At 35.3% G+C, this 127,334-nt stretch overlaps 3 protein-coding genes across 3 annotated transcripts; all 3 read right to left on the reverse strand.

The window, feature by feature from the left end:
- Positions 1 to 6,567: 6,567 nt before the first annotated feature.
- Positions 6,568 to 8,463, reverse strand: LOC117930502 (long-chain-fatty-acid--AMP ligase FadD26-like). The gene has a single exon (XM_034851149.1). It carries the CDS (start codon positions 8,461 to 8,463, stop codon positions 6,568 to 6,570), a length of 1,896 nt encoding a protein of 631 aa, XP_034707040.1.
- Positions 8,464 to 32,380: 23,917 nt separating this feature from the next.
- On the reverse strand, positions 32,381 to 34,276 carry LOC117930503 (long-chain-fatty-acid--AMP ligase FadD26-like). Its single transcript, XM_034851150.1, has one exon. The coding sequence runs from the start codon at positions 34,274 to 34,276 to the stop codon at positions 32,381 to 32,383; it is 1,896 nt and encodes a 631-aa protein (XP_034707041.1).
- Positions 34,277 to 41,477: 7,201 nt separating this feature from the next.
- On the reverse strand, positions 41,478 to 86,062 carry LOC117930727 (diphthine--ammonia ligase). The gene is made up of 12 exons (XM_034851389.1): positions 85,910 to 86,062; positions 85,530 to 85,601; positions 78,606 to 78,685; positions 69,512 to 69,737; positions 69,369 to 69,401; positions 57,455 to 57,537; positions 57,289 to 57,361; positions 55,658 to 56,003; positions 55,181 to 55,512; positions 48,445 to 48,782; positions 46,916 to 47,267; positions 41,478 to 42,223 (listed from the first exon to the last, which is right to left on the reverse strand). The coding sequence occupies exons 1-12, from the start codon at positions 85,985 to 85,987 to the stop codon at positions 42,011 to 42,013; spliced, it is 2,226 nt and encodes a 741-aa protein (XP_034707280.1). The 5' UTR covers positions 85,988 to 86,062; the 3' UTR covers positions 41,478 to 42,010.
- Between the last annotated feature and the right edge of the window lie 41,272 nt (positions 86,063 to 127,334).

The raw sequence follows: 127,334 nt of genomic DNA on the forward strand, positions 1-127,334 counted from the left end.
TATTACTTAATTTGTTGATTGGTTAGCTGAAATCGAAGAGTACTTCGATTATATGACATGATTGATGATCAAAGAGTGGGATTTGCTAAGATGAAACTGGTGGGCTTAGCAAATGTTTGATGGATAGGTGTTGAAGAAGACATTAGAAGGATAGGGCTACCACTAATCAACACATGTTAAGAGATGAATGCAAAGATTTGGGAGAAATGCATGCCTACAAATTACTATGATAAGCAATGTGACCAGCTCATCAATTTGATGCAGAACAACATGCTTGTTGCTAAGTATATGCAAAAGTTTGATAAATTAAAAACAAGGAGTCAAACAGTAAAAGACCCTCAACAAACACTTGCAAGATTCAAAGCTGGATTAAGATCTGAAATCAAGCAGGAGTTGCTGCATTAGCCATAATATAACTTGGAACATGCTTTTCAAGTTGCATTAGACATGGAGGAGTACGTGGGATATTCATTTAATAGGAAACTGGGAGCTACGACCATGGAATCTAACCATAAAAAGCTCTATGACACAAGTTGTAGTGTAAGCTAGGATCATCTCATTCATTTAATTCACCTACAAGGTTTAAGTCATCTTTTTCTCAAATGGTTGATCCTAAAGATAAGACTATCAAATGTTTCAAGTGTCAACAACTTGGCCACATGACATACAATTGTCTAAAGAAGAACTTGCATATTGGGCCAAAACATGAGGAATAACCAAAATCACAAAAGGATGAGCAAAATGAAAACTTATTTGACTATAAATTCTATGATCCTATTGACTTAGAAGATGAAGAAGTGGACATTTCACTAGGTTTTGTTGTGAGACATATTCTTGCAACCCCTAAAGTTGAGGAAGAAGATTGGTGTTGAACTTCAAATTTTCAAATGTTAGTCTGGTGTAGGAATTTAGCTTAGAAACTCATCATTAATAGTGGTAGCTACATGAAAGTTGTTTTAGCCTCCATAATTGAGTGTCTTAAAGTTCCAATTGAGCCACACACACAACCATACAAGGTAGCATGGATAAATAACATGTCTATTCTAGTAAATCAATGTTGTCTTGTTTTTCTCTCTTGTGGTGTTTATAGTAATTCTATTTGGTATGATGTGATCCCTATGAAAGTATCACATATCATTCTTAGTCATCCTTGGCTTTATGATCTAGATGTGCATCGTTGTGGGAAAGAGAACACATACAACTTCATCTTTAAAACCAAAAGATTGTGTTGAAACCAATGACTACTACTGAAATGAAAAAAATATCGGATTCAAAAGTCAACAAAAGTTGTTGAAGACATGAAAAGTTCTCTTCATATTCTTACTAAGAAGAAGTTTCAGCATGAAAGCATGGAAAATGGGGTTATGTATGCTTTAGTAATGAAATAAGTTGGCATGAAAAATGTTGGCAACATTTCTTCTATACCTAAGAAGTTCTTTGAACTGCCCAACAACTTCTCGGATATAGCTTTAGCATATTTGCCTAGTGAACTTCTCCCATTTCGCAACATTCAACATTCTATAGACTTTATGTTGGGATCTTAGTTGCCCAATCTTCCAACCTATCTTATGAATATGCAGAGCTTTAAAGGCAAGTGGAGGAGCTACTATCCAAGGGATTTATTCGTAAAAGTCTAAGTCCTTGTGTTGTCCCTGCCTTACTAACCCCCCCAAAAAATGGCAGTTGGCGCATGTGTGTAGATAGTCTTGCAATCAACAAGATAACTATCAAATATTGGTTTTCCATTCCTTAGCTTGATGATATATTGGATATAATGGTTGGTTCTTGTACATTTTCAAAGGTAGATTTGAATGGTGGGGTATCATCAACTACTATTAAGGCCCAGGCTCAGTGGAAGAATGCTTTTAAAACAAATGATGGTCTTTACAAGTGACTGGTCATGCCTTTTGGCCTTTCCAATGCTCCTAGCACATTCATGCACTTCATGAATCAAGTACTTCTACCATTTATTGACAAGTTTCTAGTTGTTTACTTTGATGATATTTTAATTCACAACAAGATTGAGGAAGATCATGTGTCCCATTTGCAACAAGTTATGAGAATCTTTCGATTAGAGAAACTTTACATAAATTTGAAAAAATGTTCCTTCACGACCTCAACAACTATGTTCCTTGATTTTGTTGTTTTAGCCAAAGGATTAGAAATAGACCCTAATAAGGTGGAAACCATTCTAAAATGGCCAGTTCCTCACACATTGCAAGAGCTATGAAGTTTTCATGGGTTGTCTACATTTTATCAATGCTTCATAAGAAGTTTCAACACTATTATGGCTCTTACCATTGATTATGAAGAAAAATTAGTTTGTTTGGACCAAGGTAGCAACAAACGCTTTTGAAGAAATAAAGAAAAGACTAATTGAAGCACCCATTCTATAACTTCCTAATTTTTCAAAAGTATTTGAAGTAACTTGCAATGTATTGAATATGGGAATTGAAGGTGTGCTCAATTAGGAAATACATCCTATTGCATTTTAAAGCAAAAAACTAAATGAAGCAAAGAAAAAGTATTCAATCTATGACAAAGAATTCTATGTTGTGGTTCAAGCTTTGTGTTATTGATGTCATTATCTCTTTCCAAAAGAGTTTGTTTTATATTCTAATCATGAAGCTCTCAAGTATGCCAACTCTTAAAAGAAGTTTAACCATCATCATGGGAAATGAGTCTCCTTCTTACAAGAATACACCTTTTTTATTCAACATAAATCTATTATTGAGAACACAACAACTCACTCTTTTAGTCGAGTGGTGTATATTCTTTCTTCTATGGCTATACAGGTTGTGGGATTTGATTTGTTGAAAAGGCATTATAATTCTTGCAAGAATTTCAACATTATACATGATGCTTTAGTAGTAGGGAATGTGGGAGCATTTCCAGATTTTTCATTGCATGATGGATACTTCTTCAAAGGGACCCGCCTTTGCTTACCTAACAAATCCCTTTGAGAGCAAGTGATATGGGAATTGCATTATGGAAGAACAACTAGTCATTTTGGAAGAGATAACACAATTGCAATGACATAAGATCATTTTTATTGGCAAAGTTTAAAAAGAGATGTGGCTAAGAATGTTTCTAAATGTCATACATGCTAACTATCAAAGGGAAGGAAGAAAAATAATGGATTGTACATGCCACTTTCGATGCCACATGAGCCATGGGAAGACCTAAGCATGGATTTTGTCCTTGGTTTGCCAAAAACTTTCAAGGGACATGACTCCATATTTGTCGTGGTAGATTGTTTCTCTAAAATGGTGCACTTTATCCTATGTTTAAAGTTTGGATGTTGTCCATGTTGCTAAACTATTCTTCAAAGAAATTTTCCAACTTCATGGTTTGCCCAAGACTATTGTTTTTGATCAAGATGCAAAGTTTATGAGTTATTTTTTTGGCAAAGCTTACGGAAGACGCAAAACACAAAGCTGAAATTTTCTTCAACTTTTCACCCTCAAACTGACGACCAAACATAAGTTGTTAACCGAAGTTTAGGTGATCTACTTTGCTGCCCAGTTGGAGAACATGTCACTAATTGGGTTCAGGTTCTTCCAATGGCTGAGTTTGCATACAACAGTTTAGTAAATAGGTCTACAGGTTGCAACCTCTTTGAGATCATGGCTGGCTTGCTTCTTAGGAAGCTTATTAATTTAGTTCCATTACCAATGGAAGCATGACCAAGCATTGCAGTTGATGCTTTTAGTAAGCATATACATGATTTACATGACAAGGTTCAAAGGAAAATTGCTCTCAGTAATAAGAATTACAAGGCACATGTTGATTTGAAAAGAAAGTTTTCTAATTTTAAGGAAGAAGATATGATCTTGGTGAGGATAAGGCTTAAACGATATCCTAAAGATACATACATGGAACTTCACTCAAAAAATGTTGGTCCATACAAAGTGCTGAAGAAAATTAGCTCTAATGCTTATGTTTTTGATTTGCTAGATAATATGGGCATTAGTAACATCTTCAACATTGAAGACCACACTCTATGTTCTAATCCTAAAGATTTTACAACTAATGGTGGCCCAAATGCTCACTTACCACTGACTCCTCGTTTAAAGGAGGAAATTGAGGATGTTATTGATTATCAAATTGTTTCAACCAGAGGAGGGGGCTATTAAAAGTATCTTGTCAAATAGAGAAAGAGGTCATGTTTAGATTGCACATGGATCATAGATAGGGAGTTCCAACACTTGAATCAAGACCTTTATGAGAGATTTCATGCCTTTAACTCGCCAGGGTCGAGTTTTCCTAAGTTGAGGGGAGTTGATGGAAACAAATGGCGATCGCCTTTAAAAGTTTATCGAATGCGTGAGGGAGTGGGCTCCAAGGCCCAAACTTTAATTTGACATTTTTTGAATGATAATGGGCTTAGTTGGGATCTTATATAAGTTAATACAAGTTCAACTTAGAAAGTAGTTTCCAGAAATCAAGTTATAGGCCTAGTTAATGGTTATAAGTAACCATTTTCAATCATTATTATTGTCATTTTCCAATAGTCTTTAATGTGGTTAGTAGTCAGTCCAAGTTTGTTATTTTCAAGTTGCATTATTACTATGTATCTAGTTCCGAGGAGTTATAAGTCCTAAGAAAGTCTTATATAGTAGTTGATTAGTCTTTTGAAAGGAATTAGTTAAGGAATAAATTTCTAACAACCACTATTTTCTTAGTATGACGCAAAGAGTACTTGGCTATGAAGCCTAAAGGATTGTAGGAGTTATTCCGGGGATACTTTCAATTACATACTACTCTCCTTGCATTTTATTTTTTGTATTGCTTCAGTTCATTACCATCACGGTTGCTCTACAAAAAGGACATGAAATTATCAAGTTAGTTTTGTAACATGATTTCATATTGTATGTAACTTATTTATTTTTCTTTGGTAATTTAAAACTAAATGTCAAAGGTGAAAAATAAGAAGTTGGAGATATGGATATTCACATGATTGTAGGCTAGAGGAGGATTTGAGGGAGTTTGTGAAAGTCTTAGAATCTAAGCTGAAATAAATAAGTATACTTAGCAATTTTTAAACATGTAAAGAAATTTGTAGATTAAACTTTCAACTAAACATTAAATTCAAGCCTACATAATATAGTATTGGAAAATAATTTTAAATGTCAATTTTCACTCGACTTATCTAAAAAATAATGTTATGCCATCCTCTTGCGCATTATATATGACTACATTTATAAGGTTAATTTCATTCACCTCCTTTAAGGTTTTGATTAAATACATTTAGCCCCTATATATTTGAAATTTTATCAAATACATTCTCTATCCCTTTCATTTCTTATTTTCATTCACCTTCCCTCTTACTCAAAATAAAGGAAATGTACTATGAAATTTCAAACTTATGGGGGTTAGATGTATTTAACCAAAACCTTAAGAGAAGTTAATGAAATTAACTATTTTTTATATTTCCAAACTTCTCTAAATATTTCTAATTTTTCTATATCTATTTTTCTAATTTGTTCTTGATTTTGTTGAGTTGTTTCACTACTGCTCATCTTTCCACTCATTCACTATTTCATCGTCCCACTCAACCACCATCACTTCCAATACCAATCCCCACCCACTTAGATTTGTTAGCCTAAAGATTTTTCAAATTTAGTTAGTCAATTAGAAAAAAATAAAAAATAAAAAAATCATTTTTTCTTCTCCCATTCAACAAAATGAGTTTGTGAAAGAAAAAAAAAATTAAGAGACATAAAACTTACTAGCTTATATCTACTAGAAAGACAAATCATTGACTTCTCTGAGCCATCCTATTTTAATCTTCGGGAAAGACGAAAACAAATAGAACATCTCTGAAAAAATACCTAAGTTTTCGGAATGCAAAGTCCTACCTCCACATACGCCAGACTTTTCTAAGACATCAACAATGGTAAAACCAAATCATCAATGGATCCTTTGTTGTGAGTAAGAGGATGTTTTTTTTCAGTCCTTTGCTGTGGGTGAGATAAACTCCACAATATCTGAATAAATCGAAAATATTGACTATTTTAGGTAATTTGCTAATTGTTGAACTCCACAAAATCTGAGGAAGACAGCGGTGCTTTGGTGGAGATCTGAGGCAATCGAAAATATTGACATGAGGTACTTTGCTGAAGGTTGAACTCCTCAAAGCAAGGAAGACAAAGGTGCTTTGGCGAAGAGAATTATTATTATTACCACCCCTACACGGACAGCTAATTTATAATGGCAGATATGTTCTTCTAAGCGCATGCATGCACTCTACACAGAAAGAAATACTGATCCAGGTGCCGCCATGCCAAATGGGGTTGAGATGCTTTCCTTGACAGAAAATTGCATTTTGGCCATGCAAGGATATCTATCCTCAATGCAATTTTCAAGTAATTAATTTCATCAAAGCCTACATTTTGAATATACATAATTCTATTTTTAATTAAAGTGCATGGAATATATTAAATACTTTGAAATTTAGAAATCTGGAATTGTTATTTTTCATTTATTTTCAAGAGTGTGCACCGAAGCACACTTTTTCCATGACATAAAATATACGGAGCATAGCAATGCACAGCCTTTGTTCCCTCACAAGAAAGAACGTGATCCTACTTGAGTTGGAGCAATAGAAAGTGAAATCACATCATTTCCCATCTCTTCGCCTACCATAACTCTTCCTCCATTTCTCTTACTTGCACCAGCTTCTATAGACCTACCATTCTCCTCAAACTGCATCTCCATTACTACTTTCATTTTGCCTCGTATGAGCTTATCTTTGGTTGCCCATCTTTGTATCTTACCAGAAGTTGTTTTTGGAACGCATCCAGCCTTAACAAGAACCACCAAACCAATTCCTATTTTCTCTTCCCTCAGTACAGAGTCTCTAATCCCTTCACATATAATCTTCAAAATGCTTGTCTCTTCTTCCCTTCTTTGCATCTCTGCAACAAGAACGACTGTCCTTGAAATCTTGAATGCAGCTAAGCAACCTCCCCGAAGAAACTTTTGGCAACTGTTATAAGCAGCAGTCTCTATGTAATGGGGATGTATCTGCTCACCACTTTGGAGTTCAATCATGTCCGAAGATCGACCGGTTATGAAGAGGTATCTCTCTTCTCCTTTAACAATTCCTCTATCGCCTGTTCGGACAAAGCAGCTACTCACCTTGTTGCTTAGCCTTCCTAGAAATACATAGCGAGTTAAAGAAGGGTGGTCGAGGTAACCAGAGGCATTGCTTGAAGATGAAACCCATATCTCTCCCTCAATCCCGTCCTCAACGGGCTCCTGTGTTTCTTCATTCACAACTAGAATGTCCATTTCTTCCTCATCTATGCATTCAGAAGCCAGCCTTGCACTAGGTAAGAGCTTGTTGTAAGATGGAATGTTTGGAAAACTAGAAGACCCACCATTGTTTCTCCATGCTGTCGAAACAAAGGTGCAATTTTCTGCTAAGCCATAAGATGGTGAGATGCATGCTGGATTTAACCCGAAAGGCAGAAATGCATTGACAAATTCCTCAACCGAGTCCCTGTAAATGGGCTCATTGATGATAATCAGGTTTTTCAAGCTCCATAAATTTATGGGTAGGGTTCCCTTGTCAATCCCTCCACGTTTGACCACAAGCGGCAATGCGAAGGAGGGAACTGGGGTGCACGTTGCCTTGTACTCCGAAATCAACTCAAGCCATAGTCTTGGCCTGTTTACGAAGGCGATGGGCGATGTTAGCACGCAAGTTGCGCCGGATACAATAGTCAGCAGCAAGAACATAAGGCCACAGTCATGGTACTGAGGCAACCATGAAACAATAACGCTATTTGGATGAAGATGGTAGGCCTTCCTCGCTGTTCTAACATTGTGAGCAGCTGCTCCTGCAGTCACCAGTACCGGCTTCGGAATCCCTGTTGCCCCTGAGGTGAACTGAACCAAATACATCTCGTCCGCCTTGCAACCGTGGTATGGCAAAGAACCTGATGAACTATTTCCTTCCTTTCCATCTTTGACATCATCAGTAGAAATCCACCTGACTCCTTGTAACAGCTCGCAGAGCCTTTTGTCACTGACAGAAGAGGATACATATCGCTTCACTGCTGCGATGAAACCGTGTTGAGCTATGGCAGCTTTAGGCTTTGTCTGAGACAAAACCCTAACAAGGTGGTAATGGTCTTCTTTGCTGAAAGAAGGGTGAGGCGGGAAGATGGGCACACTCAGAAGACCAGCTCTTTGGCACCCAAAAATGATCTCAACGAGCTCAAGCCCAGGCGAGCACAGAATAACAACAGTGTCTCCTCTCTTCAACCGATGGAGTATTTTGGCAGAAATGGATTGAGCTGAGGAATTGAGTTGAGCATAGGTTAACGTGGCGCCATCTTCAGCCCAAATGAAGGCTGCCTTGGACCGGAAGGCCGGCAAGTTAGCCCACACTGGAAGGTAGAGATCAACTACAGGTTGATCAGGGAAATAGGGGTCATAATTCTCATAGTTCATGTTGTTGTTTATTGTGTATAATTGCAAAGTGATGATCTGGTTTAGAATCTTATATAGTAAGGATCTGAATAAATTAGAATCGAGGATAATGATGTTTAAAGCTGTCCTAAATGAAGAATACTGGGGAACATGGAATAAAGAGATATTCGAGTAGAATATCCCACTTCAGTTGATCATCATTAGCCATGGGGTTATCACAATTAGTGAAAAAAACCTGTCGCCTTCTTGGTTTCATTTTTCTTGTTTCGTAATCTTCCATACGAATCTGAGGACCTTATCCAGCGTATATCCAGTTCACAGCCGCTCCAATTATGCCATGTAGGGAACAAAATTAGCAATGATCATTAAAATAATGAATCATTTGAAATGACTTGTTCGTACCTTAGACACTAGCCAAAAGCCTCATATGCTTAGTCTAAATTGACCATTATATTCCTTAAAGCATGTTTGGAGTAAGTTTTTGTTATTATTTTCTTTTTTATTATGATGTATTTTTTTTTTCCATCCTAAAAGGGCGTAGCCGGCCTGGTTAGCCAATGGTCCAATAACCAATCCGAGCCGGGCCGGGCCACTGTGTAGTTGGGTCTGTTTGCATCTCATCTAAATCTAATAAACCCTGTGAGAAGAGCTCAGAGACAAAAATATCCCATTGATTTACAAACTGGTGATACAAGTAAATCCACCACTACTCACAAAATGCATGTCAGATGTTACCCAAGCAAAACCATGGTTCATAGCCAACCAGTAGGAAGTCACCACAACCTATAAGTAGGCTGTTAGGAGACTCTTGAGGAATACTCCACTTGACACATGTCTCGCATCATCTTTGTTCCTTTTTCTTGGCTAAAAGCTTACTGACTTCAACCATTGGATGGATGTTTCAAAGCTACTGTTGACATCTTTATTGTTAATATTGCTTTAGAATTTTGATTGGTCCATTGAGGAGAAGTTTCTTGTGCCCATCCGTTGAAATCTGAGTTCAAACGCTTGTTTCCTTGCAATTCTTTTTACTCTCCATAGTGCTCACTACCACTTCTGGTAATATGAATGAAAAAAGGGGCTTTCTTTGATCTAGAGGAAGGGATGTGAATTATGCAAGATTAAGTGTGCCTATTAATGCTCAAATGCAGTCCTATTTTTTTGGTTAGTTGTTAAGTTTTTGGATTGAGTCAAAGAAGTCGTAACATGTGTCATACAAAATTGGGAGAGTTCACTGCTACAACAAACAAATTTAAGGATGCTTCATTCATGGGCGCTTTTAAAAAGCATCAAAGATTCAATGAAAAATAGGTTAACCTTGGCACTCATTGGATATGGGTTAATATTGATGCTTAGTAAAGGATTCAATGGTACTTCTCTTCTTTGGTGCTTTATGGAAATGTCATATAATAACTTTTAGGTATTTTGAGTAACCTTGGCACTTCTTAGAATCATCATGTTCTCCCTTTCTATATGTAACCCTCATTTACCATTCTCTATGGCAGCTTTTTGAAATGTGTTGTTTAATCTCAAATGTATTTGAATGACATTAGATGTGCTATCTAATACTGCAATACAAATTTTGGGATCAATTTCACAACTAATATCCCATCCATGGCTTTGGAGAAATAATATATTCTTATTGACTCTTATATACAATGATGGTAAATGAAGCCTCTCCAAAACACCAAATTCTTCTTATAAGCATATATGTTACAAGAGGAGGTCATAGGTCTATATATACAATTTCATAAGCAACACTATGTGATTGAATCTCGATAATTTATTGCCTCAATTTGATTCCAACTTCAATGACATGACAACACAAAACTAGCTCATGGGTTTCCATTGTTAGATGTGCTAGCTTCAAAGTGAGAAGACAACAACACTTTATTAGATTGAGAAGACAAACCTATTTACATGTCCTAGTAAAGATACCCATCTAATGACAACTTGTTTATGAGATTCACTGTCATAGTTTTCCATAGTAAATAAGGAGGGGTGGGGAACGCATAACATTAAGGGAAAACTTATAAATGATAATACTCTTGAACACTGTTGTCATGTTCTGTGCACTATTTAAACAACCTTCATTTGTAAAGGACATCAAGCTTCTATTTTAGGTATTTTTATGTGAAGAAACCAGTAATTGATATTTTTAATTTAATTTATGTTTTATTGTTTTTAGCAAACATGGAAGAAATACTCATGTGGATATGATACTATATTTTCATCATTATTAACAAATACAGTTGTAGTTGTGCATACAAGAAGGTAGAGATGGGAAAAAAAATTGTTTTCTTTTGTTTTTGTTGGGAAGAGGCCCTGTGTGTACACAGCTTGGCTTGAATGTCAAGCTCAAGTTATTGGTTTTAAGGGAAACATTTACAACGTGTAAAAAACCCATTAGAAGGTTGTATCGGTGTGGGTCATGTATGACCCTCGATGGAGAAGACCTGAAATACTAAGTCAATCAGCCTCAAATGAAGAGGTTAGACAACTTATTGGGCAACCTAACGATGACAATGTAATAAGGAGAATTAGAGACAAGACAACAAATTTCCTTGCTCATTTTCTACTTGGATGTGTTGTAACATTTGCAATCATGTTTATCATTCAAAAGTTGTTTTAGGTGTGTTCAAATGTGGTAGGAGTGTGCTATGCTTTGCATAAGTTGTTATTTTCTAGAAAAATTACTAGCTTAATATTATCATTTAGAAGTTGTATTATGTCTATTCAAAGCAATGACACTAGTGTGCTATGGATTTTCATCATTTTGATTCATAAAAAAGGGTGAAAGATTTAAATATGGTGGTTAATCCTCCTTCATATAGGATGGAATTGTGCCAAGAAAGAACATTACTAAAACTACAAAAAAAAAATAAATATGTAGTGTCAAAATTTTGATGATGAAATTTAAAAATATGAGTTGAAAAAATTCTTAGGTGAAAGAATTTGAGTGGGGAAATTGTGTAGTTCCTAGGTGATAAGAAAAAAGTAGGAGAGTTTTTCAAAATCACTTGAAATCCTAAACAAATGGAAACCTTGTATACCCCTTATATAGTTAGTACATTTGCATTATACAGATATTATAACACCCTTATACAATGACTTAACTTCTATATACTTCCTTGTAAATGTCTATGCATAAGTCATCAAACTATGTTTGCATTGGTTTGGTTTAGAAAAAAGGAAAAAATTGTTGTACAATTTTGTTCAATAATCATTATTAGTGGAGTAGGTATTTGAATGACCATGTACGAGTTAGACATAATGTATGGGGATGAGTGTGTGATTAGCTAATATGTGTGGGGATGAGTGTGTGATTAGCTAATATGTGTGAGTAATGTCCCCCATCCTTGGTTGAAGGAAATAAGCAAGCAAGTTTTTCATAATCCTTTGAAATCCTTCATAAATGGCAACCTTGTATACCTCTTATACTTTTAGTATATTTGTCTTGCATACTTATTGTAAATACCTTGTATAGCAACGCAAATTCCATATACCTCCCATTTAATATGAGCCTATAGGTGGGTTAACTATGTTTCCATTGGTTTGGTTCACAAAATGATAGAATGAGAAAAAAACAAAATTTTGCGAATTAGTGGGGTAGGTATTCGAATAACCATGTACGAGTTAGATAAAAAGCATAAGATGAATGTGTGATTAACCAATATGTGTAAATAATGTTCGCCATTCTTGACTTAGGGAAATAAAGAAGCAAGTTTTTCAGAATTAGTTGAAATCTTTCACAAATGGTAGTCTTGTACAACGTATATTTTCCTTGTACACTTAATGTAAATATCTTGTATAGTAGTGTAAATTCCATATACCTCCTACTCAATGTATGCCCATTGGTGGGTTAGTCATTTTTTTCATTGGTTTGGTTCACAAAACAATAGAAGACATAAAAACAAAATTTTCCCCCAAATTGTCATGTGTAGTTAAATAAAGTGCATGAGATGAGTGAGTGATTGAGGAATGTGTGTTATGGGAATGTGCATTCCTTGAATGATAAGAAAAGAAAATGGGTTGTTCAAAATTGATTGAAATCTTTCACAAAAGGTAATGTTGTATACCCTCTTATATAGTTAGTATATTTGTCTTGCATAGTTACTGTAACACCCTTGTACAGTGGTACAAAATTCATACCCATGCATAAATTATGTGTCCTCATAGGACGTGTGAACAATGTTTCCAACGGTTTGGTTCAAAAAAATGATGAAAAACCTAAAACTAAATTTCTTCCCAAACATCATTAATGGGATGAGTATTCCAATTGTAATGTGAAAATCAAATAAAGTGTATGAGATGAGTGTGTGATGGATGAATGTGTGGCAAGATAGTGTGCAACCTTTGGATGACAAAAAAAAAAAAAAAAAAAAGTTCAAAATCAATTGAAATCCTCCAAAAAAGGCAATCTTGTACACCATTTGTATAATTAGTATATTTTTATTGGAAAGTTCATGTAACACCCTTGTATAGTGGTATAAATTTTATTCATATGTATAAATTATGTGTCCACATAGGATGTGTAAATTATGTTTCCAATAGTTTAGTTCAAAAAATGATGAAAGACTTAAAAACAAAAATTTTCCCCAAAACATCATTAATGAGATAAGTATTCCAATTACCATGTGCAAGTTAAATAAAATGCATGAGATCAATGTGTGATGAAGGAATGTATCACATGGGATTGTGAAATTCTTGGATGACTAGAAAAAAAAAAAAAAGAATTATTCAAAATTGATTGAAATCCTCTATAAAGAGAAACCTTGCATACTGTTTGTATAGTTAGTACATTTTCTTTATATAGTGGTGAAAATTTCATCCAATAACATAAATTATATGTCTACATAGGATATGCGAACCATATTTCTAATGGTTTGGTTCAAAAAGGGTGGAAACAGTAAAAACAAAATTTTTTCCTAAACATCATTAATGGGGTAAGTATTCCAATTGTCATGTACGAGTTAAATATAGTGAATAAGATAGGTGTATGATAGAGGAAAGTGTGGCATGAAATGTGCATTCCTTGGATGATAAGAAAAAAAATGGTTATTTAAAATCAATTGAAATCCTCCACAAAAGGCAACTTTATACACAAGTTGTACAATTAGTACATTTGTCTTGTACAGTTAGTGTAACATCCTTGTACAATGATGATAATTTTATCTACATGCATAAATTATATGTCCATATAGGATGTGTAAACCATGTTTCCAATGGTTTGGTTAAAAAAGAGTGAAAAACGGAAAAACATAATTTTTTTTTCCAAAAATCATTAGCAATATAAGATTCCTATTATTATGTGCAAGTTAAATAAAGTGCATGAGATGAGTATATTATGAAGTAATGTGTGGCATGTGAGTGTGTAGTCATTGGATTACAAAAAAGGAAAAAGTTGTTCAAAATCAATTGAAATCTTCTACAAATGGAAACCTTGTAGACCTCTTGTATGTACATTTGTCTTGTATTGCTAGTGTAACATTCTTGTACAATGGTGCAAATTTTATCCACATGCATAAATTATATGTCCACATAGGATGTGTGAACCATCTTTCCAATGGTTGGTTCAAAAAATAGTAGAAGATGTAAAAATAAAATTTTTCCCTAAATATCATTAATGAGATAAGTATTCTAATTATCATGTGTGAGTTAAATAAAGTGCATATGATGAGTGTATGATGGAGGAATGTGTAACATGAGAGTCTGTAGTCTTTGGATGACAAGAAAAAAATTGTTCAAAATTGATTGAAATCTTTCTCAATAGCAATTTTGTACACACTTCGTATAATTAATTATTACGTTTGCCTTATACAGTTAGTGTAACACCCCTATATAATAATGCAAATTCCATCCACATGCATGTTTACATAGATTTATGAATCATATTTTCTATGGCTTGATATTTAAAAGAATTAAAACAAATAAAAAGTTCTTTTATTTTATAATCTATGAAAAATGCAATTAAAAATAAGACAAAAAATTATTTTAAAACTATTATTTCATTAACCTTCTAGGTCTTTGCACTTTATTCCTAAAGTTCAATATTCTATAATTTATCACTAAATTTTTAAATTTTGTCACTTATTGTTCAAACCTTTTGAATGATTAATTTATCCTTGCACATGAATTTTTATATTACAAAAATGTTTGTTTTAAAAAAAAAAAAAAAGTGAAGTTATACAATTAAATAATTTTAAGAGATAAATTGTTCAATTCTAAGTATGCAAAAACTAATTATAAAATGACCTGTAGATTGAAATGGAGAACTTTATAAAACCATAAAAACTATAAATAAAAGATATGTTAAAAAATAGAATTTAGTCCAGATTTATTTATTTATTTTGCAGTGAAAAAGAAAAATGAATAAAAAAAAAAAAAACACATCTACATTCAACCTAAAATAAACCTCGAAAGAAGTAATTAGGTTGGTGAAGAGAAATTATATATATATATATATATATATATATATATATATATATATATATATATATAGAGAGAGAGAGAGAGAGAGAGAGAGAGAGAGAGAGAGAGAGATATTTAATATTATTTATTTCAAAATCAAGTACATTTGTCATGATGATTTTTTCTTGATTTACTCATTTCTATTGGTACCTCTAGGCCATAAAACCATGTATACACACATTAACAATATATATATATATATATATATATAGGCCTATCAACCCTAACTAACTTGAAAACATGATCCTCCGAAAAATGGTAAAGAAAAGAATGCATAAAAGTAAGAAGGAAAGAAACATTAAATTTATAAAGTTTTTTCCTTTCTTTTTCTTAAAGAGTCAAGAGTTTAATGCTAAATTTTTTTAAACAATATTTATATTTAATTTATTTTTTTGGTAATAGTATTCAAAATCCAAGAGCAAGCTCTAAATGCTATTAAATGATGAATGATTAAAACCGATATCAGTTAAATAATGTTATCCAAAAAATCATCCACCAACTACTAATTCAAGATGGTTCAAGATTATGGTATGTCAAAAGCTCTGTTTGTTTTTTCTTTTTTTTTTTCCCATTTTTTTAACTTCTATTATTCAAGTTAAATCCAATCTTTGAATATATATATAAAAAAACAACACTCATCTAAATTTGGACAACACCTTTGCATTGATTTTTGACTTGAGACAAATTGAAGCATATTCATGCTTTAGATAAAATAAATAAATAAATCAACAACAAACCAAAGAAAAGCCATTGCAATATTTTTCTCTATGACCCCCCTTGTTTGATTAGTTGTAAGCAAGCCACAATTGTAATAAAAATCAACAAAATAATGTTTGTCAAAAGTGGTCTCCTCATCGAATGCATAAATGAAATCAAAATAATAATAATAATAAAAAGGTTTCTAAAAAGTCTAATAGCAATTCAACAACGAATGAACAACTAGTTGATATACTGACTAAGGGGCTACTGAAACCTACATTTGACTACTTAACTAGCAAGCTAGAATTGATTGACATCTATGAGCCAACTTGAGGGGGCGTATTGAGAATTGCCTTATTTTAGGAAATTTGATTCAGTCAATCTCGTTATTTTAGGGAGCTAAATTTGAGATTGTGATTTGCAATTTTAATTTAATTCGTATCTAGATTTTGTTGACAATGGTATAGTTTGGTTTTGAATGAATCTTGTATAGATTATAAATATCATATTATACTCTTCAAATTATATAGAAAAATATATATAGATTTAATTCATATTTGTTTACAATAAGTTTAGTAACAATCATGACATATTACTTTTCCATGTGAATGAAACATTAGGATAAAACCTTTAATATGATATAATATATTAGAAATTCATTATTCATGTAATATTCCAGTTTCACTTTTATTTATCATTATTCCATGCATTATACTTTATGAGCATTTTGGCCTAATATCTCTTGTATTGTACATGCCTTGGGTGCATTAGGAGTCTCACGAACAATTCAAGTCATGGGTTCCTTTCAAATGGATGATTTGTTTATAGCTAGTTCGTGAACTTTGATAATCCTTTTGAGGTTGTAGTGTCTACATTCTAATTGAATTGATGACTGATCTTAACCATCACGATGGGGTTCCCATGGTGAGTGCACTAGTATATATGGTTACGTATTGGACATGACTTGCAATGAATCATGATATAAGGTTATTGGCTGGTCATGACTTTACCGGGCTGTTATACTATATAGTTTCTCAACCTTGTGAAAATATTGAGTTTGTGTAGAAGTTAGTAGTGACTTTAACTTACGAGTGAGATCATAAGTCAATCACATAACCCCTATGGATTGGGTCACTGTTGATGGAAACCGATAAAAACAAGTATTCTTAATAGAAACATCATGACATCTCATGAACTTTAAGATAGTGTATCCCTTTAGGTGGTCCTAAGGACATGTAATCATGAAATTTATGAGTCAACAATAATTCCTTTAGTGGAATTCGACATATGCTCTTAGAGATTTAGAGCATGCCATTTACATAGTAGGAGGATTTGTAACTCAAAAATTATATAGGTAGTCTTGAAAGACCGATAGCTTTCATCTTATTAGATTATGGATGACCAGTTCATTAGGAGACTATAAATAATGGATAGTATGTCACAGACTCGAGCACTTGGTGTCTCGTGTAATATACATAGGATACTGGAGTGTAGTTGACTTTTTGTAGTGGGATTTTGAGTCTACTTTAGAATTTGATTATAAGGGAGCTAATACTATCTTAAGGGTCCTAGTGGTCCCCATTCGAACTCATATTCCTTGATGGTATTGTTTATGAGGATTGGATGGGTTTTTAGTTCACTTGCACAAGGATGTTTTTGGTTATCATGCAAGGTTGCATAGAAGTAAGTGATTGGTATATTTGGATTGGACTAATTAATTAATTGGAACCCTATAAGGGTTAATTAATCAATTAGCAACCTTTTTGGGCTAGATCAAGTGACCCAGGCCCATAGTGGGGTCAAGTCACTTATGCCTAGTAGAAAGCTTATAAATACTCCTTTTGGGGGGTTAGGATTTCAAGTATTTCCATTTTCTCCCTAAAGCTCAAAGAGAATCATAACCTCCAACCTTGAGATCTCTACCATCTCAATGCTTAGACTTATAGAGTCATCAAGTGGAAGATCATGACGTTTGTGAGATCTTTCATATCTTTGGAGTTTTCTACACTGATAGGATTCAATATGGGAATATCTGAATTGTAGGTATAACACTTTTTTTGGATCTTTGATATCTTTTATGGTTTTAAATGCCATGTTTCCACTGTGTGATAGATCTAGAGAACCTAGGATGAATTTACATGCACCTTAATGATTCAGGCGAGAGAACAGAGCAATATGAGGTTTCCCAACATGAAATATATACTTACTATATCTAGCTAAAATTATCTTGACTCTAATGACTTGAAATCCTCTCAAACTCCATGTTCATGCTCATAATTGGCAAAAAGCTCATTAAAAGAAAATTTCTTTTTTTAATTACATTATACATATATACTATCACATAAACTTTTGAAAATACATATGTCTATTAAATAAATTAGAAACCTTGTGGTAATGATTTATTAAAAACAAAATTATCACTAACAAGAAATTTAAGTTTAGTGAGTGTTGTAAATCTACCATGTGTTCCTAAATGGACATAAGAATTAATTATATGGAATGCAGTACTCACAACTATTGGTTTTATTTCAATTATTTAACTACTAATGTTTTACAACTAGTAAATTAGTATTCGATAAGATGTTTTTATACCTCACATGTTTTAGGCTTTCCTATCTTCACTAAATCCTAAAGAAACGATAAAATCTTAAATCTACTAGGCTTCATCTCATTTGATATATGTGTCTTCATGATATGACTTGAAAGAAGATATAATGATCATAATGGTTCTATGAAGCAAATAATCATTACTATACATGTATGTATTAACTTGTCAAGAAGTGGTCATCAAAAAATACACTTGTCATAATGAAATATATCTTTCCATTATCATCGTTTTGCCTATTGATCAGAAGTGGTATAACATTATCGTTTACTTCGCACAAGACATTCACTTTATTTATTTATTTATTTACAAATAGGAGATATGTTCAAATATTTCTTACTTGAAGATGTGTTAGTTTCTTTTTCTTTTACTTTCTCTTCCAAAAATTTTTTATATTAAGATGTGTTATTCTTTTTTCCTTACCTTTCTTTTTCAAAAATTTCTCTCTTGAAGAAAAACAAGCTATTTTAATGTTGTGTATTTCTTCTCATATTCATTTAAAACAATTAAGCAACTACTACTAATAGCACACTTACATAAATCAAATACACATGTATTCATTCATTAAAGACCTTTATCCATGTCCATTAAGCTTTCTTCATTCATTTAGTGATAAATAATATGATAATATAAGGGTTAACTACTAATAATTATGCACGTTAAAAAAAAATTCTAGTACATCATAGTTATGAAAGGCGCGCCTAGGCTTCGGGTGGCACGATGCCATCCTTCGACGCCTCACCTGAAGGTAGGCGACACCCCTTCACGAAGGCGCCACTTAGGCGCGCAAGGCACGACGCGGTCCAAAAGTGAGTCTCGATCCCCTACTTCCTTCTTCTCCTTCTCCTTCTCCTTCTTCTTCTCCTTCTCTTCTTCTTCGACATCGGGTTGTAGAAGGCAAAGATAAGCCCTATTTTTTTGGGGGGGATCAAAACGACGTCATTTTGACCCTTTTATTTTAAAAAGAACAAGCCAAAATGATGTCGTTTTAGAGCCTATTCCTTTAAAATAAAAAAAAATAATAAAAAAAAAGGCCAAAACGAAGCCATTTTGGCCTTGTTTTCCTTTCCAACACCCTTTTCTGGTTGTTTTCAACCCGACAACTCTCCCAAAATTTTCCCTAACCTCAACCATGCAGTGGAGAAGTGAAGAAGACGAAGAAGAAGATGAAAAATAGAAGAAAAAAAATGTAAATCAGGGTGTCTCACTTCACTAAGGCCCATGCCTTAGGTGCGCCTCAGGCTCCAAGACTACTTTGCGCTTTGGTGCACCTTGAGCCTTTTAAAACTATGTAGTACATGTTTCACCACATGTCTATTTATTGACAAATTTATTTTATCATCATTCTTAATCTTCTTCTCTATATCTCCTTTCATTCTTACCTTGTTTTTCTTTATTCTACCATTCTTGTTTTTTATAACCCCTAGTTTCATTTATTATATGTTGATGAAAAATTATTAAAAACCATTAATTACATAAAAAAAATGACATAATAAATAAGTAAATATAACTTATATTTCAATTGATATATAAAACCATAAAGCTTTTTTAATTTTCACTTTATCTTGAATAACTTGTTATCTCTTCATAATGATAACAGTAGGAAATGTTTCTCTAAATATATATGCTCATTATGTCACATTTTATGGTGCATGTAAAAATAATTAGAAAAAAAAATCATATACAAGGATAAGCAATTAGATATTCCACTTTGTTTGTTAAAGTCTTTTATGTCATGCACAAGAAAAGCGAAGACAAGTTCAACTCAATTCATCTTGTTTATTGAAGTGATGTCTTCAAAAATATATAAAAATGAACGTTAGACAACAACGTTCATTAATGGACATAATAAGACACCAACACAAATAATACAAGTGAAATTTGAACTCATTCCCACTATCTATAACTTGCTTAATTTGATTTTCTAACATCACAAATGATAACTATTCCTTTTTTTTTTTACAATATTAATTTATTATATAAATTAGTCCTATTACTTATATATTTATTCAAATCAATTTTCAACTCTTTTGTCTTTAAGTATAAAAGAAACTCCATATCCATTGGTGACTATTTGATAGAAATGTTATACACTCCTAGCATGTAGAGTTAGGATTGAAATTTTTTACTAACTAAAGACATAAAAACATGGTGAATTTTTGTACACTTTAGTTGCAAAAGACTGTCAAATCATATTTCTTCAATGAATGCCTTTTGTTTTAGTTGTAGCTTTTGAATTATTCTAAACACTCAATTGGGTTAGTAACATGTGTGAAGATACACTTGATCCATGCAGCTTGTTATGTGCATAGCTACTGCCCATGTGCGCACCCCATGTGAGCAACCTATTTGCCTTACCCACGTGCGACACCTCGCACCCGCTTAAGTGTTGCAACCATGTTGCACCACTTTACCTTTTTGATGCCACAAACCCTCCATCACCTTGCCTATTTCCTCAAGGCTTCTCCCATAGGTGCAAGGTGTTCACCCATGAACCCTTAGTGGCTTTAAGTGATTAGGTAAGGACACAAGTGCTAACAAACCCACCCTCACCTGGAGGAGTTGGCTAGTCGACTTAAGTTACCTTTATATCCCTGGACAAGCTTCTCATGTTCACAATTCCACTTTGATATATAATTTCCATTCCAATCAAAACCTTCCCTTTGTTTGGAGGTCCCCTTATGGAACTCTTGTGTTCCTTGAACTATCTCATCTTGCTGGTCAATAGGCCAACCATTCCTGGATTTTTATACTTCTTGCAAAATTGCATCAAGAATTTTCTTAACACAATTTGACTTGCTTTCCATTACTGTAGCAACATAAGCCCTTTAATTCTTTTCCAATCCTTTCTTTACTTGAATGGTAGAGAGCTTACTCTTTTTGGATGACTTACCCTTTTTTGGCACCTTGCTCAATCCCCATACAAAGCAAGGTTGAGTTTCATCCATGAAAAACAACCCATTCAAGTGTGACAACACCATCATTTTTGTCTTCATGAATAACTCATTCCCTAGGATTAAGTTAAGGTCATTTAAAGGGGTACTAAGCAGACTAACCATACATTTCTATCTACCCATCTAAATAGCCACATCTTTAGCCAAGCCTTATATTTCATGTGTTTCGTTGTTCATAATCTTCAACTTGCTACCATACTCGCACAACTTGAGACCCAATCTTGTTGCATTTGTAGTCGCAACAAAATTATGGGTTGTCCCACTATCTACTATGGTCACCACTTTTTAATCACCCATTTCGATCTCCACATGCATCAATCCTTTATGGGTTGGGTTTACAATGTTTACATTGAGTTCAATAATTGAAGAAGACTCATTTGTGGAGTGACTTTTGACTTGTTGTCGTCACTTTCCTCTTCTACTACCAAAGCATTCAACTTTTCCTTCTTAGAGGAATCTTTGGCCCTGTGTGGACCATTGCAAATGAAACAACCCACTACCTTAGTTATTTGCATCATGGTGGACTTCTCTACCACTTGTGCTAGAACTATCTCAGCCCAACTTCCTTTTTTGCCTCTATTATTCTTAAAGGATTTGGGTTCCCTTTCTCTACCTTGTCTTTGCTAATGCTACCATTTTCTCTTATAATTCATTAAAAACCAGGCATCCAACCGATAATTGACTAGGCAAATCTATCATTTTCTTTTATTGAGCCACTTGCTCTCGCTTACATAAGAGTTTATGAAAATATAATTATAATAACAAGACTATTTAAAATAACTATAAATTTAAAAAATTGAAATTAGTCTTACTAATAGCGTATTCATGATCCAATTGATTTTTCAGGTTTCAAAGGAAGTTTATGAAGGAGATAAGTGGCAGCCACCTTTAAAATTTTATCAAATGAGCAAAAGAGTGGGCTCTGAGGCCTAAACTTTAATTTGGCACTCTATGGATGATAATGAACTTAGTTGGGATCTTATACAAGTTAATACAGGTTTAACCTAGAAAGCACTTTCTAGAAATCAAGCTATGGGCCTAGTCAATGGTTGTAAATTACCATTTTCAATCATTATTATTGTCATTTTCCAATAGTCTTTAATGTGGTCAGTAGTCAGTCCAAGTTTTTTATTTTCAAGTTACATTATTACTATGTGTTTAGTTCCAAGAAGTTATAAGTCCCTAGAAAGTCTTATATAGTAGTTGAATAGTCTTTTGAGAAGAATCAATGAAGGAATGAATGAATTTTCAACAACTACTATTTTCTTTATGTGATGCAAAGTGTACTTGGGTGCGAAGCTTAAAAGATTTTAGGAGTAATTCCTAAGGTAATTTTAATTATATATTACTCTCCTTGCATTTTATTTTCTATATTACATCAATTTTGGTATCAGGGTGATATCATGACTACATTATTTAAAAGAAGTTTTAGAGGAAGATTAATTGATAGCCAATGTGATGAGACGTTGATTTGGATGTTGGATCAGCTTAATAGCTTCCATATTTGGATCAGTAACATCAAGACATGAATATTTCATCCCACTAATGAGTCATCTCATGTTGTGCAAGAGGAAACATCTTAGGTTAACAACCAAGAAAATGGAAAGAAACAAAAGGCAATTCAAGCACCATAATACCCTATGTCTGAATGGGCTAGAGGATTGCTTGAAAGAAGACATGAAGCTTGTGACACCGTTGGAGATATCACAAAGAAAGCAAGAGTGGAGGTTGCTGATTTCGAAGGAAAGATGGATGCTACTCAATTTGTTGATTGACTAGTTGTAATTGAAGAGTACGTCAATTGGTATTACATGATTGATGATCAAAGAGTGGGATTTGCTAAATTGAAACTAGTGGGCTTAGCAAAAGTTTGGTTGACAAGTGTTGAAGAAGACATTAGAAGGATGAGGCTGCCACCGATCAACACATGGGAAATTAACAAGATCAGAATTTGTAGGAACAAAACAAATAAGTAAAGCAAATACAAATAAATGGGGGTAGGTATATATCACGATGATGTTCACATTCTAGTTGAGTGAGGTCGTGGTCGTCTATAGTAGTAGCACACATCCTGAGGTGTACAATCTACAGTAGTAGGAGTAATACATGCCTACAAATTACTATGATAAGCTATGTGACAAGCTCATTAATTTAAGGCAGAGAAACATGCTTCTTGCTGAGTATATGCAAAAGTTTGATGAGTTACAAACAATGAGTCAAACAGTAGAAAACCCTTGACAAACTCTTGCAAGATTCAAAGTTGGATTAAGATTTTTAATCAAGCGGGAGTTGCTGCGTTAGCCATTATACAACTTGGAACATGCTTTTCAAGTTGCATTAGACATGGAAGAGTACGTAGGATATTCATTTAATAGGAAACTGAGAGGTACAACCATGGAATCTACCCATAAGAATCTCTATGACACAACTCATAGTGTGAAGCCAAGATCATCTCATCTATTTAATTCACCTTTAAGATTTAAGCCATCGTTTTCTCAAATGGTTGATAAAAAAGGTAAGGGTATCAAATGTTTCAAGTGTCAACAACCTGGCCATATGACATACAATTGTCTAAAGAAGTACTTGCATATTGGACTGGAACATGAGGAGAAACCAGAATCACAAAAGGATAAGCAAAATGAAAACTCATTTGACTATGAAGTCTATGATCTTGTTGACTTGGATGATGAAGAAGTGGACATTTCACTAGGTTCTGTTGTAAGACGTATTCTTAAAACCCCTAAAGTTGAGAAAGAAGATTGGCGCCGAACTTCAATTTTTCAAATGTTAGTTTGGTGTAAGAATCAAGCTTAGAACCTTATTATTGATAGTGGTAGCTGCCTGAAAGTTGTCTTAGCCTCCATAGTTGAGCATCTTAAAGTTCCAATAGAGCTACACTCACAACCATGCAAGGTAGCATGGATAAATAACATCTTTATTCTAGTAAATTAACATGGTCTTGTTTCACTTTCTTATGGTGTTTATAGTGATTCTATTTGGTGTGATGTGATCCTTATGAAAGCAACACTTATCATTCTTAGTCATCCTTGGCTTTATGATCGAGATATGCATCATTGTGGGAAAGAGAACACATATAGCTTCATGTTTAAGAACCAGAAGGTTGTGTTGAAACTGATGACTGCTATTGAAATGGGAAAATATTGAATTCAAAAGTAAAAAAAAGTTGTTGATAGCATGAAGAGTTTTCTTCATATTCTTACTAAGAAAAAGTTTCAACATGAAAGCAAGAACAATGAGGTTATCTATGTTATAGTAATGAAAGAAGTTGGGATGAAAGATACTGCAAGCTTTTCTTCTATACCTAAGAAGGTTACTGAACTACTCAACCTCTCGGATATAGCTCTAGTGGATCTGCTTAGTGAACTTCTCTCACTTCGCAACATTCCACATTTTATAGACTTTATGTCAGGATCTTAGTTGCCTAATTTTCTAATCTATCATATGAATCCAATTGAATATGCAGAGCTTAAAAGACAAGTAGAGGAGCTACTATCTAAGGGATTTATTTGCAAAAGTTTAACCCCCACGCCCACCCAACAAAAAAAATGGCAGTTGGTGCATGTATATAGACAGTTGTGCAATCAACAAGATAACTATCAAATATTGGTTTCCTATTCCTTAACTTGATGATATGTTGGATATGATGGTTGGTTCTTGTGTCTTTTCAAAGATAGATTTGAAGAGTGGGATCATCAAATACAATTAAGGCCCAGTGATTAGTGGAAAATTGCTTTTAAAGAAAATGATGGTCTCTATGAGTGACTAGTTATGCCTTTTGGCCTCTCCAATGCTCCTAACACATTCATGTGCTTCATGAATCAAGTATTTCGACCATTTATTAGCAAGTTTCTATTTGTTTCCTTTTATGATATTTTAATTTACAATAAGACTGAGAAGATCATGTGTCCCATTTGCAACAAGTTATGAGAATCCTTCAACTAGAGAAACTTTACATAGATTTGAAAAAGTTTACCTTCATGACCTTAACTACTATGGTCCTCGGTTTTGTTGTTTTATCCAAAGGGTTAGAAGTAGACCCTAATAATGTGAAAACGATCCTAGAATGGCCAGTTCCTCACATATTACAAGAGCTATGTGCGAAGTTTTCATGGGTTGTCTACATTTTATCAATGCTTCATAAGAAGTTTAGCACTATTATGGCTCCTAACACTGATTGTATGAAAAAAACTAGTTTGTTTGGACCAAAGTAGCAACAAAGGCTTTTGAAGAAATAAAGAAGAGACAAACTGAAGCACCTATTCTAGCACTTATCGATTTTTCTAAAGTATTTGAAGTAGCTTGCGATGTATTGAATGTGGGAATTAGAGGAATGCTCAATCAGGAAGGACATCTTATTGTATTTTTTAGTAAAAAACTAAATGAAGCAAGGCAAAAGTATTCAATCTATGACAAAGAATTCTATGTTATGGTTCAAACTTGGCGTTATTAGCGTAATTATCTCTTTCCAAATGAGTTTGTTTTATATTCTAAACATGAAGCTCTCAAGTATGCCAACTCTTAAAAGCAGCTTAACCATCATTATGGGAAATGAGTCTCCTTCTTACAGGAATACACCTTTGTTATTCGACATAAATCTAGTGTTGAGAACAAGGCAACTCACTCTCGTAGTCGAGTGGTGTTTGTTCTTTCTTCTATGGCTATACATGTCGTGGGGATTTGATTTGTCGAAGTGGAATTATAATTCTTGTAATAATTTCAGCATTATACATGATGCCTTAGTAGCAAGGAATGTGGGAGCATATCTAGATTTTTCATTGCATGATATGGAGACCTCTTCAAAAGGACCCACATTTGCTTACCTAACACATCACTTTGAGAGCGAGTGATATGGGGATTGCATTATAAAGGAGCAACTAGTCATTTTGGAAGAGATAAGACAATTGCAATGATAGAATATCATTTTTATTAGCTAAGTTTAAAATGAGATGTGGCTAAGAATGTTTCTACATGTTATATATGCCAACTATCAAAGGCAAGGAAGAAAAATAATGGACTGAACATGCCGTTTTTGGTGCCACATGAGACATGGCAAGACTTAAGCATGGATTTTGTCCTTGGTTTGCCAAAAACTTTCAAGGAACATGACTCCATATTTTTTTTAGTAGATTGTTTCTTTAAAATGATGCACTTTATCCCATGTTCAAAGACTTTGGATGTTGTCCATGTTGCTAAACTGTTTTTCAAAGAAATTGTCCAACTTCATGGTTTGCCTAAGACTATTGTTTCTGATCGGGATGCAAAGTATATGAGTTATTTTTGGCGAAGCTTATGGAAGATACTGAACATAACTGAAATTTTCTTCAGCTTTTCACAAAAGTTGTTAACCGAAGTTTAGGTGATCTAATCCGTTGCTCAGTTGGAGAACATGTCACCAATTGGGATCAAGTTCTTCCAATGGTCTTGTTTGCATACAATCGTATAGTAAATGGGTCTATAGGTCGCAACCCCTTTGAGATTGTGACTGGCTTGCTTCTTAGGAAGTTTATTGATATAGTTCCATTATTGATGGAAACATTGCCAAACATTGAAGCTGATGCTTTTAGTAAGCATATACATGATTTACATGATGAGGTTTGAAGAAAGATTGCTTTTAGCAATGAGAATTACAGGACACATTTTGATTTGAAAAGAAAGTTTGTTGATTTCAAGGAAAGAGATATGGGCATGATGAGGATAAGGCCTGAATGATATCCTAAAGGTACATACAAGAAACTTCACTCAAAAAATGTTGATCCATACAAAGTGCTCAAGAAAATTAGCTCTAATGCTTATGTTCTTGATTTGCTAGAAAATATGGGCATTAGTAACATTTTCAACATCGAGGAGCTCACAGTATGTTCTAATCCTAAGATGTTACAACTAATGGTGACCCAAATGTTCACTTACCACCAACTCCTCATTTAAAGGAGGAAATTGAAGATGTTCTTGATCATCAAATTGTTTCAACTAAAGGAGAGGGAGACCTCTTTTAGATTGCACATGGATCATAGATGGGGAATTCCAACACTTGATCAAGACGTTTATGAGACATTTCATGTCTTTAACTCGTCAGGGTCGAGTTTTCCTTAGCCAAGAGGAATTGATGGAGACAAATGGCGGCCACCTTTAAAAGTTTATCGAATGAGTAAAGAAGTGGGCTTCGAGGCCCAAACTTTAATTTGACATTCTCTGAATGATAATGGGCTTAGTTAGTATCATATATAAGTCAATACAGTTTCAACTTAGAAAGTAGTTTCCAGAAATCAAGTTATGGGCCTAGTAAATGGTTATAAGTTACCATTTTCAATCATTATTATTGTCATTTTCCAATAGTCTTTAATGTGAGTCGGTCCAAGTTTGTTATTTTCAAGTTGCGTTATTACTGTGTATCTAGTTCCAAGGAGTTGTAAGTCGTTAGAAAGTCTTCTATAGTTGTTGATTAGTCTTTTAAGAGGGATCAATGAAGGAATGAATGAATTTCTAGCAGCCATTATTTTCTTGGTATGATGCAAAGAGTACTTGGGTATGAAGCCTAAAGGATTGTAGGAGTGATTCCTAGGATACTTTCAATTACATACTACTCTCCTTACATTTTATTTTTTGTATTGCATCAATTATTTACCATCACGCTTGCTTCTACAAAAAGGACATGAAATTATCAAGTTAGTTTTGTAACATGATTTCACATTGTATGTAACTTCTTTATTTTTCTTTTGGTAATTTAAAACTAAATGTTAAAGGTGAAAAATAAGAAGTTGGAGATATAGATATTCACATGATTGTAGGCTAGAGGAGGATTTGAGGTAGTTTGACTACTACAAAAATAATTTATGGTGTCACTATTTATGGTGTCACTTTTAAAATAATGACACCATATGGCTTAAAATCCACAAAGGTGACACATCATATAAAAATTTTCAATTAGGATTGATGATATTAATTTTAGGTTTATAGTGTCAGTTTTCGAAAAGTTCCCTATAAAATAATTTTTTTTAAATATTATAACTTAATGGGCCCACCGTGAGAATAATGATAGTATATAAAAAGCTCATTATTTTGTCTTACCCACAATCCAAAAAAATCTCATTCCATAACCCTAACCAAAATTTTCTTCTACCTCTTCTCACACTCATAGTTAACACACAACTATTCTTTACTGCTTCATGGACTCTCAAGTAACCCAAAAAATCTCTTAGATCTATCATTTTCATTTTTTTTTTTATTAATTTCAAAATCTTTATTGGCACAATTGATTTATATTCATTGATTTGGTATATCTGTAATGTGGGTTGTGTAAATAGTGTTTTTTTATTGAGTTGTAGGAAAGTAAAAACTAGGTTTAACATTCCACCGCATCTTTTGATTCATTGTTAAACCCATAAACCCCAAAATGAATTAAAATAAGAAAAATGAATGATTTTTTAATATCTTTCATACTCAGAATGAGAGAAACATTTTACAACATGAAATTTTCTTTTGATCTTGTAGAAAATTTCCTTTGATGGGACTTTTTGTTTATTTTCTAGGAATATTATAGTATATTGTGATGAGGATATTGATTAGTGATATTTGAAAAATAATTTTTTAGAAAATTATTCTCAATATTGTCATCTCCCACAAAAGGAAAAATTAAACAATTTCCATATCATGTTAGAGTCGGTTTGGAATGTTGGAATTAATAATGAGAAATTAATTTTATTTTTTATTTATTAATGTAAATGACTTGTTTTTTAAAAATTTAAATAGGAATGACAAATTTTATAATTATAAAAATGATCAAATCTTATATTTTGAATTTTTTTCTATTCTTTTACATGGTATTATAGTTAATATCTCATCTTGTTCTATTCATATTTTTTCTATTCTTAAAATATGTTTTTTGTTTTTGTTTTACCTTTTTTTTTCTTATTGTTTTTATATGCATTGACCAAAATTTAGAGTAATTGGAAATTGATGATGGAATTTCCCTTTCAAGGTTAGAAAATTTCTATAAAATCTTTTTATTACATAATTTTTTCAATTCCTACCACAAAACTTTTCCTTTTCCTTGTTTTTTTTTTCTTAGAAGAAGATGTTTGATAATTTTCTTTTGATTTTCTATGAAATTTCCTTTTATTGGACTATTTGTTTATTTTCTAAGAATATTATAGTATGTTGTGATGAGGATATTGGTTGGTGATATTTAGAAAATAATTTTTGAGAAAATTATTCTCAATATTGTCATCTTCTGCAAAAAGATTCTAAAAATATGTTTTATTGTTGCCTTCTTTTCTTATTGTTTTTATATGCATTGACCAAATTTTGAAGTAATTTGAGATTGATGATGAAATTTTCCTTTCTAGGTTTGGAAATTTCTATAAAATCCTTTTATTACAATTTTTTTTTTTCCAATTCCTTCCCTAAAACTCTTCATTTTCTTCATTTTTCTTTTTTCAGGATCTGAAGAATATTAAAAGTAAAAAATTTAATACATTGAATATTTTTTCATTTGATGTTTTTTTTTTTTTATTCATTATTTGACTTAGAAAAAAGGAATATCAATTGGAGTTATGATTGAAAAATCAATAATTTTTATGAAGGGTTCTTTAATTTTTTTCTCATACTAATTTTTCTCTTAACATTTTTTAATAATGAATTAGGTTTTTTGTCTTACATACATAATTTTCATGCTTATTATAACATCATGTCCTATTATATTAGTAGTTGAAAACATTTTTATATTTTTTTTACTAAAATTTTATTTTATATAATTGAGATGAAATTTAATGGACATTGTTATTTCACAAAATGAACATTAAAAAAAATATTGAAATTAAGAAAATCCTTCCAAGAAATTAAAAAATATACAAAAAGAATTAGATGTTAAAAATGATTTTTAAAAGCATAATGAATTATAAAAAATAAATTTAAAAAGTGCAGATTTTAAGTGGAATATCAATATTTTCTAAAATTTTAGATTTATATTTTGATTTTGTAGTTTTGATTTATTTTTTATTTTCTTAAATTGTTTTTATTTGAGTTCAAATGTGACTACTTTGTTATGAGATTCCTTAAAGAGATAATTATGGATTCTACGGTTATTGCATTAAAGGTTTTACTCATTTAATAAATTGTACATAGTTTCATACTTCCAATTATTGTGATATAAATGTTATTCTCATTTGATTTCAGTTTGATGACAAAAAAAACATATTCTCAAATAGAATTTGATGAAATTAGAGAAAAATGGATTACTTTTGTGTTATAACTAATCGTGAATCATGTTGATGTATTGTGATCATGCATGGTAAGTCCCGTAGTTGTTATATGAATTTTTCATTGGTATTGTATAACATTACTTATTCTTTATGAACTATTTTTATATCAAAATGGGAAAAAGAAAAAAGAAAACATTAGTACTTAGATTTGTTTATTTTTTATAACATCACATTTTTATTTTCAATAAGAACTCTAAAACTCATTAAACTATGAAATGCAGGTACACACTCTTGGGAGGACAATATGAAGAATAAAAAGAAAAGAAAAAGAGGCAACAAGATTTGGATTTTTAGATGTGACTCTTATGTCATATATTATAGGACATAAACGTTACTTTATTTAGAATTGAGAATTTTGGGTTTTTGGATACAACTCTTGTGTCATTTTATGATTAGCATGTTTTATGCATATGAAATACAGGTATACAAGAATGTTGGGATGCTTAACATTTCTAAATCATGTTTTAATGTGTATTCACTTTTCGTTTTTAGTTTTGGTGGGTTTGATGTGTTTGATGTACTATCATTTTGTGAACATTTGATTTACAAATATTACTGGATGATGTAATGTATTACAGGTTAATCCATAAGCATTATGAAAATATAAGTTAAATGTAATATGATTATTATATCTATGGACAAAATTTACACAGGTGATCTTATTTGTTAATAAGCATTACAAAAATCTATCAGCTAATCAATAAAAAACAATCATATCTTCCATAATCATTTATAATGATATGACAACATAACTCAAAGGTGATGCATTTAACGTGACACTATAACTCAAAGGTGATGCATTTAATGACACTTTATATATCTCACACAACTCTATATCAAATTAAGTATCACTAAAAATATATAGTGTCGCTTCTGAATGTGTCACCATTTATTTGCTTTTGTATCACTTCCAAATATGTCACCAATTGGTACCCTCTATGGTGTCAGTGGATAAGGTGACACTACGTTGTAGCGACACCCTATATTTATAGTGACTTATTATAAATGTTACCATATGTCCTTTTCCTTGTAGTGTTGTGAAAGTCTTAGAATCTGAGCCGAAATAAATAAGAAAACTTAGTAACTTTTAAACACGTCAAGAAATTTGTAGATTAAACTTTAAAATAAACATTAAATTCAAGCCTACATAATATAGTATTGGAAAATAATTTTAAATGTCAATTTTCACTTGACTTATCTAAAAAATAACATTATGCCGCCGTCTTGTGCACTATATATGACTACATTTTTTCAAGCAGAACAACAAAAGTAAAAAAAAAAAAATTATTTTTTATAGGGTTAATTTCATTCACTCCCTTGAAGTTTCGACTAAATACATTTAACTCCTATATATTTGAAATTTTATCAAATATCTCTCCTATCATTTTCATTTTTTTATTTTCATTCACCTTCCCTCTTACTCAAAATGAGAGAAATGTATGATAAAATTTCAAACTTACGGGATTAGATGTATTTAGCCAAAACCTTAAGAAAAGTTAATAAAATTAACTCTTTTTTATATTTCCAAACTTCTCTTAATATTTTTAATTTTTTTTATATCTATTTTTCTAATTTGTTCTTGATTTTGTTGAGTTGTTTCACTACTGCTAATCTATCCACTCATTCACTATTTCATCATCCCACTCAACCACCATCACTTCCAATACCAATCCCCATCCACTTAGATTTGTTAGCCTAAAGATTTTTCAAAAATAATTAGTAAATAATAAAAAAAAATCATTTTTTTCTTCTCCCATTCAACAAAATGAGTTTGTGAAAGAAAAAAAATTAAGAGACATAAAACTTACTAGCTTATATCTACTAGAAAAACAAATCGTTATTTTTCATTTATTTTCAATAGTGTGCGCCGAAGCACACTTTTTCTATAACATACAATATACGGAACATAGCAATGCACAGCCTTTGTTCCCTCACAAGAAAGAACGTAATCCTACTTGAGTTGGAGCACTAGAAAGTGAAATCACGTCATTTCCCATCTCTTCGCCTACCATAACTCTTCCTCCACTTCTCTTACTTGCACCAGCTTCTATAGACCTACCATTCTCCTCAAACTGCATCTCCATTACTACTTTCATTTTGCCTCCTATGAGCTTATCTTTGGTTGCCCATCTTTGTATCTTACCAGAAGTTGTTTTCGGAACGCATCCAGCCTTAACAAGAACCACCAAACCAATTCCTATTTTCTCTTCCCTCAGTACAGCTTCTCTAATCCCTTCACATATAATCTTCAAAATCCTTGTCTCTTCTTCCCTTCTTTGCATCTCTGCAACAAGAACGATTGTCCTTGAAATCTTGAATGCAGCTAAGCAACCTCCCCGAAGAAACTTTTTGCAACCGTTATAAGCAGCAGTCTCTATGTAATGGGGATGTATCTGCTCACCACTTTGGAGTTCAATCATGTCCGAAGATCGACCGGTTATGAAGAGGTATCTCTCTTCTCCTTTAACAATTCCTCTATCGCCTGTTCGGACAAAGCAGCTACTCACCTTGTTGCTTAGCCTTCCTTGAAATACATAGCGAGTTATAGAAGGGTGGCCGAGGTAACCAGAGGCGTTGCTTGAAGATGAAACCCATATCTCTCCCTCAATCCCATCCTCAACGGGCTCCTGTGTTTCTTCATTCACAACTAGAATGTCCATTTCTTCCTCATCTATGCATTCAGAAGCCAGCCTTGCACTAGGTAAGAGCTTGTTGTAAGATGGAATGTTTGGAAAACTAGAAGACCCGCCATTGTTTCTCCATGCTGTCGAAACAAAGGTGCAATTTTCTGCTAAGCCATAAGATGGTGAGATGCATGCTGGATTTAACCCGAAAGGCAGAAATGCATTGACAAATTCCTCAACTGAGTCGCTGTAAATGGGCTCATTGATGATAATCAGGTTTTTCAAGCTCCATAAATTTATGGGTAGGGTTCCTTTGTCAATCCCTCCACGTTTGACCACAAGCGGCAATGCAAAGGAGGGAACTGGGGTGCATGTTGCCTTGTACTCCGAAATCAACTCAAGCCATAGTCTTGGCCTGTTTACGAAGGCGATGGGCGATGTTAGCACGCAAGTTGCGCCGGATACAATAGTCAGCAGCAAGAACATAAGGCCACAGTCATGGTACTGAGGCAACCACGAAACAATAACGCTATTTGGATGAAGATGGTAGGCCTTCCTCGCTGTTCTAACATTGTGAGCAGCTGCTCCTGCAGTCACCAGTACCGGCTTCGGAATCCCTGTTGCCCCTGAGGTGAACTGAACCAAATACATCTCGTCCGCCTTGCAACCGTGGTATGGCAAAGAACCTGATGAACTATTTCCTTCCTTTCCATCTTTGACATCATCAGTAGAAATCCACCTGACTCCTTGTAACAGGTCGCAGAGCCTTTTGTCACTGACAGGAGAGGATACATATCGCTTCACTGCTGCGATGAAACCGTGTTGAGCTATGGCAGCTTTAGGCTTTGTCTGAGACAAAACCCTAACAAGGTGGTAATGGTCTTCTTTGGTGAAAGAAGGGTGAGGTGGGAAGATGGGCACACTCAAAAGACCAGCTCTTTGGCACCCAAAAATGATCTCAACGAGCTCAAGCCCAGGCGAGCACAGAATAACAACAGTGTCCCCTCTCTTCAACCGATGGAGTATTTTGGCAGAAATGGATTGAGCTGAGGAATTGAGTTGAGCATAGGTTAACGTGGCGCCATCTTCAGCCCAAATGAAGGCTGCCTTGGACCGGAAGGCCGGCAAGTTAGCCCACACTGGAAGGTAGAGATCAACTACAGGTTGATCAGGGAAATAGGGGTCATAATTCTCATAGTTCATGTTGTTGTTTATTGTGTATAATTGCAAAGTGATGGTCTGGTTTAGAATCTTATATAGTAAGAATCTCAATAAATTAGAATCGAGTATAATGATGTTTAAAGCTGTCCTAAATGAAGAATACTGGGGAACATGGAATAAAGAGATATTCGAGTAGAATATCCCACTTCAGTTGATCATCATTAGCCATGGGGTTATCACAATTAGTGAAAAAACCCGTCGCCTTCTTGGTTTCATTTTTCTTGTTTCGTAATCTTCCATGCGAATCTGAGGACCTTATCCAGCGTATATCCAGTTCACAGCAATGATCATTAAAATAATGAATCATTTGAAATGACTTGTTTGTACCTTAGACACTAGCCAAAAGCCTCGTATGTTTAGCCTAAATTGACCATTATATTCCTTAAAGCATGTTTGGAGTAAGTTTTTGTTATTATTTTCTTTTTTCTTACGATGTATTTTTTTTTTTTCCATCCTAAAAGGGCGTAGCCGGCCTGGTTAGCCAATGGTCAATAACCAATCAGAGCCGGGCGGGCCACTGTGTAGTTGGGCCTGCTTGCATCTCATCCTAAATCTAATAAACCCAGTGAGAATAGCTCAAAGACAAAAATATCCCATTGATTTACAGACTGGTGATGCAAGTAAATCCACCACTACTTACAAAATGCATGTCAGATGTAATCCAAGCAAAACCATAACCTATAAGTAGGCAGTTAGGAGACTCTTGAGGAATACTCCACTTGACACCTGTCTCACATCATCTTTGTTCCTTTTTCTTGGCTAAAAGCTTACTGACTTCAACCATTGGATGGATGTTTCAAGGTACTGTTGACATCTTTATTGTTGATATTGCTTTAGAATTCTGATTGGTCCATTGAGGAGAAGTTTCTTGTGCCCATCCGTTGAAATCTGAGTTCAAACGCTTGTTTCCTTGCAATTCTTTTTACCCTCCATGGTGCTCACTACCACTTCTGCTAATATGAATGAAAAAAAGGGGCTTTCTATGATCTAGAGGAAGGGATGTGAATTATGCAAGATTAAGTGTGCCTATTAATGCTCAAATGCAGTCCTATTTTATTGGTTAGTTGTTAAGTTTTTGGATTGAGTCAAAGAAGTTGTAACATGTGCCATACAAAATTGGGAGAGTTCACTGCTGCAACAAACAAATTTAAGGATGCTTCATTCGTGGGCGCTTTTACAAAGCATCAACGATTCAATGAGAAATAGGTTAATCTTGGCACTCATTGGATATGGGTCAATATTGATGCTTTGTAAAGGATTTAATGGCGCTTCTCTTCTTTAGTGCTTTCTAAAAATGTCATAGAATAACTTTTATGTATTTTGAGTAACCTTGGCACTTCTTAGAAGCATCATGTTCTCCCTTTCTATATATAGCCCTCATTTACCATTCTCTGTGGCAGCTTTTTGAAATGTGTTGTTTAATCTCAAATGTATTTGAATGACATTAGAAGACTCACCCTTACGGTTACCTATCTAATATTGTTGTACAAATTTTGGGATCAATTTCACATCTAATATCCCATCCATGGCTTTGAACAAATAATATTTTCTTATTGACTCTTATGTACAATGATGGTAAATGAATCCTCTCCAAAACACCAAATTCTTCTTATAAGCATATATGTTACAAGAGGAGGTCATAGGTCTATGTATACAATTTCATAAGCAACATCATGTGATTGAATCTCGATAATTTATTGCCTCGATTTGATTCCAACTTCAATGACATGACAACACAAAACTAGCTCACGGGTTTCCATTGTTAAATGTGCTAGCTTCAAAGTGAGAAGACAAACCTATTTACATGTCCCAGAAAGATACCCATCTAATGACAACTTGTTTATGAGATTCACTATCATAGTTTTCCATAGTAAATAGGGAGGGGTAGGGAACGACATAATATTAAGGGAAAACTTATAAATGATAATACTCTTGAACACTGTTGTCATGTTGTGTGCACTGTTTAAGTAACCTTCATTTGAAAAGGACATCAAGCTTCTGTTTTAGGTATTTTTATGTGAAGAAATCAACAATTGATATTTTATTTTAATTTATGTTTTATTGGTTTTAGCAAACATGGAAGAAATACTCATGCAAATATATTATTATATTTTCATCATTATTAACAAATACAGTTGTAGTTGTGCATACAAGAAGGCAGAGATGAGAAACGAATTGTTCTATGTTGTTTTTGTTAGGAGGAGGCCCCGTGTGTACACATCTTGGCTTGAATGTCAAGCTCAAGTTATTGGTTTTAAGGGAAACATTTACGTGTAAAAAACCCATTAGAAGGTTGTATCGGTGTGGGTCATGTATGACCCTCGATGGAGAAGACTTGAAATACTAAGTCAATCAACCTCAAATGAAGGGGTTAGACAACTTATTGGGCAACCTAACGATGACAATGTAATAAGGAGAATTAGAGACTAGACAACAAATTTCCTTGCTCATTTTCTACTTGGATGTGTTGTAACATTTGCAATCATGTTTATCATTCAAAAGTTGTTTTAGGTGTGTTCAAATGTGGTAGGAGTGTGCTATGCTTTGCATATGTTGTTATTTTCTAGAAAAAATAGTAGCTTAATATTGTCATTTAGAAATTGTATTACATCTATTCAAAGCAATGGCACTAGTGTGCTATGGATTTTCATCATTTTGATTTCATAAAACAATGGTGAAAGACTTAAATATGGTGGTTAATCCTCCTTCATATGGGATGGAATTGTGCCAAGAAAGAACATTGTTAAAATTACAAAAAAATAAATATGCAGTTACAATTTTGATGATGAAATTTAAAAATATGAGTTGTAACAATTCTTGGGTGAAGGAATTTAAGTGGGGAAATTGTGTAGTTCTTGGGTGACAAGAAAAAAGGAGAGTTTTTCAAAATCACTTGAAATCCTAAAAAAAATGGTAACCTTATACACACCTTATATAGTTAGTACATTTACATTATATAGTCAGTATAACATCCTTATACAATGACTTAAATTCTACATACTTCCTTGTAAATGTCTATACATAAGTCGACTAACTATGTTTGCATTGGTTTGGTTTAGAAAAAGGGAAAAAATTGTTGTACAATTTTGTTTTAATCATTATTAGTGGAGTAGGTATTTGAATGACCATGTACGAGTTAGATAATGTGTATGGGGATGAGTGCGTGATTAACCAATATGTGTGAGTAATGTCCCTTATCCTTGGCCAAGGGAAATAAGCAGGCAAGTTTTTTATAATCACTTGAAATTCTTCATAAATGGCCATCTTGTATACCGCTTATACTTTTAGTATATTTGTCTTGTATACTTAGTGTAAATACCTTGTATAGCAGCGCAAATTTCATATACTTCCTATTTAATGTGAACCCATAGGTGGGTTAACCATGTTTCCATTGGTTTGGTTCACAATACAATGGAAGGAGAAAAAAAATAAATTTTTCATCAAACATCGTTAGTGAGGTAGGTATTCGAATAGTCATGTACAAGTTAGATAAAGAGCATAGGATGAATGTGTGATTAACCAATGTGTGTAGATAATGTTCACCATTCTTGGCTAAAGGAAATAAACAAACAAGCTTTTTCAGAATTAGTTGAAATTTTTAACAAATGACAGTCTTATACAACCCTTGCACAATAAAGTATAGTTGTCTTGTACACTTAGTATAAATATCTTGTACAGTAATGCAAATTTCATACACCTCCTACTTAATGTGTGCACATAGGTGGGTTAACCATTTTTCCATTGGTTTGGTTTACAAAACAATGGAAGACTTAAAAACAAAATTTTCTCTCAAACATTAATAGTGGGATAAGTATTCAAATTGTCATGTGCAGTTAAATAAAATGTTTGAGATGAGTGTGTGATGGAGGAATATGTGCTATGAGAGTGTGCATTTCTTAAATGATAAAAAAATGGATTGTTCAAAATCGATTGAAATCTTTCACAAAAGGTAATATTATATACCCTTTATACAGTTAGTACATTTGTCATGCATAGTTACTATAACACCCTTATACAGTGGTGCAAATTTCATACACATGCATAAATTGTGTGCCCTCATAGGATGTGTGAACTATGTTTCCAATGATTTGGTTAAAAAAATGATGAAAAACCTAAAAACTAAATTTCTCTCCAAACATTATTAATAGGGTAAGTATTTCAATTGCAATATGCGAGTTAAATAAAGTATATGAGATGAGTGTATGATGGATGAATGTGTGGCATGACTTTGTGCAACCCTTGGATGAAAAAAAAAAATGTTCAAAATTGATTGAAATCCTCTAGAAAAGGCAATCTTGTACACCATTTGTATCATTAGTATATTTTGTTTATACAATTCATGTAACACTTTTGTACAATGGTGCAAATTTCATCTATATGTATAAATTATGTGTCCACATAGGATGTGTGAACTATGTTTTCAATGATTTAGTTTAGAAAGTGATGGAAGACTTGAAAACAAAATTTTTCCTCAAACATCATTAATGAAGTAAATATTCCAATTACCATGTGTGAGTTAAATAAAATACATGAGATGAGTGTGTGATGAAGGAATGTATGACATGAGACTATGAAATCCTTGGATGACAAGGAGAAAAAAAAAAAGAATTATTCAAAATTGATTGAAATTCTCGATAAAAAGAAGTCTTATACACTGCCTGTATAGTTAGTACATTTTCTTTGTATAGTGGTGCAAATTTCAAATAACATAAATTGTGTATCCACATAGGATATGCGAACCATATTTCTAATGGTTTAGCTCAAAAAATGGTGGAAGAAGTAAAAATAAAATTTTTCCCCAAACATCATTAATGGGTAAGTATTTCAATTATCATGTGCGAGTTAAATAAAGTGCATAATATAGATGTATGATATAGGAATGTGTGGCATGAAAGTGTGTAGTCCTTGGATGACAAGAAAAAAAAAAGAGTTATTCAAAATTAATTGAAATCCTCCACAAATGGTAGCTTTATACACAACTTGTACCATTAGTATATTTGTCTTGTACAGTTAGCGTAACATCCTTGTACAATGGTGATAATTTTATCCACATGCATAAATTATATGCCCATATAGGATGTGCAAACTATGTTTCCAATGGTTTTGTTAAAAAAATGTTGGAATATGCAAAAACAAATTTTTTTATTTTTTATTTTTCCAAAAATCATTAGCAGGATAAGATTCCAATTGTTATGTGCAAGTTAAATAAAATGCATGAGATGAGTATATTATGAAGGAATGTATGACATGTGAGTGTGTAATCATTGGATTACAAAAAAAGAAAAAGTTCAAAATCAATTGAAATCCTCCACAAATGGTAGTCTTGTACACCTCTTGTATGTACATTTGTCTCGTATTGTTAATGTAACATTCTTATACAATAGTACAAATTTCATCCACATGCATAAATTATTTATTCACATAGGTTGTGTGAACCATGTTTTCAATTGTTAGTTAAAAAAATAGTAGAAACAAAATTTTTTCACTAAATATAATTAATGAGATAAGTATTTTAATAATCGTGTGTGAATTAAAGAAAGTGCATCTGATAAGCGTATGATGAAGGAATGTGTGGCATGAGTGTATAGTCCTTGGATGATAAAAAAATAATAATAAAAAGTTGTTCAAAATTGATTGAAATCTTTCTCAAGGGTAATCTTGTACACACCTTGTATGATTATTATATTTGTCCTATACAGCTAGTGTAACACCCCTATATAGTGATGCAAATTTCATCCACATGCATAAATTATGTGTCAACATAGGATATGTGAATCATCTTTTCAATGACTTGATATTTAAAACAAATAAAAAGCTATTTTATTTTATAATCTATAAAAAAATAAGATATAGAAAATTATTTTAAAACTATTATTTTATTAACCTTCTAGGTCTTTGCACTTTATTCCTAAAGTTCAATATTCTATAATTCATCACTAAATTTTTAAATATTGTCACTTAATGTTCAAACCTTTTAAATGATTAATTTATCCTTGCACTTGAATTTTTATATTAGTAAAATGTTTTTTTTTTAAAAGTGAAGTTATCCAATTAAATAATTTTAAGAGATAAATTGCTCAATTCTAAGTATGCAGAAACTAATTGTAAAATAATGTATAGATTGAGATGAAGAAGTTTATAAAACCAAAAAAAATATAAATAAAAGATATATTAAAAAGTAGAATTTAGCCCAAATTTATTTATTTATTTTGCAGTGAAGAAGAAAAGATGAATAAAAAAAAAAACACATATACATTCCCCCTAAAATAAATCTCGAAAGAAATAGTTAGGTTGGTGAAAAGAAATTATATATATATATATATATATATACATAGATTTAATATTATTTATTTCAAGATCAAGTACATTTCTCATTATGATTTTTTTCTTGATTTACTCATTTCCATTGGTACCTCTAGGTCATAAAACCACTATACACATAGGTACAATATTATATATATATATATATATATATATATATGGAATTTTTATCCCTAATATTATATTTTCTTTCCATCAATTATACAACTTAGGAGGATGTTGAGCCTATCAACCCCAACTAACTTGAAAACATAATTCTCCAAAAGATGGTAAAGAAAAACATTCATAAAAGTAATAAGGAAAGAAATATTAAATTTATAAAGTTTTTGCCTTACCTTTTCATAAAGATTCAAGAGTTTAATGCTAAATTTTTTTTAAACAATATTGATTATATTTATTATTTTTTTTTTTTTTATTATTTCGTAATAGTATCCGAAATCCAAGAGTGAGCTCCAAATGCTACTAAATGATGAATGATCAGAAACGATATCAGATAAATAATGTCATCCAAAGAATCATCCGCCAACTATCTAATTCAAGATGGTTCAAGATTATGGTCTATCGGAAGCTCTGTTTGTTTTTTTTTTTTCCTTTTTCTTTTCCCCCTTTCTTGACTTCTATTATTCAAGTTAAATCCAATCTTTGAATAAAAAAAATAACAGTCATCTAAATTTGAACAACACCTTTGCATTGATTTTTGACTAAACAACAAACAAGAAAAGCCACTGCAGTATTTTTCTCTATGACCCCCCTTGATTGATTAGTTGTAAGCAAGCAACAATTGTAATAAAAATCAACAAAATAATGTTTGTCAAAAGTGGTCTCCTCATCCAAAGCATAAATGAAATCAAAATAATAATAATAAAAAGGTTTCTAAAAGTTGTCCCTTCATCAAAGTAAGGAATGAAATCAAAGTGTACAATCCAAGTCAGAATTTTCCCTGGATGTCCAAGTTTGCTGTGTGGCAATACATTTCTCCATTTCTAGGGTTCTATGCCTATAATGTAACACTCAATATCCCAAGTTCAAGTCCCAGATTTAACCCACGCCCAGTTCTTGACTCTTTGTCAAACATGGAACACAATCAACCAGGTCTAACAAAAGAAACCCTCAAAAAACAAAACCTTTAATCTATCCATATCTCACCTACTCCTGTATGAGAGCACACAACTTAACAAGCATTTCTGAAGCCAGCACTACATATTTGCTACTTTATATACACAGAAATCATATCACAAAGAATGGATCACTAATGACGGGAAAAGACTCAAAAATAATAAGCAGCATGTAATGGCTTATAATTCATGTGATTGATTCTTTTGATTGCTGTGTCTGTTTATCTCATCAAGTTTCTAATAACACAAAGAAATGCCACTAAATTGGGAAATGGAATCATCAATGTTTCTGGGAAAACAGCTCACAGGTGATGATATCATCCATGGATGAGGTCTTCCCAGCACCCAAAACAGGAATGAGGTTGAAGATGGGTTCCTTACCAATTTTAATCCTCTGACTCATTTCAGCAAATTCATTGAATGCATTGGTGAACATGAGTGACAATGTTTCAAGAGGCATGCAAAGGCTGGTTGGGAAGTAGAACTTCAAATTCTACAAAATAAAAGAGTAAGAATGAGAGGAATAATAATAACTTAGACCTAAAACAAAATCAAAAGAACATAAAAACATAAAAATGAATAAATAAATAAATGAAAAGAACAAGGCAGATCACAAGAACAATGGCACAAAGAATGGAAAAATGCAGGACTTGAGATTATTATTATGGGACCAAAGAATGCCTGGGCTTTCTGCCATAGCCATAACAAATTATAGTTCCCAGGATTATTGCAGAACATAATCCTAAGAACAGTATTAGGTTGGAATTTTGTCCAGCAGAGGAATTCAATCTCTACAAATACTTGTTTGTTAGATCAGATGAAGAATCAAAATCTTGTGTTGATTTCTTTCTTTCTTTCTATTGTTGATACATGTTCATTTGGTCCCAATTCCTTTTTTCTTTTTTTCCTCTAGGCAATCTTTGATTCCCATAAAATTTGAGGGAAAATGCGAGGAAAGAAAATTGAGAGGAAATGTGGAAGGAAAATAAAAAATTAGATTTAAAGACAATAATTTAATTTTTATACTACTTTAAACTCATTTTAATTATTTTTCCACTTCTAGATAAAGATAGATAATTTAAAAGTATATAAGTTTCTAACTAATTTTAATTCTATTTTATTTTCCTACATATTTTCTATAATAAAACCAAAAATGAGAAAATAATTTTCTTTAGTATTTTTTTTCTTTCCTTAGCATTTTCCAGGAACCAAACATAACCCTAATGTGTTTTGACTCATTTTATATTGAAACCATATACGTGAAGGAGGAAAAGGAATTGCAAAAGAGATATTCTCAGATAGAAGAGAAGGCAGTCAATAGATGCCCGAAGCAATTAGTAGTCAAGAAGAAACGGTCATCTTGTTCTTTTTATAGATGCTGAGTGAGCTGTCTAAGAATGAGATGAGAGGTATCATTCGCAACTCCAACACAGTGCAATGGCAGAGATCAGTAGCAAGCCACTGAGGAATTCTCACTGAAACAAAGAGATTCATGAAAATGGACTTGATATTCTTATCTTCATTCAACCTTGGCCTTTATATGGTTATTCAGGATGGTAAGGGTGCATAGCAAACAACCAAAATAAAGGTAGCACTGACTTCCCAAAGTGCCCATGACAACAAAGAGGACATTAAAGGGCTTGATGGAGATTAAGGCAGAGGGGTTGAGTGTGGGGTTTAACCCAAGACTGCCTCAGCAGGGTAGGATTAACTCTGAAGGTGTACAATTGAGGAGTTTGATGCAGAGGAAAGACACCAAGTTCACTGGCATGTGGTGAGAAAAGAATGGTTTTCTTCTACCATGAAACATCACATTCTTTGTCAATATGCTTATAGTCCAATTATCATATTAAATCTTTGTACAATCTTTCTGCTCATGCCTTAACTCACTAAGAATCCTATGAAGCCAAATTGCTTGCCATACTGCAGTGGTCACTGCTATGTATTTAGTTTCTGCAATTGATGATTCAACTACATTTTTCTGCTTCAAGTATCATGGAAAAACCATTTTTTGAGATTTAAAAAAAATAAAATGAAGTCGTACACTTTCTAGTCTCTACACCACCTCTATGGTCAATACTTGTGCAACTCACTAAACTAAAGTTGTCTCAATAGGGATCATGATCATAAGTGTCATTCTACTTGCTCTCCAACGCTCTGCAAGAGTTTACCCCAAGCACAGGGAACAATGAAAGAAACTTGAAAAAAAGATGTAAGAGACCAAGAGAAGGGCAAATTAAGATTTTCTGTAGAGATGTTTAATATTGTGCTGCGAATTTTGAGGATTATGATGAATAACCTAATAAAAACTCAAACTTTGTTAACGAAAAAAATGTTAGGGTTTGGGATACCTTTCATATCCTACTCAGTCACTTGTGTCCCTTACTATACACTTCAGTCATATGGTTACTTGAGTTCAAGTGGAAAGTGAATCAATAAAGTCCAAACAGCTACTACATTTCAAACCAGTATCCTTTCCCTTTGCTACCCAGATTTAGCATGAAGATCAAGTTTTCATGCATGATTGAAGAAGAATTTTTCATTGATTATTTTAGCATACATGCTGCCCTCTGCATTTTGAGAGGTTTTTTAAGTTTGTAGGGGACTTTCATGAGAAAGAAAAGAAGGCATGAAGAGTTGCTCTGTTGTGCTTATTCTAGACTGTTTGGAAGGAGAGACATAGCAAATTGTTTGAAATGTAGAGCATCCAGATCAGGCTATCAAAAAATTCTCATTCTTCTATTCCTTGGTGTGTTGGGCTAAGTTGTTTATAGATGGAGATTCAATGTCTATGTTAGATTTATTTGATTGGTTGGGTATTGCCTGATAGAAGGGGGTATTTTTTTTCTTCCCCCTATTTTCCTATCCTGTGTGGCCTTTGTACACCTCCTGTTTACCTTGGTGTCATTTTTTCTTAGGCACAATTAATATATTTTTTTGGCTTACCTATCACAATAAATAAATAAATAAAAATGGTAAGGGTTCAACAGAGTAAACCCCTGGTTACACCAGACATTTCTATAAACTTGGTGGGGGCATAGGTTGCCATAGTCAAGTGAATATCTGTACCAACTTCTTGAAGGCCAGAAGGGTAATAAAGCAACAAAAGTGAAGAACCAAAGTTATTGATAGGAGAGCAAGGTCAATGGTCACCATGTCAGTGAAAAGAATAATTAGGACCAAACAGTGGTCAATGAGTAAATATAGGGCTGAAAGATGAAGTCACTCTCTTGATCAATGTATAAGAAGAGCTTCTTAGCTCATGCTCCAACATTATGAAATTACAAAACTACTGCACAAGTTTGTGAGCAAGGACTTTGGGTGGCTCCAACAAGGACCGCATTTTTACAAAAGATATTTGCATAGTATAAGCAAATGATGACATATTGCCCCTAAGACAGCATCCCAAATTCAAACACCCGTTATGGAGTACATAGTCAAAATTGTTTAACTGATGCAAGACCCCACTCCTCAGGGTTAATAAAAGATATCTCATTCATTTGCACCATAGAGCAACTTGGAACTCATCTGTGAGGTTTGGATGGTTGATAACTCGATTAAAAGCAATTGGGCCCTATTTAGTCCTTTTTACCTGTTGCATTGGTTACAATGAAGAAACCAAAGTAGGGATTAATTCCAAGGTAGAACTGTGTGGTAATACTTTTTGATGGATAACTATGAAATGATATTTTAGAATCTTAAGGTTTTAAATGAAGAAGGCCAAAGAATATAAATGTAATTTTTTGGTTAACTAAGGATACAAATGAGTGCTTTGCAAATTGATAGCCAACAATTAACTAAAATTGATCATTTTCATTGTCAAGGATTAGCCATACTAAGGGAGATTGAGGACATTGCCCATTAAATTATAGGAGCATGTGCAGTTATATTGCAATCAAAGAAATGAAACCAGAGGACTTTTGAAGATATGAAGTGCTCTGATCAGGCTTAGAAGAACCTTTCCTTCTTTGAGTGGTCTACAGATTCTTTGCAAGTAATAACATTTCTTTTCTAGAATTTATTGATTGATTGGGAAGGAGTTAGGCTGATGTAAGTTTTCAGTCATTGTCCTGTTTAGCTTATTCTGTCTAGTACACTTTGCATATTTCCTATGTAGTAGGGTTGCACCCCCTTTTATTAGGTACCTATTAACTTATACCTGTTTTTTACTGATCAAAAAAGCAAATACCTATCAAGTTGAAGTGCAAATTTAGTAGGATAGCTCTGTCACTAAACTTCATGGTATAGATCCTCAGCCAGTTAACAAACTTGTTCAAAAATGAGAATAGCTGAAATAGGGCTGTTAAGATGGATGAATGGAAAAATGAGGAAGGAGAGAGTGATGACATAAGTATGAAGGTAGATGAGGTGCCAACCAGTGACAAGATGGGGAGAAATGCTGGAAGATGTTTTAGCCATGTATTATGAATGCATTAGCATAGACAAGTGATTTGATTTAAGTTGAAGGCTCCCATAGGATGAGTTATACACCAAAAAAAAAAAAAAAGGCAAATAAAAGCAGTGAGAAAGAACGTGGTTTCCAAGGATCTAACAGATGATACTGATCTAGATAGAGTCAATGAAAAATGGATTTTTGCCATCCCAAGCAGTCAGGTTTAAGACTTCTTTTAGTTCTTTGTAGACATAGGACAAAACGATTTTGAAAAATTTTCAAAGGGGAAATTCTGACACAATTCATTGCCCTACAACTTAAGACAATTTGTGTCCCAGGTCAGTTTTAGACAGTGAACTATATTTTGACAATAGATATGTCACTGAAACACAGTCTACAGATTCAACAAATATAAAGAGATAGGTTTGTGCAACCATAACAAAAATGCATGAGAGAAACTATTCTCACAATTTTTTTACTACATAACATCTTGTGCACATTCAAAATTTTATCATTTGATTAATTGCATGCACATGATAATTGATTACAGTACTGAAACATTGGCATGTCAAATATCATATCCTTGTATCATACATGGAAAAATAAATTTTTTTGAGGTCAAGCAAACACACATCTGGGGATTGAATCACTAAAAACATCTAAAAAATCTAATAGCAATTCAACAACACAAGGACAGAATAGTTGAAAGCAATCATGAAGGAAATATTAAATTTGATAAAAATCCAGGAAGAATCACATTCAGGAAATTATGGGTTCATTTAAGACACTAACCGTAATATCTTCCCAAGAGAAACCATTTCCTGCAAGGACTTTATCAAGAAGATAAATGCAAAATCTTGTTATTCTGTCAATTTGCTCATTGCCAAATCGATGATCCTGATTGTTCTGGTTACAACCTGGACACTCAGAACAAACTTTCATAGCAAGTTCATTTGTAACAGACAGGACGATCACACATATCTTCCCAGGAATAACAGATTTCTGAATGCAAGTATCATGCCAGGAAGCCTCCTGAAAATCCCAATGATTTGGTGCAATTGTGAAAGACATGTCTTCTACAGTAGTTTCAGTTGTCTTCATATCATCTTCCACATATAAGACAGGCTTTACTTCTACAAGTGCTCTGCAATATCAGAAAATGAAAAATATTAAAGATGTGACCAACTCCCTATCCACCACAATATGAGGGTGGGCTGTACTGCTTAACGTGTCCCTAATATATTTCTTTTTATCCAAAAAAAAAAAAGGGCATAGCTCTATTTTGCATGTCCCTAAGTTGTCTGATTGTATGCATTGCATGCTTACTTTGATGAAGATGGAAAGTGTGAAAATCACAAACCCCATGTGGGTCCATCTATAGACAAAAGGAATGATGGGATCATAGTTCTAAAAGACTGCACTTAAGGCACAATTGTCTCCTAGGACCTAGGGACAAGGTGAGCAAAGTGAGGCATAATATAGGGCACATGGGCAATTTTATAAAATATTTTAAATTTGAACATGTAAAGATTTTTCATATTCTCATATATCACCAAATTCAAAATTCTAATCCAAATAACAAAAAAGTCAAAGTTCCAACCATCTAAAGCAACCATTCAACAAAAAATAATGTAATAAATTTTGAGTAAAATGTCTGAAATATTAAGAATAAATGGGTAGGACAAAGAATCTACGTTTAACTATTTGGATGCTCAGAAACTTAGACACCAGAGGAAAATTATAGCACTTTCTAGGTGTTGACATTGTTTTGCCCTCCACTGTTCAGTTTTAAAAAAGGGCTAGAGTGACATTGTATTACCCTGAGTCAAGGCATGTCCTTGATAGGTGAGGTGCCATAGCTGGGGAGCTGTTGCTGTACCTTTGGCCTACGCATGTTTAAGGATTGTCTTTAACAACTATGCATGAGATGTGATAAGAGATTACTTTCATGAGATTTCTAGACCACTCAAACTTTGAGGGAACAAAAGCTTATATTGGTATTTTACCAGATAAAGCATTATCATAATTTTAAAAGTCAATTATAATTTCCTCGTGGGAATTTTAGTTTGCTTAGTCTTGAAGTGTTTCATTATCATGTGACCACCATTGTCACTTATGGCTCATTACCAAACTAGAAATTTCAAGAATAAAAGTATTTAAAAAAGAAGATAAAGTTCACAAGGATGCCTCTTCAATAAGGCGCATATTAGCAAGCGAGGCACTATAAATAGGGAGTGGTTGCACCTTCAGCCTAGGCGCGCTTAAAGCACACCTTTTAAAACTATGTGCTGAATCAAATGCAGAAACATGTAAACTATTACCTTTTTGGAAGATCGGGCACAAGAACATACAGCAAAATGGGATACAAAACATTAGACAAGCATCCTTTATTTTCTTGAAATAACCTCATTTGCTTAAGAACTGTGTCTAGCTTGTCCTGAACTCCAATTCTTTCTGATGGTGGAATACGTGTTGAACAGTAAATGACAAAGAGAATAGCTGCATTAGATACAGAACAATTAAAGCATTTTGCCACTGCATCACTGTTTATTAGTGCTTGCTCCAGCTCCACAGTGGGGCCTCCACTGCAGAGATTCATAGTGGGAGGGTCAAGCCCCAATTGCCCAGCCATGTGAAGTATCCCCTTGTGTAAGGTTGCCTGGAAAAGAAAAAGATAAAAAGATAAAAATAAAGAAATAAAAGGCTTTACTGGAACTGAAGGATATAATGACAAAACCATATTGTAAATATTATATGCAGGGTAACAGTAACGAACAGAAACAAGGAAATAACATCTTCATTTGAGCCTTACAAGGTTACTTCAAGAAGGTTGTTAAAGTAAATCACAAAAACACACTTATCTTCTGAATATCAGAACTCAGGGAGCTCAGGACTTTCATAATTCTAAACCCTGAAACACTTAATAATGAATGACTAACCATTGGCACAAAGAGAAGCATTCTCTATTGGACTTCCTCTTGCTAGTGAACCTGTAATATATGCAAGTGGTAATTCTGGGGAAGATTGTTAATAAAGAAGGCAGGCATCTAGACAAACTTTCTAGGCATTTGGTCATTGTAGGCATCCATCATAAAGTGTATTAATAGATGCAATTCAGTTAGAAGGTGCCAAAGGTTTGTTATGCTTACCTATGTTCCTTTTGTTTCCCAGATATGAAGCAATAGCCTCCTTTATTAACTTAGCCCCATTTTTATAGCAACAAAGCACCTCCCTTTTAATACTTAGCCCCATTAAATAATAGCATCAGGTGGATGATGCATTTTTAAACTACAGTGAATAACTAATAAAAGATAGGAACAGATGCGTCCTGTGAATAATCTATCTGAAGCAAATGTTAATGCTTTGGAATGCATACATGTTGAAATCCACATTCAAAAACAACAAATGAAAAGCAGGCCTTTGACATCCACATTCAAAGCCAACAATTTACAAAGTAATACATGACCCAAAAACTAAGGGATACATGGCAGAAACCAAGAATAAATAATAGAAACCAAGCAGCACATGGTGGTGACCAAGTGGCACATGGCATCAACTATGAAGAATGCAGCATTGACCAAGCTGAAAGCAGCACTGACCAAGTAGAACGTGGCAGCAACAATCAACACATGGTACAGACCAAACCACACATGGTAAGATAAAAATGATCTTACCATAAAGATTGTTAAGCTACCAACTTTTCTAAAAGATTAAACTATCAGGATTTGGGCCCACTATGCACATCATGCTCTAACACCCTTCTCACATGCAGCTACATACCTGCACATGGAGAGATAGATAGACAGGTATACAAATCACATACTTGTGATCACAAATAAACAGACTGAGGGATAGACAGGTAGGCAGATAAAGAGATGGGAGTTAACTAGAGCTCTAATACTATGTTGAGCAACTAATTGGCCTAAAAGGTTAAGCTGTTAGGATTTGGGTCCATTATGCATATGATGCTCTAACAAAGATGAACATACAATTTAATAGCAAAACTATTAAAGTGAGGCCCACTTGTTAGCTTGGTGTACATTATTAGCCTATTACCTAAGAGTTTAAGCTTTTGAGTCAAATTGGTGACTTAACATAATATAAAAGCTTTGGCTAACTAGAGGTCTTCAATTGAAGTCTCTTTATCTATTTATTTATTTGTTTATCTATGATTTGTGGTGTGTCTCCACATGCAAGTAACAGCTTGCACATGAGGGAGGGTGGCTACCTAGTGTATATTATTGTTTTGTTACCTAAAAACTCAGGCTTTTGGATCAAATTGATAGCTTAATGTGGTAATGGAGCTTTCTTTAACTAGGGGTCTTGAATTTGGGTCATTTTGTTTGTTTATGTTGAATATAATTAATGAATTTATAGTGTACAATCTTTCCTTTTTAATATAGGCCACATGTATGGTAGTTAGGACTCCTAGCCTTGTATATATATATTTTCTCAATTGTAAGTAGACACAATATGAATGAGAATCAAGGTTTTCTTCTCTCTCTCTCTTAACATGGTATCAGAGCCAAGGGAGAAAACCTAATTCTTTCCAATTTCCCCGTGTCATCAATTCCGGGAAACCTTCCTGTAGACACACCTATGGATCCGAATGTCAAACTTGTACCAGGACAGGGGGAGCCTTTAGGAGACCCTGGGAGATATCGACGGCTCGTAGGTAAATTGAACTATCTCACCATTACTCGTCCAGACATTTCTTTTCCTGTGAGTGTTGTTAGTCAATTCCTACAGTCACCATGTGATAGCCATTGGGATGCCGTAATCCGCATTCTTCGATATATCAAAACTACACCAGGCCAAGGTGTGTTCTACAAGAACAGAGGTCATACTCAGGTTGTTGGTTACACAGATGTAGATTGGGTTGGCTCACCCACAGATAGACGTTCCACTTCAGGGTACTGTGTTTTTATTGGAGGTAATCTAATATCTTGGAAGAGTAAGAAACAAGATGTAGTGGCCAGATCTAGTGCTGAAGCTGAGTATCGAGCTATGGCTTTGGCAACATGTGAACTCATATGGTTGAGACATCTTCTTCGAGAGTTGAGATTTGGAAATGATGAACAGATGAAACTCATCTGTGATAACCAGGCCGCATTACATATTGCATCCAATTCAGTCTTTCATGAAAGGACCAAACATATTGAAGTTGATTGTCACTTCATTATAGAGAAGATCGCATCAGGATGTGTTGCTACAAGTTTTGTTAATTCAAATGATCAACTAGCAGACATTTTTACTAAATCTTTCAGAGGTCCTAGGATTAAATACATTTATAACAAGCTTGGTGCATATGACGTATATGCTCCAGCTTGAGGGGGAGTGTTGAATATAATGAATTTATAGTGTACAATCTTTCCTTTTTAATATAGGTCACATGTATGGTAGTTAAGACTCCTAGCCTTGTATATATATATTTTCTCAATTGTAAGTAGACACAATATGAATGAGAATCAAGGTTTTCTTCTCTCTCTCTCTTAACAGTTTATTTCCCATCTATTCATCAGCGATCTATGATTAGCTTCTCCATGAGAGGGTAATGGACCCTATCTGATTGAGGGTGTTAGCTTGGTATAAATTGTTGTCCCATTACCTAAGAGCTTAGACATGTGGATCAAATTGATGGCTTAACGCCCTTGGGCATCATTTAAGAAATGAAATGAGGCCTACCATATGCTATATAACTAGCAATCCATATATCCTTATACACCATGATACTTAACACCTATCAAGATTCATGGCAAGATAGGGTCTTAAGATCCTAAAATTTACTATTAGTTTTCCCTGTTGAATTGAATGTAAGATAATTGGAGGATCTTAGTTTGGGAGTTCAAGGGCTAACTGAACTCATCTCATGAGCAAATCATCTTTTGTAAGCCAATCTTCTAAAAAGGTCAAAGTGTGAATTAGATTGTGACACATGTTTGATCTTACTTGGAAAACACCAATGACAGTATTAAGTCACTAATTGTCATCTTAATCTTAAAGAAATCTTGCAGGGAATATCCTTTCTCAACCTTCTATATAAATGTCTTCTCTCAAAGAGGATAGAACTTCCCAAATACTGTTCAGAGGGGCTCTAGGAGAACTTCAAAAGGATCCTCTAACAAAACCTTATAAAGAACATCCCTCATGTAGATCCTAAGTCAAAGATTTGAAAAACATTAACACTTCTCTTGTCAATGACCAAAGAGATGGTTTACGAACATCCACAAATCAGGTAGTTAGAAACTTAAATATGATCATCAAAATTCTCATAATACTCTGGCAACTATGAACCTAGCCCTTAAAGGTAAGCATCCGAATCCATCCTGTTATCTCACAATTGAATGTTGCATGATCAATCCAATGATTTTTTTCTTTCTTTGTTTCTAAAAGGTAAATTTTTGTCCCCTTTGGGACTTGAACCTGGAACCTCCTTGAACCCTTTACCACTTGAGCCAAGCCTTGATAATGCCCCATAGCGTTGACTGCCTACATCAACTCCGCTAATAAGAGATATTATTTTCTCTCCTGTATGTTCAATTATTTATTTCTTATTTTATTTATTTATTTATGTTGAACCTTGATATGCATGCCAATCATATTTCACTCTACCCAAAAAGTGGGTGATAAAGCTTCCCTTGACCCTTAATAACTGGTATTAGAGCCTAGGTTCAACCTAGGTCTGAGATATGAGACAGACAACAGAATGAAAGGGCCAGAGCAGGAATTTTAGCTGCAGGGGGGGATCCATCATTCTTTCATCAGCATGTAAGAGTGTTGAGGGTGGAATCTACCTTTCTGTCATCAGGGAGCATATATAGTTGCCTCCAAACAGGTATGTACACATTACTGGATCATAAGAGGGGGGAAATATATGTAGTAAATGCCACCATGACATAGGTGTATTAGAAAAAGCAGACATAAAAGACAAAGCATATAACTCCAAAAGATGGAAGATTGAATCGACAAAATTTGAGTTAAGATGGAAGCAGTACGAACTTCTTTAGCATTCCTACTTTGGTTCAATTTCTATTTTATTTTTCTTTTATTTAGAAAACTCCTGTGTAAGAGAACTTTTACAATTCATATCCAACAAGGGCTTGAGTTTAGAATCTCTACATTTAAAATATATCATGATTTGTTTCAGAATCCCATTATAGAATCATTATAGTGGTTTTACAGGGTTTGCAAAAATGTGAAAGAGAAAAGGAAACACTAGACACAAGCAAGGAACAGGATTTATTTCAAGATATCAGTTTTGTATTAATATTTATAACTTTCTGATATCATAAGCAGATTCACAGCTCCGCAATCCTGCTTGTTTTTTTTTTTATCTAAAAGAAGCTTCATACGGCAAGGCCCCTGCCATTCTTCCCTCTATGGAACCAGGACTTGTGGACCTCCCATTTTCTATTTTTATTGGCATTACTATAGTGGATTTTTTCAAAGAAATGGACATCATTTTTTAAGCTTCTCATTGCCCACAGGGGCCCCACTGCTGTTAGCAACTGTTCTAGTGCTCCTTGAGCTAATCCCTCATTGATTTCAGGCATTAGTCTTAGTAATTACATTTATTTGCTACTATGCTGGCTGATTATAGTTCAGTAAAGATTTTAAACATGTTTGCTTGGACTATGCTATCCATCTTTGGACTTGAGCATGATTTTGGCAAATGAACCACATGTTCTAGTCATAAGTTAAATTACACTCTGCCCAACAAGTGTCAGTATCCAACAGCCTACAACAGCAGGAATAGATGATTTGCATATTTTTAGGGAATATTAGTTTTTTGGGTCATATAATCTAAATAAATAGGCTAAAGACTACAAAATTTTCACATTCTATCCCACACAACCTTTCAATTATAATAAATTTGTTGTGAAGGATATTTGACCATTAGACCACTCAAAAATGCCTATATGACCTTTTTGTCTTTTTCTACCATTTCTCTCATTATTTTTACTATTTTTATGAAGCTATTAATATTTTTATTATTACTAAATATTATGATTAATTTATTTATTCACTTTGGTATTTATACTATTAATATTGCTTATATAATAATAATTATTAATACTATTAATTTTATGTTGTTATTAATTTACTATTTATATTATTAATATTATGTTTTATTCATGTATTTACTTAAAATATGAGTTCCATCGAAGAATTGTTAATACTATTATTCTAATAATAATAATAATAAGAGCAAATAGAGAAAAGGACAAACAAACACTTATGATCATTCTAATAATAAAAGAAGTTTTAAAAATAAAAGAAAATATTATTATTATTATTATTATTATTATTATTATTATTAGAAAAAATAAAGAAAAGACAAAAAAGTTAGCTTTATCTTTTCATCTATCATGGACTTACCACTAAATTTTAAAAATTGATATCCTTTAAACCAATTTTATATATACATATATATACATACACACACACCCTAAAGCATAATCATCCCATATTTTTATATGGATAGCTGACTCCAATGAGATAATATCACGTATTTTTGTGATGACTTGGGATCTTATACTATAAAGCCCATGTGGTTGCACATTTAGTGCACTTCTTATCATATTATATGTGGTCAACTGGCTTTTATTGATTTCATAAATATGAATTTTTAATTATTTATACAATTGTGAGATTTTGTGTTTTGTTCATCCCAAGATGCCAATCTATCAATTGTAATCCTACTTGTCCTAGAAGGACAAAATATCATAACCAATAACATAACTAATAGGACCTAGCCTCCACCTTGGTCTCTTCCTCACCCGAGGATGCCTCCCTTGGAGCCAAAGACATTATGAGCCCTTTGTTACAGTAGTATTAAATTCCAAAACAACTAAGACTTTTAACAATGCTTTATTAGCATTGTGGCCAATGGGATTGAATGTAAAAGGAAAAAAAAAAATAAGTCAAAGAATATGAACACAAATTCATATTTTAGAAACGATCAGCTTACATCGCCTGCCTTTGGGACGTCATTCATGCAGAAAAGGAAGAAATTAATGAATTAATAATTTATAAGAAAAAAGTTCATTTTATTACCTGGCTATATGGTCCAATACAACTGGGTGCCCAACAGGATATACTTTGTACATGCAGAACTCTTTTGCTTTGGTCATTTGTCACCAAAACTTCAACATATGCCCTCCCCAGACCTACTTGCAACAGAGGCAGTTCAATTGTACTGCGAGATGGAACACCAAGTGGGCACTTCTCCTGCGTAATATATTTCACATATATCTCATTTGCCAAAGCAAACTCATTCATATCAGAAATATAAAGATGAATATAGAGGACATTCTCCCAACCAAAGCCATATTCCATGAGCTGTGACTCAATTTTCTTTAGAACAGCCTTCATATCTTCTTGCAAACCTTCCAATGAACAAAAACCAGAATAGTTGAACTGAAACAGTTTTAACCAAATTAAGAACAAACAAGAATTTAAACTTGAAAAAGTAAAAACATCCTTATAGGGAACCCAAGTCATTACCATTCCAATAGAACATTAAATGTTTACCTGATGAAGTTTTGGATGAATCTTGCAACCAACAGCACATGGAAAATAAATTATCCTTTCTCGTTTTTGAAATGAGGAGTCTATGTTCTATAACATCATCCAAATCAGATGCTGCATCAACTGATTCACCCTTGGCTGCGCATCTTCTTAGGCAATCTCCTTGCACTTCACATACAGAATCAATTTTCTCCAAACAGGCATCATTTGTTCCATTAGTAGCACTTAAAGATATGGACTCCACCTTTTCTTCCAAATGAAAAGCCAAGGGATGAAGGATCCCTACAGGAGCTATGGAATCTGAAGAATGCAGAACGACTTGAAATTCATCAAGCACAATTCGGGCATTCTGAAAGTTCTACATGTTAAATGGCTGATACAGATATGCAAGGAAACAACATGCTATAAGATTTCCCAAAATATGACAAGTGTGATCTACACCCAAGGATGAAATATCGGTTTTTATGGATATATTGATAACTCGATTTTACGGATATATTAGGATATATTGAGAAATATCGGCGGATATTTTGATACAAAATACCGGTGAGACAAAAATTGATCAAAATTCATGAAAATGTTGAAAAAAAATTCTAAAAAATGATATGAGAAATAATAATGGACATTTTGAGGTGTTTTGTTAAAGAAATTGATATATGTATGATAGAATTTATCACATTCAATAAGAATATTCAAAATTTAAAAATACATTTTATAAAGATTTATCTAATTTGGATATATTCAATGATATTAAAGAAATAATGATATATGCATAAGTATTTTTAATTTTAAAATGTTGATAATTTTATTTATATTTTTTATTTATATCATATTTAATTATTATACAAATACATTATATTAAAATTAATTTACTCACTATAACTAATATTTTAATTAATTTATATATGTACAAAATATATATATTAATTTATGCATATATAATTTATAATATGCATTTATATATATAGATAATATTTATAATATAAATACATATTATAAGTAAAATATATAGATATGCATGTCTAATTATATAACAACAAGCAATGTTGGCCTAGCGGCGCAGGGTTTCCTGGGTTCAATCCCATGCCTCTACACCATGCAGGTTTTTTTTCATTGCATCCTTCAAATGCAATCCCACATCGGTAAGGAAGAAGATACAAGACCAATATTTAAGCTGCATTGCCACTCCAAGTCAAATGAAGCACAGCGAGCTGGGCTAGGTTTCAGAGGATCAGAATGGTGGGCCGCATCTCTGGAGCCCAATTCAAAATCTTGAAAATCAACTCAAAAAATCGATGACGAGGCATTAAAATCGCCAAAAAAAAAAGAAGAAAATATAGGGAAATATCGGATGGTCGATATTTCGGGGGTATTATCGTGTCAATACCTTCCGATACATAATATTTCAGCGATATACCATAAACCAGAAACCTTACGAGTGATGAATTCAGGCAAAACCCCTAGTTTGACAAATTAAAATATTTCTCAACACTTGAAATAGAAAAAAACTGACTTATTCACGGCATATTTGAAGTACATAAAATAAACACCCCAAAAAAAATAAAGAAATAAAGAAAAAGTGGTTGTATTGACTATTGAAAGTAAACTAATCAACACAAAATTTTGAGACTTACTCGAAAAAGAGGACAGTCAAGTGTTAATGTTTCATATTCCCCTCCTTCACCACATACATTTATTCCATATAACCTGCCAAATGATAACAAAATAATCAATCAACTATAAACAAAATGAAAACTCAATGAAGTCTGCCATATTCCTTATTCGTAAGACATGACATACTTATTCAACTTATGTAGATAGGACTGCAGGTTCATTATTTCTTTCCCCAAGTGCTTGGCAGGGTCCAACCCCATGGCTGCAACCTGTGACATTCAAAGAGGAGGCCACATTTCAATCCACAAGCTATTGAGCACAGTTATTAGAAAAAGTGGCTACAGTGTAAACCAGAGTTGCCATGATGCAAAGAAGAGGAGGAAATGAAGTACCAAATTTGTGAGAGCACAACCACACGATATATGAATAAATGAGCATATAATCTATTTAACATATATATTTCTTACATGGCAACATAATATACCTTTTGCTTTAATATATTTTGTCCCCATTTTCATAACTAATAACTCTAGTGCTCTTGAGGCCTAGCTCAAAGGGTTGGGATGGGTTTGTGGGAGGTTCTAGGCTCAAGTCCCAATGGAGACAAAAATGGAAAAAAGAAAAAAAAAAAAACTATACTTATAGTATTTGAAATAATGTTACATTCAATATGTATTGCGTCTATAGCACACAATTGTAAGTTGGTACAAAATGGTTCAACTAAAAGTTTGGATGTGTATATCTATAAGCAGATACATGTTGGCACATGATGAAACCTAGTTATTAGCTAAAATCACAATTAAAAACACATCAAAGTGCAACTATCTTAACACAAACTTAGGTTTGATGAATTTCCTAGTGTGTATTGGAGGACTTCATATGCATAAATGGAGAACCATTTGCCAGTTAAGCATGCTATCATCCCCAAACAGTGATAAAATAGTAAATCAGGCTTCAAACCCAAGCATATTGTGCAGAAGACTTATACGTGTCTAAAGAAGTGAATTTTTATCAATACACTTGAGAGAGAACAACAAAAGACAGAAACCAAAAATATAAAACAGCCACTAAAGGACCTCAAAACAGCCTAGGAGGCTTGGATGAATATAGATCTCCACAAATGTAGCACCAAATAGTCAACCACCTGGTTAGCAGATGTAGGTCCCCCCCACCACAACAAATGAGCAGACTACCAAGGCCTCTTCCTTGAAGGCCCACAAAATAATAACTAAGGAATCCTCCTCCATGAGACAGTTTCTAGAACCAAACCAGTAGCCATATTTAAACTCTCCTGAGGACTAAACATCAGCATCAATAACCTTCCCAATACCAATTGATTTCAAAAATACTCATAACATTTCCCAACTGTAATATCTAGTAACCCTCCGAAGCCAAAAATACCTAAATCTCCCAACAAGAAATTCAAGCGATGTGCCTCCCCTCTTAACTGAAGAAAATTTCTCATTTGTGCACTTCAATCTCCAAAGGAAGGAGGCTCCTATGTTCATGGAATTAGTTATTCTCCTTATCCAGTGATAATAACACCAAATACCTCTATTTTTCAGATGACATAAGGAATTTCCCTCCAACAAATTTCTGGTACACAAAGAAAGAGCCTGTTTAAGGCTGTCAAGTAAATTCTACCAGATGAGGGAGGGATGAGGAGTGGTAGAACGCCTTTCATTTTTGAGAACATGTGGCTTAAGGTGGAGGAATTTAAAGAGTTGCTCAATGGTTGGTGGATGGAGCTTGGAGCCTTTAGTTTATTTTGCCTTCAAAATTGGATGTGTTGAAGGCCAGACTGAAGGTGTCCAAAAGGTGCTAGCTTCAAATCAGGTGGGTTCATGGGATTCTAAAGAGAGGGAATCACCTCTCTCTCATAAGGAGGAGGAAGCTAGAAGGGTAGCAAAAGAAAATTACCACATGTAGGCTCTTCTAGAGGAAGTCTTGTGGAGAAGTCTAGAGAGATTTGGTTGAAGGAGGGGGACAAGAACACCAAATTCTTTCACAAACGGGCTAATGGACATAGAAGAAGAAATTTTTTGGCCAAGATCAAGGTGAATGGGGAGTGGCTCTTAGGGGAGAGTGACATTAACATTGGAGTAAACCTAACATTTCACCATCTACTCTCTGATGTGGGGAAGTGAAGACCTAACATCAATGGCATCTCTTTTAGGGCTTCGAATTGGTAGGACGCAATGGAGGGGACTTTTTTAAAGTTGGGGACAAAACTCCTAGTTCCAATGGGTTTTCTATGACGTTTTGGCATTCCAATTGGGATTTTGGGAAAGATGAGGTCATGAGGTTTTTTAGGGATTTTTTTTATCATGGCAAGTTAGAAAGGAGTCTTAATGCCACTTTTCTGGTTTTAAAACAAAAGAAAGGGAGTGCGGAGGACTTGAAAGATTTCAAGTCAATTAGTCTGGTGAGCGGTTTGTATAAACTTCTAGCAAAGGTTTTGGCAAACAAGTTAAAGAAAGTAGTGGGAAAAGTGGTAGCCAAGTTTCAAAGTGCTTTATAGAGAGGAGGCAAATTTTAGACGCAATTCTCATAGGCAATAAGGCAATTGATTCCATGTTGAAGGACAACTCTAGTGTTACAAATGTAGAAGAATTGGCGATGGAGTTAGGTTGTAAGGTAGGGAAGATTCCAACTACTTACTTAAGGTTGCCATTGAGTGCCCCTTTCAAGTTAGCAGTGGTATGGGATGAATGGAAGAGAGGTTTCGTAGAAGACTATCAATGTGGAAAAGGCTATATATTTCTAAAGGGGAAAAGCTTACGTTGATTAGAAGTACATTGTCCAACTTACTAATATATTACATGTCCTTGTTTGCAATCCCTAGAAAGGTTAGACTGATGTTAGAGAAGATTCAAAGGGATTTTCTTTAGGAATGCGAGACTTTGGAGAAAAAGTCTCATTTAGTAAGATGGTTGGTTGTTTGCATAGATAGCAAGAAAGGGGGTTTGGCATTAGAAACCTCACTCTAAGGAATCTGGCTCTCCTTGGTAAGTGGAGTGGGAGATATGTTTCTTAAGGAGATATTTTTGGAAGCAAATTATAAAGGAGAAGTATGGATAGGAGGAAGCAGGTTGACACTCTAACGAAGTAAGAGATGGTTACGATGTTGGAGTATGGAAAGCTATAAGGAAAGGGTGAGATCTTTTCCTCAATAAAGCCTCCTTTAAAGTAGGTGTGGTGAGGAGCCCTTATTTGTTTCTTTCCCCTCCTTATATGCGATAGCACTGTCTAAGAAGGCTTGGGTGTTGGATTTATGGGAAGATTCAAGAAAGAAGGATCATTGGAATTCAAGCTTCTCTAGGCACTTTAACAATTGGGAGTTGGATATTGTTGAGACTTTCTTCTCTGGATTGCTAGAGAAGTCAATTCGAAAGAAAGAGAACAATGTGACCTGGAAGGTTTCTAAGAAGGGAGTGTTTTCAATTAATTCTTTCTATATGGCCTTGGAATTCAAGAGGTCAATCCCCTTTCCAACAAACATTTTAGAATCTATGGGTCTGATCCAAAGCAAGTTCTTTTACTTGGGAAGCCAGTTGAGGGAAAGTTTTGATATCAAATCAGCTTCAGAAAAGAAGGCGGATTCTAATGAATAGATGTTTTCTTAGTAAACTTGAGGAGGAATCTATAGATCATATTCTGCTTCATTGTGACAAGGCAAGGTTTCTATTTTTTGATGGGTACTAACAAGGCAAGATTTATATGGCATCTTCTATTCTTATTTGGTGTAGTATGGGTGATCCCCTCTTTAATGAAAGAAACTACGTTATGTTAGTATAGAAGGTGTGGGGGAGTCGCCCCTCTCTGCAATTTTTAGACAATTTGGCAAGAACAAAACCGAAGAGCATTTGAAAACGTGGAAAAGATTAACCAAACATTAAAAACTCTTGTTCCTCACCAATCTTTCAGCTTGGGTGAGCATGTACATAAGAAAAGGCTCGATGCCTTTGTGTGATTTTGTAGATCAAGTGGGGTCTCCTTAAGAGTGAGGGTGCTTTTTTTTGGCTCCTTTTTTTAAGGCCTTTCCTTTAGGTGCCTCTTGTATGCATCTTGTGTACTCCAGTGTAATTTTTTGTTGTTACATTATATATGCCTTTCTTTGCCCATCTAAAAAAAAAATTGAATCTACATGGGGAAAATGAGTGCAAAGATACTTCATTTTTATTCTATTACTTATGCAAGTGGCTCTCTAGTCCAAAGATATGAAACTTAGTAGAGCACGCAGGAAATACCCGAAGAGATTTAAGAAATTGTCCCACAATTCTTCACTAGATTTGATCTTATCTAAAAATACTTTGTAGTTCCCTCCAACTATAATACCCTTAGATAGAACTCTACCCCTCCTACTCACATAAAAACCCTAAAAAAAACATTCTTTATATATCCTTCAAGGCTACCAAGATGACCACAGCAAAAAAGAAAAGCCCTTGCCTTGGCTATTGCCAACTGATTCTAGCAGCCAAACATAGGACGCATAAATGAAGGTTATTGACTTATAATTCCTTTGATCTTTTTATTTTCTTCTCCAATCATAACCAAAATAACCCCTACAAAGCTCTTAGTCCTGACATTTGTAAGTTGTGCATGAAGCATGGAGAATCAGCAGATCATCTTTTTCTATATTGCTCTTTGACGATGGGGTTGTGGCACAGATTATTTCAGTTAGCCAAGATGGATTGGGTTCCCCCGCGGAGCATCTCCGACATGATGTCCATCAATTATAAGGGTTTTGGTTTATCTAAAAGAGGGATAGTTTTGTGGCAAGCTGCGTGCATTGCTTTAATTTAGGTTGTGTGGCAGGAAAGAAATGCGAGGATATTTGAGGATAAAACAAGGAATTCAGAGCATCTTTGGGATGCTATTCATTTCCTTGCTTCTCTTTGGGCTTTTTGTTCCAAGGTTTTTAAGGGGATCCCCCTTAATGTGTTACAACTTGATTGGCTAGCAGTGTGTAGCTCCAATGGGTTGGTCTAACCTAGAGAGTTTATTTGTTTTTACATTCTATATTCTTGTTTTTGTATTCTTGTAGTTTAGATTTTCTTTGGTGGGAGGATTCCTCATCCTTCTCTTATACTTCTTTTTTCTATCAATATATATCTTTGTCATTTCCTATCAAAAAAAAAAAAAAAAAATCATAACCAAAATAACATGTTGTATAAAAAGGATAAGAAAAAAGATAGATGCAAGGATGAGTAGTCATTCAAGCTAAGAAAATGTACAAGAGAAAAACACAAAGAGAATAAAAGGACAAAGTAACTTTCATTGGGGCAACCCAGATCTGACAGCCTCCCCCTTCTATCACTATTCTAATTGCTTTTGAACACAGCATGATAAATACTGAGGGTCACCCCAGAGAATTCCTTGGGTAGATACATCCAAGTGACGTGAGGTAAAATATGCTCTCCAACAACTTGCCCTTTGAAAATCCCTGCATTACTTTTGAGCCAATAACCCACAAGGTGGCTAGGATTTCTCCTGGACCCCTGAAAGGAAATCACCCAAAAGTTTGGAAGTCCTATAGGAGCTACCCACAAAACCCTTGCATAGAGAACAATTTCTGCCATAACTCCAATGCAAAGGGCAATGTAGGGAAAGGCAGCCCAGTGACTCCTCACTCTCCAAGCACGGAAAGTGACACTTGGGCTAATGGTTTTATAGGTCCTCCAAAGATGGAACAAATTGTCAACATTCACCTTCTCATTAACCACCCAGGAAAAGATTCTGAATTTTGGAGGACTCTTAGTAGACTGTATGAACCTGACTTCAGGACGAGGAAATGAAGAATGGCATAATATTTCTTGGAGTATAAAAAAGGATTAGGGAGAGGAAGGTCATCCAATGGTATTCCTCCAAGTTTGAATCAAATAATTAGCATTGACCTTCTTGTCAGCCACTATACAACAAGGCTTAACTTTTAAACAACTTTTCATTTTCCCAATTAATTTAGTTTTGATGGAAAATGGTCATGACTTATGTCCTACTCATGAAAAGAACCTAAAACTCTTCTACCCAAAATGCAACAAAGTTCACCAGGAGTAGAAAAAGATAAACCTATTCTAAAGAATGGTAGAGTAGGTCATCAATATCCCTATCATCAAAATCCCTTCACAAGTTAGTTTAAAGTAGTGGTGGAACTCAAGAAATAATAGAAAATGGGGTATTTCTGCATCTTCAATCCCAAACAAGTGATTAAGAAAAATATATTGAGCAGTTGCTCCACCCACCAACAATCCTTTCAAGAATATATTTTAGAACCATCTCCAAACTATGGATCTGATAAGGGAAGACAAGTGATGATAGCCTTGGGAAGAAAAATCTTTCCAAAGAAAACAATACGAAACTACAAAAAAATTGGTTTGAAAGGAAGCAATTACCCTTTTGGAATTTAGTCAGTTCACAATAAATTAAATAAGACAAAATCCTCAAATGTGTAGAAAATATTGTGAGAATTACATGGGAAAACCTTAATGTCCAAGGAAAGGGCTTTAATATTAAAAGCTAAACATCATGGTCAGTGGGAACCAAAAAAAAAAAAAAAATTAGTATAAAGAAAGACAACATCTAAGATGGGTAAGAAGATTCAGAAATATTAGAGGAACGAGGATTATGAATGTAAATATAGATCTCACAGTAATCACACTGAAGGAAGGTGCAACAAGCTAATTAGTGAAGGCCCTGTTTGTCCAGTATTTTTAAGATTCTCAGGTACTTTCTTCATACTCTTAAAGTTCTCTACAGAATATGCCTATACACTAAAATACTTTTTTTTTTTTTTTGATAAATGAGCGCATGTATATAAAATTAGGCAAAAAGCCACAAAGCATACAGGGAGTATACAAAGTAGCCTACGCAAAAACAAAAGCAACACTCACCATCCCTTAGGGAGTGGCAAGCCATCCCAAAAAACCTAAAAGCGAAGAGGACTCCTCTCCCATATACACCCTAGCCCAACTCCACAAATTACAAACAAACGAATTTTTTAGCTTCTAAATAGCTAGAGATCCCCCCCTAAAGGCTAATCTATTTCTCTCCTTCCAAACCGTCCAAAAAATACACAAAGGAATGGAAGACCAAATCCTTTTCCTCTTTTTCCCCACAAAAGGGCCCCTCCAACTTTCTAACAACTCTTTGACTTTCTCTGGGAACACCCAATTAGCCCCAAACAAGGCCAAGACAATCTCCCAAAGAGCCTTTACAACTGTACAGTGTAAAAGAATATGATTTACAGATTCCTCTTCACAACCACACAAAAAACACCGGTTTGGAAGCTGCCAGCCCCGTCTTTGAAGATTATCCAAAGTTAGGACCTTCTCCCAAGAAGCCTCCCAAGCAAAAAAAGCAACTTTGGTTGGAACCTTGTCCACCCAAATGCTCTTTTTCGGGAAAGTAATGGCATTAAACCCTGTCAACAACTTGTAAGCATCTCTAATCCGAAAGCGACCATGTCCCTCTCCTTTTCATATCACTGCGTCCTCTTCACTAGAGATCCTCAAGTCCCTCAACATATGCAGCAGCTCTCCCAAGGCGTTCAACTCCCAATCATTGAAGTTTCTAGATAATCTTATGTTCCATCCTCCTTGACCGAGGCTCGAATCCCACATCTCATTTACCGATGCATCCCTGTGAATCGCCAAAGCAAACAACTGGGGAAAAGCTTGGGACAACGCCTCATTTCCGCACCACAGATCAGTCCAGAAACTTACCTTAGTCCCCTTGCCCACTTTGAATTCTATATTCTCCCAACACCAAGACGACTCCTTCATAATGTCCCTCCAAACCCCCACCCCAAACGTTCCGCGGGCCTCCTTAGTTCTCCACCCAAAACCCAACTGGCCATACTTCACCCCAATCACCTTCCTCCAGAAGCTATCTTCCTCAAAGGCAAACCGCCAAATCCATTTCCCCAACAGGGCCTTGTTCAAGAGATCAATTCTCCGAATGCCAAGACCCCCACTCTCCTTTTGGGTGCATACCACCTCCCAATTGATTAGATGGAGTTTTCTTTCAGCACTTCCCCCTCCCCAAAGAAAATCCCTCTGAATTTTTTCAAGTCTCTTTACAACTAGCTTTGGCATGCGAAAAAGATACAATTGGTAAATAGGCATGCTAGCCAAAGTGCTTTTGATAAGGGTAATCCTCCCACCCTTTGACAAATATTGTCTTTTCCAAGGCAAGCCTTCTTCTCATTCTTGCTTCAACCCCATCCCACATAGCCCTGGCCTTGTACTTGGCTCCCAAAGGCAGCCCCAAATAGACTGAAGGGAGGGTCCCCACTTTGCACCCTAACTCCACCGCCAACATCTCAATATCTTCCACCTCCCCAACCGGAATTACTTCACTTTTAGCAAGGTTTATTCTAAGACCAGAGGCTGCCTCAAACCACATCAGAATCCAGCTTAGGTGGGTCATGTGATTTCGTCTTGCTTCACAAAAAATGATCGTGTCATCAGCAAATAATAGATGGGATACATTTGTCTCCATTCCCCCCCTCCCTTGAATGTTACAACCTGAAATGAAGCCCCCATCAACGGCCTTTCTTAACATAGCGCTTAGAACTTCCATTCCCAACACAAAGAGATAGGGGGAGAGTGGGTCTCCTTGGCGTAGCCCCCTAGAATTGGGGAAATAACCAGCTGGAACCCCGTTCACCAGAATAGAGAAGCTTGCCGATGAAATGCACCACCAAATCCATTTCATCCAACGATCCCCGAAGCCCATCTTTCGCATGACCTTCATGAGGAAGCTCCAATTCATACTATCATAGGCTTTTTCAATATCCAGCTTACATATCAACCCTTTCTCTTTGCGTTTAAGCCAATAGTCAGTCACCTCATTGGCTATGAGTGATGCATCTAATATCTGTCTACCCCTCACAAAAGCATTTTGATCCGGCGAAACCACCTTGTCTAACACCCCCTTAATTCTATTGGCTAGCACTTTGGCCAAAAGCTTGTACAAACCCCAAATCAAACTGATGAGTCTGAAATCCCCCAAGTCCTCCACCCCCCCTTTCTTAGGAATGAGGAGTTTGGGATCTAGGAGGTTCATTGGTTAGGGTGCTTTGGACGCTCAGGGAGCTGCAGGAGGGATCCTGATATGCTGGGACAAAAGAACCCTGGAAATCATTGAGATAGAGAGGGGTCAGTTTTCAATCTCGTGCGGACTTAGGAATGTAGAAGATGGGAAGGTCTGGATTTTTACAGGGGTGTATGGCCCATTCACCAAAGAAGATAGGGAGACCCTCTGGGGGGAGCTTGGGGCTATAAGGGGAATCTGGGATGATCCCTGGTGCGTAGGAGGAGACTTCAATGTCACTCTATCCCTTGAGGAGAGGAGCAATCAGGGGAGGCTGACTGGTGCCATGAGAAGATTTGCTCAGGTGGTGGATGAATTAGAGCTTCTGGATACTCCCTTGCAAGGGGGGGTGGCTTCGTGGAGTGGGGGGAGGAATAACCAAGCTTGGGCTAGACTGGACCGATTTCTAGTGTCTCAAGATTGGCTTGACTGCTTCAGTGGGGTTAGTCAGTGTAGGCTGCCCAGACCCACCTCTGACCATTTTCCCATTCTTCTGAATGGTGGAGGGGTCAGGAAGGGCCCATCCCCTTCAGGTTTGCGAATATGTGGCTCAAAGTTGATGGGTTTAAGGAGCTTCTTCGGGGTTGGTGGCAGGAGGCGGGGGGGAGGGGAAGGGCTAGTTTCAGATTGGCCACAAAATTGAAGTCTCTGAAGGAGAAGATCAAAATCTGGAACAGGGATGTGTTTGGGAGGGTTGAAGTCAACAAAAATCTAGCCTTGCAACAAGTAGAATTTTGGGATAGGGTGGAGAGGGATAGGATTCTAACTGAAAGAGAGACAGAGATGAAAACAGAGGCTAAGGATGTTTTTAAAAAATGGGTGATCTTGGAAGAAACGCATTGGAGACAACTATCTAGGGAATTGTGGCTGAGGGAAGGCGATAAGAACACGGGATTCTTCCACAGGATGGCTAATGCTCATAGAAGAAATAACTCCATGGAGAAGATTAGAATCGGTGGGAGGTGGCTGGAGGAGGAGAGGGAGGTAAGAGAGGGGGTTGTGCATGCTTTCCAGCAGTTGCTGACAGAGGAGCAATCTTGGAGAGCTGACATTGAAGGGCTGCAGCTGCAAAGGTTAAGCCATGCTGAAGCTGAAGGTCTGGAACAGCCTTTCACTGAGGTTGAGATTCATGCGGCTTTGATGGGGATGAATGGTGATAAGGCACCAGGCCCGGATGGGTTCACAGTGGCATTTTGGCAATCCTGTTGGGAGTTTGTGAAAGAGGAAATTGTGGAGTTCATACACTAAAATACTTTAAAATCTCTATCTGAAACATTTTGTGCAAGCATTCCTAATAATGCAGCCACATCTTCCCCAAAAATGCAGTCATTTCAATCAATGGAGCACTTCTAAAAACAACTATGAAATATAAGAAAAATATTAAAGTACACAAACAGATATTTTCAACTAAGTAACTGCAGGATATAATGGAAAAAAATTCAAAAACAAGTAAAAATTAGCAGATTGTACACATGTTCCCTAAGAAATTGAGTCATTTCACCAAGAAATTTCAAGAAGAAATCTCAAAGTTTTTCTATCCTGGAAAAGCAAAACGAAAAGGAAAAAGAATATTCATAAATGATAAGAAATATAGAAAATAATTTTATACAAAAAATACAAAGAGCACGCACTAATTGATAAGGAAAATCCATTAAGAAATTTAAGAATACTAAAGCAGTGGAAAGTTCATTTCTAAAGTAATTATTGAGATCTAGCTCAATGATTATTGTCATGCCCTTCCTACCAGGAGGTCTTAACTTAAATGCTGCCAATGGAGTTTTTTTTTTTTTTTTTTTTTTAATTTTTTCAGTGGCACATGTAACCTCCCACTCCCCAGGGTCTAATGTGATTCACCCACTGGTTAACGCATATCCCTCAATGATACTTATGGCTTTGTTGCTAAACAATTAAATTAGACGTGAGATGATATCAAACCTTTTTCACTCTTATTAATTCTACACTTATAACTTTCAGCACTCATAATTTAGCATTAAAGTTTTCAGTACTTAATTTTCAATTTTATTAAACACCACCTAAATTTTTTAACATAACTTGGAATTTTCAATAGTGAAACTCCCTTACTTTTGTTCTAGCTAAGACTCCTAGAAGGCTTTAATGAGACTAAAGTTTCCCATTTTTCCTCTTTATCTTTTCTTTTCCTATATTTATTTTACTCCTACATCACATGAAATTACACTTTTAGAGAAAATTATAATGGAAAGGGACAATCACAAGTAATAGCCAGCCACTCTTCGGAATACTTTTGTTCCTTCAGTCCCATTCATTTAAGATGAAAAGTGGTGAGCTATTCTTCAAGACATACATAAAATATCACAAGAACATAATCAAAAGGACACCACAATAGCACTCATTAGGAAAAGAAGTCTATCATTGTGAGTTCCTCTTTTGGCCCACCAATCATCCACCAGTTAGAGGACCCAAACATTCAGGTTTAAAAAGCAAACTCAAACCACCCGAACAATAAATAATCTGGCAAACCTAAGAATCCAATTTCAAAGGCCCCTTCTTCCCCTAAAACACTCAACAAAGAACACCAATAAGATCCTCCTCCACTGAAAGGTTTCTTATCCCCAAAGAATTCACTTTAGCAAACCTTCTAGCAAAGTTCGGATACCAGCTCCCTGCCCAAAGAACTAGATAGCTCGGAGAAAGTTCTAACCACACTGTTCCAACCACTCAATAAACAATCTTGAGTGGATGAGTGTGCCAATCAGCATGAAAGAATGGAAATTCATAATTTGCAATAAATTTCAAAATAAATAATAGTGGTGACTTATCCTAGAAGAACAGGAAAAGTACCTGAATGAAAATGCAGTCACTCAAAAAAGAGCTCAACATGAAAAAGCAAACTACATGCCCCAACTTATGACAGAAATAACAAGTAAATTACATCCAAATAAGGAGTACACAGAAAGAAAGAAAAATGTAAAAAAAATTAAAAAATAAAAATAGCAAAGAGAACAATAAGTTTAAAAAAACTGTCTACCTTTACTGTGATAGCCACAATTCCATTGGTTACCTAGTTGACACCAAAAGAGAAAAGGAAAGGAAACAAACAGAACCATCATTTGGTATAGAACTAATCCAGATTCTAATTATACATTACTCATATTAAGAAAAATACAATACCATTTCTTGAAGGAGCAAGGACTGGTCCTGCTTCCACAAGTATGCCAGGGAAACAAGACCTAGCCTTGAGCAAACATTCTCTACCCGAAACCTTTGGTAGTCAGATGCAATTGCACCAGAAGACACTGCTGTGATGGAGGGAATCTGCCTTTTTACTTCTTCCAACAAGATTGACATATCTTCAACTTCATCACCTTGAGTCATTCTATAGCTGAGGTTTTGATGCCTATGCAATCAAAAAACCATCAGAAAGTGAAAATATGCAATGAATACATTCAACTGTTCTAGCGAATATCGAGAGCTCCTTTCACAAAAAATCAGCTGTTGATGGAAAGCTTTCATCTTATAAAAATTCTATCTTTTTTTTTTTTTTTTTTGATCAATAAGTATATAATTGTATTGCAAAGAGGCGCTAAAAATTCTATCTTGGTTCACCTTAAGTTTGATTTGAGAAGCTCTTGGTCAAAAGAACTTGGTTTTTGAAATTTGAGGTAGCAATCAGGAAGATATCCATAAAATATAGTACTCCTTTCATGCATTGTCACACAAAAGACTCCTATCTTTTTGTATCAAAGTGTACCACAAGGTTGGTGTAAAACTAGAAAAAAGGGCTACTACTATATCTTTCTTCATACAATGCCAAATAACAAAATTTGACTTTATATCATAGTACGAATTCTTCACTTCGCAAAAATAAATAAATAAATAATCTTCTTAGGTAATATTTTCAGTCAACAATGTCAACTAGAAAAATTGAAATAATTTAAAATTTAAGTACAACAGAGGAAACCCTTGTCCCACACTAACCTTGTTCCAGCTAAGCCTCTGAGTGGCATCATTAAATTACATAAAAATTTTCAAACTGCTAACCTCTTCATAAAGAGATCTCTCAATGCCTATCTCATGCTAGTGGACCAATAGGTCATTGTCTTTTATGCAAACTTGGGTCACTTCAGCACTCAAATCAATCCAGGGAAGCTTATGAAAGTAGCAAGTTAGCCTAAAAACATAATTAGATGAAAAAAAATAAAAAGGTGGCTGATTCCTATAGGCAGGAGAGTTAACATTGGCAGCTTAGACATGGGAACTATGAAAGCTGATTTCTTGTGAAAAGATGGGCTTTAAAAACAGACTGAGTCACTGGCCAACACATCCACATATAATTAGGTTGCTTTGATATTTGCTTCTTTTTTTTTTTCCTCCCAATCCTTTTGGCTATCTCAAGTCTCTTCCTAGTCATAGCAAAACTGAAATAAATGACCAAACAAAAAACCATAGATAGAAAATCTGATTGAAACTAATAAACAAACACCAGATTGCCTCTCTTAGTCTAACAGTAATAAATGTAATGGATGGCTTATTGGCAGGTTTGAGACTACTTGAAACAAAACCACCCTGCCCGCCCTCCAAACCCCTAATTCAATGGCTAAATCTACCACTACCCTTGTATGATTCTTCTAGGTATTTTGAATGGAATAATGAATCATTCATTCTCAGGAAATGTATAGAGCTATATAGGATAGAAGTCTTCACCAGCCCAAGTATAGAAACTACCTATTTACACAAATAGAAAAAAGGAAGAAATATTCTATACAGCTATGACAAAACTAAAAACTGCAGAAATAACATCAAATCCGACAACACTCCCCCTCCTAAGGATTTCAGCAAGTTGTGTGTTGTAGGCATGTAGGGAATACAAACTAATCCATCGTCTAGGTTCTCCTTAATAAAGTGTTTGTCAACTTCCAGTGTTTAGTTTAATCATAATGGATGGGATTGGTGCAATGTTTATGGCAACTTTGTTATAACAATATCATAGGACATGCTTCCTAACTTCAATTGTAAAATCTGCCAAAATGCTTTTGATCCACAATAGTTCACAAATTGCATGAGTCATAGCTCTGAACTTTGCTTCTGCACGTGAGCAAGCTACTACAGCTTGCTTCTTACTCCTCCACGTAATTAGATTCCCTCCTGGGAAGGTATGATAACCTGTGGTTGATCTCCCATCTACAATGGAACCCGCCTAATCTGTGTCAATATAAGCTTGCATTTTCTAGGGTGCTGCCTTGAAATACCTTAGAATCCTATACATGGCATCAAGATATGGTTTCAGTGGGCATGCATGAACTGGCTTAACATAGACACAGCATAGGCAATGTCAGGATATGTGCGTGATAAGTAGATAAGTTTCCCAACCAATCTTTGGTAAATGCCTCGATCAATAGGCTGCTTTTCTTCAAGATTTCCTAAATTGTGATTAATTTCTACAGGAGTGGTCCAGCCCAACATCCCTATTTCTTTCGACAGATCTTGAATATTCTTCTATTTTGAAATGAACACTCCTTATTTGGACTTAGCCCCTTTGATTCCAAGGAAATATCTCAACTTTCCCAAGTCTTTGATTTCAAACTCTCTAGCCAAATATGTGATTTCAGCTCCATAATTTCTTCTAGGTTTTTTTCAGTGACAACATCATCATCCACATACACAATTAGTGTCGTTACCTTCCCTTTGGAAGAGTGTTTGAACAGAGTGTCTCATCTTGATTTTGGCTATATCCTCTCTTAATCATTGACCTTGTGAGCTTTCCAAACCAAGCTCGAGGTGATTGCTTGAGCCAGTATATACTTCTTTAATTTGCACACCTTGAATGTAGGAAGTCCATTTTCATACCAAAGAGGAATATCCATGCACACTTCTTCTCCAAAATCTCCAAGAATGCATATTTTACATCAAAATTGGTGTGACGGATGATCAAAATTTGATGCAAGTGAGAGAAGAACGCAATTTGTATTCGTCTTTGCCACTAGAGCAGAGGCTCTTGATAGTTTATGTTGTATATCTGAGTAACCTCTTTAGGTACAAGATGTGCCTTGTATCTTTTTAAAGAACCATCGGGTCTGTACTTGGTAGTAAAAATCCACTTGCAGCCTATTGTTTTCTTTCCTTTTACCAGGTTCATGTTTTCTCAAGTCTTATTCTTCTCAAGTGCCTTGATTTCCTCATTTATGGCTTCTCTCCAAGGCTTCATCTTTAATGCCTCTTAGACAATTGTCCAAACCATTTGTGAAGATAACTAGGTGACAATGCTCGCAGTTAGAGTGAGAGATTATGAAATAGCACATCACTCCTTTTCTAATAGCAATAGGTAAATTCAAATCTTTATCCTTCTAGGAAATTTTGTTTTTATTTTCATTACTTGTTTTGAAGTTGAAGATTAAGGCATGTGAATCAAGTGTGGGCCTTTGCCTCCTTGAATATACCTTGATGAATGGAGTTTTAGACCTCTCATGTGTGGCTTTTGGAGGCTTTTCTGGGGACAGGTCCTAACTATTGTTTCTTTGTAGAATCATCACATGGTTGTGGATCAACACGCAAACAAGGATCGTCATTTAGAGATTGGTTAGAACTTGGGAATTGGAGTTGGGAAGGATCATTATCTGAAGTAGATGAGGATTGTAGTAGAAAATGAGGAGTAGATTTAGAAGTCTGATCAGTTTCCTCAAGATTCAATAACCACCAACTATCTTCATTTCTAAAATTGCCATCCCTGTAAAGATAGTTATCCCCAAGGTAAGGATGACTCTCAACAAAGGCAACAAAAATGGTCACATATCTCTTCTTTGTACCCGGTGATAGCACTTGAACCCTTTTTGTATAGAATAATAACCAAAGAAAATACACTTGATTGCTCTAGGATTAAATTTCCCTCTCAGGTTGAGGATTGTAGTAGAAAATGAGGAGTAGATTTAGAAGTCTGATCAGTTTCCTCAAGATTCAATAACCACCAACTATCTTCATTTCTAAAATTGCCCTCCCTGTGAAGATAGTTATCCCCAAGGTAAGGATGACTCTCAACAAAGGCAACAAAAATGGTCACATATCTCTTCTTTGTACCCGGTGATAGCACTTGAACCCTTTTTGTATAGAATAATAACCAAAGAAAATACACTTGATTGCTCTAGGATTAAATTTCCCTCTCAGGTAGCTATGAACATGACAACTACACCAAAATATTTTTGGAGGTAAGGACCCTAATTGTTGGAAATTAGGAAATAAGGTGGAGAGTTTCCCAACAGGAGAGTTATGGTCAAGAACCTTAGAGGGCATTCTACTAATCAAGTGGACGGCTATAAGAATGGCTTCTCCCTAATAGGTTTTTGGAACATTCATTTGAAAGAGTAGGGATCTAGCAAAATCAAGAAGGTGCTTATTCTTTCTCTCAACTATTCCATTTTGTTATGGGGTATCAACACTTGATAGTGATGTAAAATGCCCTCTCTTTCAAAATATGAGATATGGTCCTGATTGAACTACTCCTTAACATTATCTGATCTAAGGGTGAGAATTTTTTGGCCAAATTGAGTATCGATCAACCCATGGAAAATGAGGAATATTTAGGCTACTTGAGATTTTGATTTCATGAGATAAACCCAAGTTGTTGTGGTGCAATCATCTATAAAAGTAACAACCTAACCCAACATCTATCCATAGCTTCATCATATATGAACCCTATAGTTGGTTTTCTTTCATTGTCAACAAGTTGAACTTTAACAAGAGGACCCATCACCTTAAGAATATAGACAACATGATTCCAAAATAAAGGCATCCAAACAATTTTTAAGACTTGTTTTTCCTCTACCTCCTTTGTCCATTTACTAGCTAACCACTTTTCAAAAGTGAACATCAATTTCAAATTGCGCTTTTGCATATGGATACTTTGTAGGTTAAGAAAACATGTTGCGAATTGAGTTATGTCCAGCCTAACCAATTCTCTTTACTTGGTGAACTCTCTCAATATATTTAACACCCCCACATAATTATAGATGAAACCATTCAATGAAATGGCTCTTGTCAAAATCCTCTTAAATGTAGGAAGTTTCCCAATATCTTCTAAAATGGGGTTTATGCAATGAGTCGCACAAGTCGTCCAACACAAATGCAATTGTTTTGCTTCTAAGAACTTTCCTATTTAAATTTTTAGCATAAAAAACATAATAAGAATAGTTGTTAAAAACTTGCAATACACAATACAATACAACAATATGATACATTTTTTATGAAAATCAATATGTATCATAATTTGTATCTTATTTTAAAGTGCATCTTACAATACATGTATGATACATGATATTACGATACAAAGATACATACATCTTCAACTATTTTCCATAATTTTTTGAAAAAAATTAAATTAATTCTTTTTTTATTAAAAGAATTTATTATATTAACTATTTAACATATACTAAAAGATTAAAAATTAATCATAAAAAGGAGAAATAAGTAAAATAATCTTATATGAAAAGTTGCATTCATATTTTCAAATGTTATATTAGAAGTCAAGTAAGTTTATTTTTACAATAAATAATGGAGAATTTTCATTTAACTAGTTTGAATGTTAACAATGAAAATGATGGTGATCATTGAAGAAAAATTTTTACTTGATCAATTAGTTTTTTTTTTATTTCTTTTTTGGTGGAAAAGAAATGACGATAAACCTGAAAAGTTGGAACTTTGAAGATAACACATATGAACGAACACATATGAACGAACAAACACACACACACGCATATATATATTAATAGCAACACAATAAATGCATATACCTAGTTAGAATTTGGAACTAAAAATCATAGCTAAAAATTGAAGAAGTCTATTTTCTGGATTATGTGATGAATCTATATATTAAAGTTATATTTTGTTAATTTGAACTTGTTAAAACATTAACATTCAATGTTTTCATATAATAGGATAAAAATAGATCCTACTATCTTCCATAAAATTGGATATATAATACTTTATACTTCATACTTTCACCAGATATTCACACATATACATATTTTTCTATTTATTTTTTACTATATAAAAAACTTACAATACATGATACGAAAAAATAGAAAAACGATACACAATACGTTTTGAGTTAACTATGATAATAAATAAAAATGATAAATAATATCATTTTTTTTTCTTTTTTTGATGGGTAAAAACAAGATAGTATTGAATAAGAAAAAAGTGTGCCCAAAAGGCAAATAGTGTCACAACATAATGTTTCAATTTAAATGACACAAATAAACCTAAAGAACTTTATCAAATGAAATCTTACCTACTAATAGATAGATTCATTGTCAGTTATTACTTCCCCAATGCGCTCCATAAACTTGTCTAGAAATTCAAATGTCTTTTCCCCAGTTTTCATGAATGAACTAGCATAAATGGACTCGATAAACATTGTTCCAACTGGGCAATTTACCAAAAAAAATCATCAAAGTTCGATTTCTTCTATCTATCTGTCCATCAGACGATAGAAACTCCATACTTCATCCATGCAACATTATGATTTTTTAATAAATTTTTTATGTACTCCACTTCTTTCTAAAGAATCAGAACTCTTAATTCATGATAACTAGGAGATTTCATATTTGGGCCATATAGCCCGAAAGCTTCAAACATCCATTTAAAACTATACAAATTTGCACAATTAAATGATATCCTTGCTAGATAGAAGAATCAGCCAATGTACTAGCATACACTTTCCCTTTCCTTTTTATCAAATACATCATCTATAGAACTTTGCTTCATTTTTCCCTCTTTCCAAAGTCAAACTGCTTTTTTTGGATTTTGAGACACAAAAGCATCAATAAGGCATTATGTTGTTGACTCCATCTTCTTATTACTTCCCACTTCACTTCTTCTATTACCAATCACTTTTTTTCCACTCAAATTGACTTCTTCAAGTTCCTTTTCTTCATTAATATCAACAAAGTTTTCTAAGTCTCAAAATTCAGGAAAAGAACTATAGTTATCTTTTTATTCTTTTTATTAGTCATGTACTTCTTAAGCTCTTCTCTTACTTCCTCCAAACATTTTAAACACCTTACAACATGTCCCTATTTCATGTTGCTTTACTCTAAAGATTCCACCTTTTGTCTTGTTCCCACAAAATAATTATGTTACTAACTTCGTATCCCTAAGGTCTTTTAAATAATTATATTTCTAAGCCGAATCTTCTTTGTTTAAACCCTTTGATAAGGTGCCACCTTTTGATGTCATTCACAAAATCTAAAATTTAATTAAAGAAGAAAAAGAAATAATTAAAATATAAGGGAGACAAAGCAAGAATGTAAAAAAAGTTTTAAAAAAAAAATATAAAAAAAAAAAACTTTTGAGAGTTTGAGTACGAATAAAAGAAGTTAAAATAAAAAAAATGTATACAAATAAGGTCAACAAGGAGAGGACTATTGCTAAATGATACCTACCGCACTTGAAATTAGGAAAGAGGACCATGGGACCCACGGTCTAGTGGAGAATTGGAGATACTAGATGGGAGAGGATGTGAATACTATATTGGTTTTTTTTTTTTTCAACTATGAGAGAGGATGTGAATACTATCTTGGTTTTTTTTTTTCAACTATGAGGGGCTAAGTGGGGCATGCAAGATAGCATAAGCATAGTGGTATGTTAAACAAATTGTATATGACCCTTATCAATAATAAAAATTCAATTTTTTATTGATGTCAGATAAACTTTAGATGAGAAACAAGTGAAAGAAGTAGGGGGCAGTGGTGGGACCCATTGAATGGATGGGTCACAGATAAGTTAAGGGGGAGTACTTTGCAGTGTGTCAGTAACTACACAAACAGAGAATAAAATAAAAATAAAAAAGGGCACCAATAACAGTAGTCACAACACAAGCAAAGAATAAATTTTTTTTAAAAAAAAGTTGGATTCAAACTATGAAGAAAAGAAAAAGAAAAAGCGTAAGAGAGTAACAGAGAAAGAGGAGAAAAGCTTGCCAAAATGCACGCTACCAAAGTTAACCATGCGACCAAAGTTAACCACACTACTACTGAAATCTTCTTCTCTCCACCTCCTTTACTTCTTGCCCAAAGGTAATTGTCAAAAACTCTCTTTTCTTCGTCCCTCTACCTCGTCTTTTTCTTAAGATTAAATCTTCCTATTCATTTTTGTTTTTCTTTTATCAAGGCTTTGTTTTTCAACCTTTCAAATTCTCCATACCTCAGCTTTCTAAATTTTATTTTTAATATTTTACTTCTTTTTTTTTTCCTAAATTTCCAGCCTTATGAAAGAAGGCAATCATTGTTACACCTTAAACTCTATCCTAAGGTGGATGCTTAAGTGTTTCCTCTTTGAAGTCACCTCACTTGGGTCTTCAAGAGGCAATTTTTATTTTTCTCACCTTGCCTAATGCCCTAGATGAACCAAGTGATCACCTTTGACAACACTATCTCCAATGCCCTCCAATACCCACATCCTCCCACATGCCCACAACCCAAGCATCCTTAATAGAGGCAATACCAAGAGGGGATGGAAAGTTTATAGTCAAAATTGAATCACCACAGCAAAACATCCTTCCAAAACTTCACTCTCTTGCCATTATCCACTAAAAAGCAAGTTCTACTTTGAAAGCCATCCAACCCTCTTCTTATGACCTTCCACAACCCTACCCTAAACCAATCCCTCGTGAAATTAACCACTTATTTCTTTTGTAAGCTTCCTAATGATGACCTGTTTCCATGGAGATTCCTTTTCTAAGGCAAACCTCTAATTACTTGAAGGCTTATTCCGATTACTTAGGTTAAACCTACACCATCATACTTTGACATTCTGCACTAGTAGAAAGTAATGTGAAAAGATTATAAAGTTGTATGTTACAACTGTACTAATTTGGGTTCTTATTTGGATTGGTTATCATTGTGATTCATTGAAAGCAAATTAAACCCCTTGACGGGTTTCCAATGAAAATGAAAGGGGAAAACCTCACAAATTTGTAAAGGTGAATCATTTATGTTTCTGTGCAGGTTGATTGTCAAATCAAATTAAACACAAGCAGTCCTTTCTGAAAATCAGTGTCTTTTTAAAAATATATGGCAATCACCCATATCTATTATAATAAACAAATATCACAAATGAACAAATGTAATAATCTGACACTACAAGGACATTAACTTTCTAGTTGATATTGAGATGAAATTGCATCAGTAGCTTCCCAAAAATAAGACATTTGGTTTTACATAAAAAATAAATAAATATTAAAAATTAAAAAATATATCCCAATTAAAGAGCTCACCTTGTGGATCCTTGTATTCTCCTTCGGAACAATGGCACTCCCATGCATTTCGCATAGCTGACAACAATTTGGTGCCCAACCTAACAAAAACCAACCAAATAATCAACAAATCACAATGAAAGAAATGCCCACATGCACTTCATCTTAACGGCGATTTCCGTTAAAAATTATGAACTGGTTTGAAACAATTGCATCCCCACACACAAAAGGTTGAGTGTTCAGTCATTTTCAAACAATTCCCAACCTAACCAAAACCAACCAAATAATAAATAAATAAATAAAATCACAATGAAAAGGAACACCCTAATACACTGAATATTAACTGTGTTTTTCTTCATAAATCAAGCACTGGTTTACACAAGAGTGCACACAATCACAATATTCTGATTGATATCAAATACAAATTACTTATTTCTATTTTTGATAAGTAAATAAGGAGAATATATTAGAAGCGCTTGCAAAATGGCGCAACAAAGTACCGAGTATACAAATTAGGCCACAAAGCAAGTAGGAGAAGAAAAAAGCAAAAGAAAACCTACCACCCTTCTACGAGGCTAACCCAACCCTATCCCAAAACCCCTAACAGAAGAAAAACAAACCGACAACCTCACAAGACAAATGTTGAAACCCTTGTGTTCCTCCCCTTTCCCCTGATAGTACGCAGAGAATTGTTGTAGTTAACTGAGCCCTCTAATTTACGAAATTCCCTCTCAAAACGGGAAACCGAACTATGACTCCTCTTGCTATCTAAACCCCTTAACCCCTCGCCCTTTCCTTGCCTCTAATTTTTTCAAAAGGGACCCCATCTCCTTGAACCCCACAACTAGCATCCCCAAGTAGCTGCTAAAGTTTACTGTTGAAAGAGAGAGAGAGAGAGAAAACCTTAATTCTCATTCATATTCATGACTACTTACAACTTACAATAGAGGAATATATATATACAAGGTTAGGTTAAACGAACTACCATATATGTGACCTATATTAAGAAAGGAAAGAAATATTGTACACTATAAATACATTATATTCAACACTCCCCCTCAAGTTGGAGCATATATGTCATATGCACCAAGCTTGTTACAAATGTATTTAATCCTAGGACCTCTGAGAGATTTAGTGAAAATGTCTGCTAGTTGATCATTTGAATTAACAAAACTTGTAGCAACACACCCTGATGCAATCTTCTCTCTAATAAAGTGACAGTCAACTTCAATATGCTTGGTCCTTTCATGAAAGACTGGATTGGATGCAAAATGTAATGCGGCCTGATTGTCACAGACTAGCTTTATCTGTTCATCTTTTCCAAATCTCAATTCCTGAAGGAGTTGCCTCAACCATATGAGTTCACATGTTGCCAAAGCCATAGCTCGATACTCAGCTTCGGCACTTGATCTGGCCACTACATCTTGTTTCTTACTCTTCCAGGATATTAAGTTACCTCCAATAAAAACACAATACCCTGAGGTGGAACGCCTATCTGAGGGTGAACCAGCCCAGTCTGCATCTGTGTAACCAACAATTTGGGTATGGCCCCTGTCTTCATACAACATACCTTGGCCTGGTGTTCCTTTAATATATCGAAGAATGCAGATCACAGCATCCCAATGGTTGTCACATGGTGACTGTAGAAATTGACTAACCACACTCACAGGAAAAGAGATGTCTGGCCGAGTGATGGTGAGGTAGTTCAATTTGCCTACAAGTCGTCGATATCTCCCAGAATCTCTTAGAGACTCCCCCTGTCCCGGTACAAGTTTGACATTTGGATCCATAGGAGTGTCAACAGGTTTACATTCTAACATACCTGTTTCTTCCAAGATGTCTAAGGCATACTTCCTTTGTGACATAACCACACCTGAATTGGATTGAACTATTTCAAGTCCCAGAAAGTACTTGATTTTGCCCAAGTCTTTGGTTTGAAAGTGGTTGAAAAGGTGTTGCTTTAGTCTTTGGATACCCTCCTGATCACTGCTTGTAATGACAATGTCATCCACATAAACTACCAAATAGATGCACTGGCTCGAAGAGTTATGATGATAGAAAACTGAATGATCTGCTTCACTCTGAAGCATTCCAAACTCTTGAACAACTGAATTAAAACGCCCAAACCATGCTCGAGGAGACTGTTTCAAGCCATATAGAGAGCGGCGTAACTTGCACACTAAACCAAACTCCCCCTGAGCAACAAAACTAGGTGGTTGCTCCATATACACTTCCTCGAGAAGTTCACCATAAAGGAAAACATTCTTAATATCCAACTAATAAAGAGGTCAATGACACATAGCTGCCATGGAGAGAAATAAGCAAACAGAAGCAATCTTGGCAACAGGAGAGAAGGTCTCACCATAGTCACAACCATAATTCTGAATATAACCTTTAGCAACCAAGTGTACCTTAAGGCGATCAACCTGACCATCAGAACCAACAGCATCCACCTATAGATTTACCAGGAGGTAAAGAAACAAGATCTCATGTGCCATTGGAGTGCAGAGCAACCATTTCATCAACCATTGCATATCGCCACCCAGGATGAGAAAGTGTCTCACTAGTGCTCTTAGGAAGAGAAACAGAGGATAAAGTAGAGACAAAGGCAGAATAGGATGAAGATAATCGATGGTAGCTCAAAAAATTATAAATAGGATGAGGATTACAAGTAGATCGATTACCTTTCCGAAGAGCAATAGGCAAATGGTCAGTAGATGACAGGGCCAGGAGGTGAGTTATCAAGTACCTCAGCGGAAGAGAGAGGAGGAGCAACAGCACGATGTCGACGATGATAAACCTGAAGAGGACGAGAGAGCGCATCTGAAGGGGGGGATATATAGGGAAGTGACAATACTTCAGAAATGGGAAGAGATTCAGAGGATGAGAAGAATGGAGAGTCCTCAAAGAAGGTGACATCAGCGGAGAGAAAATAACGATGAGTATCAGGGGAATAACAACGATAGCCCTTCTGAAGTCGAGGGTATCCCAAGAAGATGCATTTCGTAGCCTTAACGGAGAGCTTGTCCTGTCCAGGTGTGAGAGTATGAACAAAACAAGTACAGCCAAAGACACGAGGAGGAAGGAAATAAAGAGGTTGGGTAGGAAAAATGAGGGAATGAAGGATTTGGTCATGTAATTTAGATGAGGACATACGATTAATCAAGTAACAGGCTGTAAGAACAGCATCCCCCCAAAAACGAAAAGGAACATGACTATGGAGAAGGAGGGTACGAGCTGTCTCAACAAGATGTCGATTTTTACGTTCAACAACCCCATTTTATTGAGGAGTATGAGCACAAGATGACTGATGGAGGATCCCATGTTGGGACATAAAAGAAGTAAAGGGTGTAGAAAAATATTCCCGAGCATTGTCACTGCGTAACACTCGAATAGAAACTTTGAATTGTGTTTGGATTTCAGCATAAAATTTCTGGAAAATGGAGAATAACTCAACTTGATTTTTCATTAAAAATAACCAAGTACATCTTGAATAGTCATCAATGAAAGTGACAAAATACTGAAATCCTAAAGTAGACGCGGTCCGACACGGACCCCAAACATCAGTGTGGACAAGTTCAAAATGAGACTTTGCCCGATTATTCAAACGCTTTGGGAACGAGACACGAGTATGTTTCCCAAGCTGACATGACTCACACGCAAGTGACGACAAAGTGGAAAAACAAGGGACCATCTTCTGGAACTTGGAGAGACTAGGATGACCCAGACGACTGTGAATGAGAAGAGGAGCATCGGTGGAAATGCAAGCTACAAGAGATGAAGGTGATAGAGGCTTTGAAACTCACGCCCTATGTCAATCGTCTTCCCCGTACTCCGGTCCTGCAAGATCACGGATTTATCAGAAAAAGTGATAAAACAGTTAAGAGTGCGAGTTATTTTGCTGATGAAAATAAGATTAAAAGGACACTCAGGGGCATAAAGGACAGAATGGAGAGGTAGGGAAGGGAGAGGATGAGCCAAACCAATACCTTTAGCCATAGTTTGAGAACCATTAGCTAAAGTAATAGTAGGTAAGACAGAAGTAGTAGTAATAGAGGAGAAAAGGTGTTTATTACCAGAGATATGATCAAATGCTCCAGAATCTAGAATCCACGGGCCAAGAGAAGGAGACTGAGTAAAGCAGACAGAGACATTACCAGTCTGGGCAACAGAAGCAACAGAAGCTGATATGGCTGCTTGATATCAAAGATGGCTTCATAATCACTACCAGTAAGGGTGATACTCTGAGATGTGGAGCTCCCAGCGGAGTCAGGTCGAGATAGCAAAGGATCAGATGATTGAGCAATGTGGGCAATGCGAGGAGGCCGTCCATGTAACTGATAGCAACGATCTCAAGTGTGACCAAGCTTATTACAATAGGTGCACTAAGGACGTTGTCCTCGACCCCGATTGCCACTACGTCCTCCTCGAGAGTTAGTCTGAAAGGCTAACACAAATGAATCTGAAGGGTCATCAATCGACAAAGTCTGAGTAGAGGAGAGGTGTAAGAGACGAGCAAACACATCATCCAATAATGGTACTGATGGACTAGCAAAAATCTGATCTTGGACAGACTCAAGATTTGGACGGAGGCCAATGAGGGTTAACACCATAAAGAACTTGTCAGTCTGTATTTGTTGAGCTTCAGCACCATTAGTGAAGGGCATCAAAGTTAAGAACTCCTCCTTAAGAGACGCAATCCGGCCAATATAAGTAGATAGATCCATGTCCTGCTATCTCACATGAACAATATTATAAACCACCTTATAAAATCGTTGAATATCATTCGTGTATAATCCTTTAGCCTAAGTCCAAAATTTAAAGCAGGTTTTATAGGCACGAAGATGATGGAAAATTTTGGGATCAACAAATTGCCATAATACGCTGCATAATTGTGCATCGATCTTCTTCCATTGCACTTTGTCAACATCAGGTATAGAATCCTTAGGTGTAACAAGATGATCCTCATAACCTTGTCCCATAAACCAGAGTTCCACGAACGCTAACCAGGATAGATAATTCTCACTACCAATCAATTTTTCCGATGTGATAGTAGGAGATCCAGGAGATGACAGATGTAAAAATGGGATTTTTGGTCGTCATACCACTTCACCTGAGATTGAATCACGTTTGGATCGAAGACAGCCCTAAAGGGAGGTCAGATCACAGCCGTGGAAGAAGAACCTGGTATGTCGGGACCCAAACAAAGGAGAAAAGTGACTAGGGATGAAGAAGAGGCCTTCCCAAGGCACACATAGGTCTCGGCCAAGGAAGGGAGCTGCCGTCGGAGGCCGAAGAAGGCTGAAAGAAGACCCACAGAGGCTGAAATGCCAAAAAAATGGAGAAGCAGGGTTCGGAGAGGCCTGACAGAGGTTTAGAAGTGCAAGACAGCGCCAGACGAGCCTACTAGAAGAAGCTCGGCACCGTAAAGTGGGCCACGCACCGACACGTGGGATTCAGGCCGCCGGAGAAGAGTGGCGCATGGGAGGAGTGTGGGTGGGTGTTTGGCTCCGATCCTTTGAGAAAAGTTGCAGATTTCCTCTTTGCGCTCCTAATGATGTGGTCGGTGTCAGAAAAGTCGCCGGAAAATATCACCGAAAAAATGTTGACAGTGATGAGGGTTTTCTAACCACGATATGGCTGACCGGAAAGCTTTGGGAGATGGAAAAGGTGACCAAAATGAAACACGGTCACTGGATTGATTCTCGGAATTAATTACACGGGTAAACCAGAAAGAATAAAGTTTTCTCCCTTGGCTCTGATACCATGTTGAAAGAGAGAAAACAAAAAAACCTTAATTCTCATTCATATTCATGACTACTTACAACTTACAATAGAGGAATATATATATAAAAGGCTAGGTTAAACTAACTACCATATATGTAACCTATATTAAGAAAGGAAAGAAATATTGTACACTATAAATACATTATATTCAACATTTACAAACTTGTTGGGAAGGCTAAGCAGATCCTCTTCCTCTAAAACGCAACCAGGCTCCAAGTCCTCAAAGATTTCTGGCTCCTCACCTCTAACCACTAATTCCCTTCCCAATAGATCCTTTGCAACACTTCCCGCAAACTCCACCAAACTTCCATCTTGAAGCAACATCCTAAGCAGCTGACTCCCCAAATCCAAAAGCCTCGAAGAAGAGAGAGAAGAAGGGTTAGGGTACCTATTCACCTCCGCTACGAGGGCTTCATCGATGATTGCTACACAAGAACACCCCTACCCCGACACTTACCTTTCAACCTCATCTCCAACACCACTTCTTTTCTTGATCTCTTGGTTCTCTGCTGAAAGACTCCTCCCTTCCGGGAAGATCAACGAAAACCTCTTTCCCTCTTTAGTGATAACTGAACAAAATAAAAACCTCCCTATCCCATTCGAACGCCGCTCCAACTTGAACTTCCTCCCACCCTCCTCCCAGGAATTGCACCACCTCACCAAGACTTCATCTCTACAGAAAGATTCCACCCCTTCCAACAGACAGCGCAAACTCAACTCCCCAAACCTAATCCATGCCGAAAGACTTCTTCCTCTTTCCTCAATAATGCCTCTCAACTTCCCCCCACCACCTCTACAGAAAGAACAAAGGACTTTGAGTCCACTGCAACCCGACACATATCTCCACCTCCTACATCTCTAACCCCAACAAAAGAACTCCACAGCTATTTTCCCTCAAACTTCCAGTAAATCTATTAAAATTCAATTTACACCACAATTCTAAACACTAGAATTGCAAAATATCAATTCTCCCCAACCCACAATCTTTCCACTCCAAAAAGTGAAAAGAACTTTGTCTTACTTATTTCTATGTACATACAACCAATATGAAACGGCTAGAAATTGAACTTCCATTAGTTTGTTCAGCGGCATGATCCCTTTTTGCAGTCTAATTTGTTATTTTCAAATCAATACACACAATGTACCACAAAAACTTACAGTTTGGTACATGTAGCTGTCCAGCTCGTCCACTGAATCATCAGCCGGCAACAAATTAGCCAAAGCAACAATCTACATAAATCCAAATAAACACCATCTTACACACAAGAAAAAAAAATATTGAATATAAAAACTATGCATCCCTTTCCGATATAAATTCAATAAAAGCAAGCAGCATAACATCCTTGTCTGGCTGCCAAGAAAGCGGAAGAAAAGAAAATTTAGGATATGTTGCTTCGATTTCAAAACATTTATTAGCTCATTTGATTATGAGCATTTAACACAAACCAAAGATTCCAACTTCATCGTCCGTTTGGTTACTGAGAAACCGATAGAAAAGAAACGACAAATTGAGAGATTTAGAAGAGGAAAATGACAACCTCGTGGCCATATTGGATGCATTTCATCATGGCGTAGCAGCTATCCTTGCCGCCGCTGACAAGCGCCACCACCTTCATCTTCGACGCTGGCCGCAGTCGGGGACACTGCAGAAGTAACTTTGGGCTTGGAGACTTGGGAGTTAAGGGCTGGAATTCCGCGTCAAATATTCCCCCAACTATGATTTAAAAACAAATTACGATTTTCTTCGAATAATAAATATTAAGTTATAAGTTTACCTAAGTTAAAAAGATGTTTAAGGAAAAGATATTTTTTACAAAGGGATTTTATTTGACTTTTTTAAAATATATATATATATATTTAAAATGAAATTGTAAATTAAAAAAGAGGGTTTATACTTTCATATATAAAAAAAATGTCAATTTGTCAAAAAAAAAAATATTTAAAAAATCAAGACTCCAACTTTATTTGAAAAGGACAGTTTTTTTTCAAATAAAAGAATTTTGTCTTTTCAAGAAAATATTTTTACAATTTTATATAAAAAGGAATTTTGTCTAACTTTTATTCAAAAGAAATTTTCTTTGCAATTTTTATTTACAAAAAGATATTTCAATATGGGATTTATTATTATTTTTTAAAATAAAATATTTTATAACTTTATGAATATATATATATATATATATATATATATACACATATCTCGGTTTTATTAAAATAAAATAAAGATTTTCAACTTTATTTTTAAAAGAAAGATTTTAGATTTTTATTAAAAAAGTAATTTCCTTGACTTCGTAAAAAAAAAAATCCAAATTTATTTTTTTTTTAAAAAAGAAGTTTTATAGTTTTAATTTTTTAGGAAGGGTTTCAAATTTATTCTTGAGAAAAAAAAAAGTTCAAGTTCATTTTTTTTAATATATATATCACAAATAATTTTTAGTTTATTAAAAATGATTTTAAATTTTATTTGGTGAGAATAAAATTAACTAAAACCATTCAAAATGTAAAACTATGCAAAATATACACAAACTAATAAGAACATACACAACAAATAAACATACAACAAATCAATATATAAAATAAACATACAACAAAATTAGTAAATAAAAAAGAAATATTTATAGAAAAGAAAATGAAGAGGACAGGAATACACCCTGTACACAACAACTGCAGTGAATCAACCCTCGCAGCCCTCCTTAAGCTTAATACAATCTCAACAAGCTCTCAAAAAAAAAAAGTCTAAGAAATACAAAGAAAAATAGCCTCTTGGAGTCATACTCTCCCCTTTTTTTGCTTCAATTTTCTTTTTAATCCAAAAAATCAAGTTCCCCTCAACTCCTACTCCTGCTCATGCTGTGTCTCTAACTACTCCCCACTTGCTATTGAAACCATAAAAAAGAAATAAATAAATAGAAGTAAAAGTCCATGGCCAATAAGATGAACTGAAGCCCCATTATGCAATTAACATTCAAGGTCTAAAGCAAACATCCACGGCAAATGGGCCCCCCAAGTCTTAAACAATCAATAACCCAAATAAATAACTATGCAAGCCTAATATAGTTAATATGAAGCTCAATCTCAAAATAATAAAACCAAGTCAAAGCCCACAAACAAGCCTAAACCCAAAAACCAACATTGTGCAAATTAGAAATAAAAACCTGACCACTGTTTGAAGAACCCAAGTACAAACCAATGTCACGTGAAGAATGTGGAGGCACGTGTGTGGCAGTGTTCGTGTTGGAGCAGCAAAAAAATGCGTGAGGTGGTTGTAAGGTTCATTAATGGAGTGAAGAAATTAAGAAAGAGAGTGAGAGTGAGAGAACGAGAAGGATAAGTGGTGAGAAAGAGGTGTGCGGGCTTGGGTGGTGAGCCCATCAAAGGATGATGGTGAGGCGAGACCAATGACAAGGTAAGGTTGTTGGAGACACTATGGCTGGGTGATCCTACGAGAGTCGAGAAAGAGAGAGAGATAGTGAGCAAGTAAAAAGGAGAGAAAAGAGGGTGTGCCAAAACGGACGACATTGCCGACAACAGTTTTGTCCGCGATGGTGACTGGTGGTAAAGGTGTGACACAATGAGGAAGGCAATTGTGGGGTTTTCATGGGGTTGAGAGAGATGAGGGAAATTAAGAAGGAAAAATATGGTTATGGTAGAGAGTCAGAATGAGGTCAGAAAGTAAGATTAGGTGTGGACCCTCTATTTTATCCTCATAACACATATTATTCATCATGCTTGGTCATTCTTGCCTTGCTTTTTCACATAGTATGTGTGTAAGATCCCTTTCTACTTAATCGTTTATCATGCTTCTTAGTGGTTTGCTTGTTATTCAACTTGACATTGACTCTTGGGCCACTTTTGGAAACTTTTTTGAGGGATTTTTTTTTTTTTTTATCTATAGTGTGATTTTAGTGGCAACCTAGGTTATCCTAAAGTTTCAACATGTTTAGAGCTCGATCAGGCTCTTTTTAGTGAATTGAGACCTTTTTAAGGTCAAATCGGACATGGGAAACTGACTCAGTTGGTTCAACCAGTCAAAACAGCTAGTTGAACCAATCGAACCAACCAGTTGATTGGTTGCAATTGGTTGAATTGGTTATCTCGATCAATTCGTTATTGTGAAACCAAGGTTTAGTTAATCTTGATTTTGATAATAACAAAACAAGGTTTAGAACTAATGATCATATTTCAAGTGTGATTAGGCAAGACGATTTCCAAAGTGGCAATCACAAAGACAAATCAAGTCAATGAGAAATCATGAAGAAGAAGACCACCTCAAAGAGAAGAGTTTTTCAAGACCAAAGCTTCATAAGATCTCTTTGTAAGGTTGTTGGTGCACTAGGACTTTCATGCATTTCATTCTTTATTTATGCACCAAAATAATTCAAGAGTAATATTGTTTAAATATCTTAAGAATTGGATGATTTCATGTTTTCAACTAAAACCTTGTGTTAAATGACTTTCAAACTTGTGTTAAAAGGTTTTAAGTTGAAAAATGTTGGGTGTTGAGCCAAAAAATGGCTCAACCGGTTCAACCGGTCGATCGGTTGTGCTCGTCCGGTCGAGGACCGGTTGAGGGAGGCCAAAAAGTTTCTCTATCTTCTAGTGGCCTTCTCTTCCTGGTCAAGGTTGAACCTCAACCGGTTAAGGTCCGGTCGAGGTCCGGTTGAGGCCCAACGGTCACCTGCCAAGCATTTAATGCTAACGGCTAGTCAACCAGTCGACCCTTAGCTCGACCGGTCGAACCCCAAACAGCTAGTTTGGCTTTTCTCTTCTATAAAAAGGCTCCAATCTTCATTGTTTTAAAAAGCTTAACCTTCCCAAACCTTTCTTGATTATATTTGAGCCTTGGAAGAGTGTTTTTGAGTGCACCATTGTTCTACAACTTGCATATCCTTAGTGCACCTTTCAATCCTAGTTTTCTTGTATCATTTGAGCTTAAAGTTCTTGTGCTAGGATTTTTGTGAAATCTTTTATTTGTAAACCTTTGAGATGAAGTTTCTCAAGTGTGGGGTATCACTTGAAGGGTTGTTCAAGAGTGGGATATCTCTTGAGAAGTGTAAAGGGTACTTGGAGCCAAAAGTCCAAGAGGGTGAATTGAAACCATAATCCAATTGTATTGCTTGAAGGCTTAGTTTGGAAGCCTTGAATTAGTGGAACCTCAAGCTCGGGATTGAAGTTAGAGGAGAGTGGATGTAGGTCGAGTTGCGCCGAACCACTATAAACTCTTATGTTTGCATTCTCTCTTCCCTATTATTTAATTTATATGCAATTGTCTATATATTGCTTATTATATACTTGCATATAATTATCTCTTGCATTCACTTGTTTAAATTTGCAAAAAGAGACCATCACCCTATTCACACCCCCCCCCCCATTCTCTAAGGTGATTACCATAGGTTGGATTAGCCTAATTTTACTAACAGTTATGTTTTTAAGTTTTCTCTCTCATTTCAAATTTGATTCAAGTGTCATTTTTCTTTTTTGTTAGTTTCCTAACATTCCCAAGAGTGTTTTGGTAATCTTTAACGTTGGTTTGGCCCATAGGTTTAGTTTTTGTTTAAGTGGGTTTTTGGTAGTTTTGAGCTTTAGAAAAGATTATGACAAGTGTCTAAATCCCCACCCTCTCTTCCTCCATTAAAGGAAACCTTAGGAGCTTGTTTTGAGAGGATTTTTTTATGGTTCTTGAAAGGGGAGACTATGCTAAAATTTCTAGAGGAGGAAACTTTAGGGTTTAAAGATTTACTTTAACTTAGAGAAAAAGAAAAACTTGCTAGAAGCTAAGTAACCTTGCTTGTGAGGGTATTAATTTTTTAGTACTCTTTAGCTTCATTTTTGTTACCTATTTATAGTTTTTTTTTTTTGTTCTTCTACTGATTCTTCAAATTATTTGCTTTTGGGTGTAGATATTAGAGGCTATACATGGGATTGTTGGTTATTTTATTTATGATCTATGCTTATTTTTCTTCAATCCTTCTCTTGATTCACTGTGATTGCTTAAGAATTGATTTAATTGATTCATCTTGTTGTACAGTGGTTTTAAGATTTAGTTTTGTTCCATTTTGCACTATTTTGGGTACTTTTACCCCTTTTCAAGCTCATTGATGATTCATGAAATGAGTCCTTGCTTGATTTTGAAAATTTTGTAAGGGATTTTCGTTTTCCCCTATTTTTTTAATGATTTTTGAAAACATTTTTGATTAATTTTGAAATAAATTTGAGAGCCACAAAAATGTTTCTCTATTTGCCAAATTGGTTTTTCATAGAAAATACTTTTGAAGCCTATTTTGACTTTTTATTTTTATTTTCTTTTCAATTTGGGTTGTAAATATTGGGATTAAGTCCTTAAAAACAAGATATGATGTAATAAAGTCAAACTTGACTAACCCCTTGCTATCCCTTTTATGCATTGACATTGATTTGAGCATTAAGTTCATATCTCTTACATTGTACATGATTTCGGTGCATTAGGAGTTGCATAAAAGATACAAGTCATGGGTTTCTTGTAAGTAGATAAGTTGTCCATAACCAATTCATGGATTTAAGCATTCTAGTAAAGATTGTATAGGACTACCTCCTAATTGGAGGAATGACTTGTCTTAGCCGTTGAGATGGGTTTCCCATGGTGAGTACACTAGTGTATGTGATGCACATTTGATATGACCTACAATGAATCATTACGTAAGGCTAGTAGTTGTCATGATTCACCAAACTACTATACTCTTAGGAACCTTGGATTACTCCTTTCCCATGCCCTGGATCTCATAGGGTGCATGGATCTATATTTAGGACTCTCTAGATCTAACACAACAAAAAATAATGGTTTCAAAAACCATTATAAAATAAAGATATAGAGAAAAAGTGCTTATGTCTAGATCTGGATGTTCCCAGATCAATTTCTTATGGTGAAGAACATACTTACAAAAATTGGAGAATCTCTCATCATGCTGCTACCCATGTGTGTGCCCTATGCGATTCCCGTGCATGTGGCCTGTGCACATCTTGTACAATTCTCATGGACGTAGCTTGTGTGCATCCCGTGCGGTTCTCGTGCATGCGACCTATGTGATTCTAGTGCGTTTCTCGTACACCCAAGATCTTCCTCCCAATGACTCTTCCTTGTGTTTAAGCATTGAGATGGTGGATATCTCAAGGGTGGAGGTCAAGGTTTTCTCTCTGGACCGAAAATGGAGAATGACAAGACCTATAAACCCTAATCCCTAAAGGGGTATTTATAGGCTTTCTATTTACTTAAGCCCACCATGGGCTTGGGTCACTTAATCTAGCCCAAAAAGGTTGCTAATTGATTAATTAACCATACAAGACCCTAATTAATCAATTAGCTTAGTTTAGACATACCACTCACTTATCCTTATGTAACTTTATGTAATTACCAAAATGCTCTTATGCACAAAAGTGAATTAAAAACCCATCCAACCCTCATAAACTGTGTCATCAAGGAATATGAGCTTAGAGTAGGGACCATTGAGGCCCATAGGAGTATTGGCTCCCTCAACATCCCACTATAGAGAGTCAACTACACTCCAGTACTCTATTTATATTACAATGAGACACCAAATGTTTAGATATATGACCTACCATCCACTATATGAAGACTTCCCATGAATTGATGTTCATAATCTTACAAGGTAGTGTTATTACCTATCAAGATTACCTCTCAAATCCTTGAGTAATAGATCTCACCTATTATGTGATCAATTAACATACTCTACCTCCAAGGGGTAAATGTTAAATTTCTTTATGATCACATGTCTTTTGGATTACCCAAGAAGACACACTGTCTCAATCCTATAAGATATCATGGTGCCTATTTTGAGAATGTCTGTTGCCACTAGCCTCCATCAATAATAACCCAATCTATAGGGATATATGACCACTCTAGGATCTTATCCATAAGTCAAAGTCTCTTGTTAATTTTAACACAAGTTAAATATCCTCTCAATGTTGAGAGTCCATGCAGTATAGTAGCTTGGTGAATCATGACAATTGATAGTCTTGCATCATGATTCACTGTAGCTCTTGTCCGGTGTGCATCACATACATTAGTGCACTCACCATGGGAAAACCATCTTGATGGCCAAGACAAGTCATTCCTTCAATTAGGAGGTGGTACACTACAATATCTACTGGATTGCCTAAATCCATGAATTAATTGTGGAGAACTTATATACTTACAAGGAACCCATGACTTGTATCTTCTATGCAACTCCTAATGCACCCAAAGTCATGAAAAAATTAAGAAACATGAACCGAATGTTCAAATCAATGTCAATATACCAAAAGGATAGCAAGGGGATAGTTAAGTCTAACTTTGTTACATCATGTCTTACTTTTAAGGGCTCAATTGCAACATATACTGCATAGATTCTCAACCGTGAGAGGATATTAAATTTGTACTAAAATCAACAAGAGACTTTGACTTATGGGTGAGATCCTAAAGTGGTCATATATCCTTATGGATTGGGTTATTGTTCATGGAGGTTGGTGACAATAAGTATTCTTAATAAAGACATAGTGATATCCCATGAGTTTGAGATAGTGTGTCCCCCTAGGTTATCTAAAGGACATTTGATCATGAAATCTTTGACCGCAATAATTCTGCCGACCCTTCATTTTGTCTTCTTAACACATACCTTGATTAAGTGCACTTTCAGTACTCCACAGTAGTTCCTGGTAGTCCATTACTACTCATATAACTTACCTCTTTGAGCCACTCTAGATATTAGGTACACTTTTATGATAGTTTGCTTAGACATATTTAAGCCCATCAGACATGCCTTAGCACACTTAGACACACCCTAGGTCACTTAGATACTATTCTGGTCACCCTAGGTCACTTAGGCACCTTTCCTAATCACCTAAGTCACTTAGGCACTTTCTTGATCCTAGGTCACTTAGACACTTTTTTTTAGGATAGATCACTTGGACACTTCTTTAGGTTTGTTTGACTTTAGGTTAGGCCTTGGTTTTGGTAGCTTTATTTTTTAGATTATGTGAGTATTTGTCTTGATTTCAATTATTGACTGCATGAGATGATTTTTCGATATTTAGTGGTGTAAGTTCGATATCCGTTTTTCATTATTTTCTATTGCATTATTTTTATTTTGGAATTTTAATTACCTACTTGATATTTATTTATTTATTCATTTATTTACTTATTTTTTGTTAGTTTATTTATTGGGAAATTGCTTAAGATTATGATTCTAATTTTATAAGTCATTTCTATTTTCTTTTTCCTCTTATTGAATTATTTGAGATTTTATTTTATTTTTTGATATTATTATGCGATTTCTAATTTCTATTTTTTGTATCTATTTTTTGCATGATTTCATGGAGATATTCTGGATGTATTACTAGAGAAATTTTCGAAGAGTTGCAACCGAGTTATAATTACAAAGAGACTTGGTGCATGTGGAATTTTAGGATATTAAAGCACACCGACTTGTCTTGGAAAGACAACCATACACGGTTGCTAGTGGAGGCATGAGTACATTTTTTTTAAATGGTAATTCGTGAATTCAATGGTTTTGTGTTAGCGTATGAATTTGCCATTAGTGGAATTTGGAAGTTCAAGTGCTTAATGGAATTTAATGGTCGGGTAGATACACACTAGTGGAATTTCAAAATTTCAAGGGCGTTAATATAAAATGCATGGCATTGTAAGTGGCTTTTAGTGGTTTCATTTTAAATGGAAAGTAAAGAATCCATATGGCAAACTAGAAAATGCTTTACTGGATGTTTCTTTAAGGAAAATCCATAGGTGAATGTTTGATGGCTTGAAATTTTTTAAGGAAAAATTCATGATCAATGTGGCTGCATGTGGAGACTTCTAATATGAGAATTTGGTGATAAATATTTTTTATTTTAAAAAAAATGTTGCAACTTCTAAAAGAGAAGAAGATTGGAATTGAGAAATGATACAATCAGCGTTTAGGAGAGGAACGATTAGACTAGTCAGTGTCTTCATCTGATCACCGTCAAGCTGCCCAACATTTGATCCCCTTGATTTCGATCTTCTGAAATTTTTTTGTTTGTAAAAAATTCTGATGACGGAGAAGAAGCAAGCCAAAAGGCGTTCAAAGAGAAAGCCAAGTTGCACCACATATTTTATCTTTATGGGCCACACCATGTAAATGCTGCCACCACCAGACTTTTCAAGGTTGGTTGCATATAAAAGGGGCACTTACAACAAGCTATTCCATAAGGAGTCTCCATATGGGTTGTGTCAATAAACAAATGGAACGCATCTGGACTTCAGGGAAAGGTTGCAACTTTTAGGTGGACACGCATGGACTATTCTCTCCAAGAAAAGACCCACAACAGCATGCATTCTGAAGGTCTTCATACAACCATCTTTCTTCATGGAAAATGTGAGTTCAAATTTTCATTTTTATTGTTTTAGGTTCCACTTTTAATTCGAGTGAAAGTTAGTTTCTTTTTGTATTTTAGTTTTGATCATAATGTGATTAAAAGTTACATTGTTTTATATTAGTTTCATTTTTTTTAATTTGATGAAAAGTTATTTTTTTATATTAGTTTCTTTTTTTAATTTAATGGAAGGTTGTTATTATTTTATTTATTTTAGTTTCAATTTCTACTTGGATTCAAAGTTAAAAGTTTTTATTTGTTAGTTTTGTTTTTTGTTTTTTTAATATGATTTAAAGTCAGTTTTCTTCACTTAGTTTAAATTTTTAATGGTGGATTGAAAGTTAGAATCTTAACATTTTAGTTTAGTTTAGTTATATATATATATATATATATATAAATTAAGTGGATGAATTTGGCAACTTAATTGAAGATGAATGTGTTTGTACATTAAGCTGTCTTTTATGATGAAATTTAAGTGGAAAAAATAATAATAATATGGGTGGGAAATTCTATGGTTGAACTTAGTGGAATGATGCAATGATTTTTTTTTTTTTTTGGTGATTTTATGGCGGAATTGTGTTGAAACTTAATTAGAGAAATGACTATTTTATGGTTGAAAAATTCAAATGGAAATGGAGTTTGGTAGCCATGCATGTCGAGAACTTTGTGGCTGAACCTTTCATGGACAAAATAATGGAATTTCGTGGCTTTGTAATTGAATATTGGTAGTCGAACTCAAATTGGAGAAATAGTAAGATTCAATGATAAATACATGGCTGAATTTCTTTTGTATGAAAAATCAAGGACGTGGCCTTGTATTGGTGATTTCATGACTGAAATTTGGTGCTATACAGTGGGGGTTACATGGCCGAATGTGTGGCTGTATATGGGGCTTTAAAGTGGTTGCAATGGAGATTTCTTATAGTTGTTTAAAGTGGATACTATTTGGGAAGATTAATGGAAGAAAGTGGTAGCCATCGAATGGCTGAATTAATGAAGAATTCATGCCTGATTTCTTAGTGAAATTTGGTGGAAAATCATAGAATAAAGTGGCTGCACATATGGTTTTTTTCATGGCTGAATTTACGGATGCGCACGCATGAGTTAATGGCTGCATATGTAAAAATAGTGTTTGCATTCTTGTGGTAAAGTATGGGAGTTTGGTGGCTACATTCTTATGGTAGAAATGTGGGAGTTCAGTGGCAACATTCTTATGGTAGAAATATGGGAGTTCGGTGGTTGCATATAAAAGAGTTCGATGGATGAAAATTCGAGCGAGAAATGACGATTTTATGTTTGGAATTCATGAAGAATAATGGAGGATGTAGTGGCAATTTGAAACACTTCCATCAATTTCAAGGATATCTAAGCATTAACCGAGTTTTGGACACTTAGAGATAAGTTATTTGATTTTACTAACTTTGATTTAATTTTCATATATTCTTGTCTATTTATTTCTTTTGATCTTATGATTTTCTTTTGAATACTTTAGTTTAGGTGGGTGTGGACAAATTGAGCCACACCTGATCAGTGTTGTTAGAATTTGATATTTAGGAAATTAAGTGACTAAATGTGAATTGTGTTGATAAATTAAAGTTGTGGTTAGAGTAATTTTTCTTTATTTTTTTTTAATCTAAATAAGCCATTGGATAATCAAATGACGATTGACTTTTAATGAATGTATTAATTTGGATTCATGCCTCCTGGGTGCATCTGTGGACCTTCAAAGCTACCTTGGTCACAGTTGAGTTCAGATACCCTCTCCATAGTCTCATTTTGGGTGTGACCCGATACGAGTATCAATTTGAGTATACCTCGGTTATATGCTTGGTTACCTTTTAGTCGGTTCCTATAGAGCTACCCTTGTACCGCGTTTCATCCAGTGTTTACGTGTTTATAGGAGTATTTTCGTGCCTAATCTGGATTCGCCTTCGTGGAATAGAGTTAGAGATAGGTTGACCAAAGCATCAGATCAGCCAGACCAGAGATTAAATCAAAGAGACATAGACTCATAGGTAGTTACTGTTGACCAGTTTGTTGCGGCCATGGCTTCGATTCAGGAGGCTATAGCTGGCCTCAGCTAGAGGATAGATGGGTAGTAAGCCCAGCAGGCCTAGCAGATCTGGCCTGAGGATGGCGCATAGTATGACCCTGCAGTACCACCACCTCCTCCACTCAGTCAGTCGATTCCACACCCTACACCGTATGTTTTGCATAGTCAGACTGATGTTATCCCACTTCCTGTCGTAGAACCCATTTCGGCCTTAGAGGACGCACACGCTCGTTTGGATAGACTCGAGTAGAGGATGAGACAAATGAGGATTTCAGATGGAGCTATCAGTTGGGATGATTTTGATGGAGCATCGGTGGCTAGTTTACTGACCCTATTTAGGATGCTGGAGATTGAGAGGTATACAAACATAGGTTGCCTTAAGATCCATTTGAAGCTATACAGTACTGTGATGAGGGCCCATGGGTTGGATGAGGCTCAGTTGATTATGCTTTTCCCCATGTCCTTGAGTGGTGCAGTGCAATGCAACGTTGCTTTGCTTCATTAGATGATTGATGCCATAGGACCTAGGATGATGTAGCCCAAGAGTTTTTGAGACAGTTTGCGTTTAACACTGTCATTGATGTCTCGAGGAGAGAGCTAGAAGCCTTAAGACAAGGACCAGAGGAGTTGGTGACTTCATTTATCTCCTGATGGAGGGAGAAGATTACACAAATTGTTTATTTCCATTCAGAGAATGATCAGATTAGTATGATTTTGAGGAGCTTACAACCCAGATTTGCTAGACACTTAATCGGATTTTCCCATACGGATTTTGGATCTTTAGTACAGGCTTTATATGGTATAGAGGATTGTGGCCCGAGTCTTCCCATTCTGATTCAAAAGGGAAGAAACCCTTAGGAGGATAGAGACCAAGAGATGTGGGTACTATCAGTTTAGCACGATTGAGACCTCCTAGACGCTATCAGATAGTCGGGCAGAATTTAGGAGCCTATTACCTACAACGTTATGTTCAGTATAGGCCGCCTGCTCTTTCAAGGCATATGACTCCTACATATCTACACCAGACCTCAGAGCCTATTTTTTCTGCATAGGTCTCAGAGAGACCTCCTACTTTATACCCTTGGCCCCGAGCCCCACAAACTACTATTTCTTTAGTACAGAGGCCGACACGACAATTCTCCCAACTAGGTATGCCTTTGAGCCGAGCTTTCCAGAAGCTCATGGATGGTGGTTTGTTGGCTCAGTTAGCTCCTAAGCCTGTATCCCAGCCCATGCCACCTAGCTTCAAGTTGGATTTACATTGTTCTTACCATCAGAGTCCAGGGCATGACACAGACCATTGCACCACTTTGAGACATGTTATATAGGACTTGATAGACCAGGGTTTGGTTAACTTGGGGCAGCCAAGTGTAACCACGAATCCTCTACTGGCTCACTCTACGCATGTAGTGCTACTACCCTCGGGCGGTATCCATCGCATAGATTTTATAGAGGATGATGGCATACACATGCTGAGTGGGGATGACGGATTGTTAGAGCCAATTGTCTTGGATGATGATAATGAGGTTGACACAGTGGGTTCCCAGACTTCTACACCGTTTAGTTTGATTTTAGATTGGGTACCATTTGAGTTGACTCCTATTGCACCGTTGGTTATGGCACGTCAAGGCCTATCAGTCCCATTTATCCTATGGCTAGAGGATAATGACTCAGAGGGGAGAGATATACAAATTGTGACTCACAATGGGAAAGTAGCTCAACCCTCACCTCTAATAGCTAGGCCATTTGATGGTGCAACCTCTCATTAGGAGGTCAGGAGAGATGATGATGAGCTGTTGAGGCAATTACAGAGTACACAGGCCTGCATATCTATTTGGAGTTTGTTAGCATCTTCTAGTACCTATAAAAATGCATTGATTCGAGCCTTGAGTCAGATCCGTGTTGAGACCACTACTACTCCAGAGGGGTTGATCATATGATGATGGTTGATAGGGCCACTTGTATTGTGTTTTCTGATGATGACTTTCCACCTGAGGGTTCAGACCATACACGCCCTCTATATATCATAGTTAGTTGTTCAGGCCACAAAGTTCCATCTGTCCTGTTGGACAATGGCTCGGCCCTGAACGTCTGCCCATTAGCTATTGCTATTGCCCTTGGTTATGCACCTTCAGACTTTGGTCCTTCTACACAGATGGTCAGAGCATATGATAGTACTAAAAGGGAGGTCATAGGTACCTTAATGATAGAGTTGTTGATTAGTCCAACTACATTCCTTCCACTATTCCAGGTTTTGAGGATTCCCACGTCCTTTAACCTACTACTGGGCCGACCTTGGATTCATAGGGCTGAGGTTATTCCATCTTCCTTTTCTCAGAAGGTGAAGTTTATATATGATAGGTAGGTTATCATGGTATAGTCTCTTAGAGATATGTTTGCTTCTTTCGAGCCGGTGCTTCAAATCAGTCATAGTGAGGATGATATATTTTTGACCGGGTTTACGTTTGATGAGGTGCAAACCCTTGAGGTTGAGGACTTCTGCAGAGATTTCGTAGCTATGTCATTTGATCAACATAGCAACATGGTGGTGCTTGACATGATGAGGGGTATGTCTTTTATGCCTAGCATAGGGTTGGGACGATGTCAGCATGGACCCATAGAGTTTGTAGCTACCACTGATCATGATACACCATTTAGGCTTGGGTTTGTTCCTATAGAGGTTAACTATAAGTATATGGTGTGACTACGTAGGGAGAGGGTGATAACCCGTTTGACTTGTACACCATTTGATTATCCTATTCATTCTTATAGGATGAGCTTGGCAGACTAATTCGTCAGAGGATTAGAAGTTCATTCTCATATGGGGGATTTTGGAACCGTGACTAATATAGATGGAGTGGATGAGCTTCAGCATTAGTTTCACCATTTACAGTTAGGATATGAGACTTCTGGTGCACCAGTTTCAGTGATGATTGCTCCTTCGTCTCCAAACCGCGCTAGTTTTTTTTTTTTTTTTTTTTTTTTTTTTTTTTTTTTTTTTTATATCTTTGTGTTTTCTAGAGGAGACTACTGATTATGGAGTAGTTGTTGAGCCTACTGAGGTGACCGATGGAGTTGTTCCCCACGATGAGTATCGAGATGAGGTGAATATGACGATATGAGTCAGATTGCCAAGATGGTTCAGCCTGAGCCTGCTTCAACATTCTATTTGCTTGGGGTGTCTGCTATCAAGGTTGCCGAGGAGATCCAGAGCTCTTGCTCCAAAGCTTATGGAGGACATTACAGTTGGTGATGATTTACTTGAGGGCACTATTAGCTCTATTGAGGGAGAGCCCAACTTTGTGGACCCACCTCTTTCACTTGACATTTTATCGGGATTCATCTCTCGTTTTGACGATGTTTATGATTCTTCATCTATGGATTTGAGCATTTTTTAGTATTTGCCTATCTCTTATGATAATATTTATATATCTGCACCCCACTCGCCCACTCCACATATATTTGATATAGATGATGAGATTGCGCCGCCTGATTCAGATATAGATTCTTTTGATCATGACTTAGATCCCATAGATGAGAGAGTTTCACCTACTATAGAGAATATTGAGACTGTTGATTTTGGCATAGTGGATCAGCCTAGAGAGTTGAAGATTGGTTCACCACTGTCTACAAATGAGAGGGATAGACTTATTCATTTACTCAAGTCATACTTGGATGTTTTCGCATGGTCTTATGAGGACATGCCTGGTCTTGATCCTCTATAGTCAAGCACCACTACCTATCCTACTGCGTGCTAGACTAGTTAAACAAAAATTGAGGTGATTGCACCCACGTTGGAGTCTACAAGTGAAAGAGGAGATTCAGAAACAACTCAATGTTGGATTTATATCAGTGGTTGAGTATCAAGAGTGGTTGGCTAATGATTCATGCCTAATTGGTGTCTCAGCTGATTCGTGTCCAGCTGGTGCTCCTTGATTGAGGGATTAATCAACAAAATTTATACCTATTACACCATATACTAGGGTAGCAAAGACAAAGCTACTATAGCATAGTGGCTCTAGGATCGTTCACTGGGATGGGTTTTCACTTCACAAATGATATTATTTCAAAGATGAATTGGTGCCTTTTCATTTCAAGGTTAGCTTTAAAAGAAAACATAAACTTTGGTTGAAAAATGATTGGTTTTAAGCTAACCAAAAATAGTAACTGATTTTACTTACAAAGAAAAGTGTTTCTTGGAGTTTCAGATTACTAGGCTCAGATTTCTCATACAAAAAGGGAGTTCCGGTCACTTGTTTCTTTTCCTCGCATTAGAGAATTAACATATAGTTCCTTCTCCAACCGGTGTTGTACAAATGATTCCCATTAATGGGTTCAAACACTAAATCTCTCTCACTGATGCAACTTGCAATGGCTCATACCTCTCACCTAGCACTTGCCATTCAAGGTGATCTTTAACCTTGGATTACCCATCAAAAGCTCGCAAGAGATAACTAATGGATGTCTCCTTGGAGTCCAAAAGCTTACCAAGTGTTGGCAATTCTAGAAAATCCTACCTTCAAGTCACCTCCCAGAGGCTCGCAAGGGGTAAACTAGTGCATCTCCATGGATGGAGATCACTTGCCTTACCAAGTGTTGGCCCAGGTGATTTAAAAGCGTTTTAAGTTAACTAAAAAGATAAAAACCATTAACGGGTCACACTTTCTCTTCATTAAAAACTAAAACAACAAAACTTCTAATTTATCATTCGGAAACTTACCCGACTTTCCTTACTCCAAGAGACAAAGAGCCTAGCCTCTCATCCTCTGAGAAAAATCCTCAGAGTTTGATTGGCTAGAAAGAAAACTAACGAGAAAACAAGAATATATAGGAGAAACAGAGCAAGTGCTCTGTTCGTCGATTACATATATGATATATATCTATGATGGATTCTCTGGAACAACCTCCTCCGAGAGTCCTCCTGAGAGTTTATATAGGAAGGTAATTTACCCTTCCTTGGATACTTCCTAGCTAAGGAATTACATGAGTGGCTGAATACAAGGAGAAAATGGAAATTTAGACACAAAAATATCAGAAGAAAATATCTAAAAGAGTCGGTGCACAACTATCGGGAAGCTTCAGAACCGTTTCGCAGGTGAAAATGAGGTCTGCGAGATTTCGTAGGTGCACAAGAAGGGCTGCGAAATTTCTTCGTAGCAACCAGCTGATTTCGCACCGCTGCGAAATGGTCTTCCAGCTTGCGGCTATCGGCTTCCAACTTGACATGAAACTTCAGGGGGAATTCACAGCACTGTGCAAAAGTGTTGCGAAATATCTCGCAACAAAAGGCTGATTCCGCAGCACTTTTTTGACTCCTTCCTTCAGCTTGGAGCAGTTATCTTCCAAAGGCTGTAACTTCCTCATTTCAACTCCGAATTGCACACGGTTTGAAGCATTGGATTGTTGACTTCCTAAGCTTTCAAATGACATATTGTATGCATAATTTGGACTTCAGAAAGTGCTCCAAAAGTGGCTGCAGTGACTGTCATCAAGAATGCTTCATGGCTGGATTCTCTTTGCTTCCCCTTTACATTTCCACTTTGCTTATGGCAAAAGATGCTTCAAAGCTTTGATTCTTCATGCCTCTAAGCTTCCCATTGCTTTCCAAGGATTCCATATAACTCTCCTCAATCTCATAATGCTTTAGTGATCAAAATACTAACAAAAACACCAAAACTTACACAATTTGATTAGAATTGATTGCAAGGGTCCTTAACATGTTAATTGGGTTAAAAGGCAATAAATACTACTCAAAAGTGTTTAAAAGAGTTAATTATAAGCTATGAAATAGCACTTTTTGAGTAGTAATCAGCTAACTTCGTCCATGTTCCCAAAAAGGATAGCAAAGTTAGAGTTTGTATTGACATCAGAGATCTTAATAAAGCCAACCCTAATGATGACTTTTCTCTCCCAAATATTGATTTGTTGGTCGATAGCATCGCAGGCCATTCGATGTTGTCTTTCATGGATGGTTTTTCAGGGTATAATAAGATTTTGATGGCTCTAAAAGATATGGGGAAGACAATCTTTATTACTAAGTGGGTACCTATTATTACAAAGTTATGCCATTTGGGTTGAAGAATGCAGGAGCCATTTATCAGAACGACGTTACTACTTTGTTTCATGCCATGATGCACAGGGATGTTGAAGTTTATGTGGATGATATGATTGTGAAATCCCAAGGCAGAGCAGATCACCTAGTGACTTTAGAGAGATTCTTTGAGAGGATTCAGAAATTCAGATTGAGGTTGAACCCCAAGAAATGCAACTTTGGAGTGACTTCTGGGAAATTGTTGGGGCATATGGTCAGTGAGCGAGGCATAGAGGTCGACTCAGATAAGATCAAAGTCATACTTGACATGCCTGTGTCGAGGATTGAGAAAGAGATCAAGGGTTTTCTGGGTAGGTTACAGTACATCAGTCATTTCATAGCCAGATTGACAGACATGTGAGCCCATTTTTCATTTTTTGAGGAAGAACCAGCCAACAGTTTGGAATGATGATTGTCAGCTTGCATTTGAGAAGATTAAGAAGTACTTGCTTTCTCTTCCTGTTTTAGTGCCTCATATGTCGGGACGTCCACTTCTTTTGTATTTGTCAGTTTCAGACATGACCTTGAGATGTATGTTAAATCAGCTTGATGTATCAAGGAAGGAGCGAACTATTTACTATCTGAGTAAGAGGATGTTGGAGTATGAGATGAGATATGTTATGACTGAGCGTCTTTGCTTAGCCTTAGTTTGGGCCACCAAGAGATTGAGGCATTATAGGACAGAGTATTCAGTGTACTTGATTTCTCGACTAGATTCGTTGAGGTATTTTTTTGACAAACGTGTTGACTAGCAGATTGATGAGATGGCTCATACTTTTAACTGAGTTTGATATTCAGTATGTTTCTCAGAAGTCTATTAAGGGAAGCATTATCGCCGATCACCTAGCGTCATTACCGATATCTTAGGGTAGACCAGTTGATAATGATTTTCCAGATGAGGAGTTCATTGCTATGACTAGCTTATCAGGTTGGCGCATGTACTTCGATGGTGCAGCCAACCACTCACGGTATGGGATAGGCGTTTTGTTGATATCCCCCCAGGGTGATCATATTTTGAGATCAGTTCGTTTGGCGTTATCAGATTGACATCCCACTATGAACAAAATTGTTGAGTATGAGGCATGTATCCTCGGTCTAGAGACTGCATTAGAGCTGGGCATTAGACAGATGGAGGTGTTTGGTGACTCCAATCTAGTACTCAAACAAATTCAGGGAAATTGGAGAATTAGGGATGTAAAGCTTAGGCCATATCATGCTTATTTAGAGTTACTGGTTGGGAGATTTGGTGACTTGAGATACACTCATCTGCCTAGAGCGCAAAACTAGTTGGCTAAAGCCTTAGCTACCTTAGCTTCTTTTGTGGACTTTCCGATTGATGTGGTCATGTGTCCATTGCTGATTGAGTCGAGGTTTGCACCTGCTTACTATTATCTGATTGGAGAGACAGAGGTCCAGGATGATCTATCTTGGTATCATGACATTTATCAGCTTTTTAGATCTGACACATACCTAGAGGTTGCCACAACTGATGATCGGAGGGCATCGAGGCAGTTGGCCACTAGATTTGTGATTTGTGGAGAGACCTTATATAGGCGATCAACTGATGGTATGCTTCTATTATGTTTAGGTTGAGCCTATGCAAATCGAGTGATGAGAGAGGTTCATGTAGGAGTTTGTGGTCCACATATGAGAGGACACATGCTAGCCCGTAAGATTGTGAGGACAGGTTATTTCTGGTTGACTATAGAGACAGATTGTTGTCAGTTTGTTCAGAGATTCCCAAAGTGCCAGATTAATGGTGATCTCATTCATGCACTGCCATCAAAGTTACACACTTTGACCTCACCATGACCGTTTTTAGTATGGGGTATTGATATTATTGGGAAGATTTCATCAAAATCTTCCTGTGGTCATGAGTTTATCTTAGTTGCCATAGATTATTTCACCAATTGGGTGGAAACTGCATCATATGCAAGGTTGACATCTGCTAGAGTTTCCAATTTCATCAGGTCACACATCATTTGCCGTTATGGGATTCCTCATGATTTGATTTCAGATAGAGGGGTAAACTTTCGAGCTGAGGTTGACACTTTGTTGTAGAAGTATGGCATCTGACATCATAGATCTTTTGTATATAGGCCACATACCAATGGAGTAGTAGAGACAACAAATAAGAACATTAAGAGGATTTTGAGGAAAATGGTTGAGACTTCTCGAGATTGGTAAGAGAAACTCTCTTTTGCGTTGTGGGCATATCGTACCTTTTTTTGCACCTCTGTAGGAGCTACACCTGAGCTCATGACCCAGAGTCACTTTTCTCATTTATGACCCAGAGTCATTCTTTCCATTTAGAGCCCCAAGCTCACGACTCAGAGTCATTTTTCTTATTTATGATCCAGAGTCATTCTTTCCATTTAGAGCCCTGAGCTCACGACCCAGAGTAGTTTTTCTTATTTATGACCCAGGGTCATTCTTTCCATTTAGAGACCTGAGCTCATGACCTAAAGTTGTTTTTCTTATTTATGACCCAGAGTCATTCTTTCCATTTAGAGCTCTGAGCTCACGACCTAGAGTCGTTTTTTCTTATTTATGACCCAAAGTCATTCTTTCCATTTAGAGCCCTAAGCTCAACACCTAGAGTCGTTTTTTCTCATTTATGACCCAGAGTTTTTTTTTTTCCATTTAGAGCCCTGAGCTCACGACCTAGAGTCGTTTTTCTTACTTATGACCCAGAGTCATTATTTCCATTTAGAGCCCTAAGCTCATAACCCAGATTCATTCTTCTCATTCATGACCCAAAGTCATTTTTTTTTTCCATTTAGAGCCCTGAGCTCACGACCTAGACTCGTTTTGCTTATTTATGACCTAGAGTCATTCTTTCCATTTAGACCCTTGAATTCATGACCCAAAGTCGTTTTTCTTATTCATGACCTAAAGTCATTCTTTCCATTTAGAGCCCTGAGCTCACGACCCAGAGCCGTTTTTCTCATTCATGACCTAGAGTCATTCTTTCCATTTAGAGCCCTGAGCTCATGACCCATAATTGTTTTTCTTATTCATGACCCAGAGTCATTCTTTCCATTTAGAGCCCTGAGCTCATGACTTAGAGTCGTTTTTCTCATTCATGACCCAGAGTCATTCTTTCCATTTAAAGCCCTGAGCTCATGACCCAAAGTCGTTTTTCTTATTCATGACTCATAGTCATTCTTTCCATTTAGAGCCCTGAGCTCACGACCCAGAGTTGTTTTTCTTATTTATGACCTAGAGTCATTTTGCCTTGAGCTCACAATCTAGAGTCGTTATTTTTATTCATGACCCAGAGTCATTTTTTTTCCATTTAGAGTCTTGAGTTCATGACCCAAAGTCGTTCTTATTATTCATGACCCATAGTCATTCTTTCCATTTAGAGCTCTAAGCTCATGACCCAAAGTTGTTTTTCTTATTTATGACACAGAGTCATTTTTTCCATTTAGAGCCTTGAGCTCACGACCTAGAGTCGTTTTTCTTATTTATGACCTAGAGTCATTCTTTCCATTTAGAGCTCTAAGCTCACGACATAGAGTTGTTCCATTTTTGTAATTGCGACCTCGTGTTCCAAGCTTACTCTCGTCATGTGCTAGGACAAATCTCTGGTCATTTTCTTTTAGTTCTTCGGTATAGTTCACTTCGTTCCACTCATTATTCGTATTTTTACTCACATTCCCTACACTCGTGAATCTTTACCGAAGAGGGGCATATTTGTAGACCCTCTATTTTGTCCTACTAGCACATGTCCTATTACGTGTTCGTTTGGCACTTTACAATAATTCCCTGGTGGCCCATTAGACACCACCTTGGACACTTTGGTTAAGGAACTCATCTGACCCCATTTTGATTCTAGGCACCCTAGACCCATTTAGATGCATTTGGCCCATTAGGCACCACCTTTGGCCCATTTAGCCACCCTAGGCTCATTTAGATGCATTTGGCCCATTAGGCACCATCTTAGGCTCACTTAGGCACCCTAGGCCCATTTAGATACACTTGGCCCATTAGGCACCACCTTAGGTCTACTTAGGCACTCTAGGCCCATTTAGATGCACTTGGCTCTTTAGGCACCACCTTAGGTCCACTTAGGATCCCTTGGATAGTTCTTTAAGCTTAGTGCACTAAGGTTTGTTTTCTAGAGTTCTATTTGTTTGATTTTTGTTCTAAGTGGGTTCTAGTTTATTTATTTGTTCTTTTTTTTTTTTTAGGAAATTATATGATATTAACATTATGTTTCTTTATCACATGAAATAATATTTTGGTTGTCTTGTGCATGCATATGATTTTTTTTAAAAAAAAAATTGGATGATTTTGTTTTTATTATTATGATTGCAAGGTTCTTTGAGAAAGGAAGATTCAGCCGTGATTTGAAAGAGCATTCAACCCAAGACGAATATGAAAAATGAAAGAAAGAGAGAGATAAAAAGATTTTAGGGAGGGTTGTGTTCAGAAAACTAACCAAAGCTGGTTTTGGCAAGTGAAAGAATATTCAGTGTGTATAAGGACAAAATGAGGGCTAGGTTAAGAAAGAGAGGGTTCTGATCATGCTGGACTGACGTGGATGATTGTTGGCTCTTTCCGAATGGGTGAGTGGTCTTTCCATGTTGGTGGAGTCAACGGGAAGGGGTGTAGAGACGCTCATAGGAGAGATGACGCTCATAAGAAAGATGACGCTGATGAGAAGATAATGAGGGAAACGTTTTGGAGGGATGGAAGAGATCGGATGTGAAGAGAGGATTTTCGGTGTGATAGAGATTGACTGAAGAGGAGAGGGAGCAAACAGCGATCGAAGATTGGAGTCCAAGAGAGGTGCAACCGCACCATTGCCAGTGATCGGAGGTAGTCGACTGTGTTCAGGCAAGGTGGAAAAGAATCGAAAGAAAAAAATTAATTCATTACACGAGGAGAGGAGGGTTCCAACTAAGTCGTACCATTGAAGCTTCGGGAAGCACGATTACATCTTATAGCACGCATCCATTAGGAGACAATCCATGCACCATTCCGTGAGATTGACGATAACATATTCTCTCCCAAGACGGATAGTAACGTGCACCATAGAGAGACCTGAACGAAGTCTAGGTGGGGCATGATTGGCAACACCAAAATTGGGAGGAGGATGCATCATCGTGAACATCACGACAATTTTGAGGCATCACCAACTTGGCCATTGATAAGGGCACAACAGCAACCGGATCCGATCGTGTATTCTTGGACTGGTATTCATTGAGTTATTGCCTCTAAAAATATCATAGAATAATTCCTCGTTGTGGCAGCACCACCGGTTACAACCGTCTTCGCCAAGCACAGGCTTCTCACTGAGATCAGTCCACATATTATAGATTGAAACTCCATTCACATTGTTAGCCCAAGGGTTCTCCTAATCGGGTTTTGATGATAACAAACCATGGTTAAGTGACTAATTGGTTTAAATGTTTAAGAATCTCAGGTGTAAACTCGAAAATTCATCAAATGACCAAATTGATACAAGATCGAGATGCTTGGAAGACTTGTGATCATAGTAAACTTATGTAAGATGAATGCATGAGTGCACTTAGGATTTTCATACGTTTCATGCATCTTAGAAAACTCGGTTTATTCTTTAAAACTTTGATTTCATTAAAACCCGAGTTTCTAACTAATGTACCTTAGGCAAAATGTTTTATAATTGACTTAATAATTTACCTAAAGACCTTGCCTAAGTGTTAGAAAAGAAAGGAATCAAAAAATAGGTTTTCGAGGCCAAAAAGGCTCAACCAGTCGAGGTTATGGCCAACCGGCTCAACCGGTTGAGGAACCGGTCGACCGGTTATGCTCGTCCGATCGAGGACCGGTCGAGGGAGGTCAAAAACCTTCGCACTCTCCCAGTAGCTTTCTCTTCCTGGTCGAGGTGTTTCTCTTACCGGTCAAGGTCCGGTCGAGGATCGATCGAGGTCCGGTTGAGGCAACGGTAACCTGTCATGCATTAAATGCTCCAACGGCTAGTGAACCGGTCGACTCCTAGGTCGACCGGACGAGGTTACCTTTTGCTGTTTTTAACTCCCAAGCTTGGAAACCTATAAATTGAGAGCTCTACTTCATTTATTGATAAGTGAACACTTGCATTCAATAGCCTACCTACCTGTTCTTGATCAAAAAGCTCTCATTTCTTTCATAGTGCATTAAATCACCACTTGCATATCCTTTAGTGCACTCTTGTGTGTCATTCTAGCTTTGTCTTGTATTTGAGCTATCCTTAAGCTAGGTTGAGGGATTATATCTTGTAAAAATTTGAGTGTTAAAGCCTTTAAGAGGGTTGAATCTTGAAGAGGTTGTGTAAGAGTCCATTGGAGTCAGAATCCAAGTGTAAGAAGATTGGAAGCTTGGTTGAAGCTTCAAGTTAGTGGAACCCTCACTCGGTTAGGAGGTTGAGGAGAGTGGACGTAGGTAAGGAAGTGTCAAACCACTATAAACCCAAGTTTGAATTCTCTAAACTCTATCTCTTTACTTTACTTATATTGTGTTTGAATTTTTTGTAATTGAAAAGATTTTAAAAACCCAATTCACCCCCCTCCCCTTTTGGGTGTTTTTCTTAACTAAGCATAGCCTTTGTTTTCTCACTCATCTCCTCTCAACACGGATGGTTCCGTAGCTTCCCCGAGGCTGCATCGTGTAACATGATTCGAAAACCTCTGCGGTGGGCCATCGAAGACATCATGAAAATCAATGTTGAAGTGTCTCAACGTAGTTTTGGGCAACAAAACAAAGGTCACAAATGATCTCTGATGCTTGCAGACCAACGTAGTATTCCATTTGTGACAGCACCATTCCATCTCTAGAAGGAAAACACTTCACCGTCATTAAAGATCTGCACCAGCACGCTAGTTCCGTCATCTAAGCACTACACCCACATCTCCACCTCGCTGGTTTTCATCCTATCATCCACATAGTTGCCATTTTGAGAAGAAAATAGCCCACGCACCTAGCCGATTGGTCTTTTGTCAAACCACGCAACATTCGGACTGCTTTGGAGCACGCATTGCCGACTAATGTTTGACTCATCCTACATCCACACGTCTACCACTTTGAGAAGCACACAAGCCATGCACCTAGCCGACTGGGTAAGCTGATTTTTCCTTTATATTTTTTAATTAGTCAATATAATTAATCCAATGTATTAAAGATCCTCTTCGAATTTACTGTAGTACATTTGTAATTCATCATTAGATTTGAGTTTTATTTATTTATTTATGTGTTATCTATTTATCCATTTGTTTATAAGATTGATCCTATAGGTTAAAGATTTAGTTTTAAAATCTGTTTTGGTTAGTTTTTAATTCAACTTTAGGTTTAAGTGCCCTTATAAAATTTTAGTTTGTTAAAATAATTGATCTTATGTGTTAAAGATTTGATTTTAGATTTGCCTTAATTAGTCTTTAATTCATTTTTAAGCTTAGATTTCATTTTAATAATGTAAATTTATTTAGAAAGTTGATTCCATGAATTCATATTTGTTTTTAGTTTGCTTTTATTTAATTTGGTTCATTTTAATTATTTTAGGAGCTTTTATAATTTTAGGTCATTAATAAAATCAATTCTATGTTTGAAAGTTCATGCCTTTAGTTTCACTCATCTATTCAATTTAGGTATTTTTTATAAATTAGTTCATTAATAAGATTGATTTTATGTTTGAAAATTCATGTTTTTAGTTTGCCTTAATTTAATTAATTTGGTCCAATTTCAATTCGTGTGTTTTTCGGAGTTTTAGGTGATTAGTTTAATTGATTCAATAAGATAAAGTTCATGTTTCCGAATTAATCTAGTTTTAACCTATCTTTTAGTTTAAGTGTGTTATTGATTTAATTTATTAGTTTAATTAATCCTGTTAGATAAAGTTTATATTTTTTTTTATCCAAAATTAGTTTAGTTTTAATCTATATTTTAGTTTAAGTGTTAGTAATTTTAATTCAGTAGTTTAAATAATCATGTTAGATAAAGTTGATGTTTTTCACTCCAATTTAGTGCAATTTAATTTATTTTTTAGTTTAAATGTGTTTATGTGTTTAATTGATCTTGTGCTAGCTCTTGATTTGTTATTCTTAATTTAGGCGTTTCTTGAATCTTAGTGATTAATTCTTGGTGGATATCTCATTAGTTTACTTGATTTAAGTTTTAATAATTTATTACTTCGATGGTCTCTTGTCAAATTTACTTTTCAGAGGCCATGGGAAAATAGTGGAGATTGGCCTTTATTCTCACCACTTTAGTTTGCTTAGTTGTCAAAAATTCTACTTTGTGATTTTGTTTTCTTTTATTTTGCTTGTTTCTTATGTTTTGTTGTTTTCAAATTAATTTCTTTTATTTTAAAATAAAATACTTTTATCAAAAATCCCTTTGAAAATCTATTTAAAAAAAAATCATTTAGAGTCCTTAGAATCAAAATCTCATTTTTTAAAATAATATGCAATCATGTCTTGATCGGTTTGCATCTTTCTTTGTTTTCAATAAAAATTCTAGTTTTGAATGGAATACAAATCCAAGCTAGTGGTCCCAAATAAATGAGATAATTTTGGGCTAGATTTGTGTATATCAATTGGAGAATTGGTAGAACCCCTACATAAGAAAATTTTTCAAAACTCATCTTTGCTACCACCTTTGCTACTTGTTGAAATCATGTCTATCTATTTTTTAGGAATTATATACAAGATGTATGTGATAAATGATGATTTCGTATACTTTGATCATTTTTGCTATGCTAATTAGATAACAAACATGGTAGGATTTCTTTATTTTATTATTTATTATCTAACCCCTTATATCTGTGGAAGAGCATTATAAGTTATTTATGCTATCCAAGTACACCCACCTTCTAAATTCTGTGAACTACGTCTATGTTTGATAGTGCTTGGGTGTCTAGAAATTTGTTTCATTATTCGATTATTTTTTATAAAGTGCTTGCTGGATGATATACTATTTTCTATACTAACTTTGATGTTTTATGATAACGCTTGAGAAGCAGTCTAGGTACACACCCTAAATCTTCTTCATGATTATGATTGGTTTTTTTTGTTTGACATGCTATTTTTTTTAAATCACCTAACCTGCCTAGGTATCTATAATAAACCAATTAATTGCCACATTTCCCTCAACTTAGTCAATAGAGACCTCTATAGGGCTTAGAGGGGTGCTACCTTTTAAAAGTACCTTCCCAATAGGTAACCTGATCCTGAGACCTAGACTTGGGTTTTTCAAAGACACGCTTTTCCAAAAACAATGGAATCACTTCTTTAGGGTTTTCTTTCTTGTTTTATTTTCCCTTGTAAAATAAAATAAAATAAGTGGCGAGTCCAACATTTCCAAAACTAATTTTTCACTAATAAAAGTGAGTCTTGCCATTGAGTGGGAACACACGTGAAAAATGCGGGTCCATAACCAATTGAATTTAAGGATTGCTCCCAATTTTCTATGGTTTTCTTAAGATCATGTGTATTATCTATATCTAATATTATTCCATATTCATATATTGGTTGCAAATAACTAGAAGGTTTTGTTTTGGTTTTCCATTGAGGTCCTTTTGGCTTATTGTACCTTACTATTTCAGTTTTTACATTTACAAATTCATTTCCTATATTTATTGCATTTACTGATTCATCTAAGACTGTTTCTAGGTTTTCTTCAGCTTTTGGTTGAATAGTGAATTGATTTATTGTTTCTATATTTATAAGTTGTTTAATCAAACTGGTTTTATAAAGCTATTCAATTATTTGTTCTTTTGTACAGTTTTTACACATTATGTTAACAAAGTTTTCTTGATCTACCTGTTCTTCTAGTGACATTGGGTTACTAAATTCTTCTAACATTATATTAACTAGTTCTAAATTCCTATATAGGTTTTCTATTGTTTCAATATTCAATAAAATATCTTCTTGTATTGTAATAATATTTACCGATTCTATCTCACTATTTGACTCTACCTCTATATTTACGGTTTTATAATTTCCAAAAGTTATACTAGCACTTCCATCTTGATTTTCATATAAACTACTAGATGTTGGATCTCGCCCTAACAAATAATCTATCTCTACAAATTTTGCTTCTATCATATTTATAGTTTTACTTCCAAAGGTTTTTACTATATCATGAAATATTGGTTCATTATGAATAATTAAAATATTATATTAGAATGTTTGTTTACCATGAATTATTGAAATGTTATATTGAATGTTGGTATATTACCAAAAATTATAATTTTGTATATGAGTATGTATATAGTCTAAATAATGGAGGAGATTTTACTAAAAGCTTGGTAAGACCACATTTTATTACATGTTTCATTGTTTGTAAAGTTTTTATTTAACATACTTTTTTAGTTCTTAGGTTACTATAATTTGTTTCATTTTCTTTTACTTAATCTTTTAGTAATATTATTGTGTAGAAAAGAGCTGCTATAAATAGTGAAAATCATGAAAGCTTCCATTCAATCATCGTGGTGGATCGAAACCATTTTTATTTCATCGTCAACATAACTCAATGGTATGACACATTCTTTTAAATTATATCTTTAAAATAATCGTTTTATTTTATTCTATTTATGTAAAAGACATGTTCCACCTAGAAAGTTGCAAGAGAGAGTTTATTAATTATCTTTAAAAATAACTAAATTATTTTTTTATGTGCACGTAAAAGAGTCTTGTCACTGGAGAGTTACAAGAGGAAGTGGAGTTATTTCATGCCACTCACTACAATAAAAGTAAATGATGGATAAATGACAGCTAAATCTCAATATGTAAGAGTCATGTTACTTGTAGCAGTAAAAAGTAAAATTTTCTTTTCATTATATGCTATGTAACATGTTCACTAATCGAAATACTATATTTCTTAGGAAGAGATGCGTGAGATTCAAGAGTAAAGTACCCAAGAGGGCGATACTTTTATCTCTGACTTGGAGATAACTCAAAGAGTATTAGGGAAGCGATTAGGTTATATTCGAGGTTTGGGATATGGGTCACACTTAAGCGTTTGAGTGCAACTAAATTTCTTGATGAAGAAATAGAGAGGTTGTGACAACAAATCACAGAGTTACAAGTGTTTAAAACAATAGCTACCACTCAATTAGAGGAGTTAAGGCAATGATCTAGAGTTTCACACCACAACAAAACCAACACTTCTAACCAACCACCACCTCATTCTGCCTCAACTTCCTAACCACCTCCTTCACCTTTGAGTTGATATTATTATATGGTTTTCTATTATTTGTTTATTACTTTTAGAGAATATTCGAATGGTACTTGGACAATGTTATTTGCAAGTATGTTTTGCATTGATGAAACAAATGTTTTAATGTTTACTTATTTTCTATAGATTATTCTATTTTTACATTATTAAATATTTTATTTATATAATCTCATTGTATATTTGAAATTGTTGAATATCATATAGGTTTATCTAGGTTTCAATAGGATTATTTAAAATTTTAAAAATTAACAATAATATTATATTTAGAAAGGAAATTATTTCATCTCCAAAATAATACAAAGAGGAACTTCGTTTCATTTTTTCATCTCCTATTTGAATTAGAGATAAAATTATTTTCTTACCTAAACATTATTAGTTTTTCAAGATGAAATAATTTAGCCTCCAATTGTAATTGAAACATTTACAGACAAAATTTGTTTGTTACCCAAACTATCTATCAACATTTTGGGACGAAAATATTTTCTCCCCAAATGTAAGTGGAAAATATATAGAGACAAAATTGTTTCATTGTAGAAACTATGTGTCAACATAATGGAAATGAAAATATTTCGTCTCCTAATTTAGAGATAAAAAAATTTTGTTGCCCAATGAAATATTTTGTTACCAAATAGTTTACTAGATATTTGAAAATCTAATTCTGAACGAAACATGTTACTTTAGGCCACAAAAAAAAAGAAAAAAAAAACTCGTTGCCAAATAGTGTTGGCCATAAAATTTGGTTTCAACATAGATATGTTTCCTTGAAGAACTTTTTAATCATCTCCAAAAATATAGGATGACACAATTGTAGAGACAATAATTGAAATGATTTTTTTCATTAGGAAAGCCTTTTAGCTACAAAAAACATATTGTTGGAGACGAAACATTTCATCCCTGATTATGTACTTTGTTGTAGTGACTCCAACTGTCAGAAATGACAACATCATCACAAACAAATCAATAATCCGCTAGGCCTTGCCATCATGGAAGATGCTAAACCCAAAGTCTAAAAGATATATGAAAGCTCGATTATTAAACTCAAGGACTGATTGACATCTTCCTCTAACCAAGAAAGTTATGTGTCATGGTGAAATAAACCAAAAGAAGGTAAGTGTGAAGGTATCAAAGGTGGAATGTCTGGGTATGAAATGAAAGATAGATGGGCATCCAAGATTAAATCAAGTATATTGAGACGATTGAACCCAAAGTGTCGCTCACTATATAATCCATAAAAAATCCTATATCGAATGGTAAATCTCGATGCCAAAACATCCAATAAGGTGGCTATGCCTTAGTATGAAATGATGACAACTTGAAATAATCTAAGGATCCTAATATCACTCGTCAAATGCTCTAACGTAATGAATGAATTTGATCACCCTCCGAAAGATGTGTTGGGAACCTTAGATTACTTTGTTCCCATGCCTTGGATCTCATAGGATGCATGAAAATCTATTATAGGCTCTCTAAATCTATTACAGTGGAAACCCAAATATTCAGAAATTGATATTAATATCATAGAAATCATAGATCTAGAGAATAAAGCTACATACCTTTGATCCAGATGTTCCCAGATCAATTCCAATCAATGTAGATAACTCAAAAGTTGTACTATATCTCATAAGCACCATGTTCTTCTGCCCGATGACTCTTCATTGTGTCTAGGCATTGAAATTGTGAAAATCTCAAGGGTGGAGGCTAAGGTTCTCTCTCTGAACTATAGGGAGAAAATGATAAGACATGGAAACCCTAACCCTTAAAGGGGTATTTATAGGCTTCCTACTAGCCTTAAGTGACTTAAGCCCACCATGGGCTTGGGTCACTCAATCTAGCCCAAAAATGTTGCTAATTGATTAATTAACCATAGAGGGCCCTAATTAATTAATTAGCTGATTACTACTCAAAAAGTGTTATTTGATAGCTTGTAATTAACTCTTTTAAACACTTTTGAGTAGTAGTTATCACCTTTTAACCCAATTAACATATTAAGGACCTTTGCAATCATTTCTAATCAAAATGTGTAAGTTTTGGTGTTTTTGTTAGTAATTTGATCACCAAAGCAATCCGAGATTGAGGAGAGTTCTCTGGAATCCATGGCAAAGCAATGGAAAGCTCAGAAACATGAAGAACCGAAGCTTTAAAGTCCTTTGCCATAAGCAAATCCGGAATGCAAGGAGGGGAAGCAAACAAGAACCAGCCATGAAGCATTCTTGATGACAGTCATTTCAGCCACTTTTGAAGCACTTCATGGAGTTCAATTTATGCATGCTATATGTCGTTTCGAAGCTCAGGAAGTCAAAAATCCAATGCTTCAAATGGTGCGCGATTCGGAGTTGAAATGAAGAAGTTACAGCCATTGCAAGCAGATCACTCCAAGCTGAAGGAAGATTTTTGCACAGTTGCGAAATCAGCCTTGGGCTGCGAAAATGTTGTCCTTTTGCTGCGAAATTTTCACAGCCATTTTGCACAATGCAACGGGTGTTCTCCTGAAGCTTCCTGCGATCGACATTTTAAGATTTTTTGCTTTAGATATTTGATGTCTAAATCCCCAAACTCTCCTTGTAACCCACCTATCATAGGATTCCTTAGTCTTTAAGCAAGAACAAAGGGTAAATAAACCCATATTTAATGGTTGTAAGTTTCCTCAGAAAGGGGACGAACGAAAAACAAGGCTTGTACACAGACGCTTTGTATAGTTTTTGGAAAGAAGTAAAATTGAGAGTTTTTGCTCTGCCTTACCTACTTGTTTTGATTGTTTATATTCATCTAATTTTTCTTACTAGCCAAACAAGCTCTGAGGAAGTTTCCTCAGAGAATGAGTGGCTAGACTTTTAGTTCCTTGGAGCTAAGGTTGCCGGGAAAGGTTCCAAGTGCAAGAATTAGTAGCTTTATGGTTTTAGCCATTAATGAAGAGAAAGTGTGATCCTTTAATGATTTCTATGTTTTTAGTTAACTTAAAACACCTTCAATTCACTTGAGCCAACACTTGGTAAGGCAAGTGATCTCCGTCCATGGAGATGCACTAGTTTACCTCTTGCGAGCTTTTGGGAAGTGACTTGAAGGTAGGATTTTCTAGAATTGCCAACACTTGGTAAGCTTTTGGACTCCAAGGAGACATCCATTAGTTATCTCTTGCGAGCTTGAGAAGGGAAGTCCAAAGTTAAAGATCACCTTGAATGGCAAATGCTAGGTGAGAGGCACGAGCCATTGCAAGTTGCATCAGTGAGAGGGAATTAGAGCTGAAATCTATTTAAGGGATGCATCTGTACAACACCGGTTAGAGAATTGACTATATGTTAATTCTCTAATGCGAGGAAATGAACCAAATGACCGGAGCTCTGTTTTTGCATGAGGAACCTCCCCAGTGAACCTAAACCTCCAAGGAATGTTTTTCTTCATAAGTAATTTCCATTACTTTCTTTTTAGTTAGCTTGAAACAAAACCTTGTTCAACCAAAGTTTGTGTTTTCTTTCTTAAGCTAACCTTGAAAGGAAAAGGCACCAATTTAACTTTGAATTGGTATCAGTTGTGAGTTGAAAACCCTTCCCAGTGAACGATCCTAGAGCCACTATGCTATATTAGCTAAAGTTATCCTAATGCATGGTGATATAGGTTATAAATTTTGTTGATTACTCCATCAATCAAGGAACACCAGCTGGGCATGAATCAGCTGAGACACCAATTGGACACGAATCATTAGCCCAATCTAGAGTTACTAGCCACTTATCCTTATGCAACCTAGCATAATTACCAAAATGCCCTTATGCACAAAAATGAACTAAAAACTCACACAATCCTCATAAACCATGTCGTCAAGGAATATGAGCTCAAAGCAGGAACCATTAAGACCCATGGGAGTACTAGCTCCCTCATAATCAAATTTTGAAATTGACTCAACATCCCATTATAGATAGTCAACTACATTTTAGTACCATATGTATATTACAATGAGACACCAAGTGTTTGGGTTCTTGACCTACTATCCACTACATGTAGGCTCCCCATGAACTAGTGTCCAAAATCTAACAAGGTTGTGTTATCACCTATCAAGATTACCCCTCAAATCTTTGAGTTACAGATCACACTTATTATGTGATCAACTGACATACCCTAGCTCCAAGGAGCACATGTCAAATTCCACTAAAGGAATTACTAGGGTCACATATTTCATGATCACATGTCCTTTGGATCACCCAAGGGGACACATTGTCTCAATCCAATAAGATATCTTGGTGCCTCTATTAAGAATACCAGTTGCCACCAACCTCCATCAACAATAACCCAATCCATAGGGATATATGACCACTTTAAGGTCTTACCCATAGGTCAAAGCCTCCTATTGATTTTGGTACAAACTCAATATCCTCTCTAGGTTGAGAGTCTATGCAGTATAGTAGCTTGGTGAATCCTAAAAATTGATAGCCTTGTGTCATGATTCATCGTAGGTTCTATCCAGTGTGCATCACATACATTAGTGCATTCATCATAGGAAACCCATACTGATGACCAAGATAAGTCATCTCTCCAATTAAGAGGTGGTGCACTACAGTCTATACTGGATTACCTAAAGCCTTGAACTGACTGTGGACAACTTATTTACTTATAAGGAACACATGACTTGTGTCTTCTATGTAACTCCTAATGCACCCAAGTCGTGTACAATATGAGAAACATAGGTTGAATGCTTAAATCAATGTTAATAAACCAAAACAATTACAAGGGGATAGTTAAGCCTAACTTCGTTACATCATGTCTTACTTTTACGGGCTCAATCCCAACAAAATGGATATGCCCCAATGTAAAGTATCCACTAGGGTGGCTATGCTCCAATGAAAAATACTCTCCATCACGGTTATGCCCCAGTATAAAGTAGTGTATACAAATTGACAATTGTTGAGAAGGACCGTGCCCTAATGTACATCAACATATCGATCAATTTCTACTCCTGATACTGAAAATGGAAACATCTATCCATCATCGATAAGATGGGTATGCCCTCGTGTAAGCCACATCATCTTAAAAATCCATCACCAATAAGAAAGGTATGTCCTAGTGTAAATCATATCATAGCTCCTCATCCATCATGCTCCAAGCAATAATATCCAACCAATCTCAAGTATCGCCCATGTGTGAGTTGTCAAACACAATGTGTGAAGTCATGGCCTTAAGGTGGTCTTAAGACATGGACAAAATGTAGGTTAGGGTGATAGTGTGAAGAAATGAAGGGAAACTAGGCTCAAAGAGCCCAATGATATAATACACATACCTCTCATGTGTGAGATGCAATGCATAGAAAACCTCATGAATCATGGACTTAGGGGTATCCCATATAAAACTATGGTGGAAGAGGAATAAAGTATCAAATGTTAACAAGATGAACATGAATAGTATGTAAATGGCCAAACCATAGTCAAACATCGAGTGAGGTGAGAAAAGAAATAATGTGATCAAACATAGCAGTGTCAATGGAAGTGATGAAATGAAGGCAACAAAAGGGAAAAAAAATATGAGTACTAGCTAGTTGATCCATATCAAAGCAGAAGTCACATAAGAAATGGATGGAATGATGGATAGAGCAATGATCTAAAGATCCTAAGGAAAGGTCGCTCGCCTCTCTCATGCATGTAAGTCAAATGGCTCACACTCTAACCATGAAATATATATAAAAATAGAATCAAGTGAAAGGAAAACCTTGGGGAGGTCACATATGAAGTCTCACCGAAAAATGAACCCAATGAAGCAAATTGGCACATCTATACACGTGCTCAATGGAGAATAGTACAATAAACAATGCATTTTTTCTTTTGTGCATACCATGATCAATAATAAACAATCTCCCATGAAATACATAACCAAATAGATAAATCCCCTTATATACTAATGTAACATGAATTGTCATTGACAAGACGATTTCTCAAACTAAGATCTTTAAACCACTGTCCAATAGGTGAAATAGAGGGAATGTTATGATTGTTCTCTATGAAGTAATGTGTGGAAAACCACCACTTAAGGTGACATAAGTATAATATAAAGTAGGCAATGATGGGCGGAAAGAATAGAAGATGAGTGTCACAAGTGAGGATATAAAATGTAAGAAAAAGTGATGGTGAAGATGATAAAGTGGAAATATCACAATGAAAAGTGAGAGATAAGACCCATATGTGTTTGACAAGTCCAATGCTCGTGAGGTCCCTAATCAAAGCATGTAAACACTATGGGGTCTCTAACTTAGTACAAAAAATAAATGAGATTATAAGATAGAAAAGATTATAATATCTGTGTGAGATTAGAAAGTCTAGCAACATGTAACCTTATATGTAAGGGTGATTAGGTAAATAGGCTTAAGAAATGATGGTTACCCATCATTTGATCACAAACTCAACCATCTTACTCTCAAGATCTCACATGGTTAACACTAAAGACCAGTATTTATTTAATATAGCCATGTACCCTCCTTTGGAATTATGTGAAAGCTCACTCTAGACGCTCTGTGTAACCTTTATGTCTGTCTCAACCATCAAATAGTCAATAATCTTATCAAACAACCAATCTTTCTCTCATCACAAGCCATTCATCATTGTCTTATAAAATCTTATTCTCTAGTAATCCTAACTCTCTGAAGTCATGTGTAAGGGCCCAATCTAGATACTACATAACCACAAAGATGCTCCTCTCATCCATAGAGTAGTCAACAATCTTAAAAAGCAATCAAACCGCTCTCTTATCATAAGACTAATCTTGTAATACAAAACTCATCTCATGTCCAATCATCTCAAACTTTACTTAGTCAAATCAAAAAATGAATGTACAAGACTAGAATATATGAGGAAGAAGGGTCATGTAATGATGTCGAGTAATGATATGCAAAGCTTATCATGAATAGTCATCAAGTCCAAAAGGTCAAGGTATGGATGTGAATATGGTACTGCTCTAATAAGAAGGTGAGATGGGTCATAATCTCAAACTCCCTAGGTCGATCCCCTAATGCTAGGTCAATAGGCTTAATACCCTCCATGATAGGTCAAGCTCAAGTAATCATGATATGCAAGTGAAATATGTCTCATATTAAAAGCATAACATACATCAACACAAAAGATATAAAACATACTCATAAGAAAGAAAAGAACACATACTCGTAAGAAAAAAATCGTATCACTAAATGAATCAATGAATACATCATGTGTGCAATGTAAAGGGTCATAGACAACTGGACTCTCCACATGAACTATAAATAAGAACTTTAAACCAAAAGTGGACTCAATAAAACAAAAAAAAAAACAAAAAAATGACTTTGATGACTTCCACAGCTAAACCAAGGTGCACTTTATATTGAAACTCTACAAAGTGATGTACCCATATCAATTGAAAATAAAACCTGAATTGAGAAAATCTCAAAGTGTTAAGCGATCCCCAAATATCATCAACATCCACAATGCTCTACTAAAGATCAAGAGATGGGGGAATAGTAAATGTAGAATGTGTAGTCAAGGGATTGGTGGTCACACTTGGTCCAGACAAGTTGATCAACCTAACATCAATCAAATCTTGTATGGCATTGCAAATAGTCAAGCAATAATTAGTAACATGTCCCTGGGTTTGCTAATATGCACAATGCTCATGTAATCAAAATGAGGAGGAATATGATGCAACAAAAGACATGGTGCCAAAGAAATAATCAATCTAGCGTCTTTGAGCTTCACAAAAGCTCTAGTCACTGTCATACCTAAAGGAGTGAACTGTCTCGTGGGCCTCTGTGCATATGGTCTAGGTGGCTATAAAGCACTAACTCTCAGAAATGACAGTAGCGGCTGTAAACTGGTATGAGCAACATATGGCTGTTGGACATAAATAAGATGATATTGAGACTGGAGATCAAATAAATGAGCTCTGACTGTAATGTGAGTGGCAAGTAAGCCTCTATGCTAACAATTGATGGTACTAATCTTTTCGTCCTTCCCAAATGACCCAATTAGCTTCTTCCTCTTACTGTCAAGGGAAAGAGTAGTATTTACCCATAATCCTTAAGCTATGGCCTCTTCAACATTGAAAGATACCTAAACCAAACTCTTGAGATCTTAGAATGGAATGCCCACGAGGAGTTTGACAAACCTTGGTTGTAGGTTCAAAAGAACCATATCAATTTGATCCTACTCCTTAGGCCGATCCACCATACCAACCATCTTTGCCCTCTTGTGACTAACAAAGGAAGAAATAAACTCATCTCTAGTGGCCTCCAATTCTCATTTAGATATATCAATGTTAGCGTTGAAGACGAACTAAGTCAAGAACTCATGTGCCACATCCTCCCAAGTGCGAAGTCTCGAAGGCTCAACTGAGGCAAATCATCTTTGAGCTACCCCACTAAGTGACATGGGGAAGAGAGCCACAAACTATGCATCATTTAAGTCGTGTGCTCTCATGACTATGTAGTAAAGTCTCAAGTGGAGCTTTAGGCAACCAACTCCATTGTAGTACTCAATGTTTGACATGCGAAACTTGGCAAGCAAGCTAACCACCGGTATGTCATCCTTATCATCCCAAGTCAAACCTCCATCCTGCAATCTGATCTGTCTCATCTTGGACTCAAGCCTCTCAACCCTAGCCTCCTACTTGGCCAATCTAACATCATTAATAGTAAGAATAATGGGAGGTGGCACTATGAGAACAGGTGGTGGAGTAGTCTCATAATGATCAGGTAGATTGAATAGAATACCATGTGAGATCCAAAGTGGAAGAACTTGTGTTGTCTAAGATGCATGTGGAGTTGTCTCATTGGTGACCATGTCAACTAGATGGTGATCTTAGCGTGAACTCTTTATCTTATCTAAATGTCTACTCACCCTGACCATGAACTCTTGAATAAAAGCAAGTGTAAAAGCCAACTTGTTTGACATCTCTCCTAAACTATTTGAACTTAAGTATGAATCTGATATGATCAATTAACCTCTAACTCTCCTCCAAAGTTGTGACTCTATACTCTACTAACTCTCTACAATGCAAACAAAATGAATGAAGACTTAAAGGAAGACTTTAAAAACAACAATGTGACATGCAAACACATGGTTTTGAGGTGGTAATCTAAAATTTGGATGTGTAATAGGAACTTTAGAGTGATAAAGGTGTCCCCTATGAGATGGTTACAAATGTGATTAAAGAATTCACATCAATAATCTAAAATAAAAGAGGTGTGAAAAACAATGTTAGAACGAGATCGATACTCCATTTGTATCCATGTATCCTTGACTCAACTTTCAACCCAAGCTCCATAAAGGAAAATGATAAGGTGATCAAGGCAAATTTCTCAAAAAGGTATGAATGTGAAAACATGTCTTTCAGCATTCTTTAATGAAAATGTGAGCATTGGGTTTGAAAATTAAATCAAGGATCAAACAAAGAATAGGGTATCAGGCCCATGATAAATGTAAGATGTAAAAATGTGAGTGAGATTAATGAGCGTATTCCAAAGCACCAAACAAAAAGTGATAATAAACTAAAAAATGTGCTAACTCGAGCAAGGAAGACTGATTAAAGCCTCAGAAATGAAGCACACTAAACTCAATGAGCAGAAGAAAGAATCTAACGCAATAAGGCAAAGGGTGATTCAACATATACACAAACTTGTACTTATCTTTGAGTACTCTCAACTAGAGACCAAAAGAAGGAGTAATAGGTCCAGGCAGTGACTAAAGTGGCTCGAAAGGCTGTCAGATGTACCCATGTCTGAGGTAGGAATCTTAATTGAGGGATCTAAGGCTCAACCTATAAGGTCAAGGTGGCTCTAAAAGGAAAAAGATAGACTTAAAGGGCCCCTAGCATAAGAGATCACACCTTCAAGTGGTACATAACCTCCTACACGCCTCTGAAAAGACGAGGCGTTTTCATGCAAGGTGGTCATCATTTCCACACATGCACTACCTTGAATCCTAGGGGGTTTCCTATGGTGAAGGCCCTCACATCTCTTTGCACTCAGTAGTGATCTAAGGTACACAGTGAATGGTGTTGTTGCATATGAAAATCCTATCAAACTAAGTAGAAAAAAACATACTAGTCACACAAATATCCTAGAATCTAGCTTTGGGCCATACCAAATTTCAAAAGTCAGACTCCAATCAACATCAATGTGTTAGCCTTCTCCAGAATGCTCCCAAACATAAATATAGCCCATTGCTAGACCCTACTCCTAATCACTAGCTTGGTCGAAGAAAAAAAAATCAACAAGTCTTGTATCAAATATGAGATCAAGGGAAACAAGGTCGATCGAGTTTACGGAATTGGAGATAAGAGGATAAGTGTGTCCCACATAAACAAGCAACACATGCATTATGTAGAAGAAGAGCAGTCATATAAAGTAGGTATATATAATCCAAATCTACAAACAATCTAAGCAGGAAATGAGATAAGCAAGATGAATAGCATGCTAAAAAATAATCATGATAATATACAACAAAGAGAGTCAACATATCAAGATGAACGAGATAAGCAACACTGAGAATATCCAAGTCAAGGTGAGCAAAGTAAACATGCTCTCTAACATGCCTCCCAAAAGGAGCTCTAAAAACCTCTACAAAGGTGGTAAAAAAATAAAGGTGGCCCAAAATATCTCAACCCTAAGGACCCAAAACAAGGGTCTACATCCACATTATTTTTAAAGAATCCAACATATAAGTTCCAAATTAATTTTTAGAATTGCTAGACTCATTAAAGAATCCAACACATTAAAGTCTCAATTGATTTTGAGTATGTTTGCCTAACGAAAAAAAAAAAATCATAAAAACATAATTATCTAGGAAGGAGAAACCAACATGGTCATTTTATACCCTGTTTAGGTCCATGAAATTATTATATTAATTTCTTTGAATTCTTTTCAAACTATTTTTAAAAAATAATTGACTTCTTAATGAATGTAATCCATTTAAGTCTTGTTTGATTTAAAATTTATTTACTCAATTGAGAAAATTTAAGGAAATTAGTCCCAAGTTGGGTGTCAGGTGCAAGTAAACAAACATAAGTGTATATTGCCCTTTGTTCCTACATGCATTACTCAAGTTAAAGCATGAAACACCTCATGTTCAAGTCATGTTCAAGCATGTGTCATCTCATGTTCAAAGCAAAGAATTGTAATTCCCTCAGATTCGCTAACCTACTCAAAATTTTTACACTATGTAATGGGACTCCAAATCATCAAAGTTTAATGCATTGGATTTGTTAACGAGTCTATAATTTTTTAAAATAATCTAAAATTTTAAAATTAAATTAATTAATACTAAAATTTTCTGGATCAAAATTAATCCAAAATTATTTTATCTCCTGCACACAACTATAATTTTCTAAATTTTTTCTTTTAGAAGAAGGACACCCTATCAATGGAGACTTAATACAGTAAAATTTTGAACGAGTCCTTTAAAAAATTATGTCAATTATTACGAGAAATGTTGGAACAAATCTGTCTATAATACTTTGTCAAAAATTGGATTTATGTAAATGTAATCATAAAGTTAGTTTATTTGCATATTTAAAAAATAAATTATTTTTATTTTTATTATTTTAATTTTAAATAAAATAGTATTAAATATTATTATTTATTTTCAAGAAGAAAATATTGGTCATGACTTTGTTAAAATATGAATATCCATATTTTATAATTTTAACTAAAATGTTATAATTCTTCTTTAATGAAATAAATATATGATTTATGCTTTTATTATTAATGTCCTTTTTTTTCGAAATTTATCATTACATTATTCATTTAAAGAATTATTATTCATTTCATTTGTGTTTATTTAAAATAATTTAATATTAATTTCAAAATAAAAATTTGTGTGAATTTTGTAAAATATTGTAATTCATTGCTTAAATTTTAAATTATTAACATTCATTTTTATCCGACCCAAAAATATATATATATATATATATATATATAGTTTTAATATTATCTAAAAAGTTGACAATCTAAACCAATTATAAAAGGTAAAAATAAAATAAATATTAAAGAAAGATGAAAATGAGTAAACACCTAAGCGTGTTGGAATTTGAACCTTTTTGAAAGAGGGGAAATGGGTTTCCTTTTTGGGGCGGCAAGTGCGCCGGGCCTACACGCAATCTCACGGCTGCAAATAGCAAGTGAATGGTCGGTGCATTTTCACAGAAGGTCAGCAGTTGGCACGACTTGGGAAAATATTTTTTTTTTTTTTAAATGACACCATTACTTTACCCTTTTGGCCTTTTCCCTTGGATTGCGGTGCCCCCAACCATTTTCATTGTCATACTATTTATCTTCTTCATTCTTACATCCACCATTGCCAGCAATCTTTCCTTCTCTCTCTCGGTTGGTTGGGTGAAAAACCCCACTTCCTTGTTTTCCATCTGTCCGTCTCATTGCATCTTTTATCATCCATTCCTGCTTGGTGAATCTCATTCCACTTCGATATCTCAAACCTTTCATCTTCTTCATCTTCATCTCTTTCATTCAATCAATCCAATACCCATCTTTGATCGCCCCCTCAAGAGCTGTTTCAGTGGGTGGTGTCCAAGTGGTTAAGCAAGGAGGCAAAGTACAAGGCAAGAGGCTCAGAAACGTGAGAAAACATGTCACATCTTCTAGTCTGCCCCCCCAAGATATGGGATCAGGCTATAGAGACTCAAGTTTAAATGAAATCATGGAGAGAAAAATGAGGAGGGTAGTGGGGATGGGTGGAGTCGGCAAAAACATTTCAGCGGCGTAACTGATCGGAACAAGTGTTGGATGCCAAGTTATTTGACAAGGTGGACATGGCATACTAGGCATCATAAACATTGATATTTTAGGAGGAGATTGAATTCATGAAGGAAAAATGGTTACTTCAAAGATCTATGAAAGAGAAAAATAACCTTAAAAACTTGAGATGACATATGGAAGAGACTTGATTTGAAAAAATGGTATTGATTTTATGAATACTTGAAAGAATTTGGTTGAATATTTAATGGAAGGAAGCTTGGAGTTTATTTAAGACGGTGGATGACAAGGTTATAAAGCCTAATCCACAATCTCTAGCAATGAAGGTACCTAAAAAGGGAGGGAAGTTGGGGTTGCAAAAGGACAATTCTGAATGGTCTCCTTGGTTCGAATTGCTTCCCCCAACAACTCACATACTACTCTTTCTTTCTACGTCCTTGAAAATCCAATCCCAAACATCTTGTTTTGAGTTTTTGAACGGATGATGGGCACCTCATTTTGTTTGTTTCCTACTTTTTCTTTTTCTTT

Source organism: Vitis riparia, chromosome 14 (assembly GCF_004353265.1).
Source record: "Vitis riparia cultivar Riparia Gloire de Montpellier isolate 1030 chromosome 14, EGFV_Vit.rip_1.0, whole genome shotgun sequence".
NCBI classification, from domain to species: Eukaryota; Viridiplantae; Streptophyta; class Magnoliopsida; order Vitales; family Vitaceae; genus Vitis; species Vitis riparia.

Coding starts and splice junctions, on each gene's coding strand:
- LOC117930503 (XM_034851150.1), bottom strand. CDS start 34,276: ATGAACTATGAGAATTATGACCCCTATTTCCCTGATCAACCTGTAGTT.
- LOC117930502 (XM_034851149.1), bottom strand. CDS start 8,463: ATGAACTATGAGAATTATGACCCCTATTTCCCTGATCAACCTGTAGTT.
- LOC117930727 (XM_034851389.1), bottom strand. CDS start 85,987: ATGAAGGTGGTGGCGCTTGTCAGCGGCGGCAAGGATAGCTGCTACGCC. Junction 55,513..55,657: donor TTCATCCAAAACTTCATCAG/GTAAACATTTAA, acceptor GTTCATTGGAAG/GTTTGCAAGAAGATATGAAG. Junction 42,224..46,915: donor TCTCTTGGGAAGATATTACG/GTTAGTGTCTTA, acceptor TTTATTTTGTAG/AATTTGAAGTTCTACTTCCC.